Here is a 143,769-nt window from a genome sequence, read left to right on the forward strand (position 1 = left end):
CTAAGCTTTAATTTTTAAATAAGTAGAAAATATATTTGTTTTTTTGTGGCAATAAAAAATGTAGAGATTAAGCTCCAGGACCTTGTTGCTCTAGTAATAAAGTTGTGAAATAAGAGAAAAAAATTTTTTTAATATAAATTTTTTGGGAGTTTAAAATCTTAACAGCTTTAAAAATAGCCCTTTTCGTAAATTATACGGGAGAAACTGCAAATCAAACGCTTCTTATGGCCAACGATTATTTTACGGCACAAGGAACGCACGGTACTTTTCAGCATAATTATAATTTTTTAATATTTACAGCTTATTATTTGACTAAATAAACTGTAGCGAACAACTATGCTTTTAATAAGAAGATTTCAGTTCTGAGAAGTTTTAGGAATAAATATAAAATTTCTAACTGAAAATGTTTCACATTACATGTCAACATACTACGGTGTTCCATTCAGTAAGTCTCGGGCGAAGCCAAGACGGGGGGCTACTAGTTGATAATAAGGCTTAATGCAGTTTAATAGTGTTTTTTTGTTCCACGCCCATCAAAGAGTGACATAGGACTTAAAAAAATATGATATTGATTTTCTTTTAAATTGTTAATTAAAAATGACATATTTTTTAATGATTTGCTAGTATATATCGGTGCCCTCCGGTGAATTTGGAAATTCAAAGTGATCAGTGATCCGTTGGGGGCGAAATGTAAGAAAATAAATAAATACAAGTAAAGTGTATTTAAATTTTCTGCGTTGATTTATTGATGCGCAACGTTTCGCTGACAATATGCGTCAGCCTCATCAGGCTACAAAATTAAAATTAAAAACACACAATGAGTGATCTGGAAGGCTCAAACACAAAAATACAATAAATTTATTGTAAATTGTAACCGCAGATACGCGAGAATTCGTAAGTTTGGTTGACTTACTCGTCACCTGTCGTGCTGTCGACTGACAATCAATTACAACCACAAGCCAGCGCTTATATAGGCGGAGCCGCAAAGGTAGACGGTAAAGGGCGATGAACTCGATCGGGACATTTAAACTTTCGTAGTAAAGGAAGGTATGCTCTATTAAAGGAAAGCACATCCTCCTTTCTATTGATGTTGTGTTTATCGAGTTTTATATAAAGCATTTCGGAAATAATTCTTTTTTTATAATTGGATTCTTTGTCAAGGATTTTAAAGTTATCTCAATCGAATTCATGGTCAAAATTGATTTGGTGTGCACAAACAACGGAATCGGAGTTTTTACTTTTCATATGTTCACTGATGCGGACCTCCGCCGCTCGCTTTGTTTCACCCACATATGACGCGGGACAATTTTTACAATAAAACTTATATACTACATTTGTCTGTTTATGTTTATTCGTTGTATCTTTTCCCAAGCGGACGATATGCTGCAGTTTATTGTTAATAAGAGGGTAAGTGTGAATATTGTAGGGTTTTAACATGGTTGAAATTTTTTCAAAATTATTGTCAATATATGGTATGCCAATTTTGCAGAGAGGGTAGGTGTTTGTAGTGCTTCTGTTATGATTACTATATTTGTGTCTTTTTAATCTGACCTTTATGTTTTTATTAATAAAGTTAAAAGGGTAATTGTTTTTTGCAAACTAAAAAATATAAAACCCACTACTAATTATAGACTAATGTCTTTAGATGTCAGCTCCCTATTTACTAATATTCCTCTAGAGTTGGTACTACGGAGCATCGATTGACGTATTGTGACCATAATGAATAAATGTCGAATCCCGGTTGATGAAATTCGACAATGTACAGAATTTTTGTTCAATAATACTTTTTTTACTTTTGATAACATTTTTTATCAACAAATTTTCGGCACGCCAATGGGTTCTCCTATTTCACCTTTGTTTGCTGACCTTGTAATGGACGACCTGGAAAATGATTGTCTCTCCATTTTAAAAAATACCTATAATATTATTCCATCTTTTTATTTTCGTTACGTGGACGATGTATTGCTTTTTATTAATGTCGACCATATTGACCAAATCTTAAATATTTTTAATTCATATCATCCCAAACTACAATTTACATATGAAATGGAGATTGACAAGAAACTCAACTTTTTAGACTTGACGATAATAAGAAATTCTAATAATTCTAATTTTGACTGGTTTGAAAAACCTACTTCTTCCGGACGAATCTTAAATTATTTTTCTGGTCATCCAGTTAGCTATAAGAGAAATATTGTTTTTAATTTGGTTGATAGGGCGATCTTACTTGCCAGTACACGTTTTCACGGTGTGAATATTGCTAGGGTGAAAAACCTGTTGATAAAAAACAATTACCGATTTGCTAGTATATATCGGTGCCCTCCGGTGAATTTGGAAATTTAAAGTGATCAGTGATCCGTTGGGGGCGAAATGTAAGAAAATAAATAAATACAAGTAAAGTGTATTTAAATTTTCTGCGTTGATTTATTGATGCGCAACGTTTCGCTGACAATATGCGTCAGCCTCATCAGGCTACAAAATTAAAATTAAAAACACACAATGAGTGATCTGGAAGGCTCAAACACAAAAATACAATAAATTTATTGTAAATTGTTACCGCAGATACGCGAGAATTCGTAAGTTTGGTTGACTTACTCGTCACCTGTCGTGCTGTCGACTGACAATCAATTACAACCACAAGCCAGCGCTTATATAGGCGGAGCCGCAAAGGTAGACGGTAAAGGGCGATGAACTCGATCGGGACATTTAAACTTTCGTAGTAAAGGAAGGTATGATCTATTAAAGGAAAGCACATCCTCCTTTCTATTGATGTTGTGTTTATCGAGTTTTATATAAAGCATTTCAGAAATAATTCTTTTTTTATAATTGGATTCTTTGTCAAGGATTTTAAAGTTATCCCAATCGAATTCATGGTCAAAATTGATTTGGTGTGCACAAACAACGGAATCGGAGTTTTTACTTTTCATATGTTCACTGATGCGGACCTCCGCCGCTCGCTTTGTTTCACCCACATATGACGCGGGACAATTTTTACAATAAAACTTATATACTACATTTGTCTGTTTATGTTTATTCGTTGTATCTTTTCCCAAGCGGACGATATGCTGCAGTTTATTGTTAATAAGAGGGTAAGTGTGAATATTGTAGGGTTTTAACATGGTTGAAATTTTTTCAAAATTATTGTCAATATATGGTATGCCAATTTTGCAGAGAGGGTAGGTGTTTGTAGTGCTTCTGTTATGATTACTATATTTGTGTCTTTTTAATCTGACCTTTATGTTTTTATTAATAAAGTTAAAAGGGTAATTGTTTTTTATCAACAGGTTTTTCACCCTAGCAATATTCACACCGTGAAAAGTTGTCAGCGAAACGTTGCGCATCAATAAATCAACGCAGAAAATTTAAATACACTTTACTTGTATTTATTTATTTTCTTACATTTCGCCCCCAACGGATCACTGATCACTTTAAATTTCCAAAAACAATTACCCTTTTAACTTTATTAATAAAAACATAAAGGTCAGATTAAAAAGACACAAATATAGTAATCATAACAGAAGCACTACAAACACCTACTCTCTCTGCAAAATTGGCATACCATATATTGACAATAATTTTGAAAAAATTTCAACCATGTTAAAACCCTACAATATTCACACTTACCCTCTTATTAACAATAAACTGCAGCATATCGTCCGCTTGGGAAAAGATACAACGAATAAACATAAACAGACAAATGTAGTATATAAGTTTTATTGTAAAAATTGTCCCGCGTCATATGTGGGTGAAACAAAGCGAGCGGCGGAGGTCCGCATCAGTGAACATATGAAAAGTAAAAACTCCGATTCCGTTGTTTGTGCACACCAAATCAATTTTGACCATGAATTCGATTGGGATAACTTTAAAATCCTTGACAAAGAATCCAATTATAAAAAAAGAATTATTTCCGAAATGCTTGATATAAAACTCGATAAACACAACATCAATAGAAAGGAGGATGTGCTTTCCTTTAATAGAGCATACCTTCCTTTACTACGAAAGTTTAAATGTCCCGATCGAGTTCATCGCCCTTTACCGTCTACCTTTGCGGCTCCGCCTATATAAGCGCTGGCTTGTGGTTGTAATTGATTGTCAGTCGACAGCACGACAGGTGACGAGTAAGTCAACCAAACTTACGAATTCTCGCGTATCTGCGGTGACAATTTACAATAAATTTATTGTTTTTTTGTGTTTGAGCCTTCCAGATCACTCATTGTGTGTTTTTAATTTTAATTTTGTAGCCTGATGAGGCTGACGCATATTGTCAGCGAAACGTTGCGCATCAATAAATCAACGCAGAAAATTTAAATACACTTTACTTGTATTTATTTATTTTCTTACATTTCGCCCCCAACGGATCACTGATCACTTTGAATTTCCGACATATTTCTTAGTTGCGATAAGTTGTTAAGTGCCAAATTTGTGAAGTGTTAACCACACGCTTTGCTACAGCAGAAAATCTTAGCTTTGCTTGATTCATTATAATACTTAAGACCTATACAATGTTATTAACATTATTTATTAGTACAGAAAGAAAACTGGCATTTATGGTGTTATTGTTGTTGAATTAAGGTTGATACTTTAAAAAGCAATTGTTAAACGTTAAAAAAAAACGTGTGATAGAGCCTGGCAAGTTATGTAATAAGCATGTATATTAAAGTTACTGTATACCCAATGACTTACATGTTCGGCAGTCGTTATAGTATGAATCGTTCAACATTACTTTGATCGTTAACTGCCTAGTTACAATAGGTTTCATTGTAGTACGAACGTACAACTACTCTAAATGTAGAATTCATGCTTAGGAATAATTAAAAAAATGATTTTAATACTAACAAGATCGTGACAATAACATACATCTTAAAGTTATAAGACTTTTTATTTTTTCTGATAAAACAGTTTGCATTATGTGAATGTGTGAGGATAAGATTGTTTATTTAACTCTATAATACATCAGAAAAAATGTTAGTTTTGATAATAATTACTGTTTTTTTGCAGATTTAAATGTTTTGCTTTAGAAGTATTTTTATGCATTAATCAAGTATTAGAAAAAATATAAGATCTTATTATTATAGGATACTATGTATTTTTACACAGGAAATAACCATAAACTTAACATTTTTAATCGATTTCATGACTTTGTAAGCTAGAAGTTTCATCTTTCATCAATTTTTTTGTATATTGTGCAACCCAAAGAGTTAATATAGAAAGATATGGCATTTAATTATAAAAAGAAAAGAAATGCATAGCATTACACATTTCTGAAAAGTAGCAATACACAATTCATTACAAGTGTATTTTAAATTTTAATTAATTATTCGTGTTCAAGTACAGACATAATGACTGTACTTGATCATATCAAACTTGCCAAGTTTTTAACTTTGTTAATAAGTATTTTTTATGAGGATATCAAAACTTTTTAAGAGCAGAGTAACTTTATGAATGAAAAATGAATTGTTTAGTGATAATTATTTATCATAACATAATATTATCTTAGAAACAATTTATTTATTTGTTATGTCTAAATTTGTTCTAAAAAAGTTATGTATACGTCTTTTGTGCCTTTCAGCCATTGTTTTTTTGTAATTATTGAATCATGTACATGCAACCAGTTATTATTCTGCCTTAACAAATTTGTATAATGACCTCCTGAAATGCTTTTGTGGTGAAATATGCCACTTGAAACTTTGTATCTTTTGTCATTTATCATTGCTTTTGCTGTTGGTATGGCATTGATTTTTAAATTATGTATTTTTGTACTTTCTGTTCTAGAACTAGCACACAATAAAAATTGAGCAACAAGTACAGTATTACGCACATAAATATTTATGTTCTTAATTTTTTTCAATAGGCAACCATTGATACAGTAGTCATCGATTGCATCTCAATTATCAATATTATAATCTGTAATTTCTTGCAATGTACATGATCCTAAATGGTCAGGTACTAGAAGATCTAAAATACTATTTGATGTATTTTCTTGATTCGGTAATCACAATAAGTGTTAGAACACCTTGTTATTTCGATTATGTCATGCTTTAAGCAGTTCTGTAATATAAGCGATCTGTTACACAATTCTCTCAGGAAATCTGCAACATTTTGTTTGTTCCGTGACCCAAAATGTTTGCCAGCAAATATCCTTAATGATAAAACGTCAACACTATTTTTTAAAGAATATTGTTTAAAAACAGTTTTCACAACGTCGTTGTGACTGTGTTCGCATAGAATTCTCCGCACTGTGGAAGAATTGAATAAGCTCTGTAAAGGAGAATTAGCGTAACGTATCGTATATTTGGTAGCAGAGCGTGGTTCGAAATTGTGAGAGTGACATTTGACTGGTAAAAAACTAACACAATATACGCTAAGTGCAGTGACCATCGTGTTTGTGTGCCAGTCAGTGCTATAAACTTTTAATTTTGTGTAACGTTCTAGCATGGCGGGCAGCATGGCAAGTTCGGCTGATGAATTACTTGCACGCCAGGAAACCTTCAAAACGCTATAAAAAATGCTTTGGCAAACCCTACGAAGTTGGGCACAGCAAATTATTCTAACGTTGTTATCACAGTTTGTATGAATAGCCTGGATACGAATTGAAAGGAATTCAAAAACAATCATCTTACTCTTCTTAGCCTACAAGAAAATCTAAGCGAGCAGGAGTATATCAAAAACGATGTCTACGCAAAAACCGAGAAATTTTATCTGACTGCCCTTGCCGCTATGCTGTCGCTTCTCAAGACTTTTCCTGCGCCGATACTTCCGACTGCCACATCGTCTTTTCAAGCTGCGTCAGCACCTACGTCATCTTCGCGCAAACTGCCCAATATCAAGTTGCTGACCTTTACGGGTGACTACAAGTTGTAACAATTTTCAACGGACTTGGGACGCGCTGAAGGATGCATTTGAGGTGCCACGCGTGCAAGTTGATGCACTATTAAAAGGCTTCTTCTTGATGAAGTGTGTTAGTGGTGAGGATGCGGCAAACCTCCGTCAGATCCTTTCAACCGCCAAAAATCTTGTCGAAGGCCTTAAAAATCTTTAACGGCCAACAATTTTAGACGACGTCTTAGTTTATATCCTTGCAAATAGACTGGATGCCGTAACATCTCGCAATTGGGAAAAATCGCTCGGAACTTCAAAAAAGCCGGCTGCATTCAGTCAGCTGACTGAGTTTCTTGAGGGACGCTTCCTGACGCTGTCAAGCGTAGCCTCGAGCAACGGGAAAGGGCAGCGGTCAATAGGCATGCATGCGCACCAGGCATCATACAGATCGAAGGTGCCGGTATGTTCTCTCTGCGCCTTGCGTCATCAGCTGTGGACTTGCGAAGCCTTCAAAGTCAGGAATCCAATGCAAATGAGGGAATTCGTGCTTGAGAAGCAGTTATGTGAGAACTGCTTGGGCTCTCACGAAATTTCAACCTGTCGCTCCGGGAGGACTTGTTTTGTTTGTGGGGCTAAGCACCACACGTCTATACACGTTGACACCTCAACAAACACCCATGTAGCTTTAGTCTCTGCGAATTCTTCCGTGCTGATTCTACTCTGACTCATATAACGACTACAGTGTGTATTTGTATAGTTAACTTTAGTTATTCTCTCCGCTATTATTGTAATAAATCAGATACGTCTCAACAAGCAAAGAGCCAACATCAATTGCACTCTGAGCTCCGCTAACCACTATTGTAAATACATACGCTAATAAATAAACGCTATTTAAACTACTACTACTCAACAGTTTATTGATCCTCAGTAATTTCCGAACAATCGATATTAAGATCCCCGCGTTCGTCAAGCATTTTTTGCTTGAACGTGAAATTTTGGTAGCGTAACGTATCGTATTAGACAGTTTTATAACTTATATGTCAGACAGTACTTGGACTATTACTGGTTTACCTAACATTGATTTAGTTTCCTGAATAATAAAACTGTCTATATAGGCTATCACAGTTTTTTTGTCGATAGCCCATTTATTATCGTGAATTTTTAAGTTATAAATTTGTTCACGATCTGGAGGAACGATGAAATTATTTAGATCAGGACGATATTTTGTTCGTAATCTATTATATTTAAGAATAGCTGATATATTTGCAACACAACATGAGAGATCAAAATTAATAAGATGTAACCCACTTAGTGTAGTTCCTTTTAATGCAGCAACGTATGTTTGTCCATCACCAAATGTACTGTTACCTGCTTCAACTACAGCATGTTTAAAGCTTAAGCCTTGACTTTTATGTATATTTATACCGTAACTATTACAAATCGGGAGCTGTTGTCGTGTTATGGATATTTTGTCCATAACAATAAATTTATATTCCATCTGAGGGATATCATACTCCTTACCAGATTGCATTAAAATACGTAGGTTGATAAAGTTCATGCGATCTGTCTTTTGAAATAGAAACAACTGAACCAATAGTGCCATTAACTAAGCCTATGGAAACATCAATGTTTAATCATTATTTTGCCACCAATTTTAATTGTAATGGTACGATCTACGCCACATAAGTAATCAACATCTTCATTCAAAAGTTTCGTTTTTTTTTTCTGCAAATGTTTTGGACATTAAAATGTGTCATCAGCAATAAGGTTTATTTCCTCAGAATCAATTGTAAGCATCATGGCATTATTTAAAATATCACACATTTTCCTTGTCTGTAACAAACATACTGTATTAATAGGTAATTTGTGAAAATAATTACACAATTCCTTGGACATTATTTGAATAATTATTGTCTGACAAATTTAATACTCTTTTTTGTAGAGTTTCTATATCAGAGTTTGTCATGAAACCTTATCAGATGCAGGATAAGATTTTAACATATTGTTGATTATTTTTTTGTCTCATATTTATAGTTAATCCATCGTATTTAAACAATTTCCATGAATTAAAAGTACACATAGATTTAATATACTTATTGGTTTACTTTTTATTCATCTCAAAAAATACAAAATCTTCACGAACCGGAGGTAGCTGAAGTCAATCTCCAAAAACAAGTACACGTATTTTTCCAAACCACCCATCCTCAATGTCAGAAGTGTCAAATATTTTTATAGTCAAACGCAAATGAATGTACATACAAGTGACATTAGAAACCATTGATATTTTGTCAATGATTATCAGATCAACATTTTCCAAAGTTTGTCTAATTTGTTTTATTGCAGCCTTAGATTGCTCTTTAAATGCCGCTGTACCACATGTGTTCTACTGGAAGTCTGTGGATCTTAAGTCCTTTAATGTTATATGCTGTGATTTTAGCAGGAGCTGTAACGTCTGTATCTTTGCCACGGTGTATTTTATTCCAAGTCACTAAGTTTTCGATGACAAAACTTTTTCCTGTACCTCCAGGACCACTCACAAACATTCGCCAAATTTTATCATTAAATACGATAGTCGAAGTAATCTTATCAAAGACTCGTCGCTGGTCTGCATTAAATTTTGCAATTGAATTTTGTAATTCTTCATTATTAGTAACTGCAACTTTACCAACTGCTACAAAATCATTCATAGCGTTTTCCACTTCAATATGTACGCACCCTTCTGCGATGTCTGCAGAATCTATTGGAGTATCTACGTCATTTTTTGCTATTTCATTTTGAACTTACTTATTTATGTTATCCATTGCTTCTTGTATAGTTGCACATTTATCGTGATCTTTTATTGCATTTGATAAGGAATCTTGTTTACTTTTAAACGCTTGCATAAAAGTTTCTTCAGAACATTTTAGTTCATATGTATCCCTCCAAGAATAAAACAGTAACAAAAGTGAGAAGTAGTATTTCTCGGGCTCATATACAGGATTAAATTAATAGTGATTTATCAAATACGGTTTTTTGCGTTTTTTACAATATAAATTTTCTGAAATTTTGTAATATTCAATCTTACGTTTTGGATTTTCTTTTGAAATATCGAAGTGTCTGGCAAAGTCGTACAAACATAAAGATTCTAATTCTTTTGGTCTATTAGGATAATGATTGTCAATAAAAGATTCATAAAATATATCGCTTGAATCTTCTGGAAGATTTTTAAGTTCATTAAACGGTTTCAATTTGCGGTTACGTATCATGTTAACGTTTAACCATTTGAACACTGTGTCACGATCAGTGGCATGTAAAGGATGCCCTAATAGTGTATCAGCCGCTTTGATTGCTCCACATACTCTGTGATGCAAAGCACGCAAGGAAGACGACTAAAGCAAACTGTACATTGATTTGTTTGTTTTAATATCTGAAAAATCCAAGTTATTCTTTTCACCTTATGTTTCATATTTTGCAAATATATTTGGTTAATAAATAGGATGATTCCCAATAAACTGAGCATCGTTATTTCCTTCCCAAATCAACAGAAGAGCGGGCATATAGTCATTTATGAATTGTTTATCTTTAGAACGTGGAAAATTATAAAATCTGCTTTTATTTTTTAATTTATTTCTGTTAGCAATAGCAATAGATACGTCTCTTAAAATCAGTTTATCAGTTATCAGTCGCGGAAATCCAAACCGACAAACTTTTTTAAATGCAGTTTTTGTTTTTATTTTGCGCATGCAGTAATTGTTATGTTTATGTTGTTGATATGCCAAAACCCGTCGATCAAGTTCTAGTGAAATCATTTTATCAGGCTTATGACATGTAATGTATTTCAAAACATATTCTTGTACCTCTTTCTTAGAATTTTTACAATAAATTAGAGCATCTTTAATCCAAAACAAACAATGATAGTGAGGTAAACCTCTACCTTGGTATTCACGAACATAAAAATAGTGAATCACTTCACCTATAGGATTTGAGGATGATGTTATATGAGCTTACACAGCCTTAAATTTATTTTCAAAATATCTGGCAGTTGACACTGGATCTGGGGCTATAAGTTGACTGATTGAACGATCATCGTTCCAATCATTTACTTCTTTTATATATTCGGCCAATGCTGACCACATCCGTTCTCCAGGACTTGAGGTTACAAAATAAGTAGCAGGTCCATACTCGCACATCATACAGTGTAAATCATTACGGACTTTTTCCAGTAAGCTTCAGTACCAGGCAAACGATAAAATATTGTGTCTAGATTAGCATCCATTTTTTTGTCATTCAACATTTGTAAAAAATCTTTTACAGTGTGATTGTGACGTGGATCAACAATATTTAGAGTGTGAAATATCCCAGTATTTCTCTGTCTCATTGTATTATTAAACAGTGAATAAAAAAGGTATTGATGGCTTAATCTTAACTGTGAATGTTTAGACGCTAGCCGACATTTAATATAATCAAAATCCCTCAATTTTAGATTTCTTTCTGCATATCGACCCCATTGACCGTATGGATACAAATCTGGAAAGCATTTTAAGTTTTAATCTTCAGCCCCATTGTCCATTGCAGTTGCATGAACCTGCAACATTTGATACAAAGAAGCATCAGATTTATTTTTCTTTTTATCATGCAAAGGATATATCATATAGTGCTTATAATATGGTTTGGATTGAGATTTTTGAGTTAGCATAGCTTGCACTTTTTCATCAGAATTCTGACTATTTTTTTCCAATTTATTGGAGTTGCCTCCGCTCTTGACTCCCAAATTAATATCATCTAATAGTGTATCTAAAGTACATGGAAGTTTTATATGTTTATAAATAGGATTGTTTGTCTTAAGCCAACGTAAAGCTTTAAATATTTTATTAACATCAACATAATCTTGCCAAATTTTTTTCACCTTTGAAGGGTAAGTTCTCACTAAAATAAATAATTCAAGATTAACATTAATGGGCTCAGTATCAGGACATATTTTTTTTAAAGTCTCTTCTATGGGTAAGGGTAAGTGAAATGTCGTACCAACAACGTTATCAAGTTTTACGTAATGAGGTAAATGTTTGTTCATGACAGTATCCATTTTTTGTATGGTCTGGAAGGCTTTTGCTCTTTGTATCAAAATTTTCTCAAACATATTGAGACTTTGAAGTTCTTCAGGAACTTCTTTGACAAAGAGATTATTTAAAAAGCAATTTGATCGCATAATATCATTTTGGACTTTTGTGGAGCAAGTCCTACAAATAAAACTCTCAGCAAAAGTTGTAGTTTCGTGAGATTCTTTTAGTTTTTGTATAATAGTATTTTTAATACTAAGTAATTCAAACACAACATTGGGAAAAATATCATCAAATGATTGAACATCTCTCTTACAAAACAATCTTTCACATGATACACAAGACTCAGATGGGGGATCTGAAACAATTGTGGTTTACTTTTTAATGCCAATGTGAAATTGTTGTCTCAGTTCTGACTCATTCATGCTTACTTCTGTAACATTCTGACGACTTATACAATAGGATACCCAAATGTTTAGATTCTTGAGCAATATTACTCAGTGATTCACATCTGCATTATGAAGCGCTATGTGTATTTTTATGTCAATATTACATAATCGTCTCAATTCGTAGATTAATCGCTTAACACTTCGTAAATGCGGATAGTGTGGGGATAAAACTTGTATCTTTAAGAATTGTGAAGTGCATAAGAGTGGATTAACATAACAAGCATGAGGATGGCCAATTTTATGAGGATCATAAACTAAAACTGAGCAAAAATCGATTCCTGAAAAAAATTTATGCACACTCTGATTATCAACTTTCAGAATTTCCAGGTACAAAGATTCAATTTTTTTTAAAACATCAATATCGCCTATTTTGCAAAATTATTACACAACCATGTTTTTATTTTATTGTTTTCTTTAGTGATTGGTAATATATAAGTGGATTGACCCATCTTGTTTACAACAACTGTATCAACCAAACCATTTTCAAAATAGTAAGAAATATCGCAGAAATATTGTTCTGAAGAAGAAGTGTGTTTTGGTATACCACACAAAGCTGTCAATGCACATTGTTTATTTTAATTAATCAATATATCACCTAGAGGAGTTAGGGATAATTCGACCTTGTTCTGCAAATTTTTTAACAACTTTTTAAATTCCGTCATGTAATTGTCTCTGAGGTAAATGGCAGTTGAAACGATATCTTTAGCTTCAATACGACAATCTATTTTAGAAGAACGTTTCAACTTCAAAATAATGTTTTTCACATATTTTTCATGATCTTGAAGTAAAGCTGTAGTATTTTTTTTCTTATCTATATATTTCTTAAGTATGGTTTTAGCTTGATAATTTTTACGATTATCCTGTAATTTTGTTTTATTTTTTTCGTAATATCTTTTCCTTATAGATAATATTTTATTGCGGTTACATGCTAATACATAATACTTTCGGAAATTTTCTTTAATCTTTTGTGTATTACGTGACTTATAAATTTTTTGTTTTTAAAAAATTCTTTTCCTATAAGCTTGGTAATAATTTTTATTTTCATTACTCTTTTTTATTTTACTAGTTATAAGAGATGATGTTTGAGCGTATAAAGTTGACATGTTATTAACAGCATTCATTTTGTTTTCAATATTAAAATCGCTTACGTTTTTTATTACCTAACGAGTTGTGTGATTCATTCTTCGTTGTTCTTTTTATACAGTCTGACCCTATGAAAATTCTCTCACATTAATCTGCTGTTTTTTCATTGTTTAATCTTTTGGAATCATAACAATTAGCTATACTTGACTTTTCATCAAAATTTTTGTTTTTTCCTTCCATTCTTTTTCCTTTTCTGGCTTGTAAAATTGTTTGCCTATTGTTTTTATAGTAGGCATTTTGTATGTGATTTCTGCAATTTTGTAGACTTTTCTCATTGTGGTTCTTATTTTTGCATTCACTTACATACAATTTTTTATTTACGCTTTTTTGATTAATCGATGACTTATTAAAAAATTTCTCACTTAGAATGTTTTTAAACCTGTATCAATTTGTGAACAATTATATTGATCAAAATGTGCATTACAACAAGGGAAATTTTCTATTAGCCTTTTATCAAACATCGTCAATAAGTGTTGACACATTTGGATTTTTTTATATATAACCTTTTCAGGTTTGAATCCAAATAAAACTGATGTAGCAAAAGCTATAGCAAAGATTCCGCAATTACTCCCATTTGTTTGGTTTTGAACTGTGAGAAATACAACAGGAGTAAATGGCTCTTTGAAGCAGTACGGATGCAGTTTTGTCAAAAAATCAACACAATCTTTACCAAGTTGTTTTTTATTTAATGAATCATAAACATATAAAGTCGTAGAGTTATAAGAAGTACAAATGAAATGACCAATTAGTGACCTTCGTTCAAATAAAATTTGTATATGTCAAGTGTTTTTGTCCACCGCAGTTATTTTTGACATGTTCTGCAGATATAGTGTAGAGCGAGGGTCATATTATGACACAGAATGTAATATTTTATTACAATAATCAATGTGTAAATCATTGAGACATTTGTCATTCAGTATAATATTTTTGTCATAAAATAATTTCGGGTGTTCTGTACTAGGGACTGGAATGATATCACAAGGGTAGTGTTCTATTGTTTTGTCGACAAGCATTCGTGTCAGGTGAGATCGCATGCTATGTAATTTATACGATAGTTTACGTGGCTTCCATCCACAGTATAATGAAATTGCAAATCCTATAGCAAAAATACCACAATTCATTGTGTTCAATTGTCTTTGAACGTCAGGAAAAATTATTCTTTTACTTTCATGAAAGTAATATGGGTGTATTACTCTTAAAACTCTCTCAAAGTCTTTGTGAAGTTCTTTGCTATTTAATGACTCGAATATATATACATACATATTATCGGTATCATAGTACGATGTGACCCAATGCCCAATATCATTAGGATCGCCACTGGTTGGTGATGAAAAGAATATCTGAATATGATGCTTAGTTTTAGGTACTTCTGATCAAAGATTAATCTGTACTTTCCACGTATTAAATGGCTTATAATCTGAGTGAAAGGACAAGAGTCTGTTGAAATAATCAATAATGTCATCGTCCAAACACGACTTTTCAACAATTTTTCTCCTCTGCTGAAATCTTTAATACTTACTATGTCCATGGCAAGTGTTTTTTTTTTAAAGGTAATATTATAAAATTATGTTACTTTGACACGAATTTACGAAGGAAATAATTTTTTTTTAAATACTGAAGTCCTACATCAAAGACTACTTAAGTCGCTCTCAGCAGACTAATAGAGTTGCGTATTGCAGACTAGTGGAGTCACTTTTAGCAAACTAATAAGGTCGCGCACCACAGACTAGTAGAATAGCTCTTAGCTGAATAGTAAAAAGATTTAAAAGTACAAAAAATAATACTTACCGTGTTACTGCTCATGTAACTAATCCAGCAGAATTGTAACTACACTACTAAAAAAGGAATAAAAAAACAGTAAATGGCTGAGTTCAACAGAAGTAAAATGATATAAATAATTATTAATAAATATTACCTGTGTCAATGATAAATGAACTATAAGATTACAGGCACTACTAATGCAACGGTAGCAAAGCAGATCCCTACAAATAAAGTAAAAAGATACGATTATAGCAAAAAAGATTTTATCAAATACATATCCATATTTAGTTTATATACGCCAATACAATTTTTAATGAAGGAAAATAATGTATTATGTATTTGGAAGCATGCGGAATGATGAGAAATGTTTAATAAAATGGTACGAAACATCAAAATAGTCGAGAAGCGTGTATTGAGTTTTAAATAAATAAAACAATGTTCTTAATATTTTGAAGTGCAACTAAAATTTGTCGACTCCACGTAGGATTTTTTAGCTTAACCAATTTCACGCGGAAATTTTTTGAATTTCACCAATTACACGTGGAATCCACTTGGACTTGTCTTCATGGAATTTTTTAGAATTTTGCCATTTACACGTGGATTCCTCGTGGACTGGTCCACGTAGAAAATACTAATCAAAATTGTACATATAATTTACGAGGACGAGTTCACATTGAATTTTTTAATAATTCCACGTGAAATCTACGTGGATTCCATGTACGTTTCACGTAGAATCCACGTGGAATTTTGTAGATTAGACAATTCTACGTAAATTTTGCTTGGACAGGTCCACGTGTATACAACGTTTTGTAAGTGATGCAACTAATTTGTAAAAATTGTAATGATCGATGGGAGTATTCACTCCATGCAGTAATGTGAAACAGCGCCATCTGTATTGGAAAAAAACGGTGATACTAACTCACAAGAATGCATAGCCTTTTATGGACTGTGAGCTGTAACTAATTTTTGTTTTTCAATTTGCACGCATCTGTGACAATAAAAATCGAATTGTTTTATAATCAAGGATTTCTTATAAACGTAAAACAATTTTTACATTTATTTAATATTTTTATACCTATAAATTTTCAACAGTGTAATAAAAATTGATTTACAAAAACCACTGTTGTAAGTGTCAAAGATGCGTCAAACTTAAGGAGGCTCCCTCATGCGGAGATGCCAACCCACGTTGAAGGTCACAAATTTTCTTGCAAACTTAGGTATAATTGGCACCACTGTGCTAACCCGTGGAAATACAATGACGCAATCAAATTTTAATAGAATATTTCGAAATTCTTGGGTAACACTTTAATTATACCATTGGATTCAGCACCTTTTACACTATTAAATTGACTTGGTCTAGTTTAGGGAACTGTCACGAGGGAGCCTCCTTATAGGTAAAATAATAAACGTTTGCAGTCCATTAGAGGGCATGTATTCTTGTATCAGCGTTTTCTCTCATACAGGTGGCGTTGTTTAAGATTACTACATAGAGCGAATACTAGAACTATGTAAAATTTAACAGTGACCACATTTTACTTTAAAGTCTGCATTCGCTGAGAGTAGCAATCTAAAACAACGCCATCTGATGCGGAAATACTAGCGATGCTGGCTAACAGAAGTATCACAGCCTCTTATGGCCAGCAAACTTTGCATTTTTAGAACGAAGTTCTTTATCGCGAGTTACGATGGGATATATACTTCCTGTGCATTTCCTGTGTACAAGGACGGTTGGGAACGGCAACCCATTAGCCAGAAAGTAAGAAAAAAGCGTGCACTTTTATGGAGTGAGGAGCACAGAGTAGCAGTGGCGACACAGAGAGAGAGAGAGAGAAAGAGAGAGAACCAGCTTGCACAGGGACCCATCAGCCAGAAAGTGTAAGAAAAAAGCGTGCACTTTTAGAGAGGGAGAAGAGCACTGAGTATAGCAGTGGCGACACAGAGATAGAGAGAGAGAAAGAGAGAGAGAGAGAGACAGCGAGTGAGCACAGGGACCCATCAGCCAGAAAGTGTAAGTGCATCTGAAGAGAGGGGGGGGGGAGCACAGAGAGTAACATTGGCAGCAGAGAGAGAGAGAGCCAGCCAGTATAAGAAAAAAGCGTGCATTCTCATTTTCACTGGCTAAAAAAAAGGCCAAATTAAAGAGAATTTGATTAAGAATTTCATGCAGCAAAAATAGGAGCACTTTTTCGTTTACCACTAATGATGTACACCACTTCTACCGTTTGAAGCTCAGATGCCACAATTACCTAACTAACAGGAAAGTGGTCGCAAATTTGCTAATAAAAAGAACAAAAACAAAGGTGTGGGACTCGGAGTCCTTGCATGTGTATAGAAATCACATGTATACTATAAAATACGAAATTCATAAATACATTAGCCAGCATCGACAGTACTTCCCCAACAGATGGTGATGTTTCAGATTGCTGCATACAGCAAAAAGGTGAATTGTTTCCTCAAATAGTAAGTACACTATAGTGATTTAAATGATAGTACCGTAAACTGTTATCGTACAATACCATTAGCTAACTTACTAAGTAGCTGCATCACTTACAACCACTTTGTATATTGAAAACAGTGTATACATATTTGGCAGGCTAAAAAACGGAAATGAGTACATCCCACCTTCAGTCAACTAATTTAAATTCATTGGATTGATCAATATGTAATACATAGATTAGCATACTATTTGATATATTTCTGCTAAGATAAATTAAGTTTATTCTACAGATCAGAGTATTAGGAGAGAAGTATGGTCTTCATTATGAATCTGATAATAGACAGTGAAAGGTCTGTACACAATATTATAGTTTTAAACAATGAAAAAATCATGCACAACAAGATGGATCATTTAAAACAAAGTGTAAAATAATTGGTGCCAATCTATTGATCTTGAAAAATAGCTTTAACCTATTAGGAACTATCCTTGTAGTGTAGAATTCTGTTCTTAACACTTTGATCCATCAGATGAACTTGATTTTAATGAGCTTATTAGTTAGGGGAGACTTCTACACAACTTAAAGTATACCTGACTTTAAACTTTAATGATAATAATAATTATTGTGATACTTTTCTCACTAAGATTTTGACATTTCTTAAAACTACAATCTTCCATGTATTAAGCTTACAGCACCAAGTAAAAAATTATGAACACATTTTTTTGGCCAGAAGAAAATTTAACAAGTCAAAAACTGATTGACTACATCAACCATAATTAGCAGAAAAAAATTACGAAAAAAGTAATATTGGTCAAAAAACTAGTACTATATTGTTAACTATGTAGTAATTTTACTGATGATTTTTGGTGAATTTAACAAAAAATTGTAATAGTAATAAAAATAAAGTAGACCATAGCTGCGATCTTCACATTTCATTTATAAGATCTCAAGTAGCTTATTATCATTATTAATGTAGAAAAAAAGGAGAAGGTTGATGTATCGGTCGACAACTCGTATTATGAAAGTGATCAACGTAATTATCATAATTTACCTTCAGTGTGTATTATAGGTGATCCTCAATATTTTGTTTGAAACAATATTTTTTTTTATAAAACCTATGCCAACTAGCAACAAAATCTTCAATTTTGGATGAAAATATCAGTCCAACCCAACGACGGGCTGATTGCTGATTAAAATTGTACACCTGTGTCATCGATAATTCATGTCATCTTCAATCGAGTTATATCGAACAATCGATTAATTATGGACAGAAACGACATAAAGTGTGTTCATACCGTAATCAAATTTTGTCCTTTTCGTCAAAGTGGAAATAAAAACGAATTCCTCCACTACCGTGTTAACGTGTTCTATATGATTTTATAATATTATTAGATGTCTTATATTTGTTGCAATAAAACCATAGCTATGACAGCCACAAGCATACTGACGTATTTAAATACTACGATAAGTAAAGAAATAAATTTTATTACTATATTTTTTACTTCCATCGTTACGCTATAATGTATTCTTCTCCATACGCACGACACACACTTTTTCCAGCGGACACGGAACGTCATTACACGAGAAGACGGTGGTAAAAGAACTCCTTTTTGGTCTCCGCTATGACGCTCCGCTGGCTAATTCCACTCCATGCAACCACGCCCTTATAAAACTCTCTAATAATATACATTTTTTTGTATGAGTAGATGATTGGCTCGATCGACTGGGGCTATATTCCGTAACTTGGAGAGCTTGTACTCCACACCACTGAGCAACCAACCAACAAAAAAACCCATAGTAGCGCAGTATGGCCCGTAAAAACCGATCTGAGCGCCATCTATTCCAAACGATGTTAAGGTATTTTAAACGGTAGCCAACATAAGACGTCTTAAGATATAAATTGGTTACAGAAAAGTTATATGACCTGGTGTCGAGCTGTAGTGCGTTGTGGTGTAGAAGCTCATCAAGTAACATAATACCATTCCTGGTATTAGTTATGAGGTTAACTTAACATTGTACACGAATGTGACAGACCTACAAAATTAACGTGCGTCTAAAATGCCTAAGCTCAGCTTTCTGGACACGGCCAGATCAAGTTCGGGCCAGACCAACGCAAGTTACTCGCATTCGCCCAAAACTGGCTAGCAAACATACCTTATCTCCTGTGCCACGAACATTTCATTAGGAACGTTCTGAATAAAGAATTGATTGCGTTGCACACTCGGGTACACTCGTCAAAGCACCATTCAGAACGAGTTCTAAATTGGAATAGACCCCTGCGCACCTTCCAATCCACTTTAACTTCTGCATCGTACCGTGACGTCAACTCTCAGTGTTACCACTAGCGCACTAGTGCTTCACCAATGGATATAGTTATGGAACGGAATAAAATACTACACCAATCGTCGCATATTGAAAAGCTAGTGGAAGCTTGTGTAACTACGTCGAAATTTGGGATACACTCGTGTTTCTCTTTTCTAAAGTACAAAATCTTTTACCATGAAATCGAACGACGAAGTAAGTAAGATATTTTTTTTCAAAACTGTATGTTATTTGTCAGAAATTTTTACGTGTAACTGTTATATTATTTAACATTTTGATAAACGTTAACTTTCAAAAATTTTGATATGTCTATTAGCACATGTTCAACCCACGTTTTTTTAAATATATTAATAAAAATTTTCTTAACCTTTATTTTTTTTGTGTTGTTATCAAAGTGTACTTAACGAATTTCAAACCAATTTTCTGTTTTATTTTATTTTAATGAAAAACAATACATAGTAATTCACTAAAAACATTCGTTTCAGTTTGATAATCTATTACAAAATCTAGATACCGAAATGGAAAACATTAGTTTTGGTAACATATTTTTTAACTAATAATACACTTTTCACTTTCACTTAACTGGTTGTTGCCCTATTCCTCTTAGTTTTTTGAATACTTAATCAAACTATCTATATCTTTTTTTTTTTATATTATAGTGCTTTACGTCCGGCTCCTATAAAGGGCACTACACAGGGGACTTAGCACTTGGGAAAGGGACAAGGAAAGGGATGGGAGGCCTCACATTACTGGGAGGGGGGTAGGGGGAATTAGGCAATTATGCTACGAGGAGGTCGCTTAAACCCTCCTCGAGGAGCATTGCGTGGTGAAAAAGCACATGTGAAAAATCACAGAGGTACTTGCCCGAAAAAGTCGCACTTAGCACTTGGGAAAGGGACAAGGAAAGGGATGGGAGGCCTCACATTACTACCAGGGGGGTAGGGGGAATTAGGCAATTATGCTGTGAGAAGGTCGCTTAAACCCTCCTCGAGGAGCATTGCGTGGTGAAAAAGCACGTGTGAAAAATCACAGAGGTACTTGCCCGAAAAAGTCGCACTGGCCGGAAATCGAACCACGGTCTTCCGCGTCCCAATCCACGACCTAGCCGACTGAGCCACCGCACGCTCACTAAACTATCTATATCTATGTGTTTCAGTAAGCTTTTCTATCAAACTTTATTCTGTTAAATTACTGTTACATTTAAAAATTAACCTAGAGAAAGCTGTTGTATTTTATTTTCGCTTGTTAATTTTTTTTTTTAACATACATCTTTAAATACATGGATTTATTTTTAAGTAAGGAAAAATAACAAAAAGTTACGTTGATTTTAGATAACTTGCGTAGTCAGCAAATAAATTCAGCCAATGGATCAGCTGCTGGAAGTGATGGTGTTGCTCTGGGTGGACGTGATGGTGGTAGCATTAATGCTTGTAATGTTAATGGTGGTGGTATTGCTGCTGGAGGAGGTGCAGTTGGATACGGAAATGCTGTTAATCGTGGAGAAGCTATTGGTCAAGGAGGTGCTGTTAGTCAGGGAGAAGCCCTAGGTCATGAAAGTCGTGGAGATGCCGTTGGTCGCGGAGGTACTGCAGGTCAGCAAGGAAGAAGACCAAGAGGCGTGGCTGCTAGACGAGCACAAGGACGATATCGTCAAAATATTTTCGTTAACAATTTGCGATCAAATGCCCAGTTCTTTGGTGAGCTTGTGTCCACTGCTCGTCATGATGCTAATAGGCAAGCAAATCAGCAGCGTCAGCGTGAAGAGCGTCATCAAAACCAAGATGATAGACGTTAAAAAAAGTTCACGAACAACTTATTTTTAAGACTTGTCTTTTAATTTTTAACTTAACACCCACGTTTATTGCATGAAAAAACTTGAAAGTTTGTACTGTGATTATTACATTTGTTTATATTTTGTACTCTGATTATTACAGCTTTTTACAGTGTTAAATACATAAATTTTTTTTAATTTTTTTAAATTTTTTATCGGTTGTTCACAAGTTACATAAAAGTTAATGTAAACTAACTTTTTTTTTCAATGAAAAACAAATTTTTCAAGCATAACAAAGATTCCGCAACGTTTATTTACTCTCAGTTCTGCGGCAAATGCTTCGACAGGCCTTCCTTGATGAAAAGGTACCTGAGAATCAATGAAAAAAAGTAATTAATAAATAAAAAAATTTTTTGAACACTCAAACGCATTTCCAGGCTGCTTGGTATGCGGAAAAATGTTCAGCACCACGAGTTTGCTTAACACCCATGTGAAAACACGAAATGCGAGCTATGTTTTTCGAGTCCGGGCGATTTAAGGGCACAGTTATAAATACACAGGAGATAAATTTGTATTGTACATATTTGTACGGAATGCAATGCAGGATTTCGAAGGGAAAATTAAGTCCAGTAAGGATTAAATTAGAATCTTTATTGGTGCAGCAGGGTAATATTGTTCTTACAATAAAATAAATATTCGTACACACCCAAGATTATTTATCAAAATATTTATACTTTTTTATTAATATTTGTTCATAGTTAACGATTAGAACACTTTGTATTTAATTACTGTCTTTAATTAATTAATATTAACATAACACAACTTCGCAATATAATTCAACACGACACAACTTTTTAATTTATGAAAATAATCTTGATCCCACAACAAATTTTATAATAAGCTTATACGCAGACTAATTTTAATTATAAATTTAAATAAAAAAAAAAAAATATGTTTGAACTGAAACATTTGCATCGATGCCAAAATCATTGGTTGGATCAGTCTCGTCTTTATGAGGATCAGCTAAAACAGAGTAACAGACACGCCCGCTGGCTTTTCTTCAACAGCGGAACTTCCAATCGAGTTGCGTTCAACCGAAGCAAATTTGCTACTCGCTGACTCTTCTTGAATACTAGAATTTTCTATTATACTACTAGAAGCCTCCTTATTGGACTTTGAAGCACTACGCACTTCTTCTTCTATAGAGTCGTCCATCAACGTGCTTGTACACAGAAGATTGTTGTTACCAGAGAAACAGGTTCTATTTGTTAGTACAAGTATTTCTGATACTCTGTACAAGAAAAATGTGTACTGGTACAGGTATATTTGGTACGGTAGTATACTTTAAAATACCTCATTGAGTATACATAAACCTTATACTTAGTTCATCAAAATCCGATACGTGGTACGGGTTTTTCCTGTACCAGTACAGAAAGTTAGTCGGCCAGTGGGAGCATTCAGAATGTCAGTATATATATATATATATATATATATATATATATATATATATATATATATATACATACGTAGCTGTAAAAGTTCAAGAGGTTAGGATTTAAGTATATCCACCACAACAGAATATAAAGTTCAATACATTGATACGAATCTAACAAGATGTAATGATAAGTGCAGTAGGCACTTGTAGTCACTTTCCTGTTGCGTATAATAATTGGTTTTCACTCGCAAAGAACAATTTACATATTGAGCCAAAATAACAATGACAATCCGATACGTGTATGCAAGTATGCATATATATATATACATACACATCTCCACTGTATATTATAAGTGCACGTACTATGCGCGGTAGACGGTACAGTAGAAAGCCATGCACAGTACACAAATTTAATAGACTATCCATGGTACAGGAAAATCCTTCTTTCTGCTTTTTATGAGCCTCGTGAAACGTTGCCTTGACGATAGAGACATTTGAATAGTCAATGCTTTGAATTGACCTTCTGAAATATATGAAGTTTAAAAATTGAAATTAGTACTGTTTTGAAAGTTGAACAAAAAAAAATTGTTTACAATCCATTTTACACACCTGGATCGTCTTTAGGTGGATTTATCTCCTTCAGCTCATCTATGTCCAACAGAATCAAGTCATTAGACAGATGATGTACATGATTTTCCAATTCAAGTACTTTGGCAGTTTGAGAACTTTTCTGTATGATCCACTAAGCATGTATCTCTTGAAATGGAAATAAAATTGAAACACACACTCCAGACTATTATTACTATCATACCGATAACTAAAATGCTCACTTATTTTTTTTATTTGTTTTAGCTCAGGAATGAGATTATCTTTTCTAAGTTCATCATCGAACCAAGATTAGGCGTATGAGGGAGAATTAAATTTACTGCTCCTGCCCAGTCACCTGAGCATCGATTATTGAAGTTTTAGTTTTATTACTTTGCACTTTTTCATACATAGCTACTATGTTTCCAAACCCTTAAAAACCATAGGAGTTGATAAATTATCACTTTGCACTGTTTCAGACATAGCTGCTATGCTTCCAAATCTTTGCAAACCATCATAGTTGATAAATCCCTTCACTCGTAACGAAATCGTTTCTTTTTCATCAATAATTTCTTTGGATGCAGTGGTATTCTTAAGAGCAATTAAGAGTCTCTTGTGATAAAGTTTATACCTAACTTTAGAGGTACTTTATAAAATTTAAAGTTTCCCAAAGTGTCTCCTTCGTCACCATAAGTGGACCAAAGATCTTTTTTTTTTCACTGATCCACTGACTAGTTTTGACTCTTTTGTCTTAAGTTCCAGTACAATTACATAGGTTGGACCTTAACCACAAATTACTAGCTAACATTCAATGCATACATTGTATCCATATTACTTTTGTCTAAAATGAAGTAACAATGATCCCCACATTTTGTCGACCAATCTTTCCTATTGCCACGTTTGCTATCTGAAATAAGATTGGTAAAGTAATCAAACATTTATTTAAAAAATATTTTCATTCTACAAGGATCTTACACTTACTCGAGTAATCGTTTAAATTTTAAAATGCAAATGGAGAGATTGTTTTGTGCGATGTAAGTTAACACGTTAGCAGACGAGTAGACTCACATGTATGGGTACACATGTATATAGACTATATAGAGTGAACTCATGTACAAATATATAGCTGCAGCCAACATTTAAACATTACACGCTGTTGGCAGCAATGTTTTAATTTTTAGAACACACTTATTAAGTACGTATACGCAATATTTGACTGGCAACTAACTTAACGATAAGACCATTTTGCAAACACTCAGCCTGAAGAAATCTTGTTTTGAGCATTTTGAGATACACATCTCTTATTTTCGTTATTCCAACGACTTTATTGCGAATATTTCTCGGTGAAGCTATAGAATAGGACTAAATAGGTCAAAAGAAGCCCGAATACTTGAGTGTTGCCGACAAAAATACCTATTTATCAATATTTGAAAATTCGAATACCTGAATTAGAAGTAAATAGTAGCACGGTCGCCAAGGCTTCGTCTGTTTTTCTCAAACTTGCCTCGTCACGCTCCCGTGCGACTTGATAGTTGTATAGCTCAGTAACCGACTATAAAATTTACTACTAATAATAAGGCTAAATCCAATTCAAGAGGTTTTTTTTTGTTTTACGCCCGTCAAGAAAGTCATATAAAACCTTTCAATATCTTTGATTTATTTTCTTTTAATTTGATAATTAAACATTTAATAATTTTTAGTTTCGATAAGTTGATAAGTGCAAATTATGTGAAAGTGTTAGGTGCATGCTTTGCTACAATAAAAATGCTCAGCTTAGTTGGACTTATTATGAAACCTAAAGCTTATGTAGTTTAATTAACATTTTTTATTAGTGTAGAAAGTGTACTGGCGATTGTAGAGGTATTGTTGTTTAAATATGGCCAATACTTAATAAAGCAATTGTTTATCGTTAAGACAAATACCTAAGGTTGCGAAAGTGCGGTTTGTATTAGAAAGTGTTTGACTTAAGAATATGTAATAATTCGTTTTTTACATGATTTTGCTATTAACAGATTTAAATTATCAAAAATGTTCTAGAAGGACTAGGCTTACCTTTATATTATAACTAATATTATAAGTCGCGGAAGTGTGGTGTTATCAAATAGGTATATAGCTTAGTAAACGACTATAATATTTTATATTAATACTAAGGTAAAATGCAATTTAAGAGTTCTTTTTTGCCTAACGCCCGTCAAGGAAGTGACACAAGATACAACAAAATCTGTTATAGATTTTCTTCTTATTCAATAATTAAAAACAACATATTTTCCTTATGCGATGGATTGTTAGATCCAAATTATGTGGAAGTGTTAGGCGCACGCTTTACTACGACAGAAAATCTTAGCTTGGCTTGACTTATTATGAATTCTCAGACCGTTACGGTTGAATTTACAGTTTTTATTTGGGCAGAAAAGTAAACTGGCATTTATGATGTTATTGTTGTTGAATTGAGGCCAATATTTTAAAAACCAATCAATTAACGTTAAAATACACGTAAGGTCGTGGAAGTGCAGTTTGTTATTAAAAGTGTTTTACTTTAAAATATTAGATAAACCGCTTTGTAACATGATTTTTTCTATTAACATATTTGGATTGTAAGAAATAAATTTGGAGGACTAGGCTAATCTCTGTGATATAACTATTATCATATGTCACGAAAGTGCGGTATTATCAAATAGGTGTATAGCTCGTGAAACAACTATAATTTTTTATATTGATAATAAGGTGACATGCAATACAAAATTGTTTTTTTTTTTTTCATGCCCGTCAATAACAAGACATGAGACTGAACAAAATCTGTTATTAATTTTCTTTTAATTTAACAATTAAAAATGACATATTTTTGAATTGCGATAACTTGTAAATTGCAAATGATGTGAAAGTATTAGGCACACGCTCTCCTACAATAGAAAATCTCAGCTTGTCTCAACTTTAAATAAAACCTAAGACCTATACAATGTAATTAACATTTTTCATTAGTGCAGGAAGTGAACTGACATTTATGGTGTTGTTGTTGTTGAATTAAGGCCGATACTTTTAAAAGCAATTGTTAAACGTTAAAAAAACGTAAGGTTACGAAAGTGCGGTTTGTTTTCAAAATTGTTTAAATCAAAAATATCTAATCAACCACTTCGTATTAAGATTTCCTCCATAAACAAATTTGATGTATAAAAATGTTCTAGTAGGACTAGGCTAATCTTTGTAAAATAACTATTATCATAGGTCACAAAAGTGCGGTGTTATCCAAAATATAGTAAGACTGAACAAAATATGTCATTGATTTTCTTTTGAATTAATAATTAAAATTGACATTTTTTTTTAGTTGCGACAAGCTGCTTAGAGCAAATTATGTGAAAGTTTTAGGTGCACGCTTTGCTACTAAAGAAAATCTCAGCTTGGCTCGACTTACTATAAAACCTAAGACTTGTACAGTTTAATTCACATTTTTCATTAGTGTAGAAAAGTGTATGGGCTTTTATGGTGTTACTGTTGTCGCAATGTGGCTTATACTTTGAAAAGCAATGGTTAAACGTTACAAAAAAAGTAAGGTCACAAAAGAGTGGTTTGTTTATGAATGTGTCTGACCTAAAAAGATTTAATCAACCGTTTTCTAACACAATTTTCTCTTTTAACGGATTCGAAAGAAAAAAAATGTTCTGGGAGTAGTAAGCTAATCTTTGTTATATAACTTATATCATAGGTCGCAAAAGTGCGGTGTTATTAAATAGGTGTATAGCTCAGTAGATGACTATAATATTCTATATTGATTGTAAGGCTAAATGCAATTTAAGAGATTTTTTTTTGTTTTACGCTTGTTAAGAGAGACACATAAGACTTAACAATGTCTCTTGTTGATTTTTTTAAATTCAATAGTTAATAATAACTTAATTTCTAGTTTCGATAAGTAGATAAGTGCAAATTATGTGAAAGTGTTAGGTGCATGCTTTGCTACAACGAAAATGCTCAGCTTAGTTGAACTTATTATAAAACCTAAAGCTTATGTAGTTTAATTAACATTTTTTATTAGTGTAGAAAGTGTACTGGCGATTGTAGAGGTATTGTTGTTTAAATATGGCCAATACTTAAAAAAGCAATTGTTTATCGTTAAGACAAATACCTAAGGTTGCGAAAGTGCGGTTTGTATTAGAAAGTGTTTGACTTTAGAATATGTAATAATTCGTTTTTTACATGATTTTGCAATTAACAGATTTAAATTATCAAAAATGTTCTAGAAGGACTAGGCTTACCTCTATATTATAACTAATATTATAAGTCGCGGAAGTGTGGTGTTATCAAATAGGTGTATAGCTTAGTAAACGACTATAATATTTTATATTAATACTAAGGTAAAATGCAATTTAAGAGTTTTTTTTTGTCTAACGCCCGTCAAGAAAGTGACACAAGATACAACAAAATCTGTTATAGATTTTTTTCTCATTTAATAATTAAAAACAACATATTTTCCTTATGCGATAGATTGTTAGATCCAAATTATGTGGAAGTGTTAGGCGCACGCTTTTCTACAAAAGAAAATCTTAGCTTGGCTCGACTTATTATGAAATCCAAGGCTTTTACAGTTTATTTCACATTTTTCATGAGTGTGGAAAAGTTTACGGGCGTTTCTGGTGTTGTTGGTGTTGACTTGTGGCTAATACTTTGGAAAGGAATTGTTTAACGTCACGAGAAAAGTGAGATCGTGAAAGTGTGGTTTGTTTTAAAATGTGTTTAACCTTGAAATATTTATGAAACCGTATTGTAAAATAATTTTCTCCATTAACAGATTCGAAATAAAAAAAAATGTTCTAGGAAAACTAAGCTATTCTTTGTTATACAACTAATATCATAGGTCGCGAAATGGCAGTGTTATTAAATAGTTGTATAGCTCAGTAAACGACCATTATATTTTATATTACAACCAAGGTGAAATGCAGTTTAAAAGTGTTTTAGAAATTTTTGAATGTTCCAATGGAAAATTTCTAAAGATATTGTTTTCTGTGCTGACATCGAGAAAAAATATTTTAATATAGAGATACAGTCTATAACAATAAAATACAAGATCAAGTTAATAGAATATAATATATTTAATGGCTAAATATATAGGAAAATAGTTAAACAGATACAGGACAATTAAATTAAGATTAAGTAGACAATATCATGGATTTACTTGTGCAAAAAAAATTGGTGTTTATAAAATTAAAGTCAATTTGGGCTCACTCCTTGCATTATCCAGGACTTAAAAATAAGAAACAAGAGATTCTAGATCACCATTTTTAAATTCTTGTGCAAACATTTAATTACACAGGGAAATGACAGTATATTTTTATAGGGATCAGTAGTGCTAATTGAATAATACTGTTGGGCTCAGTACACAACTGCCTAAATAACTAACTTTTATAGGCTTCGCGTCCCTTTTCTTAGCATACAAAAAACTAAGAGTTTATAGCTTACCACCAAACTTTGCTGGCATAATAATAATAACAATATTGTATTCTAACTTCTAACATATTTTTACCCTTTTTAGTCCTTAGACAAATACAAACTAAGCTTTTTTTATTATGAATACTTCTTAAGGTTGCCAGAATTTAAAGTATGATCAGAATTATTTAATTTATTTGTCAATAGTGTACTAACATACAATTTCTTATGTAAACAGTGTCAAACTTTGTAGGAAGTTACATGCGCAATAAACACCTTTTTGTGTCAAATTTTTTCAACACAGCGCAAATGTGTCGCCTACTAAGCTAGAGGTATTGAGAACTAAAATACCAATATTTCTTTCGTCAAGGGAAAGTCAAAATAAACTTTTTCTTATTATTATGAGTTGGTAGTTAGCTATAAAGTGGTTTGTGATAAGAGCATCGAGAAATGATAGAACATTTTTTTATTTTTAACTCAATAATTACATTTAAATAAAAAAAACAGTTAAAAACATGAAACTTTTTTTTCGAATAATAGGTAACAAACCACTGATCACCTCTATTGAACCAAGTACAAGAATTACGCTCTTTGTGCAACTCAGATTCTCTTGACTAACGAGAAAATACATACAATTTAAGACTAGTGTTAAATTCAAAATTACCACTTATTTCTTTCAAAACTTTATAAAAAGTTATATAACACCTTACAGCACCTGTTTTTTATTTTGAATAAAAATTTTACTTAAAAAAAATTAAAATCTTCTTATTGCGATTAGTTTATAAGGGCAAATTATATGGGAGTGCTTAGTACACGCTTGCTTATAACACAAACTTTCATGCGCTTGGCTAACTTTTATGTGTGCGAAAAAGTACACTAGAATTTTAATTATTATCGTTGTTGAATTAAGGCGAATTCTATAGAAAGCAATTGTTTAACTCTAAACAAAATACGTAAGGTCGCAAAAGTGCTGTACGTTACTTAACACGTTTGAAAAGAAGTCATTTTATAGAATGCTTCGCCAAATGGTTTTCTTCATGAGCCTAGCTCAACTTTGTAATTTGTTCCAGGAAGACTAGACTAATTTTTTAAATCTAACATATTTCATTGGTCCGGAAAGTGCGGTGCTATTAGGTAGTTGTGAAGCTTCGTAAACACCTATAATATTTTATGTTGATGATAAGGTAAAATGCAATCGATAAGTGTATTGAATAATGTTTAAGGTTCTGATGCAAAACGCTTAAAAACTTTTGTTTCTATGCTGACATCCTGCTAATATCGATTAATATAGAGATAGAGTCTATACCAATAGAATACTACATTGAGTCAGTCAAATATAAATTACTAAAACGCTTAAATAAAAAAAAAAAACTTGTTGAAGGGATGACGTGATAAGCTTATAAATTAACTTGTGCAAAAAAACAAATATTAAACTATTAAATTAAAGTCGTCTTAGGACTTTCTACTAGAATTATCCAGAACCCCAGAAAAATGGAGAAGGGATTCTAGATCATCATTTTTAAATTCTGGAAAAAAATTTTAATACATAAAAAAACGACGGAAAATTTTTTATGCATTTAGTAGTGCGGGTTTGAATATATGGTTGGGCCAAGTTCGCAATCAGCTGAATAGTTAACTTATGTAGGCTTACTATCACTTATTAAAGACTATAGAACTCAATGAGCTCAATTCTAACCACTAAAGTTTCTAAGCATATTATTATTATAATACTCTAACCATTGACGTCTCACAACCTTCTTTAATTTATGGACGACTACAAACTTAGCTATTCTTTTTAGAACCAGAATAATTTACAAGGTTGCTGGAACGTAGAGTATAATTAAAGCCTTTTTTTTCAAAATTTATATGTCAACTGTGTGCTAATAAACTATTACTGATATCAACAGCGTCAAACTTTGTTGTGAGTTTCTAATGTTCTCAACTACTACTATTCGTAGTACAACTCTAACAAAACATTTTTCTATTTCACACTAGATAAGCATGTTGAATAAAAGAAAAACAGTGTTATGCATAAAAACTTTATTTTATGTAAAACGTTAAAAAACAATCGATAACCTGTTTATATCTTCGTACAGAAATATAGCTTTCTGTGAAACTCAAATTATCTAGACATTAAGGTAGATCGGTATGATCTAAGAATAGTATCAGATTTCAATTGAACACTTGTTTGTTTTACGCCGTTTAAGAAAGTTACATAAGAATTAACAAAACTTATTATTGATTTTGTTTTAAAGTAAAACTAAAAAAAAGCAATATTTTCTTATTGCGATAAATTAATAAAGGCCAATTATGTAACTTAACTTATTCTCAAACCTAAGACCCGTACAATTTAATTTTAACCTTCTATAAGTGCAGGAATAAATTCTGGCATTAATATTGTTACTGTTGTTAAAATGTGGCCGTTACTTTAAAAAGAAATTATTTAACGTTAACTAAAATACGTAAGGTCGTGAAAGGTCGGTTTGTTTGTGAAAGTGTTTTACTCAAGTAAATTTAATAAACTGCTTTATAACATGATTTCCTTAATTAACAAAGTCAAATTATAAAAAGTGTTCTAGGAGTACTAGGCTAATTATTATCATATAACTTATATCAAAGTTCACAAAAGATCGGTGTTATCGAATAGGTATAGAGCTCAGTAAAAGACTGTGATATTTTAAATTAAAATTAAGGTCGAATGCCACTTAAGAATGTATTAAAAATTGTTGGACGTTATGATGTAAGATGATAGGAAATATTTCTTCTTATGCTGACACTAAGCACATATGTATCTTTAGCGATTGTTATCACCTACTTGAGAGAGAAAAAGGTGTTTCGTCCCGAGGGCATGCCAGGACTCATCAGTAAGGCTAATGACGTGCTCCCTGCCTTTGACACTGAAGAGGTGTGGGCTCAGATTGACTCGATTAAGCTTATATACTAATCGTGCGGGAATTTCGCTGCTTGACGGAAGATAATTATTAGGGGCTTGGCCATCTAGCGAGTAGAGCCTGAAGCGCGAGAGATGTGAGACGCAACAAATCTATATAAACATACAGTCTATAACAATAAAATACTAGATTAAGTTAATACAATACAAAATATTAAGGAGTTAAATAAAAAAAAACTAGTGTAACAGACAAAGTGATGTCTAATCAAGATTTTATAGACAACATGATGATATTACATGCACAAAAAATATATTGCAGCGTTATGAAACTAAAGTCGGATTAGACTCACAACTAGCATTAACCAGGACTGTAAAAGAATGTTCAAGAAATTTAACATCAACATTTTAAAATTCTTATAAAAACATTTAATTACATAAAAAAACAACTGAAAGTTTTTGAACGCCATTAGAAGTGCAAAATGAATAATATGGGTGTGTCAAGTACGCAACTGCCTAGATAACGAAGTTTTGTAGGCTTTGCGTCTCTTTTTTCAGAATATAGAATACAAAAAGTTTAACTTTAACTACCAAAGTCCGTTAAAATGATAATAATTATATTTATTACTATTATTTGTGATAAGTATTACGTATAGTAATAAGAACTCTAACAACCTACTATTCTCTAATTTTTTTCATTTATAGACAACTACAAACTAAGTCATTTTTATTAGTTCCAGAATAACTATCAAAGTGGCCAGACCAACAAGTATGATGATCAATAACACGTCTTTCAGAATGTATCTGTCCAACGTGTGCTAACATTCTATTTCTTATATCAACAGTGTCAAACTTTGTCGTTAGCTTCTAACGCCATACACTACCATTTGTAGTACAACTGTATTACTGGGGTTTAGATGTGCAGTCTGATGAACTGGAAGTTTGGTTAACCAAGATGTAAATTATCTTCTACCAACGATTTGTCAGAATAATTACTAAGTGTATTTTAAAAATCTCAAAATCTTGATACGGAAGATATACATCTTATTGTTTCATGCTAACAGCCAGAAGTAAGAAATACGAAAGAGAAATAATTTATATGATCATAACTTAGTAGGGCAAGGTAGGGGCAGAATAGGCACATTTTTTTCCTGATCCATAAGAACTAAAAATATAGTTGTATAATTATTTTTAAAATATAAAATTTTATCCATCATCGTCAAAATAATACTGTATGCTGTTTTAAATTCGATTATTCGGAAAATAGGGCGCGAATAGGCACATACATCATGCTCCAATCTTGTAGAAAAGCTACAAAGATGATACGCTAGTGTCCTGATAAAAAAAACAACTTACTATTTGCTATGAGGCTGTCTTTTGTCGATTCAATAAACTTTCTTCTGGGAATACCAAATTTAATTGCACTATATTTCACTATTTTTCCATTCTTGAAATCAAGTTTCAAATTATGTAAGAAACTGTGTTATTCCCATCCATCCATGATTGCTTTTTAGCCCGATAGTGACGAACCGTAGTTTAAATAACTATGTATCTTAGTTATTAAGATACTACACGAGCTATAGAAAAAACAAAAAGACTTAACCTATAACAGATTACAGTTGATGGCGAACAGCTAATGTATACGTATATGTATACAACCTAGCACTTGCTACGCTCGATATCAATTTATCGAGCTCGTGTTCTAGCGTACGATGGATTCTATTATGTCTTCTCGTGCCCATCTGTAGCCTACCTCGATGATTATTCATGCCCCCAAAAGATATATTTTTAATTTAACTATAACTATCTTGATATATAATGTAGGATAAATTTAAAAAACGTAAATTAAGGCTAAAGACCTAAGCTTTCAAACAGCATCATGTAATACGATCTGACTTATACCTAACTTAATTTTATAAACAGTTAAAAATCTAGCCTTGTGACTTTTTCATTACTAAAAATTGTACTGTCTCATTAAAAACTGTGGAAATAGATCTTACTAAAATTTGTTATGTCGGAGAAACTAGTGATGCTATGGATAAATATTCAAATGAAAGAAAATTGTAACATGTTATAGTTTTTGAGATAACCCCTACCCCATTATTTCTGCTGAGCACATTCCACCCAACCTTCCCCTAGTGGGCTGAAATACAATTCTTGATTAAAGCATATAATAATGATAAAACGGTTTTTTTTATTTTATACTACATGGGCATGTTTCAAAAGAAAAACCTGTTATAAACATTGATACTTCCTTTAAAATACTACGTTAAAAACCAATCGATATCCTACATTCAACTTCGTTTAAAAATATCGCATTTTGTGACACTTATATTTTCTAGTCAATCAGGTAGAACGGTATGATCTCAGAATAGAATCAGATTTTAATTTAATACTTGTTTGTTCCATGCCCTTAAGAAAGTGATATAATCATTAATAAAATCTATTAATTATTTTGTTTTATTAAATAATTTTAAAAAATATCATATCTTCTAATTGCGATAAGTTAATAAGGGCAAATTATGTAAAAGTGTTAAGTATACGCTTTCCTACAACAGAAAATCTTAGCTAGGCTTAACTTATTATAAAACATAAGACCCATACAGTGTGATTCTAATCTTTAATACGCTTAGAAAAGTGTACTGGCATTTTTATTTGGTATTGTTGTTGAATTGTGGCCGATACTTTAAAAAGCAATGGTTTAACGTTGAATACAATACATAAGGTCGCAAATATGCGGTTTCTTAGTTGAAGTTTTTTACTTAAAGTTATTTCATTAATCCCTTTGTTATATGATTTTCTTTACTAACAGAGTCTAATTATAAAGAATGTTCCAGAAGGACTAGGCTAATCTTTGTAATCCAACTAATATCCTAAATCGTGAAAGTGTGGTGTTATTAAGTAAGTGTATAGTTAAAACAGATAAAGTGAAATCACATCCGGATTTTCTGAGCAACATCATGGATTTACTTGCGCAAAAAATAAATTAGTACATTATAAAATCACATTTGTTTTTAGACTTAGTACTTGTACTATCCAGAAATTAAAGAAAAATGGGAAAAAGATTTTAGATTAACATTCTTAAATTTTTATAAAAACATTTTATTTCATAGAGAAACGACAGAAAATATTTGTCACAATCATAGAAGTGCATGTTGTAGTAGTGCATGTTAAATTATATGGTTGGGCCCAGTACGCAACTGCCTAGAAAACATACTTCTGTAGGCTTCGCGTCACTTATTTCAGAATATAGAACGAAACAAGTTTAATTTTAACCACAAAAGTTTCATGGCATGATAATCATATTGTACTCTAACTACTGACTTATTCCAACCTTCTGTAATTTTTGGACAACTACAAACTAAGATATTTGTATTATTTTAAAAATAATTCTAAGGTCGCTAGAACGAGGAGTATGATGAGGATCTTGTTATTTATTTGCTAATTTTGTGCTAACACACCACTTCTTATATCATCATTGTCAAACTTTGTAGTTAGTTACATACGCTTCATAATCTTTTTTGTAGAAAATTTCATTAAACTGGGTGCAAATGTGCTGCCTACTAAGCTAGAGGTAGTGAGAACTATGATACACATATTTTTTTAGTCAACGCTAAGTCAAAATAAACTTTTTCATATCATCACTACTGAGTAGTTGGCTATAAAATGTTTTATGATAAAAGCATAGATTAGTCTTATGATATAATAGTTGCATGAATTAAAAAACAGTTAAAATTAAAAAAATTGTTTTTTGAATGATAGGTTTTAAACCGTCGGTCACCTGCATTTAACGACGTCAAAAAAAATACGATTTTTGTGCATTTTATATTTCTCTGACAAACTATAAGAAGATATAATTTCGATTTTAAGTATTATTTTACGTCATAATTAATAACGACTTCTGTTAGGTATTGTGTCTCTTTTAAAAAAGTTTTAATTAATACAAGCGGTAGTTTTAAATTTGACACTTCTGTTAGATTATATGTATCTACTTGTTTGTCAAAAAAATCTATGTCATCAGTTGACAAGGGCAAATTATGTGGCAGTATTAAGCATACGCTTGCTCACAACACAAACTTTTATGCTCTTAACAAAACTAATTTTCAGACTTAAGAACCGTTCCGTTTAGTTGTAACATTTGCTGTGTGCAAAATGTTCACTGGCATTTCTATTATTATTGTTTTTAAATTTTGGTCTTTTCTAAAAGAAGCAATTGGTTAACTTTAAATAAAATACATAAGGTTGCTAAGGTACCTTTGGAGTAACCATACGTGCGGTTTGTTTTTAAAAGCGTTTGACTTAAAGTTGTTTTGTAAAATGCTTCGTAACATGATTTTCTATACAAAATGGAGTCCAATTTTGTCATAAGTTCTAGGAGGACTAGAATGATCTTTGTACTCTTACTTATATCGCATGTTACAAAAGTACGGTGTTATTAACTAGTCGTATGGCTAAGTAAACGACTATAATATTTTTTATTAATAAAAAGGTGGAATTCGGTTAAAAAGAATATCAAGAAATAAGTGAAGTCATGATACAGAATGCTTAAAAAATTTATTTTCTGCGTTGACTGTCAGCAAAAACATGTTTATACGTAAATAGTATTTTTTTTCATAAGATAGAAGATCAGGAAAGTACAATATTTAATACGATTACCAGCGAACCTAAGGGCAATAGACTTTAGAGAAACCATGTCGTATATATCCAATTATTTAAAAAATATCAATTAACTACATAATGTTTTGATTTAAGTTTAATGCTACATATAAAAACGTTTCTGCTATCAGTATAAAGATAGTAGTAAAGAAACTGTAGTTTTTAAAGTTTTATAACACTCTCTTAAATTTTTCTTGGATGATAATTTACTGTTATTTATAACATTATTCAACATTCACAGATTTAAAGAAGGTTAACTTTGAACCACGTTATACTCATAAGCAAAAGAGAAATGTAATTCAGTTTTTTTAAGCCAAAATTAGACAAAAAAGGATCCCATCTAGTGCAGCTGTGCGTGAAGCACAAGAAATTCATGCGCTTCTTGCGACAAAAAGCCTGAATAACATCTGAATTTACGTTAATAACATTATTAAGGAACCTCATAAATTTCACTCATAAATTATTTTATTTATTTATTATTTTGTATAACCAATTACTTTTTCAGTTTAAATTTACAATATAAAATGTTTTTGTATCGAAAAAAAGAGATAAGGAAAAAATTTTTAATGATGTTTTGTGAAACTGCTGTAATAAACACTTTTAAATAATAGAAAAATTTAACTTGAGTTCTTACTAATTAATACAGGTTAAGACATAATTAGTATGGATACAGTAATCTCTAAGAATGCTTTTGCAATACTGTTTTTTATTCAATATGTTTGTTAGTTGCTCAGTTTTTGAATTAAGATCTTATGAGTTATAGTATGTTACATAATCTGGAGCTTTCAAAAAATGGATGTTGTGGTTAGATCTTCTCATTGTTAGTTTTTATTACATCATAATAAGTCTGACTTATCCAATTGCAGACTGTCAATTAAATCTAGCTAGTGGAAGAAGTAAGACTTGAAATAAAACATCATTATCAACAATTAATGCTTAATCTAACAATGACTGCTTTAGATACAAAAAATTAAGGTTCTAGGGCGATAATCAAATTAACGACGCTTTTGCTAAAATTCAGTACGATTGTAATTAGCAAGTTCCTAAAAAATTTATAAATGACATGTGATCCGATACAATATTACCATACTAAAGGTACTGACGTCTGTAGTATGTAACTAAGCTTCTTCTAAGATCAGAGGATAATTTGCCTTACAGTGAGAATCATGGTACATAAAACTTTCAAGATAAAAATCAACGTGAACACTTTGATGTTATCTCTCGCTTGTATTTAAATGAGGACCATACCAAGAACTTGTCAGAAATACTTGATGTGATTTATGTAGTGCTAATTGCGTTCTGAGAAATCGATAGGTTGTAAATAAAGACTTTAGTAATGCGAATTGAATGTTTACCCTAAATACTGTCTGCAGTTAAGAATGTTTCCTAAAAATAAGTAAACTTGGATAATGACTTGTATACTGAAAAAGGAAGGGTTAAAACTGCAACATATATCCACAATTTTTATTTTCACGCATCTGCTTAGAAAATTCCTTACAGAAGCCATTAAACGTAAAAAAATGATTTTAAACTTTCTGAGGCACTATACGAAACTATGTACATTGATGCTATCCAAACAACCTCACTTTTTAGGAATCTATAAAATATTTCATATAATAGAATGACCAGATGCTAATTTAAATTTTCTTTTATTAATATTAAAAGGTATTTATGCTATTAGTCTTCAAATTTAAAAAAAAATAACGAGTTTAAATACATTCCGTAATTCTTTTTACCTAATGTTAATGTACTATGTAGTTCTGGTTTAATATAAATACTTTCTCATAATTAGGAAATTAGATGGTTTTTTGTAGGTAAGTACATTTTTATTAATAGACTTTTCTACTTGCTTATGCTGTGAATCAGCGTCAAATTATTTTTAAATAGGATCGGTTGTTTTTGTGTGGGGTAGTGAGCAGGTATGCGAGGGCTCTCATATGACAACGCGTTAAAGTAATTTGCACAAACCGTCCATGAAAACAACCATCTACTGCATCATGTTTAATTAACTTGCTTATAAAAAAATTAAGGTACGTTCTTAAAAGCAGCTAGTTTCTAATAGTATGTGTGTAGTAAAAAACTCAAAAATATGGTTGGTTTTCTGCCACACACATAGCACATGACCTGCTTGTGGCTCCTGGCCAAAGTGGATAACTTTTTTCACTGCCTTGTTATTTTAAATTGTCAAAGTTTTTTTGCACTCCAGCAAGTTTTACTCTTCAAATAATCGCGACGTTTACATAGCGCAATTGAGATGGAAAGAGGTCAATGTATAATGATTCGACAGGGTCGGCGACATTGTGCCCCAAACTAGATTGGTGTTTTTTTGCCGTCAGGTTGGCTCAAGCAGACTTTGAGAATGAGTATACAATAAACACATAGATGGATAGAGTACATATAAAAATGGTACGATTTTCTTAAACAGCCAAGAGATTGCGCTCCTGATTCCACTGATCCCAATTCCTTACGCAAGTCCGTAAGTCACGCGCGAGAAGTATTTGACTTGTATATAGGTGTCTTGTACCGCGTATGCAGATTGCGGATGCAGCAACAGTGGGAGAATCCGCGCACGCGGAGCACCCACTTTAGAGCAGCATTGAACTGCGTAAACGTGGAGTGCAGATGCAGAAAAAGCTGGACAGTCTGCGCACGCGGAACAGCTAGCTCACATTTTCTTTGTACAAAACAAATTTTTTACATATATGTTGGACTTAAATCTAAATGGTATAAGAATCGTTTATTTGCTTATTATTGTACAAGTGCTAGTAGAAATGTTCCCATTGTAGTACAAAAAATATTAAACTATTTTGTAGGGGAACATGTGAACATTATACATTAAAATAAAAATACTTAAAATACTAGCAGCCCCCCGTCTCGGCTTCGCCCGAGACTCGCTGAATAAAACACATGTGTGTTGACAAATAATATAGGATGTTTTCAGTTAAAAAACTTCACATCTATTTTTAACACTTTTTGGAACAAATAACTTCTTATTGAAAATATCGAAAAAAGGAAAAAAATGATGGTAAAAAGTATCGTGCATTCTTTACGTCATAAAATAGGTATTGGCTCTGAAAAGGGCCGTTGATTTTTACATGTTAACGTTATGATATAACAAAGGGTTATTTGTTAAAGCTGTAAAGATACAAATATATAATTTAAAATTATTTTTTCATTCACAAAATTTCAGTATACGTGACATTTTTAGTTTTATTTCCAGAAGGAATTAAAACAATCTGATGATGTGGATCACCAGTTCTTGAAAGCCCGACATACAATTGTCCATGTGAAAAGCAGTTTGAACGTAAATCTACCCCCACAAAATTATAAGTTTGTCCTTGCGACTTGTTAATTGTCATCGCAAAAGAAACTTTGACAGGAAACTGTAATCGCTTGAACTGAAAAGGTAAATCAGTTGGTATCATCCGAATTCTTGGAATAAAAGCTATTTGTCCTGATGCTGGACCTGTCAAAATAGTAGCTTCTATAACATTATTTCGCAGAGTTTTAATTTGCAGTCTGGTTCCATTACACAGGTTCGGGGGTTGAAGATTACGTAGTAGCATAACCGGAGCTCCAACTTTCAAACTCAACTTATGGGGTGGAAATCCTGATGGAGTTAGGGAGTTTAAAAACTCCTGAGGATAATTTACAACATCTTCAGATGCGATAACTGAATCAATAGAGAGGTACTCTCGAGAATCAGCTACAAACTTTTGAAGAATAATGTTGTTAATTTCCTCTGCTGTAGAATTTCTCGGTGAAATTATCGCTCTCTCACATAACCATTGGTATGATTTGTTTGATAAATTTTTAATGTCTGGGTAAACTTTAGAAATAAGATCATCGACAGTTGTAACCAGTTTTCCAATGGATTGATCTAGGGTGATAAAACCGTTTTCATTTTCCATCGTGCCATCGCCAATTTTTAATAGCTGTGTTGGAAATTCCGTGTTTCTTCCGCAGAGATGTGCTCTCATATTAGTATGTAAATGAAGAGACTCTACATAATGCCAGAGAAATGATGATTTTAAATAGGCATGAATAATATCAGCTCTAGTTCCTCTCGGAATTACTGGTCACGTCTGCCTAAAATCACCAGCAAAAACAAATGTAATGCCACCCATTAAATTCTGGTTTGATCTTAAATCTTGCAATGTTCTAATAATTGCTTCAATGTGAGCTCTGTGACTCATTGTCCACTCATCCCATACAATAAATGTTGTATCTTGAAGAATTTTTGCAAGTGGGCCATTTTTGCGAATCGGGCACGTGTAATCTTCTCCGGAAAAAACACATAATGGAAGTTTAAAAGTGCAGTGAGCTGTTCTACCTCCACTAAAGAGAGTGGCAGCAATGCCAGAAGATGCAACAGCAAGGGACAGTTTTCCAGCCGATCTTGCTTAAGCCAACATAAGATTAATTAGGAATGTTTTTCCAGTGCCTCCAGGAGCATCCAGGAAAAAGACTTTTCCACTACTATTTAAGACACTATCAATTATACGATCAAAAGCTTCTCGTTGGTCTGGAACCAACTAAGGAAGATTTTGCTCAACGTAGTTATATAAATAGTTATGATCATAACCATGTCTGATGGAATGTTCAAAAGGATCATTAGTACAGAGTTTATCTCGAACCGGTGAGTTTAGCCCAAATGCAGTCAAATTTTTTTCTGAAAGAGAAATGATCTTGTCTTCTACTTCAATTGAACCTCTGTTGAACACTTCTTCAGAAAATTCAACTTCAAAATCGTTGAGTTGAATTCGTCGAGAGTGAAGAATATCTTCGCATAATTGTTGTTTAAACATATCCCACAAAATTTGAGGTTGCGATGGCTCACAAAAAACTAAAATAATAGCAAATAAGTCACGTAGTTTAGATGGATTATCAGACAAAGCAGCATCTGCGAGTGTGTTTTTCCATTGATCATCATTTTCCAATAAACCAAGTGCGTAACAGGCAGCTTTGAAAGTTGCGTAAGTAACACCATCAACGGTTTTTAAGTACTCAAATGAAGTTGGGCCTCGAACATATTGAAGTAACATTCGAAGATGGAAGCATTCCGACTGGGTGGGATGAATCGTATGAACTCTACCTATAGCTGAATCTTTTTTCACTCCTGGCCAGCCTGGAACATCTTTACCCCGTTTTCTTTTCACAAACTTATTACTGTCCCATCGATAATAGGCGGCAACTTCGGAATACAAAAGAGTTTTAGCAAAATCATCTATTACGCAAAGTTCAAAAAACGCCATCAACGTTGTTTTTCTCGAATTTTCGAGAATCTGTTGAATGTTTTGCTGATTTACGTAAACTCTTTGATAATTTTCAAGGTAAACATCTAAATGTAAGACTGGAGGATACCGTGCGTGAATCTCAAAGTCAAAAAAACGCCAAAATCCCTCAGAGGAACAAATATAGCGTCCATTGGCATAGTTTGCAATTTCGTCAATGTTTCCAACTGAAAAAGTGGCACGGTCCGATCCTTTGTTGATATATTTGCAAATATATTTAATTGCTTGCACTGAATGACAAAATTCAACGTTAATGTGTGCATTGAAACATCGTAATAAGACGGATGAGTACGGTACAACCCAACGGTTATCAATCTGTACTTCTTTGCCACGAATTGTAAGTACAGAACTATGACCTCCATCTGCAGGGGCTCTTGTAAGATAGGTTGGGTAGCCATCATCTACAGTTAGGGTTTCTTTAACAAAATTTCGAGGAAACTTTTTTGTACACTTTCCATTATCCATACATGGTGAAGCCATGTTGAATTCACCGCAAGGTCCATGAATCATACTTTTCGAAATTATACTGAATAGCAAGGGATCTTGTTGAGGATCTGGTAATTCAGCTGAAATGATCTTATCTATTTCATCCGGCTGAATTTTTGTTTTAAGCCATAAAAGTATGTGCACATGAGGTAGCCCTCGTTTTTGCCATTCGACACTATAGATCCAAGCATCAACTTCGCCGTATATTGCTTTCTTAGTGAGGACATCTATAAGTTTCCTTAATTTCAAGTGAAAAACCCTTGAAACAATGTCATGCCTGTCTGAAGGTTTTTGATTTTTGTGTAATTCATTTTTTATTTCCGACCACTCAGGGTTACACGTGAAAGTGATAAATAAACATGGACGCCCAAACCCACGTACGTAAGCCATTGCATCTTGAGTTTTTTCATGCATATATCGCGGTGAGCCAGTGAATAAGGATGGTAATATTACAGGCTGTCCAATACTGGAGGGTTCAATGTTACGATCACTATTTATTGCATCTCGTAGATGAATGTAACTTTCAGCACGCAGTTGTTTTTGATGTGTTCGCAAGTAAAGTAAACGTTCTGTGATCATTTTTGCCATCATATCAACAACAAATTGATTGAGTAAGTTCTTATAATAAAGTAGGTAATTTATATGATCATTTTTTAACATAAACCTATAAGAATAGAACTGCATGCAAGAAACAGTTTTGTTTGGAACACCGTAAAGTAATACATCAATAGAATATCCATTTTCTCCAAAAACAAACATAAGAGGATATTGCAAGGAGTCATAGAATCGGTGGAGCTCAGAAACTCGCTCCAACCGCCCATGTCGACCATGTAAAATGATGTCTCTAGGGCCTTTTTCCTCGTTAACTAATAATGCAGCAACTTCATTCACTCTAGGCGCATTGTATCGTCCTCGATGCTCCCCAATAGGAGTTCGATCAGCATGAATAATCAATTTGAAGTTTTCAAGTTCATCTACTGTTCGAGAGTCATAATTGGATTTAAAAGTTCTTATAAAAGGATTGCAATCATGCATCACCTTTTGTAATGATTCAATCAAAGTTTTTTTTAGGGCATTGTCTGACCGAATAGAAATTTATTCAGCTTTAGACATGAAATAGATTTGTAAGCACTGCGGACTCTTGTTCTGTTCAGGAAGTAAGCTACCTATTAAGTGGTATAATTGACCTTGGATTTTGAAAGTTGGCATAAAGTTTCCTTCTCTAATTTCTTTCCCTCCAAATGACGTCATTTGGAATTGCGTATTGTAACGTCTGACGTTATCAAGGAAATGTTTTGATAGGGGGTGTTCGTCCATTATAAGACATCTTACCAATTCAGGAGGATTTTCTAGTGGATCAAGGGAAACTTTACCACCAGAACAACAGAGCCCTGGAGCTTCATCTCTTTATTTTTTAGCGCCACAATGAGTGCAAAAAGAAACCATTCCAATCAATAACTTTGTACTAATGATCCTTTTGAACATTCCATCAGACATGGTTATGATCATAACTATTTATATAACTACGTTGAGCAAAATCTTCCTTAGTTGGTTCCAGACCAACGAGAAGCTTTTGATCGTATAATTGATAGTGTCTTAAATAGTAGTGGAAAAGTCTTTTTCCTGGATGCTCCTGGATGCTCCTTTTGCATATTCTTATCATTGATTTCCTTGCTATTTCTGAGTCTTTGCTGACTACTGTACGACTCAGCACTGTGTATCGTATCCTCGGATAGGTTGCTACGTAACAAACAATATTGAAGGTCTACGACCGAAAAACAAGATTATGTGCCGGGGGTGTCGTGGCGTGCTATGTAAGAGATAAAATTCAATGCAAGATTATTGAGTCGTTAAGTATTTACAGTTGGATGACAGTGATGAATATATGTCTTTGACTTACTAGATGCTCCACCAGGTACCCTAACCTGATTCTGGCTGGCGATATTAACATTGGTATCTTGTTTAATGATTATATCTCTAAACATTTTCCTACGGGGACTGCTTCTTAACTTCTCTCTGGATTTAATCAGTTTCGCCACCATGTATCGTCGTTGGATGACTAACACGTGGATTGACCACATCGTATTCGATTCTGTAAAAACAGTGGACTTTAAGAGAAAACGGATGGGCCTCATAATTGCAATCTTGGCAATATCTATGTAGACTACTGGTTTTCTCATGCAACTCCTATACATCGGCCACTTACGACGCGTGATTTTAGAGGCCTCTCATTGGAAGCTTCCTCTAGTGATCTTATTGTATAATTTTAATTGGCTGTTTAAAACCGATGTAAATGCTGTGTTGGTGCTTTTAGAAAGTTGACTATTGGCCTTTTGGATGCTTATGCATCTTTCCGTGAGCATAGACGGCATCGGGCTTTGATTTCATGGCTCACCTACGAGATGAAAAAGAGATGTCGGTCCCGGAGTCGATAGTACAAAAAAGTGTCGCGTACACAGGATTCTAAGCTATTGCAAAGGTACAAGAAATCACTTTACTATGAGTTGTGCTCATGCAGCTTGGTTTCCGAGTAAATTTGAGGGCATTATTCATATACCTCTAACTGGCTTCTCTATCAGTCCGGTTTCTGTACGTAAGGTTGTGCGAGGGATAACACGATGCATGGTTAATACTAAAAGTGCGAGTAATGATGGTCTATCATTCCATTACTCTGGTGATAATAATACAGTCGTTGTCCACTTACTCTGTTTGAGATAGTAGTTAATGAAATGAAAAAATGACAAAATTTGAATTCACAAAGATTTATCATCATGTCTAGTGTGGAATCAGGGAATAACATCGAGTGTTTATTTTTCCCACAAGATTTCTTTGCTTTTATAATTAAATCTCACGCTTTTACAGATTTAAAGGCTACCAAGAATGCTACACGCACCGGAGGTACATTCGGTACCACTGAAAATACAGCATCCATAGACTTGTTACGTAGTGGTATTACCTTAAAAGCGTCTCCATGCAAATATTAGAAGCTCAGGGATACCAAATGCGCATAAGTTATCTTAGAGAAGATGTAAGCTGTCCCATCAGATACCCCAGATACTCCTAAGTCGGATAAAGGTTGAGCCTTCTTTGCAACCTTCACTGAGTTTAACTCCACCCTAACGAAGGTGTATGCGTATGTTAGTCAAAGCGATGAGGATACAGACAGGCCATAGATTATCAGCCCGTTCTAGTTGAGGAGATTTGAACATAGTGGGAGTGCGCTCGTATCACACAAGTTGTAAAATTAAGCCACTGCAGCGCTGTTTAAGCATCGTGTCGTGTATACGTTGAGTGTACAGAGCTACTGTGTGTTAAGTATTGAGTGATTTAATAAATATACAACTGAATATATCTGCCAGTGTTGAGTTGTTAGTTTTCTACTAGCGCCTACAGTGGATATTTTATTGTCAGAAGAAGTGTAACGAAACAACTTTATTTTGATGGTAAAATTGCTGCTGGATTATTACAGATTATTAGTTTTTGTGGTTAAGTTTGCTCCACAGTTATTGAAGGTCTTTAATAAGTATCAAATTGGCTCATGGATAACTTTAATGTATATGAATTGGATTTCGACCGTCAAAAGAAATTCCGCCAATTTGAATTGATGAAAGATTTAAGTAATCAATATCAGGATTGTAACAGAAAGCGGATCTGTCACTTAAGTGGTTGTTCAATCGTCCATTTTGCCGTTGCTGTTCTACTCTCCATGAATGTTCTGCATCAGTTTCTCGACTCCTAAAGTTGTAAAAATTTAAAGCATTAGAAGTTCTTCTCCAGATTTGCCCTCTTGCAATTTAAGGCATTGTTAACAATTTTTGCGCGCCCTAAAAAGGCTGTTTTTGTTATTCTTTGTCAATTACAATATATACTTTGGCAGGTGTTCAACGTTTAATGGCCCTGAAAAGGGCCAATGAGATTAACCAAGTTAGCTGAACGCTAATCTTGGAGTAAAAGTAATTTCTAGCCTATGTAATTCGAGTGCAGAAAGTCGTCGGTGACCGGGGTTCCCAGACTCACGACAAACAGCTCTACTCTCGATGTCTGCCAGTAAATGACTGACTTAGTTTTGGAATAAGCTGTCCTTAAATAGATTCCTGTTGGACGAATCGTTGCAATTCGTTTAAAGACATTTGTCCAAAAGTACAAATAAGATTATTTTTGGCAAAGTGGTTCAACGTTTAATGGCCCTGAAAAGGGCCAATGTGATTGACCAAGTTAGCTTAATGCTAATCTTGGAGAGAAAGTAATTTCTGGCCTATGTAATTTGAGTGCAGAAAGTCGTCGGTGGCCGGGGTTCCCAGACTCACGACAAATAGCTCTGCTCTCGTTGTCTCCCCGCAAAGGGCAGATCTATTTTTGGAAAAGTAGTTCAACGTTTAATGGCTCTTAAAAAGACCGATAAGATTGAAAGTTACTTTACGGTAAAATTTATTGATGGACCTGAAAAGGGCCGATTTTTATCTTCATTTTTTTTTTTTACTAACGATGGAGAGCTGGTGAGGGTCAATTAATTGACACGCTTTATCGGGCGTTCGATAAACGGCAAATATTTGCCACTTAACTTTGCTCAGTCGACGGGGATCGTGGAGCTCGGGTATCTGGACCCGAGGTTGCTTCGTCCTTGCCCTTGGAGTCTCTGCAAAAGGTGAACGCGCTAGAGGAAGGTATGTAGATGGCCGAACAATATCTCGTTTCCGGGTCGTTTCTCGGATTACGATCTGCTGACTCTTAGTCAGGGTAGTGGGCCTGAAGAATATCTTCTTCGTAGAGTTCCTCTCGCGATCAACTTTTGAGGAGGAGGCTGGTAAACCTTCCAGCCGAAATGTCTGCTCACGCTCCTCCTGGTTGTTCTGCTTGGCTTGCTCTTCTAGGACCAGGTTGGATGGAAGAAGGGCTTCCAAACCTGGTAGTGTTGGTGAAGCAGGTTGATCTCTGGCCAGACGTCTCCTGGTATTTTGCCTGAGACGTTGATGCTTCGAACGCCTATTTTTCCGTGGCACTCGGTTATTTTGGCGATTTGGGGTAACAGCTGATGTATTTCGCTTGTCCATGAACGAAAAGTGTTAGCGGTAGCCGGGATGCCCAGCTTTACGACAATCACCTTCGTTCTTACAGGACTGCCGAAAAACGACTACGAAAATCGGTGACTCGGTGGGGCAACTTATAACCACTCTTCACTATCATTGATTGCGGGTGGCTTAAATTTTACCTCGACGCCACCTAGTGGATCCTACTGAGCTACAGTGAAAAGCAGGCGTATTTTTGCAAAACTTTGAGCTTGTTTATTGCTATTGTTATTAAATTTTTGAAGATAAAAACCATACTAAAACCATCTAGGAAGTGTCAAGAATCGGTATGCAAAATTTTAGCAAAATCAGTTCAGTAGTTTTCGCGGTTAGCGATTACAACGGTTTTAGCGCTTCTGCTTTATATATTAGTAAGATAGTAAAAAATTGTATGTTGTATAAATCTTATCTTTTAAAAATGTAACTTTTCTCTATCTTTTTATTTTATTTTATTCTATTTTTTTTCAAGTGTTTATTTTCAAACATAATCACAAAACCAGATATCAACTTCAATGTCTTATGTCACTTGTGCACAGTCGAAATGGTACCATCGTCTACACGAATCGCATCCAATCACATTTGAACTTGCTTCATGTGCACAAATGGGACAAGCAAAGCTTTTTGGTAGCTTTTGTTTCAGCTTGCCCAGTTTTGTGAAAGCTTCTGGTGTAGAGTAGGGTTCTAAAACAGCAATTTTGACACTTCTATCTAAAAAATTGTGTGTAAGTGTTTTGCCTATCAGTTGTTCTTTGGTTGCAATGGCTTTTTTCTTCATTGAATCTTCAATTGCTGTAGGTGTAAAGTCGAGCATCAACAACAAAACACTTGCTTGTTGCTTTTGAGTTTTATTGGTGTACACTTCGACTTTTTTTGCTCTATGTGGCGTAGGTTAATCATTTTTCTGCATAGCTGAAACAAAATTTTAAATAGAAAATTACTTAGTTATCTACTATTATAAATAATAATACGTACGTATACAAATACTTGTATAAATAATTATATATGTGAGCGAATTTTATGACGTACCAAATAATATTTTGATACACGTGAGAATTTCAAGAAAATATATATATATATATATATATATATATATCAGTAATTATTCAATTCGTTTCGTAAAGAATAGTGTACGGATATTTATAAATTTAGGATTAGATAAAATTACCGAGTAATATTGAGAGTAATACGTTACCAGTTCCAGTAATATATTTACCTCCAATTATCTCTTCTTCTTTAGCTTCTTGATCAAAACCATGCTGCTCTTTTTCATTGTTTTGGTCTTCATTTTTAGCTCCATTATTACCATCATCATCATCTTTGTCACTTTTTCCATTCTTGCCTTGCTTTGTCTTATCAATCATTCTGTCATCATCGATTTCTTTCATGTTAGCCTCCATAACTTCATTTTTTCTAATGACATTCGCATCCATCTGCCGCATTTCCACTGACGTTGCTACACCTCGCGCAATTTTACATGCAATATTATGCTCCAAGCTTGATTTGGTGGAAACAGTTAACTTATTTTTTGCACTGCCAATAATTATTCTAAAGGGGCACTTGACTTTTCTACTTTTCCTGCTTTCTATACTGATATATTTTCCTGAGTGACAGCACCCGTAATTCATTGTCCGATACACTAAATTTTCTGTATTATCTTTTTTGCACTGCGATTTCACTAATTTTATGTCATTTTCATTTTCAAACAGCTTAATGGCTTCTTCCAATGCAGCAAGGGTTAAAAATTCGAGACCCAGCATCTTGACGACAAAAGCAAGTCGATTGTGATTAAATGTGGTGTGGAAACAAACAAAGCATGTACGACAATTACTGCCAACTATTTGGCACGTGGTTAAAAATGTGTTTTTGTACAAACTGAGTTAAGAAAGCTCGTGCATGCACGATGCGCTTCTTGCACATGTTTTTCTCTTCGGTAGTGCGGCCGGCGTCGAGCAGAGGTAGGGGAAAGGGAAGAAGAGCGATAGAGAATGAATAAAAACGGAGAACTCGCAGACAATTCTGCGCAGGAGGTCTCTCATTGGCTGAGCACTTGCGCGTCGTTCAAACAACAACTCAAACCTAAAAACCCCCAGCGTGCAAAGCCCGAACACATCAACCCAAGTACTTAATCTCCCATAACCCAGTGTCTTTTCTGCCAGCTCGTTTATATATTTAAAAAAAATGATAACATCCCGAATAGCCAATACCCAATAAAGCGCTTACTATCAGTGCGTTTAGATTTTTTATAAAATAAAAATATCCCGAACAGCTAATCCCCAGTGACCCGACGCGCTTACTAGCAGTGTGTGGCAGGAAGCACACTGGGTTATTGGGGATTAAGTACTTGGGTTGATGTTTTCGGGCTTTGCACGCTGGATCTTAAAGTTTGAGATGTTTGAACGACGCGCAAGTGCTCGGCCAATGAGAGACCTCCTGCGCAGAAGTGTACGCAAATTCTCAGTTTGATATCGGAGTACTGCGTATAGCTTCCCAGTTTCTCTCTCCTCTAAAATTGTCAACTTCTCTCTAACATTGCGTGTACTTATACTAATTTGTTATTTATACTTTAGTGATTACTTAAGTTTATTTATTAGGCAAGTGCAAGTTGGAAGTATTCTTACAAAATATGTTCGATGATTATCAAGAAACGCAAGGTATGTAGAGTAAAAGATATTTCTTGCTTCGATAATAAATTAATGAGTAATAAATATGTAAATGCGCCATGACAATGCCCAATGACTATCAGATGAATTTTTTAAAACTATCAATAACAATAATTATTTGTTTTTAATTCTTTGTTGTTAAATCACAGTGCTGACATAAAAATAAAATTAATAATATTTTACAAAAAAATTTTAGATCAATGATCTTGCAAACATATATTCTAACCTAAAAATATTTGCAGTAGATTAATTTTATTTTTCTTGCTTTAAGTTGACTCTTATTTTGCGAAGACTTTAAAGAAAAGTAATGAAATTTATTGTAATAACCTTTAGTCTCTTGTTTTCATTTGTGGACCTCGTACAATAGCGTTACAGAAATTATGTTGCTTATTATTCAAAGAATTAATTGTTAATGTTAGTTTGTTGCCAAAGTCCAGAATCTAGTCAATAAAATAATTATTTAGTTGATGAATTTTTTGGTCATAATTTGTTCATTGTTTATTACTATACTATAGTTTATTACATCGCAGTACGCTGAACGGAATACATTTGAACTTTATTAAAAACAATTTTATATTTTATTTGATAAGTATTTTTTTTTTTTTTTTTTGTAGAATACAATGAACAGTATTTCTTATATACTTACGAGGAAAGCCTAGCAAAAATACATAGTACTTTTAACAAGGAATTGAAACGTTCACAAGATCTAGAACAGAAGATGACTGAAAAGTTACATGGATCTTGCTGTGATGAATGTGCAAAACTTGCAAAAACATACTTTTTGACCAGATCTGACAAGTCTCTGGTCGATAGTTTCAATAAAACAATGAAGAAAATACGCTCTTACATCAATACAGAATTAAAACGTAGTGAAGAAATGGAAGATAAACTTACGAATAAATTGATAGGGTCTTGCTACAAAATATGCACAGAAATGGCAATGGAATATTTCACGGCCAAACAATACTACTGTGCGTAATGCAAAAATAGTATATTATTTAAAAAAATTAAATAATACTATACCACCTTTTACTGTAAAAATAAAATGTTTCATTATGCAAATATTACAGACGACTATTGCGTTTTTGTACATACATATTACAGTGTAATAATGTTGTATTTTGACTGTATCTCTGGACGAAGCCGTAAATGATGGACAATAACTAAAAATAACATATAATCCAGATGTAATATATTTTGCATCAGTTACAAAAATTGATTCATATCATGTTAAAGACCAGTGCTGTTCTTTTGTAATTATATAGAAGCTCAGACTTTCCATACATGTTTGTTACTAAAAATGTTAATTTTAAAATTTGTTTAAGAAGCTTCCTAACTGGCATTTTTGTGATTAAAACATTCATTTTAATTTCCAAATATAGTCGCGTACGCAGTTTCAAACACCTCTATGCCCACACGTAGTCGCGTACGCGGTGAGTCGCGTGGACGGTTTCAAACAATGAAATACAAAAGATAGTCGCGTGCGCGGTGAGTCGCGTACGCGGTTTTAAACACCTCTATGCCCACACATAGTCGCGTGCGCGGTGAGTTTCGTACGTGGTTTCAAACACCTAAATGCCGACACACAGTCGCGTACGCGGTGAGTCGCGTGCGCGGCTTCAAAGACCGAAATGCAAAAGACAATCACGCACGTAGTGAGTCGTGATTTATTATTTACCTGCTTACAGTTGTAGTTTAGCTAAATAATTTACATTCTGGAAAATTTTTACTTTAAATACATAAAGAGAGAATCTAATCAATAATTTCAAAAGTGTACAATCAGAAAAAGTGCGGGGGGGGGTCGCGTTCGTGGATTTATCTGAAAGTAAACGAACAGTATATACATCGGTTCAAAGAGAAGTGAAGTTCTTAATAGTGCTAGACCTCTCGTGTTTCTGTAATTTATTGAGAAATTCGATATACACTATTGAAGACTGAAGTATCTATGTTTTAAGTTTCTATCGACGCGATTATCGTCACTGAGATTCAAGAACATCTGTTTATTTTTTTATTGTTTACTGGTTTTAAAACAATTTGTTATGCAAAAAAATGGCAGGACAAAAAAGTAATGGTGTGTGGATATTTGATGGGTACTTATATCATGAGAAGTACCCATATAAAACAACAACGTAAGTAAAGTTTGATTCTTTTATTGAGTGATTACATATTACTATTATTATTATTTGTACAATCCTCTAAAATTACAAGCATATAACTAAACCGATTGTACAGGTTCCAACGTACGCGGACACTTTATTCCCGCATAGTAATAGGTCTCCCACGCGAGTTCTAGGGAATTTTTTTTTTAATAAGTTTTATTTTATATCAGTAACACAGTGCACAATGCATTTAATTTATTATTTTATAACTAACATAATTTCTTAGCGTGCTTTTTACTTATGTGCCAAGTTTGGAAAATAGCTAATGACTAGTCTTTTTCGCTGAGTAATGTTTTGGCTATAAAAAGACAATTGAGGAATAATATCTTAAACTAAGGGTGGAATACGTAATAAATATATACATAGTAGTTGTTGACACTTGTGCGCATCTCCTCCAGAGGAATTACCCGGCCGGACGCGCATCTGTAGCGAGGACTACTCACTTCCAGTCCTCTTAAAGTCCTCTCGAAAAATCCTCTTAAGTTTCTTCCCTACTCTCTAAAAGTCATTTCTGTTCTCTCGAGTCCTCACTGATGCAATTTACAACTCTAATGTGTAGCAGTTTTTGACGTTACATATTATTTATATTAACATACCATTTGATCACTGAAAACTGCTAAATTCGAAGTTTCCTATTTTTTAGTAATAATAACTTCAGTTATACATTTGTACAATACGCCATATACATGCGCGCGCGCGTTAAGTTTATTCATTACTTTTAATGATTTATCAATTGATCTGTTAATTTCACCCTTATAAGTAAAAATTATCGGTCGACTTCTCGAGTCATTTTAGTGTTTCTAGTTTTCTGGTGTCCTTATTCTCGTAATATCACTTCTCTTAGACCTACCTCAAGTATACTTGTTTCTCTCATCAGTCCTCTCAATACTCAGGGTTCTCTTAACACTTTTGTTAAGAGTACTGGAGTGATTATATAGCGTAGCGAATGCTTCATTAACAAAATAAATTACATGTAGTTTTTTTTTTCGAGCGAAGTAAGATTTTTTAGATTTTATTTCAAATTAAAATTTCGAATCGCTTCATTGATTGAAACAAACACAAGATGGCAATAATTTTCCTGCTAATACGGTTCCACGATGTATATACTTGCACAATATCGCTTCAATAGCAATTTGTACCAAATGACATCATATTCGTCGCCTACCTAGCTATATATGCAATAAGTTGTAATACATTACATTCCTGTCATTTTTAGATATCCGCAATGCATTAAGAAAGGTTGCAAAGCACGTGGCAAGTTCAAACAAGGAAGATTTACTCGAAATGAAACGGAACATAATCATTCTGCTGATCCATTGTTGTTGCAAAAAAAATGATTTAAAGATATTCTCTTTAACAATAGCGTTGTTCACAAAGTCACTCCGAAGCAAGCTTGGCAAACATCAATGCTAGAGTAAGTTTAATTTTATTTTGTGACATCTGCCATAACATTAAAAAAAAACTGAAAAGCTCAGGATACTTTGAATTTACATATTATTTAGTTCGAAGGGAATTTAAACTTACTTTATGTAAAATTTGAGTGCATATTCTGCATACCTCATACTATAATATTTCAAATTCATAACACTAAGGAATGATTTCTTCTTTGTTTTGTATACATTTGAGTTAAAGGATGTTTTTTACAGCATGAGTTTATTTGAAATAAAAAACAATTAAAATAATAGCAATAAAAAAAAGTTATTTTTTATAAATTAAGACGAAGAATAAAAAAGGTCACGTAATATCTTTTTCTTCTTGCAGGCTTCATTTTTCAGTTACACACGAAAATACGCCCGAAAACAGTGATTTTTTATTGAATTGTTTATTTTCAACTACCTACTATAAAAATCGTGGTTGTCCATTGTTACAAGCATAATGTTAGTGCGTAGGGTCTTTACCACTTAGGCTATATCTTAATAATTAATTCAGAAAAAAACTGATTTTAGGAACCCAACTATTGCTTCCGAAGTCTCATATCCGACTATAAGAAGGAAAATACAGCGTTTTATTAAGAAACGGAAACCTAACGCTACAAAAGTTGGTGATACGGCGCGAACTTTGTCCGGATGTGGCCATGTTATGATGACTAAACCTGAACAGTTTACGTATGGTCCCAATAAAGAGTTTCAGTTAAAAGTCCACGGAAAAGACTTTACTTTTGAGAAAAAAGGAGTTTAATAGTACTAACTTATATATTTTTGATGATGACTTCTTCGACAGTTGTCTCCCATACACGAGTATGATTTTTGTAGATGCCACCTTCAAAGTTGTCCCCCGGCTCTCTGCGGCATATCAGTTGTTTACGATTATGCTGAAGACAGAACACGCTGGAAAAAAGATGGTAAATATATGATTGTTCTTATTACGAATATAAAATCGTCTAAGCCTAACGGGTGCCCAGAGCGATCGCGATGCAGTGAACTTTAATTCTAGAATTTATTAAACACATCGGTGCCGTTTGTCATGCCCTAAGTAGGTTTTTTTTATTTAATTCAACGTTTAAAATTTTTCAATCATTCTTTCCAAGTTATGTATGGTTTAAACTAGTTTATGTATGGGACTTGAAATGGCTGTAAAAAAAAAAAGAATGTCGTTTTCGCGATCAGCGGGTGTTCCTGTTGACTAAGACGACCCTTTACCTAATGTTTTTGTGAGTATTTTACACAGTTTTTTGCAGGCGGTTCCATCTTTTTTTTGCATAATGTCTAATAAAGCTGAAGAGTGCTACGTAAAGTTGTTTGAGTATGTAAAATCAAAATTTCCAAACTTTTTACCACGTGAATGCTCATGTGACTTTGAAGTGGCTATCAGGAACGCCATAGAAAAAGTATACCCATCATCGTGGTAAGATGTTGCTACTTTCACTATGCACAAGTAAGTAGTGTAACGTAGTAAGTTGCCATGTATTAATTAAAAATGTATACAACAGAATGAAATAGACTAGCATTATTTTTGGTATTTTTAACTAAACATACACACATAAAAATCTGTGGAAGTATTAACTATAAAATTTAAAGTGATTGTTATTTATTTTTAGGCACTTATTTATAAAGCACAAGTTTTGAAGTTGATAAGTAGAACCAAAAATGCCATGAATAATCCGGAAATATTTGTTGCAATAAAGTGTTTGATGGGATTAGCTTTACTGCCTGCTGAAACAATCATTACAACTTTAATGCAGATTAAAGAACTGTGTCAAGAATATGGAAAATACTTTGATAAATATTTGAAATATTATGAAAATTTTTGGTTGAAGAAGTGTGGTACAAAATATTTTTGTGTACATGGTATGTGTGAAGACAAAACGAATAATTACGCTGAGGCATACCTCAAAGATCAATGGAATGCATCGGTACCTAAGCATCCAGACATAAACGTATTTGTTGGTAGGTATCTAATTCATATACTAACTTGAAACGTTAAGCACTGTTACTATAAAAGTGTTATTAACAAGTATGTAACATAAGAGTTCTGTTGTTTTATATATTTTCCATGAAGTATATGCTGTATCATAAAACCAAATAAGGGTATTTATTTAAAATCGGATTTACATTTTCGTTTATATGTATAAAACATACAAATATTTCCTAATAGAAATTTTAAATTGTAATTTTGGTATGGGACACGACAAGTTTTCCAGATTTTTTTGATAAATTTATATTAACGTAGATTAAAATAGTATCGAGTTTTTTGAGTTTTGGTCTAGTCACTGTAGAGTTAGGCTTAAACATTTCTAGTAAACTTCGACCTTTCATAATGTTAAAAAAAAAAATTTAATAGGGTCCATTACATGACTGCTAGCTATATAAAAAAAATGTTTCATAGACAATTTGAAGGTTGTTGTGCAGCAGAGCTGAGTTACCAAAATGTCCATGGACACAGGAAGTTTTATAGCTCAAGAGAAAAAAAAAAGACAACTCAAGATGAAGATGAATGTACTGTGTTTTTTGATATTCTACATGAGACTTTTACCAAAGATCTTCATTATTCAGCCGAAAAAGGGCTGCTGCACTTGTTGACAAATCTTCGATCCATTCAGAAGCTTAAAGATCAAGAGAAAAAAGTGCAGCTAACTGGATGAATAATATGAAGGTTGATGAAGTTAGCAACCACAACGTAAAATATATAAAACATGTTATCCGTTTAAAATTTGATGGAAGCAACGAAGAAGAGTTTACAAATATTTTAATGCTTGTAAGAAAAAAGTTTTTACTTGAAAATGCGTCAATTATTGTGATGAATGATAAAATATGATGATTTTTATAAATACATTAAATTTTTTATAAGTTGATTAAGATATTTTAATATAAAAGTTAAAAAGCAGAATTCAACTACACATTAGACAATAACGACGGCTCTAACGAAAAACAATGGAACTCAGAAATTCCAATGTTATTCTAAATGAAAAAATCTGAGTCCCGTTGTTTTTCGTAAGAGCCGTCGATAAGCGCTGTAAGTATTACTGCTTTGCGTGCGCGGACTCACTGTTGCTGCATCCGCGTATACGCGGTTCGATGCTGCTCTAAAGTGGGTGCTCCGCGTGCGCGGACTGTCTAGCTGTTGCTGCATCCACAATCCGCGCACACGGTATAAGGTATCTACATAGGTATTGAGTTTCACGTGCGTGGACTTCCACCAGCTGTTGCTGCATCTGCAGTTTGCGTATACGCGGTACGATGCTGCTCTAAAGTGGGTGCTCCGCGTGCACCGACTGTCCAGCTGTTGCCGCAATCTGCGTACGCGGTATAAGGTATCTACATAGATATTGAGTTCCGCGTGCGCGGACTCTCCCACTGTTGCTGCATCCGCAATCTGCGTACGCGGTTCGATGCTACTCTAAAGTAGGTGCTCCGCGTGCGCGGACTGTCCAGCTGTTGCTGCATCTGTAATCCGCGTACGCGGTATAAAGTATCTACATAGGTATTGAGTTTCACGTCCGCGGACTTCTACGAGATGTTGCTGCATCCGCAATCTGCGTACGCGCGCATATTTACCTTCGCCACATAAAGCAAAAAAAGTCGAAGTGTACACCAATACAACTCAAGAGCAACAAGCAAGTCTTTTGTTGTTGATGCTCGACTTTACACCTACAGCAATTAAAGATTCAATGAAGAAAAAAGCCATTGTAACCGAAAAACAACTGATAGGCAAAACACTTACACACAATTTTTTAGATAGAAGTGTCAAAATTGCTGTTTTAGAACCCTACTCTACACCAGAAGCTTTCACAAAACTGGGCAAGCTGAAACAAAAGCTACCAAAAAGCTTTGCTTGTCCCATTTGTGCACATGAAGCAAGTTCAAATGTGATTGGATGCGATTCGTGTAGACGATGGTACCATTTCGACTGTGCACAAGTGACATAAGACATTGAAGTTGATATCTGGTTTTGTGATTATGTTTGAAAATAAACACTTGAAAAAAAATAGAATAAAATAAAATAAAAAGATAGAGAAAAGTTACATTTTTAAAAGATAAGATTTATATAACATACAATTTTTTACTATCTTACTAATATATAAAGCAGAAGCGCTAAAACCGTTGTAATCGCTAACCGCGAAAACTACTGAACTGATTTTGCTAAAATTTTGCATACCGATTCTTGACACTTCCTAGATGGTTTTAGTATGGTTTTTATCTTCAAAAATTTAATAACAATAGCAATAAACAAGCTCAAAGTTTTGCAAAAATACGCCTGCTTTTCACTGTAGCTCAGTAGGATCCACTAGGTGGCGTCGAGGTAAAATTTAAGCTACCCGCAATCAATGATAGTGAAGAGTGGTTATAAGTTGCCCCGCCGAGTCACCGATTTTCGTAGTCGTTTTTCGGCAGTCCTGTAAGAACGAAGGTGATTGTCGTAAAGCTGGGCATCCCGGCTACCGCTAACACTTTTCGTTCATGGACAAGCGAAATACATCAGCTGTTACCCCGAATCGCCAAAATAACCGAGTGCCACGGAAAAATAGGCGTTCGAAGCATCAACGTCTCAGGCAAAATACCAGGAGACGTCTGGCCAGAGATCAACCTGCTTCACCAACACTACCAGGTTTGGAAGCCCTTCTTCCATCCAACCTGGTCCTAGAAGAGCAAGCCAAGCAGAACAACCAGGAGGAGCGTGAGCAGACATTTCGGCTGGAAGGTTTACCAGCCTCCTCCTCAAAAGTTGATCGCGAGAGGAACTCTACGAAGAAGATATTCTTCAGGCCCACTACCCTGACTAAGAGTCAGCAGATCGTAATCCGAGAAACGACCCGGAAACGAGATATTGTTCGGCCATCTACATACCTTCCTCTAGCGCGTTCACCTTTTGCAGAGACTCCAAGGGCAAGGACGAAGCAACCTCGGGTCCAGATACCCGAGCTCCACGATCCCCGTCGACTGAGCAAAGTTAAGTGGCAAATATTTGCCGTTTATCGAACGCCCGATAAAGCGTGTCAATTAATTGACCCTCACCAGCTCTCCATCGTTAGTAAAAAAAAAAAATGAAGATAAAAATCGGCCCTTTTCAGGTCCATCAATAAATTTTACCGTAAAGTAACTTTCAATCTTATCGGTCTTTTTAAGAGCCATTAAACGTTGAACTACTTTTCCAAAAATAGATCTGCCCTTTGCGGGGAGACAACGAGAGCAGAGCTATTTGTCGTGAGTCTGGGAACCCCGGCCACCGACGACTTTCTGCACTCAAATTACATAGGCCAGAAATTACTTTCTCTCCAAGATTAGCATTAAGCTAACTTGGTCAATCACATTGGCCCTTTTCAGGGCCATTAAACGTTGAACCACTTTGCCAAAAATAATCTTATTTGTACTTTTGGACAAATGTCTTTAAACGAATTGCAACGATTCGTCCAACAGGAATCTATTTAAGGACAGCTTATTCCAAAACTAAGTCAGTCATTTACTGGCAGACATCGAGAGTAGAGCTGTTTGTCGTGAGTCTGGGAACCCCGGTCACCGACGACTTTCTGCACTCGAATTACATAGGCTAGAAATTACTTTTACTCCAAGATTAGCGTTCAGCTAACTTGGTTAATCTCATTGGCCCTTTTCAGGGCCATTAAACGTTGAACACCTGCCAAAGTATATATTGTAATTGACAAAGAATAACAAAAACAGCCTTTTTAGGGCGCGCAAAAATTGTTAACAATGCCTTAAATTGCAAGAGGGCAAATCTGGAGAAGAACTTCTAATGCTTTAAATTTTTACAACTTTAGGAGTCGAGAAACTGATGCAGAACATTCATGGAGAGTAGAACAGCAACGGCAAAATGGACGATTGAACAACCACTTAAGTGACAGATCCGCTTTCTGTTACAATCCTGATATTGATTACTTAAATCTTTCATCAATTCAAATTGGCGGAATTTCTTTTGACGGTCGAAATCCAATTCATATACATTAAAGTTATCCATGAGCCAATTTGATACTTATTAAAGACCTTCAATAACTGTGGAGCAAACTTAACCACAAAAACTAATAATCTGTAATAATCCAGCAGCAATTTTACCATCAAAATAAAGTTGTTTCGTTACACTTCTTCTGACAATAAAATATCCACTGTAGGCGCTAGTAGAAAACTAACAACTCAACACTGGCAGATATATTCAGTTGTATATTTATTAAATCACTCAATACTTAACACACAGTAGCTCTGTACACTCAACGTATACACGACACGATGCTTAAACAGCGCTGCAGTGGCTTAATTTTACAACTTGTGTGATACGAGCGCACTCCCACTATGTTCAAATCTCCTCAACTAGAACGGGCTGATAATCTATGGCCTGTCTGTATCCTCATCGCTTTGACTAACATACGCATACACCTTCGTTAGGGTGGAGTTAAACTCAGTGAAGGTTGCAAAGAAGGCTCAACCTTTATCCGACTTAGGAGTATCTGGGGTATCTGATGGGACAGCTTACATCTTCTCTAAGATAACTTATGCGCATTTGGTATCCCTGAGCTTCTAATATTTGCATGGAGACGCTTTTAAGGTAATACCACTACGTAACAAGTCTATGGATGCTGTATTTTCAGTGGTACCGAATGTACCTCCGGTGCGTGTAGCATTCTTGGTAGCCTTTAAATCTGTAAAAGCGTGAGATTTAATTATAAAAGCAAAGAAATCTTGTGGGAAAAATAAACACTCGATGTTATTCCCTGATTCCACACTAGACATGATGATAAATCTTTGTGAATTCAAATTTTGTCATTTTTTCATTTCATTAACTACTATCTCAAACAGAGTAAGTGGACAACGACTGTATTATTATCACCAGAGTAATGGAATGATAGACCATCATTACTCGCACTTTTAGTATTAACCATGCATCGTGTTATCCCTCGCACAACCTTACGTACAGAAACCGGACTGATAGAGAAGCCAGTTAGAGGTATATGAATAATGCCCTCAAATTTACTCGGAAACCAAGCTGCATGAGCACAACTCATAGTAAAGTGATTTCTTGTACCTTTGCAATAGCTTAGAATCCTGTGTACGCGACACTTTTTTGTACTATCGACTCCGGGACCGACATCTCTTTTTCATCTCGTAGGTGAGCCATGAAATCAAAGCCCGATGCCGTCTATGCTCACGGAAAGATGCATAAGCATCCAAAAGGCCAATAGTCAACTTTCTAAAAGCACCAACACAGCATTTACATCGGTTTTAAACAGCCAATTAAAATTATACAATAAGATCACTAGAGGAAGCTTCCAATGAGAGGCCTCTAAAATCACGCGTCGTAAGTGGCCGATGTATAGGAGTTGCATGAGAAAACCAGTAGTCTACATAGATATTGCCAAGATTGCAATTATGAGGCCCATCCGTTTTCTCTTAAAGTCCACTGTTTTTACAGAATCGAATACGATGTGGTCAATCCACGTGTTAGTCATCCAACGACGATACATGGTGGCGAAACTGATTAAATCCAGAGAGAAGTTAAGAAGCAGTCCCCGTAGGAAAATGTTTAGAGATATAATCATTAAACAAGATACCAATGTTAATATCGCCAGCCAGAATCAGGTTAGGGTACCTGGTGGAGCATCTAGTAAGTCAAAGACATATATTCATCACTGTCATCCAACTGTAAATACTTAACGACTCAATAATCTTGCATTGAATTTTATCTCTTACATAGCACGCCACGACACCCCCGGCACATAATCTTGTTTTTCGGTCGTAGACCTTCAATATTGTTTGTTACGTAGCAACCTATCCGAGGATACGATACACAGTGCTGAGTCGTACAGTAGTCAGCAAAGACTCAGAAATAGCAAGGAAATCAATGATAAGAATATGCAAAAGGAGCATCCAGGAGCATCCAGGAAAAAGACTTTTCCACTACTATTTAAGACACTATCAATTATACGATCAAAAGCTTCTCGTTGGTCTGGAACCAACTAAGGAAGATTTTGCTCAACGTAGTTATATAAATAGTTATGATCATAACCATGTCTGATGGAATGTTCAAAAGGATCATTAGTACAAAGTTATTGATTGGAATGGTTTCTTTTTGCACTCATTGTGGCGCTAAAAAATAAAGAGATGAAGCTCCAGGGCTCTGTTGTTCTGGTGGTAAAGTTTCCCTTGATCCACTAGAAAATCCTCCTGAATTGGTAAGATGTCTTATAATGGACGAACACCCCCTATCAAAACATTTCCTTGATAACGTCAGACGTTACAATACGCAATTCCAAATGACGTCATTTGGAGGGAAAGAAATTAGAGAAGGAAACTTTATGCCAACTTTCAAAATCCAAGGTCAATTATACCACTTAATAGGTAGCTTACTTCCTGAACAGAACAAGAGTCCGCAGTGCTTACAAATCTATTTCATGTCTAAAGCTGAATAAATTTCTATTCGGTCAGACAATGCCCTAAAAAAAACTTTGATTGAATCATTACAAAAGGTGATGCATGATTGCAATCCTTTTATAAGAACTTTTAAATCCAATTATGACTCTCGAACAGTAGATGAACTTGAAAACTTCAAATTGATTATTCATGCTGATCGAACTCCTATTGGGGAGCATCGAGGACGATACAATGCGCCTAGAGTGAATGAAGTTGCTGCATTATTAGTTAACGAGGAAAAAGGCCCTAGAGACATCATTTTACATGGTCGACATGGGCGGTTGGAGCGAGTTTCTGAGCTCCACCGATTCTATGACTCCTTGCAATATCCTCTTATGTTTGTTTTTGGAGAAAATGGATATTCTATTGATGTATTACTTTACGGTGTTCCAAACAAAACTGTTTCTTGCATGCAGTTCTATTCTTATAGGTTTATGTTAAAAAATGATCATATAAATTACCTACTTTATTATAAGAACTTACTCAATCAATTTGTTGTTGATATGATGGCAAAAATGATCACAGAACGTTTACTTTACTTGCGAACACATCAAAAACAACTGCGTGCTGAAAGTTACATTCATCTACGAGATGCAATAAATAGTGATCGTAACATTGAACCCTCCAGTATTGGACAGCCTGTAATATTACCATCCTTATTCACTGGCTCACCGCGATATATGCATGAAAAAACTCAAGATGCAATGGCTTACGTACGTGGGTTTGGGCGTCCATGTTTATTTATCACTTTCACGTGTAACCCTGAGTGGTCGGAAATAAAAAATGAATTACACAAAAATCAAAAACCTTCAGACAGGCATGACATTGTTTCAAGGGTTTTTCACTTGAAATTAAGGAAACTTATAGATGTCCTCACTAAGAAAGCAATATACGGCGAAGTTGATGCTTGGATCTATAGTGTCGAATGGCAAAAACGAGGGCTACCTCATGTGCACATACTTTTATGGCTTAAAACAAAAATTCAGCCGGATGAAATAGATAAGATCATTTCAGCTGAATTACCAGATCCTCAACAAGATCCCTTGCTATTCAGTATAATTTCGAAAAGTATGATTCATGGACCTTGCGGTGAATTCAACATGGCTTCACCATGTATGGATAATGGAAAGTGTACAAAAAAGTTTCCTCGAAATTTTGTTAAAGAAACCCTAACTGTAGATGATGGCTACCCAACCTATCTTACAAGAGCCCCTGCAGATGGAGGTCATAGTTCTGTACTTACAATTCGTGGCAAAGAAGTACAGATTGATAACCGTTGGGTTGTACCGTACTCATCCGTCTTATTACGATGTTTCAATGCACACATTAACGTTGAATTTTGTCATTCAGTGCAAGCAATTAAATATATTTGCAAATATATCAACAAAGGATCGGACCGTGCCACTTTTTCAGTTGGAAACATTGACGAAATTGCAAACTATGCCAATGGACGCTATATTTGTTCCTCTGAGGGATTTTGGCGTTTTTTTGACTTTGAGATTCACGCACGGTATCCTCCAGTCTTACATTTAGATGTTTACCTTGAAAATTATCAAAGAGTTTACGTAAATCAGCAAAACATTCAACAGATTCTCGAAAATTCGAGAAAAACAACGTTGATGGCGTTTTTTGAACTTTGCGTAATAGATGATTTTGCTAAAACTCTTTTGTATTCCGAAGTTGCCGCCTATTATCGATGGGACAGTAATAAGTTTGTGAAAAGAAAACGGGGTAAAGATGTTCCAGGCTGGCCAGGAGTGAAAAAAGATTCAGCTATAGGTAGAGTTCATACGATTCATCCCACCCAGTCGGAATGCTTCCATCTTCGAATGTTACTTCAATATGTTCGAGGCCCAACTTCATTTGAGTACTTAAAAACCGTTGATGGTGTTACTTACGCAACTTTCAAAGCTGCCTGTTACGCACTTGGTTTATTGGAAAATGATGATCAATGGAAAAACACACTCGCAGATGCTGCTTTGTCTGATAATCCATCTAAACTACGTGACTTATTTGCTATTATTTTAGTTTTTTGTGAGCCATCGCAACCTCAAATTTTGTGGGATATGTTTAAACAACAATTATGCGAAGATATTCTTCACTCTCGACGAATTCAACTCAACGATTTTGAAGTTGAATTTTCTGAAGAAGTGTTCAACAGAGGTTCAATTGAAGTAGAAGACAAGATCATTTCTCTTTCAGAAAAAAATTTGACTGCATTTGGGCTAAACTCACCGGTTCGAGATAAACTCTGTACTAATGATCCTTTTGAACATTCCATCAGACATGGTTATGATCATAACTATTTATATAACTACGTTGAGCAAAATCTTCCTTAGTTGGTTCCAGACCAACGAGAAGCTTTTGATCGTATAATTGATAGTGTCTTAAATAGTAGTGGAAAAGTCTTTTTCCTGGATGCTCCTGGAGGCACTGGAAAAACATTCCTAATTAATCTTATGTTGGCTTAAGCAAGATCGGCTGGAAAACTGTCCCTTGCTGTTGCATCTTCTGGCATTGCTGCCACTCTCTTTAGTGGAGGTAGAACAGCTCACTGCACTTTTAAACTTCCATTATGTGTTTTTTCCGGAGAAGATTACACGTGCCCGATTCGCAAAAATGGCCCACTTGCAAAAATTCTTCAAGATACAACATTTATTGTATGGGATGAGTGGACAATGAGTCACAGAGCTCACATTGAAGCAATTATTAGAACATTGCAAGATTTAAGATCAAACCAGAATTTAATGGGTGGCATTACATTTGTTTTTGCTGGTGATTTTAGGCAGACGTGACCAGTAATTCCGAGAGGAACTAGAGCTGATATTATTCATGCCTATTTAAAATCATCATTTCTCTGGCATTATGTAGAGTCTCTTCATTTACATACTAATATGAGAGCACATCTCTGCGGAAGAAACACGGAATTTCCAACACAGCTATTAAAAATTGGCGATGGCACGATGGAAAATGAAAACGGTTTTATCACCCTAGATCAATCCATTGGAAAACTGGTTACAACTGTCGATGATCTTATTTCTAAAGTTTACCCAGACATTAAAAATTTATCAAACAAATCATACCAATGGTTATGTGAGAGAGCGATAATTTCACCGAGAAATTCTACAGCAGAGGAAATTAACAACATTATTCTTCAAAAGTTTGTAGCTGATTCTCGAGAGTACCTCTCTATTGATTCAGTTATCGCATCTGAAGATGTTGTAAATTATCCTCAGGAGTTTTTAAACTCCCTAACTCCATCAGGATTTCCACCCCATAAGTTGAGTTTGAAAGTTGGAGCTCCGGTTATGCTACTACGTAATCTTCAACCCCCGAACCTGTGTAATGGAACCAGACTGCAAATTAAAACTCTGCGAAATAATGTTATAGAAGCTACTATTTTGACAGGTCCAGCATCAGGACAAATAGCTTTTATTCCAAGAATTCGGATGATACCAACTGATTTACCTTTTCAGTTCAAGCGATTACAGTTTCCTGTCAAAGTTTCTTTTGCGATGACAATTAACAAGTCGCAAGGACAAACTTATAATTTTGTGGGGGTAGATTTACGTTCAAACTGCTTTTCACATGGACAATTGTATGTCGGGCTTTCAAGAACTGGTGATCCACATCATCAGATTGTTTTAATTCCTTCTGGAAATAAAACTAAAAATGTCACGTATACTGAAATTTTGTGAATGAAAAAATAATTTTAAATTATATATTTGTATCTTTACAGCTTTAACAAATAACCCTTTGTTATATCATAACGTTAACATGTAAAAATCAACGGCCCTTTTCAGAGCCAATACCTATTTTATGACGTAAAGAATGCACGATACTTTTTACCATCATTTTTTTCCTTTTTTCGATATTTTCAATAAGAAGTTATTTGTTCCAAAAAGTGTTAAAAATAGATGTGAAGTTTTTTAACTGAAAACATCCTATATTATTTGTCAACACACATGTGTTTTATTCAGCGAGTCTCGGGCGAAGCCGAGACGGGGGGCTGCTAGTATTTTAAGTATTTTTATTTTAATGTATAATGTTCACATGTTCCCCTACAAAATAGTTTAATATTTTTTGTACTACAATGGGAACATTTCTACTAGCACTTGTACAATAATAAGCAAATAAACGATTCTTATACCATTTAGATTTAAGTCCAACATATATGTAAAAAATTTGTTTTGTACAAAGAAAATGTGAGCTAGCTGTTCCGCGTGCGCAGACTGTCCAGCTTTTTCTGCATCTGCACTCCACGTTTACGCAGTTCAATGCTGCTCTAAAGTGGGTGCTCTGCGTGCGCGGATTCTCCCACTGTTGCTGCATCCGCAATCTGCATACGCGGTACAAGACACCTATATACAAGTCAAATACTTCTCGCGCGTGACTTACGGACTTGCGTAAGGAATTGGGATCAGTGGAATCAGGAGCGCAATCTCTTGGCTGTTTAAGAAAATCGTACCATTTTTATATGTACTCTATCCATCTATGTGTTTATTGTATACTCATTCTCAAAGTCTGCTTGAGCCAACCTGACGGCAAAAAAACACCAATCTAGTTTGGGGCACAATGTCACCGACCTATTCGACATAATACTTACCCATCAATTAATAACATCAATATCTATAATATTGGCGTCCGACCTAAAGATACGCATAAACAGAGCAGTGTAGAAGGGTGTTCGCCGAGGCTTCGGTGGCGAAGTTGGTTTACGCACCTTCTTGGCAAGAAGGAGGCCCAGGTTCGACTTCTGGCCGAAGCGGATAACTTTTTGCACTGCCTTGTAATTTTTAATTGACAAAGTTTTTTCCCACTCCAGCGAGTTTCACTCTAAAAATAAGCGCGAAGTTTACATAGCACAATTAGGATGGAAAGAGGTCAATGTATAATAATTTGACATAATTCTCACCCATCAATTAATAACATCAATATCTATTCTAATTTCTTTTGTATATTAACACTTATATTTCTATTTTTATTGGTTTTTATAATTATTTTAGGAATTTTCGTTTTTCATGGTGTTGTGTTAAGAATCTTGAAGCATTACTTTCATTTATTTCTTCATGTAGTTGTTTAACACTGAGAAAAAAATTCTGTAGCCATTACCGAAAACCTAAGCAGCCTCTATTTTAGTAGTTAGGTAAGTTTATATAAAGTAGCGTTAACTGTAGGACCCAAGTAATTTCTACTTGGCAATAAAAAGCACACTTAGCTTAGCATCCAACAGGCATAGTTTACTTGAGACTCGAATGTTGGCTACTTGAGTTTATATTATTTAGGTTTTACAAAAGAACAGACAAAACAAACAAATAACTATTATTTATTATAATCATTTAGATAAAAATAGTATAAAAAAATGTAAACTATTTTTTACAAAATGTGGTTTGGTGATACATAAAAAGATTCATTTATTTTTGTAAGTACGCAGGGGTGAATCTGGAGTAACTCACGAACATTTATTAACACATGAGCTTCACGAGGTATTACGAGATATGCGTGTACGTGGTCATCAAAAAATATGTTAGTAAGAGGTTGAAACAATAAAAATACGTTTTCATTAGCAATAAATATTTTTGTAATTTTTACAAAATTCAGCAAGTCATCTCCCATTTCGATCACAAAAACAGCACCTACTTTAAACTCGATTTCGTCATAGCGTACATGCTTTGCTGATAAAATACGAATGGCATTGAGACCTTGAAAATAAATTTTTTAATTTTTATTGTCAATTTTATCAAAATCTTCGATATTTATGTCAGAAGTTTCCATTTTGTTCATGAGTTTTAAAAATGCTAGTTTCAGTTGACTTCTTAAACTTACAGTTTTAAGTAAATTAACTGAACTACTCGTCGTTGTAACAATTAATTTTAATTTTCTATGTTTGGATTCCATTCTCATAGCCCAAAAATGAGCTAGTGGTCCATTTTTTTTTTAAACTCGTACAATGTGTGTCATATTATGGAATTTAAATTGTAAATTTCCATATAATTTAATATGTAACGACAGAAATTCTGGTATCAAAATTTCTAATTGCATAATATGCCCGAGAACTATACTCAGAGATATTAAAATATTAATAATCTTTCTAAATTTCAAAAAAAGTTTCTAAGTTTCATTCTTTGACTCAATTTTATGACCAATTAGTAATCCAAAAAATTTTGTAAAATTTATCATTTTGCTAGAAGACATTTTAATTTTTTTTTTGTCAGTAATGTGTCGTTTTTTAATTTCCGGAATATTATTTGAAACGTAAGAAGAATTTTTATGAAATAGCACACATTATTCATGGTGTAATTGGCAGTTCCTTCCCAAACGTCATGCATCAAGTCCAACGTTATGTTATCAACGACATGAAAATCAATTAATTCGTTGAATATGCACTTTTCAATAATACCCGTTTCAGATGGACATTTTTTTTTCAATCCAATTCATAAGATTCTTTTGTTCTTATAAGTTCTAAGTCTTCTTGAGTCATTGTTTTGATTTGTTTAGTATTGGACCTGCAAATTTAGCAAGGCTTTACTAATGAAAAAGAGTTCACGAAACCTAAATCTTCATTCAACCCTTTGTTATCCTCTAAGTATAGACAAGGATAAAAATAAATTTTTACAATTTTATTTTTTATTCGAATACTTAGACCATTGCTTTGTAAGTATTCAAGTTCAGCTATAATTTTTGAAAATATCTGCTTATTTCCGAATTCTTTTCGGTCTTTTGCGTAAAATAATGTAACTAAGAATATATTATTCAGTTTTGAAGCAATGTGTGGAGGGAAAGAAGGTATTGTTACGAAAACGTCTCCTAAACTATTCTTTCCTGCGTGTGAACCCAACGCATTTTTGGGTTCAAAATCATCATAATAAATAAAAAGAGAAACAACAATGTTGTTTTTGAAACTTTGGGATTTTATTTTTCATAAATCAGCTTGGATGATATTTGAAACGATATCTTTCTCTTTATTAAAATCTTTCATGTAATTCATAGGTAATTCAAAATATCCTGGAATCTCTGGTATTATCTTAAGAGTCCAACTTTGTAGAAGATACTGAGCCGACGATTTTTTTCCAAATTTTTTGAGCTTAAACTCTTGTGGCGTAAGTAATAATCCTTTCTTAGCATATATATTAAATCTTTTGTACTCCAAATTAAAATTATTCATAATAATGATCGCATTTTTTGCATAGTTTTTTATGATCTCTAATGTTTTTTTATCAAAATCAGGGTTAAATTCACATTGCTTCAAAATATAGTTTGTAAATATAATGGTGAATTTTATTAACATAGTCATGAAAAATTGTACAATAGACCATGGTATATTTTCGTTATTATAGAAACTTAAACTCACATACAACATTTCATACTCCAAATCCACCGTGGAAGACATTATACTGCACTTTTGAGTAATTAAAAATTAAAAACGATTTCACAATGTAATTTTGTATCCTTTTTGTTTGATTTCTTATGGATAAAAGAATAAAATATCAAATATTAATCCTAAATATTAATAATGAGATCATATAATTTATAAAACTATAAAATATAAGTAACTAAAAACTTTTTTGTTAAGTTTGGATTTGTTGAGAATCTTGCTTTGATTTAAGTTCGTCTATTAAATTCGTTACAACAGAGTAAATTTTTAGATTTTCTAAATCATTTTTGTACACGTGAGCTTGCAAAACATTCCAAACAGGCCTACATTTAACTGGGAACTCAATATTCAAACTAAAGTATGACTTATAGCAGTAATCTATAGTATCTAAAATATTATTAGATCATATTGTAAAGTCAATTGAATTTACAGTCACAAAAATTTAAAATACAAGAGCTTCTTCGTTATTTTTAAGTTCTCCTTCAATGAAATTTCCTATTACGGTCAGGTACGGGCCAACTGGTCGACCAGATTCTCCACTGCTATTTATCCTTAAATCTTTAAAAAGTTGGTATTCTTCAATAGACATCTGATTAGCGATGAATAAATCTGTAATGTTTTGAGCCGTCGATCCGGTTACAGTAGTGGTTTCATCACATTTTTTTTTCGAATGACTTTTGCAAGCAGCCTTAGAAGACAAAGTAAAGCTAAGATGTGTTGCTTGCTTTCATTTATCAAAATATGATCTGAAGGGATGAACTTCTTTTTTTCCTGTGCGTAACTAATAATTAATGGACTTATTTCACGCCAAGTTGTATTAAAATTTGGAAGATCTGGGTAAAGTAAGTCAAAATCACTACACCACAGATCATGTCCAAATGATAAACGCAAGCCTTTGTATAGCAAAAATTATTTTTGTAATCTTTCTGAAAAGGTCTACTCGCAAACGTTAAAGTCCAATGCCTCTTCACTTCACTTTCTGGTGCATCATTGTTTTTGATCCAGATAAGGTCAGCTTCTTGACTATTGGACACGTTATCTGATAAGTTGAAAAATATTGAATGTTCCAAATAAAAGCTGATTTTTATGGAACCCCCCTCCCCCATTTAATTACTTGTATACATATATTTACAATGAAAAAAAAAATCGATTGAAATAAGATTGATTTGTGTAAAATATTCTTACCATACTCCAAAATTTCCTCTTTTGATATAACGCCTAGCTTTATTAGTTGTTTTCGGCAATTCAAGTACTTGTCGTACAAGGATCCACCAGTATTAATCGCTTTTCTTATTTTGGTGGCTGCTTTATAAAGATAATAAAAGAGAGCCTTTAAGTCTACGATGGTTTTTCGTGGAGTGGTAAAAATAGAGGCTAATTCATCTGTTAGTTCAAGAAATCTCTCTTTGTTTATTCTGTGGAGTTCATAAAATACTGTGTTTTACTGGTAGAATAAGTAAAATATAAGAACGATTAAATTAAAAACTTACATTAATAGTTATAATAGTAATAGTAATAATAATTCTTATTATTATTGTTAGTATTGAGTATACAAGTTTCAGAATTTTGTGTCAAATAAACAGAGAAGTAAACTTCATAACTCTGGCTCCTTATTATTAATTTTTATACTAAATCCTTGTAATACTTACATAAATGAGTAATTTTAATTAAAAATTTATATATTATATTTCAGCGTGTTCAATTTCTGGACTTTGGGAAGACTTAAAATCATGCGTTAGTTGGTTACAAAAGTTAATGAGTACTGGAAGTACTATTTTTGTTTATGTAATAAAATTTCAGAAATCTTTTGAAGTAGACACTTCAGTGATGAATAAGAATACTTTTTTTCAGAAACTTTGCTTATTAGGAGTCCAAAAAAAAAAAAATTGTAAAAGAAAAGATAAATAACTTTAACAGAAAACTCTATTATTGATGTAAAGTGAAGAAGTGAAGGCAAAAAGTACAATAAATACATAGCAACTAATATACCTGTACTTCTTTGTGAATTCAAATTCATACTTTATCAATAAACTACTTATGTTATGAGTATCTATTTTCTGATTAATCTCAAATTCTTCGAGTATTAATAGTCCTTTGTATGTAGATTTCAATAAACCATTAACAGAGAGTTTCTGAGCTAGTCATTAGAAATTAATTGATGAAAATTTTTACATATCCATATACAGGCGAATCAATCGATGATGTAAAATATATGCATACGCTCAATCCTAACAACATTCAGCATTCGTTTATCAGAGGTAATAAAAGATGGAGAAGATTCACTGGTTGATAAAACAGATACTTGGGATGGAGTAGATTTTTCAGATTGGTAAATGGAGTTTGTAAATTTTTTTTGGTACCCACATTTAATACAACTATTAAATAATTGATCTAGCATAACATCATCGATTTCATCGAAAATCTCTTTGTCTATTCCAGCACCTTATAAAAATAGCCGCAAATAACATCCAACCGTTATGAAAACGCTATGTTAAGATTTGAGGTTAGACTACTCACCTTTGAATCTCTCAATGAAATTCGTCATCTCCCACTGCGTCAGTAGATCTCTAACGAACTCATTCATCGTTAATCTGGATTTTTTAGAAATTTGAACGTTTTAATTTTGTTTGACGACACACATTATTGCATGTTTAATACGAGGCAACGCAAAACAGAATATACACTCGCGTATTAGAAAATGTATGTTTTCAAACATCTGTAGACCTACATACTCATAAATATATTGCTTTTGTAACATACACAAAAGAACACAGCTACCGTTAGTCTGTCTTAACAATATACGTAAGTATTATTGTGCTTAATCCACAATATAATATATTCTCGACAAGTCGCTATAGCGTACTATATAGTGCAGTATACTACACTCACTATAAACTGCTTATAGAACATCAGCTGGCCCTACTGTGCATACAAAGCAGACGCTACTCTTCGGAGACAAGTAACGTCTACTTAAACTTAAGTAGCTACTACGTGGGTCCTTCGCAGTCATTACCAAACTGCAATAAGCTCTTGTCACCCGACTAAGTTTCGTAGGCTCTACCGAACTTTTTTCTCAGTAAAGGAGTCAATTCTCTGTTTTGAGTAATTCATATTTTGTATCGTAGTAAATCAAAGTGGTGTCGTATACTTCTTAAGACTTATTTTCCAATTTAGATAGTAATTCTGTTTTGAAATCTTAAGTTTCTTTTATTTGGAATTGGGCAATTTCCTACTGTAATAGTAAGATCATTTTTTTGCTTACACCTGTGCCGGAAGTTCGTTGCATCCGACCCGATTTTGATCTGGAAAAAGTCTCATATCTGTCCTGTGTCCTATATGTCCTACCATATGTGTGCAGAACAAAGTGTGAAGATATTCATAGTTGTATATTTAGCGAGTATACGCAGCATCAGTAGCAGCAGTTACACTTTATACATATGAATATTTCTAACAGACGTATAATCTTTACAGTTTGTACAACGCAGAAAATAATTGGACACATTTATTTATATGGATTACTGACTATATACAACAAACAGTTTTTTTGTTATGTAGTGCACAAATGAGGTAAGGTTATCTATACATCCCCGCGTGAGCACACACACACATGGAATGACAAATATATGTAAGGAACATTAATAGGTTCTTGATATTTTATTTATGGCACAAGTAATAAAAAACCACCAAGTTTTTGCAAACACTTTTACTTTTAACTATGTCAATGTAAGCCCAACTATACTACACACTGACATTGTTCCTTTGATTTTCATGAATATGCACCAGTGTATTTATTAAATTTTCATGACTTTCACATCGCTTTTCATGCATTTAGATAAGCACGTATACGTATATGCATGTATAAGGTAACTTTTCAGGACCTTTCGTATGTATAACGTCACTATCAAGGACTTTTGCATATTTCCAGGACAGTCCTCGAAAATTTTTATGTTTAACGTCATTTTCGAGGACTGTCCTGGAATATTTTAATGATGTGCTTGAAAATACTTATGTCATTGAAATTTTAAACTGTCCTGGAAAATTTTACGACAGTCCTTGAAAGTGCAAATACTGTCCTTGGTTATTTTAATAAAGGTTACTAAAATTTTAATACATAACAATAAATATAAATGCATAAGATAAATAAGTCAAAATTATTATTTTTTAAATAAGGCTACTAGTAGAAAAGTATAAGTATTCAAGTATACTTTCATATTCATTGCATTTTAATCTAAGAATTTTATTATAAGCCGTAATCTATTATTCTTTTTTTCAACTACTTTTCTTTCATGAAGGTTTTGTCGTTTTTGATAAGATGTACTTACTCACTAAGAAAATTATTTTGTAGTACTTTAGCATGTTAAAGTGCACATAAACTTTTTTTATTTTTTTTTACCAGCCAAAATTTAAGAAAAAAATCTCTAAAATTGCAGTATTTAACATTGCTCTCACGGGCAAAAGCAATTATTCAGCCTTTGTTGCACAAATTTTGAGGCAAAAGACAGATTCATAATGGAAAGAAAGTTCAGTTGGCGAACTCAACTTTTAAGAAAGACTCTTGTATGAAAAAATATGCACTTATCAGACATTTGGAAAAAATAAATATATATATGCAAACGTTAACAGAGTCACAAGCAGGTCATGTGCTATGTGTGTGGTAAAAAACCAACCATCGTCTGCTGCCACCTAGTCTTTCCATAGGCAGCGAGACATCTTTACCAAATTGTGTCTAGAATTTATTAAACTTAAAATCATAATCTGAAACTTATTACAGCCCTCCTCAAGACCTAAAACGATAATGTTGTGCAAAATAAGTTTGTTTTTTGAAAATTTATCGAGTCTCTTTCAATTTTTTTTTATTTTTGTAATGTAAACAGCATATTTTTGAGTTTTTTACTACACACATACTATCAGAAACAAGCTGCTTTTAAGAACGTACCGTAATTTTTTTATAAGTAAGTTAATTAACCATGATGTAGTAGATGGTTGATTTCATGGACGGTTTGTACAAATTACTTTAACGCGTTGTCATATGAGAGCCCTCGCATACCTGCTCACTACCACACACAAAGACAACTGATTCTCTTTAAGAATAATTTGACGCTGATTTACAGCATAAGCAAGTAGAAAAGTCTATCAATAAAAATTAAGTAAAAAGAATTACGGAATGTATTTAAACTCGTTATTTTTTTTTTAATTTGAAGACTAATAGCATAAATACCTTTTGATATTGATAAAAAAAAAATTAAATTAACATTTGGTCATTCTTTTATTTAAAATGTATTGTAGATTTCTAAAAAGTGAAGTTGTTTAGATAGCATCAATGTACATAGTTTCGTATAGTGCCTCAGAAAGTTTAAAATCATTTTTTTACGTATAATGGCTTCTGTGAGAAATTTTCTAAGCAGATGCGTGAAAATAAAAATTGTGAATATATGTTGCAGTTTTAACCCTTCTTTTTTCAGTGTACAAGTCATTATCCAAGTTTACCTTTTTTTAGGGAACATTCTTAACTGCAGACAGTATCTAGGGTAAACATTTAATTCGCATTACTAAGTCCTTATTTACAACCTATCGATTTCTCAGAACGCAATTAGCACTACACAAAGCACATCAAGTATTTCTGACAAGTTCTTTGTATGGTCCTCATTTAAATACACGCGAGAGATAACATCAAAGTGTTCACGTTAATTTTTTTCTTAAAAGTTTTATGCACCATGATTCTCACTGTAAGGCAAATTATCCTCAGATCTTAGAAGTAGCTTAGTTACATACTACAGACGTGAGTACCTTTAGTATGTTAATATTGTATCTGATCACACGTCATTCATAAATTTTTTAAGAACTTGCTAATTACAATCGTACTGAATTTTGGCAAAAGCGTTGTTAATTTGATTATCGCCCTAAAACCTTATTTTTTTGTATCTAAAGCAGTCATTGTTAGATTAAGCATTAATTGTTGATAATGATGTTTCATTTCAAGTCTTACTTCTTCTACTAGCTGGATTTAATTTACAGTTTGCAATTGGATTACTCAGACTTATTATGACGTAATAAAAACTAACAATAAAAAGATCCAACCACAACATCCATTTTTTAAAAGCTCCAGATTATGTAACATACTCAAACTCATAAAATCTTAATTTAAAAACTGAACAACTAACAAACATATTGAATAAAAAACAGTATTGCAAAAGCATTTTTAAAGATTACTGTATCCATACTAATTATGTCTTAACCTGTATTAATTAGTAAGAACTCAAGTTAAATTTTTTTATCATTTGAAAGTGTTTATTACAGCAGTTTCACAAAACATTATAAAAAAATTTTTCCTTATCTCTTTTTTTCGATACAAAAACATTTTATACTGTAAATTTAAACTGAAAAAGTAATTGGTTATACAAAATAATAAATAAATCAAATCATTTATAAGTGAAATTTATGAGGTTCCTTAATAATGTTATTAACGTAAGTTCAGATGGTATTCAGGCTTTTTGTCGCAAGAAACGCATTAATTTTTTGTGCTTTACGCACAGCTGCACTAGATGAGACCCTTTTCTGTCCAATTTTGGCTTCAAAAAACTGAATTACATTCCTCTTTTGCTCATTAGTATAACGTGGTTTAAAGTTAACCTTCTTTGAATCTGTAAATGTTAAATAATGTTATAAATAACAGTAAAGTATTATCCAAGAAAAATTTAAGAGAGTTTTATAAAACTTCAAAGACTACAGTTTCTTTACTACTATCTTTATACTGATAGCAAAAACGTATTAAGATGTAGCGTTCAACTTAAATCAAAACATTATGTAGTTAATTGATATTTTTTAAATGATTGGATACATACGACATGGTTTCTCTAAAGTCTATTGCCCTTAGGTACGCTGGTAATCGTATTAAGTATTGTACTTTTCTGATCTACTATCTTATTAGAAAGATTATTATTTGCGTATAAACATATTTTTGCTGACAGTCAACGCAGAAAATAAAGTTTTTAAACATTCTGTATCGAGACTTCACAAATTTCTTGATATTCTCTTCAACTGAATTCCACCTTTTTATTGATAAAAAATATCATAGTCGTTTACTTAGCCATACGACTAGTTAATAACACCGCACTTTTGTAACATGTGATATAAGTAAGAGTACAAAGATCATTCTAGTCCTCCTAGAACTTATGACAAAATTTAACTTTGTTTCGTATAGAAAATCATGTTACGAAGCATGTTTCAAAACAACTTTTAGTCAAACGCTTTTAAAAACAAACCGCACGTACAGTTACTTTAAAGGTACCTTAGCAACCTTTTGTATTTTATTTAAAGTTAACCAATTGCTTTTTTCAGAAAAGACCAAAATTTGAAAACAATAATAATAGAAATGCCAGTAAACATTTTGCACACAGCAAATGTTACAACTAACCGGAACGGTACTTAAGTCTGAAAATTAGTTCTGTTAAGAGCCTGAAAGTTTGTGTTGTGAGCAAACGTATACTTAATACTGCCACATAATTTGCCCTTGTCAATTGGTGACTTAGATTTTCCTGACAAACAAATAGATACATATAATCTAGAAGTAGTGTCAAATTTAAAACTACCACTTGTATTATTCAAAACTTTTTTAAAAGAGACACCGTACCTAACAGAAGTCGTTATTAATTATGACGTAGAATAATACCTAGAATCGAAATTATATCTTCTTATTGTTTGTCAGGATAATCTAGGTTGCACAAAAAGCGTAATTTTTTTACGTCGTTAAATGCAGGTGACCTATGGCTTAAAACCTATCATTTAAAAAACAGTTTTTATAATTTTAACTGTTTTTTAATCCATGCTACTATCATATCATCACACTAATCTATTCTTTTATCATAAAACATTGTATAGCCAACTACTCAGTAGTTATGATATAAAAAAGTTTATTTTGACTTAGCGTTGACTAAAAAAATATGTACATCGTAGTTCTCACTACCTCTAGCTTGGTAGGCAGCACATTTGCACCCTGTTAAAAGAAATTTACTCCAAAAAAGATTATAAAGCGTATGAAACTAACTACAAAGTTTGACAATGATGATATAAGAAGTGGTGTGTTAGCACAAAATTAGCAAATAAATAACAAGATCCTCATCATACTCCTCGTTCTAGCGACCTTAGAATTATTTTTAAAATAATACAAATATCTTAGTTTGTAGTTGTCCAAAAATTACAAAAGGTTGGAATAAGGCAGTAGTTAAAGTACAATATGATTATCATGCCATGAAACTTTTGTGGTTAAAATTAAACTTTTTTCGTTCTATATTCTGAAATAAGTGACGCGAAGCCTACAGAAGTATGTTTTCTAGGCAGTTGCGTACTGGGCCCAACCATATAATTCAACATGCACTACTACAACATGCACTACTATGATCGCGACAGATATTTTCTGTCGTTTTGCTATGTAATAAAATGTTTTCATACAAATTTAAGAATGTTTATCTAATATCTCTTCCCCATTTTTTTTAAATTTCTAGATAATACAAGTACTAGTCTCAAAACAAATGTGAATTTATAATGCACCAATTTATTCTTCGCGCAAGGAAATCCGTGATGTTGCCCAGAAATTCCGGATGTGATTTTACTTCATCTGTTAAACTAGTCTTTTTTATTTTATTTAAGCGTTATTTCATTTGATATTTTAAAATTTTATTTACTTTATTTAGTATTTCACTGTTATAGGTTTAATATCTATATTGATATATTTTTGCTGGATGTCAGCATAGAAAAAAATATTTTTTAACATTCTGTATCGGGACCCCAATCAAATTAAATGCACTATTAAATTGTATTTAGCCTTATCCTTAATGTTAAATATTAAGTAGGTGTATAGTTTAGTAAACAACTTTAATAACACCACACTTTCACGATTTAGGATATTAGTTGGATTACAAAGATTAGCCTAGTCCTCCTGGAACATTCTTTATAACTAGACTCTGTTAGTAAGGAAAATAACATTACAAAGGGATTAATGAAATAACTTTAAGTAAAAAACTTTAACAAAGAAACCGCATATTTGTGACCTTACATATTGTATTTAACGTTAAACCATTGCTTCTTAAAGTATTGGCCACAATTCAACAACAATAACAATAAAAATGCCAGTACACTTTTCTAAGCGTATTAAAGATTAGAATCACACTGTATGGGTCTTATGTTTTATAATAAGTTAAGCCTAGCTAAGATTTTCTGTTGTAGGGAAGCGTATACGTAACACTTTTACATAATTGATTCATACTGCGATTGATTCAGGTATGGTCACATTATTTATACTTTTTGATTTTCCTAAAGCTTTCGATTGTGATAACATCGTGATAAAGTGGTTTCATAGTTACCTATCTGAACGCAGACAAGCTATTTCGCTAGATGGTGTGGCTGTTTCGGGGTGGCATACTCCTTCGACAGGGGTCCCTCAGGGGAGCGTGTTAGGTCCACTCCTTTTTCTTATATACATTAATGATTTGCCGGCTCTTTTCAACAATTGCAACTATAAGATTTACGCTGACGATCTCCAAATATATCTCTCATGCCTTCCTAAAGATTTTCCCACTGGGGTCGAAGACGCATCCCGGAACGCAGAGTCTGTAGCACATTGGTCAAATGAGAATCAACTTCGCCCTAATCACAAAAAGACTAAAGTCATGATATTGGCTAGCTCTAATTGTCTTCGCACATTTGATCTCAGAGATGTCTCGAAGGTTACGATCAATGGAATGGAGCTTGAATATGTGACTGAGGTCAAGAATTTAGGTCTTTGGCTTACTTCTTCATTAAATTGGGACCGACATGCTACATATGTCTCCGGAAGAGTTTTTGAGAACCATACGTGGTTATACCACAAGGTTTGAATAAAGAATTAATCTAATCAAATCTAATAATTTGCCCTTATTAACTTATCGCAATTAGAAAATATGATATTTTTCAAAACTATTTAATAAAACAAAATTAATTATAGATTTAATTAATCATTATATCACTTTGTTAAAGGGCATGGAACAAACAAGTGTTAAATTGAAATCTGATTTTATTCTGAGATCATACCGATCTACCTGATTGTCTAGAAAATATAAGTGTCACAAAATGCGATATTTTTAAACGAAGTTAAATGTAGGATATCGATTGGTTTTTAACCTATTATTTAAAAGGAAGTATCAATGTTTAAAACTGGTTTTTTTTTTTGAAACATGCCCATGTAGTATAAAATAAAAAAACGTTTTATCATTATTATATGCTTAAATCAAGAATTGTATTTCAGTCATTTAGGGTAACGTTGGGTGGAATGTGCTTAGCAGAAATAGTTGGGTAGGGGTTATCTCAAAAACTATAACATGTTACAATTTTCTTCCATTTGAATATCTATCCATAGCATCACTAGTTTCTCCGTCATAACAAATTTCAGTGAGATCTATTCCCACAGTTTATAATGAGACAGTTTAATTTTTAGTAATGAAAAAGTCACAAGGCTACATTTTTAACTGTTTATAAAATTAAGTTAAGTATAAGTCAGATCGTATTTCATGATGCCGTTTAAAAGCTTAGGTCTTTAGCGTTAATTCACATTTTTTAAATTTATTCTACATTATATATCAAGATAGTTATAGTTAAATTAAAAATATATCTTTTGGGGGCATGAATAATCATCGAGGTTGGCTACAGATGGGCACGAGAAGACATAATAGAATCCATCGTACGCTAGAACACGAGCTCGATAAATTGATATCGAGCGTAGCAAGTGCTAGGTTGTATACATATACGTATACATTAGCTGTTCGCCATCAACTGTAATCTGTTATAGGTTAAGTCTTATTGATTTTTTTTATAGCTCATGTAGTTTCTTAATAACTTGGATACATAGTTATTTAAACTACGGTTTATCACTATCGGGCTAAAAAGCAATTATGGATGGATGGAAATGACATAGTTTCTTACATGATTTGAAACTTGATTTTAAGAATGGAAAAATAGTTAAATATAGTGCCATTATATTTAATATTCCCAGAAAAAAGTTTATTGATTTGACAAAAGACAGCTTCATAGCAAAATAAAAGTTGTTTTTTCATCAGGACACTCGCGTATCATCTTTGTAGCTTTTCTACAAAATTGGAGCATGATGTATGTGCAAATTCGCGCCCTATTATTTAAATAATCGAATTTTAAAACATCATACAGTATTATTCGGACGATGATAAATAAAATTTTATATTTTAAAAATAATTATACAACTATATTCTTAGTTTTAATGGATTAGGAAAATAATATGCCCATTTTGCCCTATCTTCCCCTACTTAGTTATGATCATATAAATTAATTCTCTTTCGTATTTCTTACTTCTAGCTAATAGCATGAAACAATAAGATGTAAATTTTTCGTATCAAGATTTTGAGCTTTTTAAAATACACTTAGTAATCATTCTGACAAATCGTTGGTAGAAGATAATTTACATCTTGGTTAACGAAACCTCCAGCTCATTAGACTGCACATTTAAACCCCAGTAATACAGTTGTACTACAAATAGTAGTCTATGGCGTTAGAAGCTAACGACAAAGTTTGACACTGTTGATATAAGAAATAGAATGTTAGCACTTGTTGGACTGATAAATTCTGAAAGACGTGTTATTGATTATCATACTTGTTGGTCTGGCGACCTTAATTATTATTCTGGAACATGATAATTATTCATCAATTTCCATGTAGTCAATATAACCTGATTTCCAATTTAATCCATGATAGGTAAGCTCAAGCCACAAATTCTCACGTTTGTATTTATCATTTAGTCTGCTCCAAAAAAATGGTGGTTTAAAAAGAAATACTTGTTGCTCATCATCGGCATGGAGTAAAAGTATCGCCAACTCATTAAGCACGTAATCATTGCCAGGTTTCTTAAAGCCCTGCATATTTACTACGTTCTCCATCATGTTGAAGATCGCGAATATTTTTCAATTTCATAGACATGATTTAACAAGTTTTTTTACGTCACCGCTGATAAGATTCTACTTTACGATACGATCGTGTAGAATAAGACAGTTAGCAGATACATTTTTCGGGAAATTCTCTCGTGCTTTAAATTTCAAGCGTACGTCCACTGGCGCACTTTTCAAAGCTTCATTTTGCTTAGAACAGTCAATTACAATGAAAGGCATGCGTGTGATGAAATCTGTTTTATTTTACATAGGTTCTGGTTCGTTCCCGTAATAAGCTGCTTAAAAATTCTTATACATATCGTATAATATTAAAAACTGATTTTTATTATTATTGAGTTTAAGATTTTAATAAGGATAATAGTGTGAGTTCAAAAAAAGTTTTACATTGCAGATATTATAATGATTAAAGAGACTGGCATTAGAAGCAGGCTCATTTTTTTGTTTTTTTTTTAAAGCCCAAAATGATAAAACGAGGCTTTTCAACTGATTGGACGTTTTGGCAGTCTAAACATGTCTAGAAGTTTCTGGTAATAGGAGTTCTCATAGAACTCGCAATTGCGGAGACTCATAGAAATAGGCTTGTCTTTTGCAATAATATCAAGCAAATAAATTTTTCGTCTATCTGACGCAGTTATGTAAGGCACAAACTACCTAATCTGAGTTAATGTAAGCTTATACTTTTCGAAATTTTGATTGTTAACTACTTCTATAACGGCTAACATCAGCTCTTGATCTTGTAAGAAATACTTCATGTTTTGCATTAACCACAACTTTGCGATAGTCCTCAGCAAAACCAAATATCATACTCAAAGGTATTGACACTTTAAAGTAAAAATGATCATTAATAATAGATTTTTTCTCTTCATTGTCAATCCAACCAGCATTTTCAAGTTTTAAGCTCTGACTGAGTTAAACTTTTATTAAAGTTGTTAATCCAACATTTTCACACTTGTCGATTTCTATACTATTCAGTTCAAATCTTATTTCTTTAAATATATGGCAGATGGCGTTGTTAACTAGTGTTATTGTTAACAAAGCACCATCTTCTTCATTTTTTATATGTTCAGCAATACGTAGGGAACTTTGAGAAGGTAAGAAACATAAATATTGATGTTGAATCAAGATTTGAATCTCATCACTGTTAAGAAATGCTGATGCAATGTGGGGTCGATGTGCATGAATTTCGTAGTGTGCAACCGACTCATCGAATACGACACCTGACTGAATGCTGAGAATCTCTTTCATCTCGGCGTTTTTTTTCTTTGCAGACAGTAAAAAAAAAGCACAAGTTATTTGCCACCAGAAGCTCTCACTTTCAGGCCTCAGTTTTTTAAGAAATGCACGTTTTGACGTGTAAACGATTTGCATTTGTCGACAACTGATCCGTCTCATCCATTTTTGTTGAGTTTTATAGCTTTGTCTAATTTTGGTGGCTCGTTAATGACGAATTGTTCTTACCCTCGTTAATTTATTTTCATAACCTCGTCCAACTTTACACTTTTGTTTTTGTTATTGTTGTACACCATGCCCATTTTTTAGTTAATCTGTTTTAAGTGTGGTCGTATATTTATGACTTCACCACGCAAATTAATCAAGTTACCGTCCTGATTAATAATGCGCACTCAAAGATGATCTATTATTTTTACAGCCACGGGTCAATAAATAAGTTGCGATGGAACTTCGACAATTTTGTATCCTGGTGGTGTGGCTGGAAAAAGTTTGTGGATGTTATGAACTTTTTCTCCGTTTATATAGGCTCCTGTAGTGTTACTGCACTAATCTCTGAATGTATTAACCATGAGAATAGCAACAGGTAAATTCGAGTTATGAGTACTGGTATCTCTTTTAGTAAAGCCTAAAAGACGGCCTATAGAATCTTTCGGTCTGAAATTAATAGTATGACTACACGTTATTCCGCTGCGAGGAGTATTATTGTTTGTTTTGATGCTAATAGCTATATCGTTGGGTTGTAATACATCAATCAAAAATAACTTATTTCGTAGCTGCTGGTTGGAAAAACAACCACTTCATCCCCTACGTAAAATTTATTATTACCTTTATCAATATTTGGAATTGAATTAAAAGTTAAAAGTTCTATTAGACCAAGAACGTAGTTATGTGCCGATGACAACTCGATAGGTGGAGAATATTGCGCTTCGAGAATAGATGATGTTTCTGATAAACTGAATGTCAATGATTCTTACACGGCGGACTTTCAATGACTAATGTTACTTGAGTATTGAGATACGTTTACATAGGCTGACGGTAGAGTTTTTTACAAAGAAAGCTTAAGCAAAGATGTCCGCAATTGTATGTACTAAAATCTTGGTACCTCTGATAATTATATTTGATATTATTAACACCAAGATATAGCATTAGATCAATTGGTGGCTGCAGGTCATCAAAACTGTTAAAATACGTCACGTTATTGCCTCCTTTTCTATAGGCAATCCAATGAATACCAGGACCATCTTTATCATCGAGACTGACTATTGCTGATTCGGAAAAACGTGGGCCATCAGCTGGCAAAGCATTTCTCAAAAAAACCCCACGAAAATGTGGGATTTTCAAAATTTTAACATACTTGATGAGATCATACTGTGTGAGAGCTCGGTAAGGCAGTTTTACATATAAATTTTTTATTTTTTTTTATTTTTCAAGCCTTTTCAGGTTTTAAATAGAGTCCTAAGCCATTTTTATTTGGTTTTAAAAAGAGCCGCTTTCCAAGTAAGAAAGCTTGCATTTCTTTAGTATGCCTTTCACTACCATCTAGCTGTTTTTGAGCAACTTTAGCATCATTAATATCCTTGATAACTCGAGTAACACCATTCGTAGTAGCACCTAAAGCACTTAAGTAGGAAAACGCAGGAATAAGATATGGTAAAAAGCCACCAGCTTTTCATGGTATAGGCAATACTCGAGGCATTACAATATTTTACTTGCCACCAACTTTTTACACAGCCTCCCACGCTCCCTTTAACGCTGAACTTATAACTTTGTGAGCACAACTACTTGGAACCATAGACTTTGGAGCACTTTTAATCAAGCTTTTGAAAGTGATTAAGGGATTTTCTTCTTCTCCTTCATTTTATTCTTACCCACTTTACTAGAACTCGTATTACGAAACGATCCCATGCCAAATTCGGATTTCAATTTCATGGCGTTGGTGATGGTAAAAGCAGCAGCTTTTTCCCCTAAATTAGCGTCTTTGGCTTTGAATCTTTACAACGCGTGTTTAGCGAGAATCTTGTCAGCACTGTTTCTTGCCACGATGTTCTCTCCATTCTGAAAATAGGCTATATCGTGTTGTTTACAAGCTTTGTCTAATGCGTTGATACCTGGATCCCTACGAGCTAATCTCTTGGCTAATGAGTAGAGCACTATTTATAGAATTTATATACTATTTATAAAATAAGAAAATAAAACGCCATAGTGATCTGCTACCCGATACTATAAGAGCTGTTCTTTGAGGTCCATCAAACTGTGGTAAAAGAAACAGTTTACTTGCGTTCATTAGTTATTCCGATGGATTGAGATTTGAGAATGTTTATCTATACTCAAAATCGCTGAATCAGCCAAAATATAAGTTTCTAAAACAACTGTTGGAGCCGATAAATGGTGTTAAGTATTTTTTATTTAGTGATCATGAATTAGTCATACCTCCCGATAAGTCACTACCCAACTACAAAATGATATTCGATGACATTGCCTGTAAAATCATCTATGGCAAAAAGAAGGAAAAAAAACTTTTACCAAGCTTTGAATCTCCGCCTGAAAAGCCTTTTAAGCCTTTTGAGGCAAAAATTAAAAATATTGATACATCAACGTTCCAGTCAGTAAACAGTAATAGTAACGAAAAGATGATACTTCTTCGTTGGATGATACTATCAAAAACTATGATACCGTTGTTGAAAAAAGTGATGATGATTCAGCGCATGATATCGATAAAAATTTATCCATGAACTAATACTTACAAATTCTTGATAGAAATGAGCCGGAATTGGATCGTATTTATGGGATAAGAAAAGAAAGAGACGGACGATATGTACTTGGTGATTCACCCATAAATTTCAAAAAAAGTCAAATGAACATAAAAGATCTAAGACACTTAACGACTGATGGATTAATGGAGTTACTCATAAAAAAACATCGGGATAAAAAGTACATGACACCATATAATTTAGCTTAATACAAACAAATCTTGGAAACTTCGAGTGCACATAAAAGAAAATTTGACAAAAATGAGGTGATTTTCTTATACAACAGTAATAAATTTAATAATGTTATTGCCCCTTTATTGAATCTCACAAAAATGAAGAAGAAACTGTGGATTCATACCTTCGTTCAAAATTGCTTAGCTCAACACGCAAATGGACTACGTTTATTGGGACGATCCTAACGAACTGGTCAATCGACTTAGATTACTAGTGGCAGAAAAGTCAGCTGGTAATCTTAGTCATGTTAATAAAATAAATTCAATTATTAAGAAGCTTTGTAAAGCTAATATTATATATTAAGCTTGGTTATCAATTTGACTTCAGTATCAAAATAAACATCGACATATTCAGATGTAAATTAGCTAATTAAAAAAGTGGTAGTCGAGGTCCTCGAGGATTGAGGTAGAAGCTCAACACATATGGTCAATTTGATTTGAAAAATAAAAGATTGTGCAATGTTGCATCAGCTGTTCAACCTTACGATGCTGTAAATCTTACTATTTTACAGAAGGAAAAAGCTTTATTTTAGATGAACAAGAGAGAATAAGTCTACTATTTAGTAATTTGAATGATGTATTCTCAGAAACAGTACTAAATTTGCAGCGTGAAATACACACAGTTAAGAAGATTGTGGCGCAAACATCTAATACAACTCGAGAAGTCATTTAGGAGAGATAGAAGAAGTAGAGAAAGAACTTTATAAACCTGCCAGACGTAACTATCTCTGTCAAGAGTTTGATGTCCATGGTTTGGATGAAACATGGCAAGCTGATCTTGTAGAGATGATACCTTATGCTGGGGACAATAAACGTTTCAAATATATGCTCACAGTCATTGATATATTTTCAAAGTTTGCATTAGCGGTGCCTGTAGAGAATAAAATTGGTCAAGATGTGACTGCAGCTATGAAGTCTATATTAACAGAGGGGAGAGTTCCAACTTATTTTCAAACAGATCGTTTTAAAGAGTTTTACAATGCGAATTTTCAAAGTCTCATGCAAAAGTACAAAATTAATTTGTACTCTACTTATAGCAATCTCAAAGCATCCACGTGTGAGCGATTTAATCGTACACTGAACCATGCTATGTGGAGAAAATTCAGTTTACAAGGTAGCTATAAGTGGATTGATATTTTACCTAAGTTATTGGCAGACTACAATGATACGAAGCACCGAACGATAGCTATGAAACCTTAGAATGTATCAGCTGCTAATTGAAATAATGTTATTAAAATTTTTATATCCAAAGAAACATTAGAAAAAAAAAAATCTAAATTCAAATTGGGTAATAAAGTAGGAGTAAGCAATATCAAGCAAATGTTTGAAAAAGGATATACACCAAACTGGTTTTCTGAAATTTTCACAATAGCAAGAGTAGCTCCTACTAGCCCACCAACTTATCACTTAAAAGATTATCAAGAGCAATTAATTTCTGGAGGTTTCTATCAACAGGAACTCCAGAAAACCAAATACTCAGATACTTATCTTGTCGAAGAAATTGTAAGTCGTCAAAAAAATTGCGTTCTTGTTGAATGGTTGGGTTTCGAAAATATTCAAAATAGTTCGATTAATAAAAAAGATTTATCACGTGTTTTTTCAAAACTTGATGTTAATATAAAAAAATTTGCAGAGAATTAAAATTATTAGTGCTAATTGTATCAGAAGTAAGTAAATAAAATACACAAATTTACGTTAAACTTGTTTCTTATTTTATACTAAAATTCATACATCATTATATATATGAAAATATAACTTTAATTTTCTTAACACACATAAATAACTTTATTTTATTCGCATCTCCTTGCAATTTCATTAAATAATTTTCATCTTTTAGTAACTCATCTACAATCACTTTTGGAAGAAACATTTGAAATCCATTGTCCAATTTGGCAACAATCTCACTCCTATACTGCGTATTGACTTTCTTCAGTTTTGTGAGCATAAAAATGCAATCATTTTCAACTTCTCTTAGTTTCTTAGTGGAGAGATATTGACCACTGGCAATATGATTTAATTTATCAAGATCTATCTGTAACACAAAACAAAATATTTGAAAGCTTGTGTAAAGTGAAAAAAAATTAATTGATAGTGTATTAACTGTGCAGCTTGAAGCATTTACGGAATTATCAGTGCATGCTTTAATTTAACAAAAAAAGATATATTGAATTTTTCTACTAACCTTTAGTCAATTTAGGCTTTTTATTCAAGATGGTGTCACAATCTTCAAAGTTAGATGAGTGTGCAATCCTACTAGAACGCATTGTCTTGCCTGTAAAATTTTCAATGTTAATCTTCTTTGGAGTTGTTGACAGATTAATCTTAGTTGGTTGTTGCAGCTCATCATATATGGCTCTCCCCGCTTTGTTAGACGGAAATTCGACTTGTTAATTGGAAGGTTCCCCTCCAGGTTCGCTTCTCTGATAGGTGGTTTCTTCTCTATTGATAAGTCTTGGGATAATGTTATAGTCGCCCCAGGGTAGGTTATCTGTTTGACCATACTGTAGATAACGCTTATCATCATACGCCCTCAAAGTTATTTTATTTTCTTTCTCTGAGTAAAAATGATGATGACGTGATCGAATAATTTTCTGCTCTCGAGATATGCTTGTATTTTCACATAGACATTTGATATAATCATCAAAAGTGATTGAAGCCTGCACCACATTGTTTTTTACACCTTTTGCTTTTTTAATGGCTTTTGATTTTGTATTTTTATACTATAGATCTTGATCCTTAATCCCACGAATTCTAATATGATATTTCCATCACATTTATCTTTCATGAGGCCAACAATTTTATTATTGCCTCATTTAATGTTGAATGGATTGTTCTTAGCATAATCTCATGTATCGAGTTCTTCAAGATTATCACTCATGACTTTATACATATTGGTGTTAGTTATTTCATATAAAAGACTATTAGTATCAGTATAGAGTAGTTTAGATTGATCTTCTACTTAATTTTTTATAAAGTCATAGTGAAATCTATAAACACGTATTTTTGATAAGTCTAAGACACAGAATTTAACGTATACAGGTTTTTTAATGCAGATTTCAGTACGTAACAACTTTAATGCAACAAGCTGATTATCAAAGATATCACAACTATGAAAGTTCGGTCCAGCAATAAGTGCTTCTGCACCATATCGTCCGTTCCACTTATTAACGAGTCTTACATCTATATGTTTCGGCTCATTTTCCATCGTCTTTCCATAAACTGCGTTGTTTAACAGTTTGAACAATATCTTCTCGAACTCGTTTTTCGCATTTTGGCGTTATGAACTATTCAAGTCTATATACTTCTTTAACCATGTACTTTGTTTAAATTCCAATACTCGATAAATTTTTTTCAAGTACAGACCATGCTTACATGCTTGTTTAAGTACTCGATAATGTTTGACGTAGCGATTTTTGTCGTATAAAGTAGTCATCAATTTTTTCTGTTTGGATTCAACAGATGCTTTATGTTCAGCACAAAATGGTAAAGTCCTTATGTGCATTGTGTAGCGTTTCTGGATACTCAAGATCTACTTCAAGAATTTAACCAATTTCAGCATCATTTTTCACGTTCATGATACCCACTGGATTCATATTTTGTGTCCATTTAAAACTACTTTAAGGTAATGGTTGAGTCATAGCCCATCCATATAAATTATTGATGTCATAATACATAAGATATTTCTCATCTTCGTTAGGTTGATAACTTTCATTCATATACTGGTTATTAGCTTTGGCATAACGATTGCTACATTGACTAATGCCTCCTCGTGTACCACGTTTAATAAACATAAGCATATCAATATATGTTAATAATTCCAATTGAATCTGAAAAAATCTTCTAATATATAAGATTTATCGATAAAAAAGTTATGCATTTAAAATCACAATCACTAAATTTGTATATTTTAACATTGCAACCCAGGTTAACCCAGGTGAAGTATGATAATGAGCTGGGTCCAATTTATATACTTTAAGACAATTGTTTTGAAGATTTTCAAATTCTTTTGCTAGTAGCAAAACATCTGTCTTCAAATATAAATCGTAATATTGTCCGATTGTCTTAATATTAAATGTGTTCCATACATTAATGGCATATTTATACTCTTGATCAGAAATATGAGCTTCATATAAACTGCTACAAAAATAATTTTTGAGGGAAGACTGTTTTCTTAGAGCTTTTTAAATAAAGAAACATAGTCATAAGGAAGTACACCTTTCTTGTTTAATAATCTGATTTTCTCAATACTGTATTTATCTTCGTTCAGAATATTTTTTCTAACATTTAAAAACTATCTAGATATGATGATAATTTATCTAAGGAAGAACCCATGAATTTAAAGGAGTCGATAAAACGAAGATTTATGTTGGTCCCTTCAACATACTTGGTGAAAGATATGTATTGTCTACATAATACAAATAGTACCATAAAGTAATATTTTATTGTTTGATATTTACTTTCCAGTTAAGTGACAATGATCTCGAACCTTCTCTGCTTTTGATCTGAAAGACTCATTATAAATATGACACAGCAGGGCATTACCAAATTCATCGTGTTCTTGAGTTGTCAAATTTATCATTTTGCATGCATTATCGTATAAGTACTGTAATTAAAATGCTAAAGCATGTGAACTCTTTACAAACCACATAGCAGGTGCTTTATCTTCTTCATAATTATGTCTGTAACTCTTGTACTGTGATTTACGATTATCGTAACTTCATTTAATAAAAAATCTAATGCTAAATGCCTTGTGCTCTTGAAAAACATGATCACGTTTAACAGGTTGTAACAAACATTCAAAGTCTGTGTATACTACATATGGTACACAATTTTTATAAGTAAAGTTTTTTAATTAAAGTATGTTTTTATAATTACTGTTTTTAGGAAGTGTAATTTTACATTTCCTTATACTCTTACAATCAGTTTTATGTGCTAGTAATTTTTGCGCTGTCCAAAAATGATGAAGACAACGATCACATATGAATGATGCACATTTTTTAGAGAATGTTCTGTGTACCAAGCGAGAAAAATCTTTTATCCATACGTAGTGAAATTTGTTGGATACATGTACAATATTTTCTTGATGTTCTGTTTCTTTATTTTCATTAAAATAAAAGCTTTCAACCAACAAAAGATTCAAATGTTTATCTTTTTTCTGAGAAGTTACATGACAAGGGAAAACATCATATACATTTTTTTTTTTTTTTTTTTCAAAAAATATAAATTTATTAAAACATCATTCTGTCTTACAATATTTTCAATTGCCTTTGGATGTACAGGAAATTCAATATCATTAAAATTCAATTCATTTTCATACTGAGTGTAGTTGGAGATACGATATGCATGATTCTGCACTGGATGCAACGCTGATAGAATAAACCATTTAAAGCACTGATCATCATTATTCATTACGTTTATGCAAGCCTGTTTTTTTTAATATAATTTGGCAATTCAATATAAGAACTTCCTCTCATAAGATTAAGTTTATTAATGTTTACGACTAAATTTAGTATAGAACGTAATGACCAACCAGATTCTTTGTCTTGAAAATCTTCTATATCTTTTTCAATTGGTTGTTGTACATACATCATAAACAGCTTATCCAAATGAGTTGTTTGAAAAATAGCTTGTGACTTTTTATTCAAATATTTAATTCCAACAATTTCATTTTCATCTTTCACTTTTACATACTCGGCAGTGAGCGCTGTATTCACTTTTAACTCTTGATGTTCGTCCAGAGTTTGTTTTATTTGCTTAACAAATTGTTGTCAGGCGTCTTCCATAAATGTGAGGAGCTCAAAATTTTTGTGATTCACGATTAAAGCAGTATTTATTTGATTTTCGAAAGCACTATTAATAACCTCCCAATCCACTGATGAATCTTTAAAGGATGCTGTGGCTATAGTATCTGGCGTCGCTGTTGAGATTCCTACTCCTTGTGTTACTTTATGGTAATCACTTTTTACTAGCTAAGAGTGTTAAAAAAAATCAGGTTCATTCTTAAATAATTTAATAGCTTCTATTATTTCTATCTTCAATAACTGAACGTTTTATTTGTGTATATATCACCCTCACTTTTCATAACTTCTTAATATGATTGATGCATGCTTATTGCCTCATCTTTAAATTACTGAGCAGTAATCATGATTCACTTTTTTAGTGGACAAGTCTAATTCTCTTTAATAATTTTAAAGAAACTGAACAGTTCATGCAACGACGCAGGTTTTATATTCACGCATATCAGACTAGTGAGTTGGCAAACTCAGCAGAGGGCGTAAAAGAGAGAGTCCAGTCAATGGAAGTTATCATAGTACATCTACATACATACAAAATATATATATATATGCCATCTACTGCTTATGTCTACTACCCCATACTATATATGGTCAATTCTCATTGGCTAAAGGTTCTTCTCTTTTGCGCCCTCTAAGCTGAGCTTGCCAGCTTCATAAAACATGAAAAGTGTTAGTCATAACATCAACAGTATTAATAGTGGGGAGGGTATGTAGTGCTAATTTTTAAATGTACCCTTCTCCACTGTTCCCATAGCACTGTATTCTATGTCACAATTGCTTATATATACTCGCATATAAATGATTTTAGTCAGTAACGTGATGGATGCCATCAACGACATGTTACATTATGTGAACTCCTTGAATCTGCATATGTTGACAAAGAAAGTGCTTCTTAAATACTTTAGAGCTCAAATAGATACTATGTATGAATCTCTAAGTGAAAACTTGAAAAACGACTCTGATCTTAAAGAACATACGTTGTTATGATTATTATAATACAGAAAGAGATCAAATTTATGGTCCTGCACCAATGAAAAAAGATTATTTAATGTGTAAAACGACTGCAGATACTAGTGACAAAAAAAATTTATAGTCGATGTTCAAAGTTAACAAATTAACAAAAATAACTTTATTTTTAAAGAGGTAGCTATATTGAACATGAAGAGTGACGCGAAACAATTAGTATTTTTTTTTAAACCTTCTTATCCATGGATATTTTTATCTAAGACAAACATGTACCAAGTATTATGGTTGGAAACTAACTTTCATGGAATACTGTGGAGATCGGGAAAAATATCTCATGATAAAGTGCAGCAAACAATACAATTAGTCATCAACGTGAGTAATGAGGTATATGTTTAAGGATTAGAAAAAACTAAGTGGTTGGCTAGAATTTTGCGTGAAAGGTAAGTTTTCAAGTTTTAGATTGGCAAACAAATCATTAAACTAATGAAATTGGTTTTCAGCTTTATTCATAATCTCGAAGATTTCAGGTGCTCATCGCTGAACACTTTGTATGATGGATCAATATTTTGTGCATAAAGCATGCAACTATATGCTGGCCCAGTACACCTTACGTAATACTTATGCACTTAAAAAATGGATACAAAATTTAAAATTAGGTGATAAACAAGTCAAGATTGACATTTCAGATAAATATTATGAATAATGGATAGATGTTATTCATTCTAATAAATTGTTCACTATTTGCATGGTAGTGCATTTTTAGTTTAGTAAATAAAAAAGTACTTAGTTTATAGAAAAAATGATGTCTCTTTTTCATTGAACTTACCAATAAAACATATTTTGTTTTTTAATTGGGCTTACAAAATTTAAATCATATGGTCAATCTTAAAAATATAAGTAAATTATTTTGACTACAAAAAAAATAAGGATATTTATAAAGCATTTACATCCTAATAAAGTATTCATATCAACTGAGGATCCCAATGGTCTTAAATTTTATTTATTTTGAATAATGACTCATATACAATATATATTTTCATATATTTAGAATGATTTTGACAAAAAGAGTAATAATTAGAACAGTTTTAGAACACAACTAAAAGAATTTGTTGAAATATTTTAATAATTACTTTGATAACCATATATAATAAAGATGATGATGATGATAATGATGATGATGATGACGTTGATTACTATTATTGTGATCCACTTATTTCAATATTTAAATGCAGAGACTGCAGAACCATTTATTTAAACCATTATAATAACACCACCTTCGTCCTTTTTTTCTATTTTGATCATGATATTTGAGCTGACACAACGAACATTTATCCTTGCACGAGATCTTTTTTCTTTTTACAAGTCAAATGATCATTGGTTTCATTATCGTTTGTAATGAAAATAACTGTGCACTTTCTTCGTTTTTCGAAAAACTAATACCATTAAATGTTTCGTCAGAGTCAGAATCAGTGACACATTTTCGTTTTAATACTGATTCACTGTCACTACCACTTTTATCATAATCTTCGTTGTCACTAACATCAATTGTCCACTGTACCAATCTGATAAATCACCTACTGAAACTAGAGATTCGCAATCAGCACCACCATCAGTATCATCAATACTATCGTTAACCACATTCCTTTTTTTAAAAGGAAGCTTATGATTAAATGCTAAATACCTATATTTAAATGGTAGTGAGATAACTGACAAATCGCCAACTGAAATAATAGAGTCACTTTCACTCACATCGTTATTATCACTGTCATGATTATCATAATTGTTTTCATTTATTTTATTTTTTATTTTGTTTATGTCATTGTGACCATTACTACCATTAACACTACTATTGATTACAATACCTTTTTCTATAAGTAAGTTTATGATCCAATCTAAAGTATCTATATTTCAATGGTAAAGAGATTTTTAGTAAGCCACTCACTGAAATACTAGGTTCACGATCATTTTCTCTTTTTTTTTAAATTCTTATCTTTATCAACACTACCATAATCATCATCATCGCTTACATTTTTATCTTTACCAACACTATCACCATTATCATCGTTTATCTTTTTATCGTTATCAACACTATCATAATCATCATCGTGTGCACTTTCATCGTTATCAACACTATCATCATCATCATCGTTTACATTCTCTTCGGTTTTAATATTATTCGTATTACTATATTTTTTGGCACTATTGTCACTCACAATTACTTTTTTTCTTAAAAAACACTTATCACCTCTTTTATAGTCCTTACATTTAAGTGGTAATACAATTTTTGGTTTCTCATCTACTGATAACACTCATGGTTTGCCTGGCGCATAACGCACACTGGTATCTGAAACGAATACTTTTTATTTTGCCACTGGTACTAAGCAAAGTATTTTAAGCATGTTTGAATTTAAAATTTAAAAACGTGAACAAAAATCTTTTCAATGACTCACTCTTGTTATTTTCGAGGTTTGCATCATCCGAAGGTAGCAAATCATCTGCCTTCTTCAAAGGAATCATACCCCTTATACTATTTTCCTTATGCCTTAACTCTCCACATATGTTTAGATTTTGGGGACATGTGAGAGCTGCATAAGAGTTAATTTTTTTATAGGTATAGGTGACATATTCCATGAAGATGAAAAGTGTACAAGATATTCAATCATTATATTTTATATATCATAAAGATTACTTTACTCATGACTTTATTCTTGGTACATGTTTTTAGGATATATGAGAGCTACATGATATAGAGGTTTATTTATATATGTATATATATATATCGGTTACCTTTACCATGAAGAAAGTATTGTATCATTTGGGTATCTCAATATTAAAGCTCTTATTGACTCATTGTGGCTTGATATTTTCTCCAGTGGTGTCATAAGTAAATAGAGCCTTATATCTCAGCTCATCCATATAATATGCATTGTGGAGCAAGCACATCAAGCACGTTTATTCTTTCATCTCTTTTGAGTAACGTAAGTACGTGTGCTATAAACAACTTCCGTCAACGATAGTGTGTATATATTAGCAAGTGAGTGAATTACGTCCACACCGGTGAGATCAAAAGTATGATAGTCACTGTGGGATCTATATTTTGAGTCTTCTAGTAGACGTGGAGTAAGGGTCCGAATAATATCTGCGTCCATTACAGCATTTTTTAACACCTTGGCGAGTGCTCAGCAAGAACATCTGCTCTTGTTTTTCTAACAGATCTTACACCTCACTTAAACTGTGCCTTATTAACCTACTTTATGAGAGCCAGAATCTTGGCGTAACTTCTTTATTCTGCCGGTTTGACTAATATTACCTTAGGCTTAGCCCTCCAACAATATATTTTTTTCAGATTTTTGAGCCACTTAGCCTCACTAGCTCGTTTGTCTTCTTCCCTTACCTTTAATGTCTTTTTATTCATTTTCTTGCCTACAGTTCAACTGTCCTAATTTCTCTCACATTTTTGTGAGCTCTATTAGGCTCTCAACCGGCTGTTATCTAAAAACAACGGTATTTTTAGAATACTTTAGAGAGTCATTAAAAATTTAGACAGCTAAATTTGAGAACTAATAAGTGGTCTTAATCGAGCTCTTGAGTCGACAAATATTATAGATTTGGATAGGAGAATCGACTTAACTCAATTTTATTCGATCATTCAAGGCCCCATTAGTGTTCTGCTTATTCATCAGAAAAATCTGATAAATAAAAATGCGATTAGTTATTTGGCCACTGAGATCTTGTTTATAAAAAATAAATCCAAATTTTCTATAAAAAGTTATAAGATTGTTAGCCTGAAGCTAAAACCAATTTAAAATTTTTAAGCTCGACACCTTAAAATGAATTAGTAAATACTGGTCTGATGATAACTTACTTAAATCCTCAAACTAACAAGACTATAAATGTTTTTTAACAACTTAATCAGATTAGAGTCAAACGCTCACGGATACCAGTTGTTTAAATTAAGATAACACAAAATTCAACAAATTAGTCTACTTTTTCTGGTACAATTGGAGTCAAAGTGGACGGCCGGAAGTACAATGAACACTTTCGACTGTTAACTCACAGAAAAATGAGTGTCGTTCATTTTATGGATTCTTTTTCCTGAAATAAAAGTCCAATAATGTTTTGTGGATTATTGATCTAGGAGAAATATCGAATTTAACTATCAATTTTAAGATTTGAAAAAGCTTTAAACTTAAACCATCCAATATTTTAATAAATCGCACTAATAACTTGTGTCACATTAAAATGGTACGGTTTGAAAGATCTATTAAGGCTACACAGACGTTCAGTAATAAATACAGTTCTCCTTTTAAGACTTTTGAATCTAATATTTGACGCACTAAGTATCAAAAATGTGGCATGCATGGCCACAGATTCAAAGCTTTTTCGTACAAAAATATAGAAGTTTAAATGTGCAACAAGTGCAAGCAGATAACAAACCATGTCAGCAATTCATACCCTTAGCGCACTGATAAAGATAAAGGTGATAACTCTGGCAAAGGTAACCCTGTCATTACTGTGAAAAAAGTTATTGGAGACACAATAATTATAATAACAATAATAAGACCCATAATAGTTTTCATTATGACTGAAGTAACTCAAATTCAAATAGCGATAAATTCAATTACAAAAGAAATAACAATGATTTATACAGAGGTTAAGATTTATTTAACTAACAAAGACAACCTAACAATTGCTATCAAAGAAATAATAACAACAGTTACAATGAAGACAATCGACAGGATAACCCCTCAAATAAAACTTTGAACGATAAAGGTAAGTCATGTACCTTAAAAGGTTAGTCACATACTTAAAAATTAGGAAAAGAGAACACAAATGATATAGTTATTTTTCATAACAATAACTTTGTTTAAATTTATAATCTTATTTGTTCTAAGGATCTTGAAACAAATTTAGTATCACTAAGAAAGTTTGTTAACAACGGTTTTCTCATTCATCTTGATAAGAAAAGATTAGATACATATCCAATTTCGAATGATGTCATTATCTTAGTAAAATACAAACAACCGTATTGGCTAGTTAATACTGAAGTAAATGAGAAAAATTCTTAGAAAAAAAAAAATATAAATTTTACAAAGCAACTTGTGGCATACATCACATCTTATTAAAATGGAGCACCTAGATGTATACTTAGTAGTGTGACCACTTAAAATATTTTAAAAGAAAACTTGAAAAGTTCAACAGTAAAACATTTGGATTGGCCTGAATACATTACAAAAGTAAACCTTTATTAAAACAATGAAAAAAAAAGTAAAAAGTTTTGATAGTTTAATTTTGAGACTACTGTTTTTGATAAAAAAGTGAGTAATCTGCTGGCTTGTGTGTTTGGAAAAATATATCAAAGATTTAAGAAAAGTCTTAAAACTAGGATGTTGTATGTAAAGTTTGAGCATGCACTAAGAACTCCCAATGCTGATTGCTATCTCCTGTAAAAAATTAAATAAACCTATAATTGATATCACAGTGTTGAGAGCTCTGCTCAATTTCAAGAACGTACTTATCCCAAAAATATACAGGAAAAAGTCAGCTCACAGCCAACTTTATGGTTAAAACATTTTTTGGCTCAAATAAAAACTGAAGAAATATTAGTTTGAGGTGAGTCTTTCATGACTCTCGAGTGAAAGGTATCACTCTCAAGTTTACATTCCCTAATGTTGCTTAAATTTCAAACGATTATTTGTGAATATTGTTCATGGAGTCAAATGAAATATTGATTCAACACTTAAGATTATAACATTCGATATGGAAGTTTGTAGAAATGATGATGTAAAATTAACGCTTGCCATCAAAATACCAGTAGTTGATGTTTGCGTATGCTTTGCAACATAGGACACGAAAATGCCTGCCTGTTCCTTCCAATATCTTTTCAATAAGTCCATGAATTATAATACGTATATTTCGTGATAGCAGTATGTTTAGTATTGCATAAGCTTTGTTGTGTCAGCTTTTTACTTAATTATGTTAAGAAAATAAATAACTAGGCCACAACTTTCAGTAAAAAAATGCTAAGTTCTCGTAAAAGCAAATTTTTAGAATTTACTCTAAATTTATTTTTTCTAGCGCTTATATTCGTCAGCCTACTGTTGAATTTAAAGGGGTAGGGTGTTTTTACTTAGAAAATGATTTCTCAAGGTCTTATGTTATTCTGTTTATAAGTATTTTATGAAAGAACCACATTTAGCATTTAGGGATATGAATACTCTATTTACAAAATCAGACCAGATCAGACCAGACCAGGCTAGTACCAATAATGTACAAAAAAAAAAAAATTTAGAATAGGTATTAAAAATAATAGATCTTGATGCTGCAAAGAGTTTTCTTTGAATAACTAAAAAATAAGCACCATTAGCGTTTACCTATAATACCTTATCCAGTAGCTGTATGACAATTACGTTATAGATACAATTGACAAAACAACTAAAACTATCGTGAAAACAAAGCTGAGGGTCCCGTACGGAGAGGCTGTTGTAAGTTTTCTATACGTAGCCAATACTTTTTGCCTTGACACCACAAACGCTGTAAATGTTCTGGTCAGCATCATTGAGTCTGACAGCAGATGACAGGAGAATGGTTTGTGAAGTTCTTAGATATCTCAAGGGTATTATTAATTTGTTCATAACTATGTACTTCTTTCACTCACTCCTTAGTTATCATAGCTGAAATTAAGAAAAAAACTTGGTATTGTGGAGCATGACTGTTTATTAACATTTTATTAACATTTCATAAATATTTCACTGTCCTGCTGACAGCCACTTCAGAATTTAACATCATATCAGTAACATGGACACCGATGGCGCCTATAATATTATCAACATTTTGCAACAACTTAACTCAATTTTAATAGAAATCATATTTTTTTAAATTCAATTACATAATAATATTAAAAACTTTTTTTTTTTAATGATACTTGAGAGGAAAAAAGATTTAAGGGTATTAACTATAAATTTTGGCTTAAGTTATCATACTTGCACATATTACCTTGAGACTTGAGATGAAAGCTTTGCTGAATCCAAAAAGCCAATAACTACAAGTCTATGTAGTAAGATTATTTAAAGATTCAATGGCATGAAAAACATACAAATGAAATTATGTGTCCTTTATCCATTGTTTGGCAAAATATATAACGATGACTGAAGCCTATCAGAAACTCGTAGTTTTCAATAATTCGATTAACTTAACATTGAAAACAAGCATACTTTCTTTAACACTCAGATGTGATAATATGGTCACTATTGCAAGTTCAAAAACTGGTGGTGGGCAGAGATTAGGGCGTGTGACCGAGATTTGAGAACATTTTGCAAAAAAAATATGTCAAACAGAAACTAACAATAATAAGCTGGATGTAAACTACAGATAAATTAGCAAGTATTCTTACAGGACCATTACCTTTTAAATTTATAACTAGACTTTTCAATAAATTGCTTGATAAGACCTAGCTAGAACTAACCAGTTTGTTTCTACAGTTTCTTTAACATAAAAAATGAACTTAATCTTTGTATTTTAAAACTGATAGTATTCATTGAAATTGCTTAAAAATTCAATACGCTTACGCAATAGTCATACACATCCACATCCACACACACACACACACACACGCACGCACACGTGCACGTGCGCATATACGCACGCACACATACACATGTAAATACAAATAAATTAATAATATTTGTGTTTAATAATGTATTTGTTTTTGTTTTTCCAGGCAGCCAGATGAACTAGGGGATGAGAGAAAGATAAGATCTTTCATTGACTTCAATTGAAAATTGAATAAGACTGCTCTGTTTTATTACGACTATTCCAACGTTTGATTATTTGTTAGTACTTATGTGATGCTCCAATTATGAGAAAAAACTGTAAAAAATTTTACATACCAATTTGGCTATCAACTTATGGTCGTACGTCTTTAATTGCTACAGTAGTGCTGCTCGCTTATTCTTTTTCACTTCAACTCTGACTCAAGCAGAAAGAACGCAATTTCTTCTATAGTTGTGTATACGTTGCTTCCAGTAAATATTATAACAATAAACTGTGTTTTCTTGGCTCTGCCACCTAACTACCTTACATTAAAAAAAATTGTAAACTATCATGTATGTGCTCTATTATAAGCAGCAGAAAATTACCACATTGTAATATAAAAAAAAATTGTAATAAGTTTTTTATATTGATATTAGACAAACAATCTAATAGATACTATAATATGATTTTTTATGTAACTTTAGAAGTAGTATTCTCTATGATAGGGGGTTAGCGATCGGCATCCAAACAGGAACCTTTACATATTTAGGGTAGCCATCATTAAATACTTTAACAATTATTTTGTAAGTAGCCTTCATGTGAGCCAATTTTTAAAAAGGCTTCTTGTACCAAAATTTTCACATTTATCTATCTCTATACGTCTGGTAAATGACCATAAATCTTATAATGTGTAATAGACTCATCAAATGTGATAGGGGACTGAATGTTTAGAATCTTTTCCATTTTTAATACAAAAAAAGAAAAATGATATTCACCTTACATTCCACCACAGTCCTTTATATTTAGTCCTAGACTTTTTACAAATTAATTGTTTTAACTTGTAAGCTTTGAATACTTTCATAGTTCTCTCCAATGTGTTGGTTGTTTAAATGTTTGTAGGAGACTGATCATGGAAGTACATATAAAACTGCATATGAAGTTTCTATGATGATATACAATTTTCATTACACTGACAGTTGATATAAAACATTACTGTTTTTATCTTTCCACGAAAATTAACCAAATTACCGTACTGATCAATAATACATAGTGTTGTGTAGTAACCCTCCTGACAAATCTCACTTAAGATCTCATGCCCAATTCTCATCTGAGATCTCAGGTGAGATTTCTGAAAGAAAAATAAATAAATAAATTTTGTGCAACGATTATGATTTACACATTAATATAATAATTACCTAACATATCAACAGTTTTGGAAAAAAAAGAATTCGGCTAACATGGGACACGAACTCAAGCCCCCAGTTAATTAGGCAAGCATCTTACCACTTGGCCAGAGTGGATGAGAGACTTGTCTGACAATTTACGTCTATATAAAGTGTAAGTACCATGTGTTATTGTTTTACTTATTGACCACTGAATCATACAATTATTAATAGACATAATTTTTCCCAATCTTGATTTTGATAGATAACCAACTAGATAATATTCAGGAATATTATTTTGTTTATAAGCAATATTTTCTCTCTTAAAGATACTCTTGATGAGGCTTTATATAAAAGTAAGGCACAAATTTTTAGTAACTATTATAAACGTTTATTTGAATTTAATAATAAAGAAAAACTATAATATCAAACAGAGAGATTTAATGTGTTATGAATAAATTATTTAAAAAAAATCCAAATTACTTGCGTGTATATTATTTTATTTTAAAAAATACTTATAAAAGTTGGAAATTCTTAAAGCTATTCATGTTATTTCAACTTTTCAAAGCTTATTATACTCCGTAATTACTTACAGATGAAGTCAACACTGGAAATTTTTTGATAAAATTTATGTTTTGTAAGGTCAATGTAATTGTTTTTGGAAAATGCAAAAAACGAGTGAAAACCTACAGTTTCGTATAAACAATTGCACCTAACTTATTACACACGTATTATATCATCAAAAAATTTACAGTAATTACTCTATCTGAAATTCTTTAAGGAGTATAATAAGTTTGAAAAGTTTTAAAAACATGAATAGCTTAAAGGATTTCCAACTTTTATAAGTGTTATTTTAAAATAAGATGATAAACACGCAAGTAATTTGGATTTTTTTAAAATAATTTATTCACAACACATCAAGTCTCCCTATTTGATATTGTTATTCTCCTTTATAATTACATTTAAATAAACATTTATAATAATTACTAAAAACGTATGCCTTACTTGGATATAAAGCCCCCTCACGAGTAACTTTAAGAGAGAAAATATTGTTTGTAGAGAAAATAATGTTCCTGAATACTATCTGAAATTTTTTTTTTTTTCTCATAACTGTTGATATTTCAGGTAATTATTCTATTAATAAATAAATTATAATCGTTGCACAAAATTTTTTTATTTATTTTTCTTTCAGAAATCTCACCTGGGATCTTAGATGAAATTTTGGCATGAGATCTCACCTGAGATCTAAGGTGAGAAATCACATGAGATATCAGATGAGATCTCGGGTAAGATTTGTCACGAGAGAAGTAATACGACTAACTAGTTGTGAGTAAATAATTTGTGAAGGGACCTCAATAATTTCATGCCCTGGTGGTATGACTGAAAGAAATTCGTAAATAAAATGTAATTTAGGATTATTTATACAGGCTCCACTGGTGATGTTTCACGTAACTCGTAATGCGTTAAGCTTCAGAATAGCTACAGGTAAGTCTGGGGTATGGGTGAAGTTATCTTGGAGAGCTCGTTCAGTAAAATTAAGTAGTCGCCATATAGAATCTTTTGGTCTAAAATCGATGGTGTGACCATACTTTATAACGCTGTGAAGCATATTATTGTATGGTTTAATAGTGATACTTATATTTTCAGACTGTACTACTTCAACTAGAAATGACTCAATAACTTTAATTTTATATCTGCCCGTCGATAATACAACCACTTTATCACCTACACAGAATTCATTTATTATTACCTTTATAAAAATTTGGAATTAAATTAAACGTTAAAAGCTCAACTAGGCCAAGAATATAGCTATGCTTTGGGGATAACTTGACAGGTGGAACACACTGCGCTTTTTGTATGAAAGAAATATCCGACAGACTATGTGTCACTGGTTCTTCCATGACTTTTAAAGACTGAATGAACAATCACATTAAAACATTATCTTATGTACTTTAACAATTTTCATGATAGGTATTTGAAACAGAAACGACCACCGTTCTGAGAATTAAAGTTTTAATATTTTTCATGACTGTACGTCATCTTGTCTACTCCTAAGTACATTACTCAATCGATAGGTGGCTGTAGATTGCTAAAACTGTTAGGACAGTCATGATTTTTTTAAGCCAATTACTGATTGTTTGGAAAAATTGTTACTTAAACAAACAAAAAAGCATTACGGAGTTCATAAGTAGTTAAAAAAATCATATGCAAATAATAAGCTATCAGTAAAAAAAAAAAAAACCACGTATTACTATATCATTACTATGAGGACTCAATGTTTGAGTCTCCTGCTAGTCAAAGAGATAATGATGACAATGAAGCAATGAAATAAATAGTATCATTTAAAACTATATTAGTGAGAGAACATCCATAACATACGTTGATAGATTAATAAAAATCAAAAACATTTATAAGATTTAGTGTATAAGCTTTGAAAAGAAGATAAAATGTACATGCTCTGTGATTCACCTATATATTTTAAGAATAATCAAATCAGAAAAGATGAGTTGGAATTTCCAATAATCATAAGATTCATAAAACAACATGTGAAAAATTTTTTTGATACATCTCGCATTACTACAGATGATTTCAAAAAATATTTTATATGTCTCAATACTTTAAATGCACTCAGAAAGATATAGCAAAAATGGATCTAACTGCATAGTAGTAATAAATTTAATAAAATCATCTGGCTCATGTTTAGTATTATTGAAAATAAAAATGAAAAGAGGAAATAATCATTTTAACCTCACTTTAAAACTGCTTGAACAATGAGTAACACGTTTATACATATGTGTAAGCTCCCTTGACTTGCTCCTTTATCATCAAATAGTATTTAGACTCAATCTTGGTAATGTGGAGCATTACTATTTATTAATAATTAAATAACGTAACTTAATATTTGGCTGTCCCTCTGTCAGCCTCTTCAGAATTAATATTTATGCAGGTACCAAGACAACACGCATTATGGACACTTATAGCGCTTATGACTTCGTCCACATATCGCATTAGCTTTTATACTTTACTTGCCAGAACAGTCTGAGTATGACTTTTTAAAACATTTATATGTTTATAACTTCATTTTCAAGAAGTTGACTGTTATTAAAACTGAGTAAGGAGTTGCGATATGTGGACGAAGTAATAGGCACCATAGATGTCCATAATGCGTGTTGTCTTGGCACCTCCATTAATATTAATCCTGAAGAGGCTGCGAGAGGAACAGCAAAATATTTAAGTAAGTTATTTAATTATAAATAAATAGTCATGCTCCACATTACCAAATTTGAGTCTAATTACTCTTAACAACTAACATGCTCCAACAAGTGGATGATGGGCACTGGGTTGACCCGAATGAGTTAGTTAACCACCTTTGATTACTCATAGCTGAAATATCAGCAAGTAACTACAGCCATAATAATTAGATCTTATCTATCATTAAATAGTTACGTTAGGCAGGGTATTAAGACTAACGCATGTGTACATTAAAGTTAGTAACACTATGAGCACTGACGTGTTAGGACGTAAATTAAGTAAAACTGAAGGTAGTAGCCGAAGTCGTTCTGGTATTGGATAAAAAATCACCACAGATGGACAGTATAATTTGTAAAATAAAAAATTGTGCCATATCGCACCTGCCTTTCAGTCTGATGGTCCCATAAATATTATTTTTTTTGATAAAAAAAAAAAAACAGTTGTTATGGATAAACTTCTTACATTAAATCTACTGTTTAATCATTTAAGAAACTCATTGAATGAAAAAAAGTCAACTTGGGAGAAAAAATAAATACTTTTAAAGCGGTGTTCTCTTAGATTTCTCATGTTATTTTAGAAGACTAAATGAGGAAAAAGACAACATCCCCTTCTTCCTACTGCATACAATAAATAAATTTATATATTATGATCGGCTTTTAGAAATAAGAGTTAAATATTCAGACATATAACTTATAAAAGAAGTTATAAAAAAATATGGTACCAAAATTTATGCTAAGTGGTAAAGATTAGACGATTTTTGTTATAGTTAGTCGAATAAATCAGATATTAAATAAATAATAATGAAAGAGGAGAGATGAGAGCTATGACCACTGCTCTTACCAGTGTGGTTCAACCACCATGTTACTACTCCGTATGCTTCTTTAATAATTTATGAAATATTTATGGATACTCTGAAAAAGAGTTTTAGTCATAAATATGTTCATCACATTTTCAAGTACACAGATAAATACAACTATAAGAAATTATAATCATTCATGTACTTCTTTTTCTTGCTTTTTTGTCATAATAAATAATATTGAAAATTATAACTTAGTATTGAGAAGTATGACTAATTATTTATATAATTAATTACACACGAATTAATATTAAGCTGTCTAGATAACAGCCTCCTTATGATAAGAGATCTATGATTTTAATTGAATCAAAGTTTTGTTAAACTGTGACAAAAGTAAAACTGTGATACTCTGAAAAAGAGTTTTAGTCATAAATATGTTCATCACATTTTCAAGTACACAGATAAATACAACTATAAGAAATTATAATCATTCATGTACTTCTTTTTCTTGCTTTTTTGTCATAATAAATAATATTGAAAATTATAACTTAGTATTGAGAAGTATGACTAATTATTTATATAATTAATTACACACGAATTAATATTAAGCTGTCTAGATAACAGCCTCCTTATGATAAGAGATCTATGATTTTAATTGAATCAAAGTTTTGTTAAACTGTGACAAAAGTAAAACAATCAATTTGTACATACGAATAATCATAAGGATAATATTATATCGTGTAGATTCAAAGACAATACGTAACAGGGACACTTTTGGCACCTCAAATCTTGTTCACATATAACAATAACTTGACTTAGTTACAGTGACAGTCGTGTTGGTTAAAATCAGTAATATCATAAGTATAAAAACTACAAAAAGTTTTTCTTTAATAATTATACATGGAGGGAGCAGAAATGTCAAAAAAGTGAGTTCGGATCCGTGCACACATTAAATATGTATCATAGAAAACAGGAATCATTGAAGAAGACTCTATTTAAAGGATGTAGGAGGTATTTGTAAAATTGTATGTAAAGTACAAATAATAAATATAAGACTTAACTTACAAAAATTTTACTTTGGAAACCTACAATTTAAGTTTTTTTGTACTTTTCCTTAGTGTAAAAAATTTTTGTAAGATTGGTTGAGTTTTTGTGTACCTAATTGTCCACGTATATTGTTATTAAATAACGTTATAAAAATAACTCCAGAAAATTGACATTTCTATCTTCTAGGCTCTTGATTAAGGACCACTACTATCATAAATTTGAAAGACTGTAGACTGTGTGTAGAATAGAATACACAGGGTAATCTTTCGACCCTGTTTTTGATGTAGCATTTGTATTCTTGCAAACGCACGCATAAGTATTCCTTAGTTTAGCCAATGTAACACAGACCACACCTACATGCAATCTTATAGACAATGCCTCTAATGTCAAACTTATTTATTAAGTTCTTTTCCTACTTAATAGTATGAGTTTAATTCCACATTACTATTCCATTGCTGAGACACCTTTTTCTGGTTAAGTAAGGTAAAATCCACTTCCTACGATAATGATTGTATACATTAGTTACTTTACTTTTTCAAACTTTTTAGCCTCTACGTTATGTACCGTTGTTTTATTTACTTTTTCTACCTTTTCTCTCCCTCATTGACTTCTCTTACTTTCCCTTTTATTAGTATTTTAAGTATAGCTCCGTCTACGTTATCATACATAAACACATGTCTCAATGGTAGAGTATCTGAAGTTTCTGGAAGTAGATAATACTTGTCAAGTGATAGAGTAAACTCATCTGGAGGACATAGCTATTCTTTCTCCTCGTCTTTTTCTCCTTCTTCCATTTTTTTTACTTCCATTTCTTCTTATTTCTTCACTCTGCCTACGTCCATTTCTTCTCCTACCACGTTTCCCTTTTTTTTTTGAAACCTCATCACCTAGAGAGATATAAATTCATGGTAGCATATTTGTGCTGTCCTTACGTAACTGATGTTTGTCATCTTTTGGACTAAGAAATATTTTCCAATGTTGCTTTGTACGGACAATGTGTAGAATGGAGTGAATACTGTTTGGCTGGCATGTAACTGTAGATTTATTGAAGAAACAGTTCCAGTAGTTTTCAAAGCCAGTTTTGGTATTCAGAAAAGATGTTTTAAAACCCTTTGCCTTCATAATTAACTTTTTATTTAGGACACATATACAATGAATTCTGTCATGATGTTGTCACAGCATTCACTATTTATCAGTCCACTAACTTTCTCATTTACCGAGGGTAGACTAAACTGACGATTCAGTGGATGATTTTATGTATTAAGCCTCTCAATGTTCGATTTTATGATATTGTAGACATTTTGTCCACGAATCTCTTATATCAATCTGTCTGTGTCAGTATACAGAACCTAAAATTCATCAAATCGCTGACTTACATATGAATAGTGGAAGTCTGAAAATATTTTTTTAAAGATTGAGTGACTGGTGAATTTTGGTCAAGCAATAAGTGGTTTCAGACTGTAGCACCCTTTCCACTTGCTCACTAGCTTGACATATGTTCATTTACGCTCATTCTTTCAAACTTTACCAAACACAGTGTTAATCATAAGTTTGAAAAAAAAGTTGAGCTTTTCAAACCTATTTTTACTCTGCCTCCTCTTCTCCATGTTGAGATCTACGTATGGTTCAAGCCATAAACTTTCTTGAAAACGTACAACTCTATGAACTTTCTCAAGTACTAGTCCATATGTATTAAATAATGCTTTAATACCTTGTTACGTATGACGTAGCCTTCCTTATGATACAAAGCTTTTGTGGCTTGGAGTTAGGCAAAGCCATATGTTGTGGGCAGAGAGGTAAATTCCTATGATCATTATAGATAGCTATTAGATACCCTAGATCTACTTCCAGTAGATATGTATAAAAATTATCTGGTATATTAAGGAAGTACAATCCTGTAATATAATCAACCTGCTTAAAATTTCTTGCAAGTAATGCCTGTGTCATTGCCCATTAATACAAACTGTTTGCATAAGAGCACATGAGATACTTGTCCTCTTCCTTAGGATTATAATCTTTCTTCATGTATTTATTGTAAGATTTGGCACAGCAGTTAGAGTATTGACTTACACCTTCTATGGTCTCTTTCTCTACGAATAGGAAAATGTCCATATTGGTGAGCAGCCCTATTTTGACTTAGGTGAACTTCAACATGCCGTCCCACGTTAGACTTTCATACTTGATCTGCCACTAATCTGGACAGATTCCTTATCCATACATAGTAATTTTTCAGTTTTGGAACATTCTGATTGTCTTCTTCTTCATTATTTTCATCAGTGTAAAAGTTTTGAAAGAAAAGTAAGTTTATATGACTGTCATTTTTTATGGAGGTTGTGAGGCATGGGGATACAGTATGCTTTTTACCATATTTTCACAACGTTAATACATTAATAGAGAGAGAATTTTGTTTCCCAAGTTTTTCGATTTGTTTAACAAAAAATTGGAACTCTCTTTTATTTAAGATTAGTTGATTTTCATATGCTCAATGGTGATTTACTCTCTAAAAACTGTTATCCATGGAATGCAGAACTCATGATCGTTGTTTTGTACATTTACAAATGCTATTCTTATCATTATATCTTTTAGTGATTCAACGTATAAATTTACCTTTATTGGATTACATTTTTTAATATTAACTGTCAATCTGATTATCTGCTGTAGTGTCCAGCCAGAGATTCTCTTTTAAAACTCTTCCATCTAATGCATGATAGGCTGTTTCATGTTTAAATTAAACCCATCGTCATCGTCTTTGTTAGTTGACCTTCAGACTTTAACATTGTTAGTGCTAAAATACTGTCAACCAATTATAGCCAAGTAATTTAGCAGGATCGCATCTCTCCTCTAGATAATGATGTTAAGGCATCTTTTTTCAATTCTTAATGCTTTTAAGTGGCCAACTCCAAATACCTTCGTAGATCTTCATCATCTGCTTCAGTAATTTGGTTCAAGGCTTTTAGCAGCAAGTCTGCGGTGTGCTAAAAGTATTAAATACTCATGATGTCTGTAAAACGAAGTAATATATTATAAAGATTATAAGATAGACCAAAGAAAATAAAAGATAATTGAAATATACATTTTACATGAAGATAAATAAATAGGTCTGGGATTTTTTATACTATCCTAAAAGCAAATGAATCCTTTTTATCAAGTGTAATAATGTCACAGTTTAAAAATACGTACATACATATACCTTTTACGTAAATAATACCCTTCCAATATTATATTTACCTTCTTAATAGTACCTTCTGAATGCTACCTTCTAGTCAGGTCAATGATATTTGCTAGGTATACTACCTTCTTGCTTCCAGTTTCGTTGGAGTGGTTAGTATTAGAGCTGCAGCACAGTGACGGCTCTCTCACCTGTGATATTTTGACGAGTATTCTAAGCTATCTTTGCTTTTTTTATACTTATTAAATGGGAAATTATATTATCACCTTGAACTGGCATCACCACAGCCCCTACTGTCTGCTGCTCTACTGCTATGAACGCATCTGTTTGCCTTATTAAAATGCGAGAACATAAGTGCTAAATAGTTAAGGCTTGTTCCAAAGTCAACTCAAGTACGAATCATTAATTCTCTGAACTAGTGCTTATTACGAAGATGACTGTGAAGTTTATCATTGATCTTTAAGGTTTTAACTATGAAGAAAAAGATGCTTAACCTAGTGTCTACTATTTTAAACCACTATGTAATGGGATGGATTTTAGTACTGAAAAACGTTGTATAAATAATAAATCAGAATAAAAATGCCATGAAATTGCGTGGAGTACAGGTATAATATCATGTGGAAGTCGAACTCATGTACTGCAAGAGGCATTAAAAAATGCAAGTTGTATATGTATAGAAGGCTCAGAAAATAAAGAGTGGATGGAAAAACTCCTGCTAGACAAATAAAAAACTGTAAATTATATTGTACAAAAATTCATTTATTTAATGTCTAGTTTTTTTTTTAATAGCATGGTGAGGTGGTCAAATCATACTTTTTGTTGGAATAGTGCATGCGTTGTTAAGAATGTGCATGGAATAAAATATAAGATGATTCAACGTTAGTAAAAAAAAAAATGGAGTAGAAAACAGAGGGCTCTCTTCATCTGTTTATTTTATTAGAATTTTTTTAAAACTCTTTTGTCCTCGCCCCTATTAGTAATAACCTATTTTTTTTGTGGTATAGGATAATGCAATGACCTATCAGTCAAAGTCGCTCCGTTTGTGAAGCTACCGAATTTTTAGCATCACTGTCCTTATCCTTTGGATCATCATTAAGACGAATTCGATAGTTCCATGACTCCCATCAAGTTTTGTGTACACGTTCTCTAGCTGAGATTTGTTGCTTCATTGGAGTAGTTTCTAGATTAAAAAACTAAAAAAAGCACAAGTTAGTAAAATAAGATATCGTTTATCACTCTTATCTATACATCTCTATACGTACGAATTATAAACATTATTATTTTCAGTTGTGTTAGAAAAATTAAGTCAACAAAACAATTTATCATGATTTAATAGACGAAGTAGCATTCATGTGATAATTATGATAAAAATATTGTTAAAATTAAAAGTTGATTTAAATTTACCTGATACTGTGGTATGGCTGATTGGTGTTCAATAATTAGTATTGTAAAAAACGTTCGTTATCAGCTCTGAACCTAAAACTGTTGATGTTAATGGTGAAGGTGATGAAATTGTACGGAGTCAAGTAAAAGACTTATTTAAAGCAGTAAGATCTGTGGAATTTTTTGATTTAGCGTAACAAATCCAACACTTAACAATTACGTACATTACATTATTAGATAAAAAGAAAGCCTTGAATTTAGTTTAAAAAAAATTATTTTTTTTTAATTTACTCATATAATAAGCTGGTGGTACCACTCTCCTTTCTCTGTTGTTTTTGCTTCCATCTGTGAATAAAAAGTTTATCTGGAATAAAACTTTCAAAATTTTTTAAGTTGTTCTCCACACCATTATCATCGTATTTAAGAGAACTGCCTTGATTCCACTCCGAATAATAGGTCTCGAGCGAGGGTACAGTCTGGTCCTTTTGCTTTGTTAATGTCATATTCTTCGACAACTCAAAAGAATAATAATTAGCAATGGTCCAGCAGCGATATAAAGACCATATTTAAGGTAGATCCATAAATTGTTTACATGATCTTATGTCCAGTAAATCCCATTTAGTGAATCCCATTTACTATTACTCCACTACACCATACTCGTATATTGAAGTACAAGCAAATGGCACAAGAAATGCCATGTCTAAGCCTACGGGCGATGATGAATAAAAAAAAAAAAAAAAAAAAATACCTACCAGTATCATATACATACCACTATCTAAGAATCTGATCTAGTAAAATCATTAACTACTTAATACGTTCTGAAACAGTTTTTTCTTTTATATATTTAAAATTCCATACGTTAAATGACTGATGATTTAAACAATTTCTTATACATTAAAATGCTTTATTATATCTTATAGCATATTACATTTACAAATACTAAGAACATACTTCAAAGTAATAAACAGTTGTGAATCAAATGAGGAATTAATGGTTGTATCTCACTGGTCAGCAAAGAAAGAAAAAAAAAAAATGTTGTATTTCGATTTGAAAATCAGAAACACTTACCTAATAAATCTTATTCACTGTCAATAAGTGTTATTATGATGTATAAATAATATATCCTTATAATTTGGCTACAATATAACAAGTTTTTCGTTAAAGATTGTTAAGATAATGAGAACACAGCTCTTTCACATTTAAATTAAATCTTTATTTCTAATGAAAGATCTTGCATGGATTTTGTTTTACCAAAACCAATCAGAGACACTCAGAAGAAGAATTTTTTAAAGGCACACTTGAAAGTAAAACTTACAAATAAAGTTTTAATAAATTGTTTTTTAACTTAAATAATAATCAAAAACTTATTTTTCAAATAAGTCACTAAGTTTAAAAACAATTTTTTTTATTGACGGTCCTGGTGGTTCTAATAAAACTTCTTATATGAAATGTTTACAAAAATAAAACAAGCCACAGAACTGTAAGATAACTGTTGGATTAAAATTCAATTGGAAGTACTTTTTTTTACAATTGGAATCAGATAAAACTAAAACTACGAGAGGTTGACGTGATAATTTGGGATAAAGCTTCTATGATACGAAAAAAGCCTTAGAAATAGTTGACAAAAAACTTTAAAGGATTTGTGTAATACAAACACACTGTTTTAAGAAAAAATTGATTATTTTCGGAGGTAGTTTTCGTCAAATTGTACATGCAGTTAAATATGGTAATAAACTTAACCCAACAGAAAGGACTTTAAATACTCAAAAATTTATGATTTATTTAAAATCTTACATTCAGAAACAAATATAAGAACAATATACAGTAACTTTTTATCGTTCTTATTAGATTTTGGTAATAGAAAAAATGATTGCTTAAAAATATTGGAACAATAAAAAATAAACAATAAGTGTTCGAAAATTTTTAGTAATTTTAATAAATCTCTAATAAATAATAATAGTTATTAAATTTTGTTGAAAGCCCTGCCCTTACAACTATGTAATGTAGGAATATATATGTAGAAAATTCTTTACTGCAGTGAATATGTTTGAATATGTGCGCACACTCATACTTCACGTTATTGTGTACAGATACAAGTGTTTATAATCAGCTACACTTAAGGAAGCATCAGATAATGGCAAGTGACAATGAATTTCTGAAGGTATGAAAAGGTCTATTAGCTTTTATCTTTGTAGTGTTACACAAACAACAGTTGAAATAATACATCCATTTTTTTTCAAATGTATTATGAATCATGATAAAAATTATTTGAAAGCATGTTATTCGTAAAACTTCTTTTGTAAAATGAAAGTATGAGTTGCTTCACCGCAGTAGTAGCTTTAATACTGTTAGGTTCATGTGTGTGTGTGTGTCATGAGCATGCACGTGCGTAATCGTAGTCAATTTTGCACCCCAGAAAAGTTGTTTGTGTAAGCTTGCTTACTTATACTTCGAATTATTAAGTGCAGCTTCAAGTGTTTGTGTTGAGCTTTACTTAAGAAGGTATCACATGATGGCAAGTGACATTAAACTTCTGATGTTATAGAAAAGAATATTGATTTTTTTATTGAAGTTTAACACAAAGGATATTAAAAATAACAAATATACCCAACCTCTTTAACAGGTATCATGAATTTAAATTTAAATTATGATAAAAATATGAATTTCCTATAACAGTTGCTTATTATTTGAAGACGTAAAAATTAACATCTAACGATTTTTTAGATACTAGTAACCAACACTTAAACCCCTTTATTTATAAGTGCTTATCGAGTTCTTTTAAAAAGTTTTCAAGACACCATTTCTATAGTTTGTATGTTATTTAACTTTTTTTTGCCTAGACCAGAGAAGACAGGTTATTTCTAGCTATGACAGTTCATTGACTTTCGTTTAAATAGTCAAAATACGAAAAGTTTTTTTTTATTCTATATTATTTTCTGCTCTGTAAGATACAATTATTGAACACTTATTTTTGTTACTAACTATTCCTAACTCTGTTGTAATCAAGTGATATTTCTGACTGTTACATGCAATAATGTTCAATAAAATATTTAAATGTATGAAAATTGTGTATATTACAAATTATATAACTCATTAAATTAAGTGTTGCTAAAACAAATACTCAAAAAATGTTAAACATATACATATGCATCTTTCTATATTACACAGATATTTCTAGTAGATATTTCAGCCTCTAACTCCCTTCCATCCCCCTTTAGCACCCTCAATCCCCGTCCATCATCCACCCATCCCCATCAAAATACCCTATTATTCGTTTGTTTTTTGTTCTTTCCTATATTCTATAACGTTCCCTTTCATCCCCCTCCATTTCTAATGCATCTAATGCAAACTATTTTTAGTCCAGAACTTTCCACGAAGTTAATTTGATTATCTTGGAGGCAGTTTCATTCTATTGGGGTGAGTCACATCTGCGGTTAAGCCACAGATCCAAATAGGTTTTAAGGGCTTAACAGTTTAAGCCTGCATTAGTTTTGCAACACTACTCAAAAAAAAGAAAGATAGTTAAAACAACATATGCTATTTTACCTTATTGATAGTATCGATTCATTTCCTGGATATCAACAATGATAAGTGAAATAATTTTTACTGGTGCATTGCGATCAATTATACAACGAAAGCAGCTGCAAAAAACGTATTTTATATTATATTTTAAGCTGTTAAAGGTTTTTCCCAATATTTTCCAGCAATTACTACATAACAGTTTGTATAATTTTTTTTCTATGCAAGCTAAGTCTTATATATTGAAAAACTTTTTTGCAAATAAGTGTAGATGATAAGTAGGTTTACAAAAGAAAAATTAATCAAGTGAAACTGTTAAACTCATGTCAATGTCAATGTAATATTACAGTTTACTTAAGCCTTATACACCAAATAAAATATAGGTAAAGTTGAAACTCGAAACATAGTCTGTATTCGAGCTTTGACTTTCGAGTATCAGTTCAGCTTATAAACTATGGTTCAGGGGTCAGGGGCCTTATTCTGCGTTGGTTTATGCAGTGTGTAACATCCACGTGTTTTACCTGTACTTTAAGTGTATTGTGTGTAAACACACGTAAAGTACACGTAGTCCTACATACTTTCATAATAATGTCAACGCTGGCTCTGCTTTAGGATACATACGTACGATACTTTTCCTGAAAAAATGTGAGGAGTAGAGTTAGGGATTCAGTGAGCGTTTCTTAAACGTACTGTAGATAGAGCGTAATTGTTTCGATTTTGCGGAATAATTACATAAAATTTTGAATGCAACGTTGCAGACGGAGCCTTGTTTTATTGAAATTGTATGATAATGACTGTTTGAGACGCTTTAGAGACTGAAATGAAATTTTATTATTGGTTTCTAGTACCCTACAGGTTTTTTCACGAACCAGTTTACAGTGTCAAAATCTTTAGGGTGCTAGACACTGACGATATATGATTATTTTAGCCTTTAAAGCGTCTCAAGGCATCTTTACCATATGCTTTTGATAAAACAAGGCATTACGTACAACGTTGCGCTTAAAAGTTTGTGTATTTATTTTGACATATTTTCGCACTTAATAACTTTAAGATAGTAATATTGACTCAACCTCTACCTACATCCTTAACGCTGTTTTAAGCAAGAAATCGTGCGTATGTATACTAAACCTTAACTAACAACCCTGCTTAGTCTATCAAAATACAGAATCTATAAGTCTGAAAGTTTACAAGGGTGGTATTCCGTAACTTAGCTAACTTCTACGACCACACCATACCACGGTTTCACACCAGGGGCCTAATTCTTAAATTTGGTATCAGTTCAGTTCGTAACTGTAAATGTATACCCATATGTCACGTACACTCTGTAAATAAATGTACATTTAGCATGGTATTAGTTACGAACTGAACTGATACCAAATTTGAGAATTTGGCCCCTGACCACGTAACTGATTTGTATCTTGAAAACGTCTTAATCTGTCTTTCAAAGGGGAATTCCATAGATAAAAGTGGCGTGGAACTGTGGCCCTACCTCCAAATCTCAGGTGAGATCTCAGGTATAATCTCATCTCAAAATCTCACCTGAGAAGTGAAATGCCTTTTCTTGTTTTTCACACATCTTTAACCATCCTCGGTCTATTCCTGACAATTTTAAAAAATTTTAGACTTGGAAATTTTTTTTTTAAATTCACCACGAATTTTTCTAAGTCTTAATTCATAAAAAATTTCATAAGTTCCTATTTTTTCAAAATGTCAGGAATCGACTTAAAATCGTTGAAAACGTCTAAATAAGCAAAAAAAAGGAATTTTACTTCTCAGGTGAGATTTGGAGATGAGATCTCACCTGAGATTCGTATGTAAGGGGTCTTGCGTAGTCGTACAAGTTAGCTAAGTCACAGAATATCACCCCTGGGGGATGGTGAGTAACCTTTTCAGGACGATGTAGTGTCCAACAGTTGCAGTGTTGCACCTTAGTGTCTACGTAATGCGACGCTGTGCTCTCGAACTCGGTTCTATGTCAAAATACACTGAATCAATCCCTTAATTGTAATCAGTAACTTATTATGAGTAATCCTATATATGCGATTCCATTTCAAGTTTGACAGTAGTGTAAAATACTCCTAATCTAAAACGTAACGCAAAACCAACTTCTAAGATTACCAGAATGTGACACAACTGTCAAATAATTTGAAATAAAATAATTGTATTGTAAACTTTTTGAAAATTCTCATAGTTGTAGAAACTTTACATTTTGATAATCAGAATTTGACTACAACCCTTGGTAGAGGTACGCTACATTTTTTTCACTTTTTTGTATACCCCTTCAATAATCTGACAGTTAAAACTTGAACTCAATTGCGATATCAAAGTATTCGATTGAGCCATAGGGGTCTGATTGAGCACTTTCATACACGCGATCGGGCTTACATATCACTGTCACTCTACCTGTGGCAGGTGGTGGCTTGAACAGTTTGTAACGGTTTTGAAACTTGTTCGTCAGTGTTGTTGTCAGTGTTGTATATAATACTGTAATCACTTCAATTGCTATGGTCAGAACTCCTTTGAGGATTCCTTAAAAAATCTTGTGTCTTTTGGCCGATGCCAAAGCGCATAGAACTCTGTGAGCACTCCCAAGGTACATGTTAGCAATCCAATTAGAAGTATTTATGGAATCCCATGCCCTTTGGCATTGCTGGGCATTGCTGGGCATTGCTGAGGACGCTGATATTCATATCACTTAAAGTTATGTCACAGTCAAAACTTGAATTGAAGAGCTCAATCAAATCTTTGGAGGTTTTATTACGACTTTTGATATCTCCCAAAAGTGAGAGACTTTTATGATAATTTCTACTAAATAGCGGTTGTGCGCATGCGCAGAACAGGAGTTATCGAAAAAAACGCTTATTTTTGCGAGATATCAAAAGTCGTAAAAAAGCCCCAGGTGCTTAATGAATAATCAAGTGCAGCGATCGACTCGTCAGTAGAATTTAACATCAAGGTCTATTGTCTGTGCCAGTAAAATTATACTGATGAGACAATCATTGATAAGATGGTAGTACGTAATTTTTTCTGTGGCATATCACCAACTAAATTTTATCTTGAAGACGTTTTTAGTTTTATTTGAGATGATAGTTGGTTTGTTAAGACTCGCAGAAAAATTACGTACTATGCCCCTAAACTTCAAACCCTGACTCCAACGCCAGAATTTATAGTCGTTACTTATTTCTTCATTCTTATTACTTGTTTCTCAATTATCATTTTTTATTTTTCATCATTGCAATAAATGGATCTTAACCTTAACTTATAACGTTGTTTTCATCTGGTATACAAATTTGTACACACATATATATATATATATTTTTTCGTTAAGACTTTGTTTATGTTAATTATTGTAGAAATACAAGAATCAAGTAATGAGTAATGAGAATCAAGAAATGAGAAATAAGTAACGACTTCAAATTTTAGCCCAAGCTTCAAAAGTAAGGTTTACCGTAGTCCTCGGTCGTGGCGCTAGCTTTGTACTTACTCCTCTACATTAATAACATGCTAAATAACCTAGACTACGGACACAATACGGGCTTTGTTCCAGGGTTGGTGCCAGAGAAGGTATTACACTCAGTAAAAATGAAACCCACCCCAACTACACGTGTAGTTGGTGTATTACACGTATAAGAAAGCCTTGTGTCATCAATGCGTTGTATCTGTACAAGGCTTTCTTACACGTGTAATACACTTACTACACGTGTAGTTTAGAGAGATTTTACTTTTACTGAGTGTGATACCTTCTCTGGCTTGGTACAGAATCATACAGCCTGCTCCCTGAAGCTAACTTCAGTCTCTCCAGAGCCTACTATTAGTATGCTCTAGAGTGTATGAAGTTGGCTTTAGAGAGTACTCCTGTCTGATTCTGCACCAACCCTGCTTAGTTCCGCATAATTCCCATGTCTCCAAGTAAGGGTGCATTTAGACTATACGGAACTTGCATGCGGAGCGACGCGTGCGGAACTTGTTTGGCCAATCAGAGATTCTCCGCATCCGTTACTTTGCAATCCAAAAGTTTCTGCATGATTTTAGTTTTGTTCCGCATATGTCACGAGTTTGTTGATATCTTGCACCATACAGGTTAAGTATTCAATTGAGATACATCAAATTCAAGACGAACAAATCAACCGTAACTTTTGTTTTTTATCATTAAGCAAGGGAGTTTTCAAGTATATCGTAAATATTTTTTCAATGCTTTTTGACAAGATGACAATTGTACTAGGCATTTTTTTTAACTTTTTGTCAACTTTTGTGTGATTATGTACACAAGCCATGTACCGCATCCGCAGGAGTTTTGTGTCCCCCGTTTACACTATGCGTCACGTTCCGTACGAAGCGCCATTTAAGCCCATGAGAGTAAGCGAGACAAAAGGTGTATATTCTACTATCTCGCACTCACGGGCTTAAATGGCGCTCCATACGGAACGTTACGCATAGTGTAAATGGGGGACACAAAACGCTTGCGAAGCGACGGATGCGGAGACTCTCAAATTGGCCGAAAAAGTTTCGCATGCGTCACTCCGCATGCAAGTTCCGCATAGTCTAAATGCATCCTAAAGTCAACCCTAGCTGTGACTTAAGTTAAGTAGCACGTGAGTTTCAGCTGGAAAAAGGTAAAGACATTATTTTTTTTATATTGTGACATTGCAAATAAAATATTAGTAAATGTAATTAAAAGTACGTAAGTGTTTTTTAATGTATAATATTGTTCGAGGTTTTTTTTTAACTTTCACTATGTTGTATGTCTAATATTAAAAAACACCATCGAAGGTTAAGAATTTCTTATATACCTTTTTCGTAGAAATGCATGAGAACGTTTCGTATAAATACTGTAGAGTATTATTTCAACATACTTGATCTTTATGTATATTAGTGCTGTAAAATACTTATTTATTCTGTATTGTATTTTTCAGTGAGTTCAAAGTGCTTAAAAATTGTTATTGTCTACTCCCCTGACGTTGTTTTTGATGAGCTTACAGATAAAGATCAGACTGCGTAAGTTCATTAAATTTAAACTTAATCGGCTTACATGAACAACATTGACTTTATTCAATTTTTGGTAGCGAGATCATCGGCTTTGTTGATAAGATTAATGGAGCTCAGGAAATTGGTTTTATGAAGAAGTATAAGGTGATGAAATTCATTTTAAACAACGGAACTGACAAAAGAATCGTCTGCTGAATGTGGGGAGACGACTTCATAAAAAAATTCAAAAATAATACACAAATCCACATGGTAAATTTACAGTACATAACTATATGATACTGATTTCTAAAGTATTTTCATTATGGAATATTCAATTTAGATTATTCATATGGATGGTGGTCACGTCAAATCAATGAAAATGACCTATTCGAAAGAGGTGGCTAAACTTGTATCTTTGGAGCTAATAATTCAGAGTAATACAGTTCTAGAATTTATGGGATATCATTAAGTTGCACAAGAAATTATTATTGAACCTATGGAAGTAGATTTTGAAACGATAAAGGATGCTGAAGGTCTTGTGAGTAAGTAAACGTCTTTCAAAAATAAAATTTCAATTACTTGCAAACTCAATCTCCTTGCTAAAAAAATTAATTACGTTAGGCATTTCAGGATACATCAAACCTAAGTTTGCTTCCTCCCCTAGTCACTTCGATAACTCGACGTATGGTTGTGGTGCCATAACTGATGGAGTATATAAAATAACTATTAACGTGTCGAATTATTCTGAAATAAATTTGGAAAAAAGAGTGTATGTAACTGTTACTGGAGAGATAAAGCATGACGGTAAGATATTACAACTTATAATATTAAAAACTTAAAAAAATTGAGATTACCGTAATTCATTATATATATTTCAACCAGTCCTATTGTACTCATGTGCAAAGAGTCTAACTGCATCGTTGAGGATGCCTCTATAGACAAAATGCCAACAGTGAGACTGTTGGAGGGTGTGCGTACACCGAAGAGAAGATTGCGTGATAAAGATTTATATCGTTCTGTTTCTTTTGGTAGAAGTCAGTTACCATTATTGTTTTTTTCTGTTAAAGCTTTTTTGTTAACGCCATAACTAAACTCTTCTTTAAAATAAAGTTTATTTGCATGTATTAGTTGATCCTAAATATTTGTAAAGTGCAAATATATAATTATTAAGAAAAAAACCAGTGTACTCTTGCTGTAAACATGACATAAACCGTATATCTTAGTAATGCAATGACATTATTAAAACTATTACTGATGTAACATCTGCATGATATAAAAAATAAAGAGTAAAATATAAACTTTTTATTTATGGGTCCATATAAAGTTTGCATGAAAAAATGTAACATATGTGAGTAAATAAAATAGTTTGATCAGCTAAAAATTATAATACAGAATATTTTTGTGTACTTAAGCCTTGAAGAATCATAAAAAAATATAATTGTTAAATACAATGAATAAGGTCAACTCTCCTTTGAGACAACGCGAACATATGCAGCTAGTTTATAGTATTCTGGGTGATAAAAGATAGGATGGATGAGTGAGAGCGGGTTCTTTTATAAATAAAAACAACAATTATTCGCGGAATGACACTACTTACCTAGGCATAAAACTCTCGCGGGTTGAGAGAAAGCCAAGGTAAGCGTAATATTTTTATATAATCAATCAATAAAAAGGTACAGAACAATTATAATTGTAAGAAATAAGTATCCTTAATGCTACGCCTTACACGCTTCGCTCGCAACGTAACAAGATAACGCGCTACACGATTCGCGAGGATCCTTTAGTACCTAAAGAGAGCTCTCTTACCTCAGTTGCGCCGTCCGTACAATAAATACTCCAACACCGCACCGCAGAGGATGGGTGTCGAGGAAGTGCCGCAGGGGGCTCGGGAGCGCACAGGAGATTCGAGACCTGGCTGTCCAAGCGCGTCCCGACGTCTCGAGCTGCCAAACGCTTGGACGAAGGGCAACACTCTGTTTCCGCGTTGCGCTCGCCGTAGATGATCACGATTACCCGTGGACACCTTCTCTCACCGAGTAACGCCAAACACACACACGATTCACTCACACTACTATTCTATCTCAGCACCTGGGCACTCGCATACATTTGTTGGTTATCCGATTAATTCGTCGCACGCTCGTTTACAGTAAAACACGCGGGACGCCGAAAATGCCTCTCCCCCAGTTGAGACGCTAATGACCAAGGCCCGCGCGGCCTGTTGCGCCATAGAGAAAAACAGGTGGCGTGGCGAAAACTCAGCTCTCAAAAAGGTGGCGGCGCGTCAAGGGAAAGAGAAGGATAGCGCACTAATTGCTTCGGTAAAATTAAGACGCAGAGCGCGCGGGTTACAAAACGCCCGAACATACAATATAAAAGTTTTATTAATTTTTACACAATTTGAAATACAATTTTAATTACACAGAAAAATGCCAGTTTAATTATACAGAAAAATAAAATTTTAATTGTATTATACAGAAAAATTCATAAAGAATTAGCCCAGAATACAAATTTGTCGTTAAGTATGTAAAAGAATGTAAATAGGTATTTTTATTCATCACACAAAACGTTGAAGCACATTTCTAATTAATCTTTTACTATGAAATAAAAGATCAACAGGCGTATTACCAAGAGGATCCTCCATAACATTGGTCGAATGGTAGCAACAGATAACATATATACTGCCTACACATAAAATATTAGTTAAACATACTACAGAAGTAAATGTAAAACAAATAACAGATTTATTTTTTAATAACTTAACACTTACAGATTTTTAAACACTGCTGAGTTCAAAGACTTAAGCACAAAAGCAAAACAAGCAGCATAAACACATTTAAAATTTTTGGTAAAAGATTATTTTTAACTTTAACTTATTTAAAAATACCGCGCTTGCCTCAGTTTGAGCCAATGAGTTAACCAATAAAAGGCTTTAGTCACGTGACAATCAATCTTTTAAGGTAGGAATATTGAAATATTTGTGTCTATTGTTTGCTTTTGGTAAACACATGAATGTCGTAAGGATGACTTTTAAACTCGTTCCCTGAATTTCAACCTTCCATACATATATTTAGCACCTTCATTCTCTTCCAAAATCAAAAAAAGGTAATGACACACTACAAATAGAATCGCTGTTGAGTCATCGAGAAAACGATAACGAGAGTGAAGACTAATCATGGGATGAAATCACAACAACACATATCAGATAAGTACACCCATCAAAGATATTCCAAGACCCTTCCGAAATAGTTCGCGTGAAAGCACTAGAATTGCTGACACCAAGAACATTTCTACCCTATCTTGAATTCCTTCAAATCATCTCCTAGTAAATTTGAAACAATACATCAATTTATAAACACAAACCATACTCCGTGCAGGAAGAAATTTCTTATAACGCTTCACTTTAGATTTAGATAACATAATAAAATAATGTCGACCTGCATTTATCCAATCACCATAATATTTGCACATGAATTTTCCGTGTCTTATATATGCATAGATACGTATAGATCCATATTTCGGTAAGGTAACAAAGGGGCCAAGGCGGTTTAAATCCTAGGGAATCTGCGTACGCGAAGGCCATTGAATCGGTTCAATACACTCATTGGAAAATAAACACTTTGGGTACGTACAGACCTTGAACAAGCAATAGAAGCTTATAGTATTGATATCTTAAATTTGTTGTTACAATGAGTGCACAAAATTTATTTTTTTTTAACTATGTTCCTTTTGATGTTAAACGAAATTTCGTTTTAAAGTAAATAAAATTTTACAAGTATCACAAATGTATAATATTTTTGTTGTGATTTTTTATTTTCTATGAACTTTTCAGAGTTTAAAAATTTTTTCTTGCATACATTGCAGATAAATAAATCATTAAATTTGAAACATAGTTTCCTATTATAAGTTTTTTTCAAATAATAATGTTTGTTCATTGACATACTTTTACCTCAACTGCATTGTTTGACCTAAAATAAATAAGAAATTTCATTTTTTAGTTGATAATATTTGTGATTCGTAATTTTTTTTGCAGCTATTCTAATTTTATTTCCACAGAAACTGGAAAACATTTTTGACTATGTAAAAAACAGATAATTACTGTCTTTTTAATTTACTAGTTTTATAAATACAATTAACAAAACCTGCTAATTTACAAATTACGGATTATTGCAACATTTCAGACCAAACAGTATTTTGTACTTTAAATTTATTTTTAGCCTTAACTTGAATGAGAATACAACTAAGATTTCTCCATCTCGGAAGGGAAACATACAACTGTCGATAAAAAAATAAAGGTTTTTTATGTTACAACCTTACATAATCCAAACTTTGTCCTGATTTATTAACAGTCATCAAAAAAGACAGTACAAAGGGATATTGTTTTCTGTACAAAACAAGGAAAAAAGTGGCAAACTACTTGTACTTCATGGTAATTTTGGTATGAAAACCTTACATCTTGTTTTGTCACCTGTAATTATATATGTTTTGATTTTATATTTTGATAATTTTTTATTTTTAACATACTACCATTACAAAGGCCATCAGAAATACTTGAGTCTCTTATTAACATAACTACAGCAATAACCTGTTAATTTGATTCTTGTGGTCAAAGTCCTTCTCGAGTTTTATTTTAAAAGTCTATTGAAGAAATGTATAATAATTTTATCGTCTGTTTAATCAACTTTTACATAAGAAGCACCGTCTATGCTATAATGAGTTATTTTTTTTGCTATTACGTTTCCCCAAATTTTGTTGGTTAAAAATGAGTGTAATCATTGTGGGACGTTGTTAATACTAAAAAGATTGAAGTCAATAGACTTTTTCATAGCATCAGAAATTCATCGTCATTTGCTATCATCTGATGCTTTCTTAAGTGTAATGGATTATGAATACTTGTATCTGTACACAATAACGTGAAGAACGAGTGTGCGCATATATTCAACCATATTATCTGCACTATAGTATTCACTACATATATATTCTTACATTATATAGTTATAAGGGCGGGGCTTTCCACAACTCCTCCTGCACTTCACTGCAGCCACTCCTTTACACTTCTGCCCCCCTGAAATCCAACCGGAAAAAAAAAAATTTGACTGTCAATGATATTTTAACCAAACACAATAATAGCCAAAGATCTACTAAGTGCCCCCTGTCCCACCTGCAGCCCCCTACACAATTTTTAAAGCTTTCCCACGATCTGCCCGGCAGCTCCCCGTAGCCCCTCACAAAATAAGGGAAAATTCTGTCAACTTTACCGTTAATAACGTTTACTTCACTGTTATTTTGACCTATTAAAAACATTACTTAATTTTCGTAATCTTTTCGCACCCCCACTCCCCCCTGTACATTTTTTCCTACAGTATGTCACCAATCTATCACCCCTTATCATATAGAGACTAATTCTACAGATTTGTAGCAGCTCAGTATACAGTTCATCGATAGGCTAGATAGGCTAATATATACACAAACATAAAACTTACAGTAATCGTGCTGTTAGTTATATTTACACTTCTGCCCCCCTAAAATCCAACCGGAAAAAAAAAAATTTGACTGTCAATGATATTTTAACCAAAGACAATAATAGCCAAAGATCTACTAAGTGCCCCCTGTCCCACCTGCAGCCCCCTACACAATTTTTAAAGCTTTCCCACGATCTGCCCGGCAGCTCCCCGTAGCCCCTCACAAAATAAGGGAAAATTCTGTCAACTTTACCGTTAATTACGTTTACTTCACTGTTATTTTGACCTATTAAAAACATTACTTAATTTTCGTAATCTTCTCGCACCCCCACTCCCCCCTGTACATTTTTTCCTACAGTATGTCACCAATCTATCACCCCTTATCATATAGAGACTAATTCTACAGATTTGTAGCAGCTCAGTATATAGTTCATCGATAGGCTAGATAGGCTAGTATATACACAAACATAAAACTTATAGTAATCGTGCTGTTAATTATATATAGTTTTTTTTTTTTCCACATCTCCCAGGAGGCTATTAGATTAATTTTGTATTTTGCAATAGTAAGTAAAAACGACATTGAATATAGTTATTACTTAATATAAATATTAATAAGAATAAAATCTGAGGTACGTTGACCTTTTTTTTGTTTGTAGTATTTCTTTCTTTCATTGAGTTTTAAGGGGGCTTCTTCACGAAAGTCCCCAAACAGAGATATATTATTTCTTGTAAATAAAAGTCTACTGAATTTAATGGTGGTCTAAACTATATTTCGAAGGGGTCAAAGTTTTGAGAAATCCGAGCTCAAAGTTTTAACTATTTCCACGTGTTCCAATGGAGCAGCATGAAAAACAATTTGTTTTCGTTTATAATAAACCTAAATTAAATGTCTTAGCAGACTAAATATATACGTTTTGTAGATGAAGTCTTTCTCTGTAATATGCTGTATTAAAAATTATGGATAAAGGACCATTTTATTGAGATATTTGTAATGAAAACAAATAAATAATGTCCGGGAGGTCAGGAGGTCACGTGGGTAGCAGACGTTCACCTAATCGCGCGAGTTTTCAAAAAGTTGAGATTGCCTTTCCTCCATCCTCTTGAGACTCTATGTGCGTGGTATTCTTTTTTTTCGGTAGATTAGAAGGACCGTCATCCATTGTTTATCAATCAAATGATGTTAATGACATACAGATACTAAACACTATAGAGGTAGAGTAATAGCAGAAAGGCATGCAAACACGACATACATATACCATATACCTATATATTACATCGCTATACTACACCAACACAGGTGGTGTACCCTCGTATGCACTAGACTGGTCAAAACAATAATTAATTTTTCGTACAAAGTTAAACTACACACATCAATATCACTTTTCCCACTTCATACGTTATTAAAAGTATCATAATGATTTTCAGACACATTTGTTTATTGAAAAACAAAACTTTATTTTTTTTTTGTCTTTGACCTCAGCAGTAGTCGTAGGAGCCCCCTCAAAATAGAACGTGTAATCGTATAACGTAATATCATGACAAATATTTATTGAAACTCAAGTAATAAAAAAATAATAGAAACAGTGGTAGTAATCAATAGTAACCTTATAAAACCACACAGAGACCGAACTATCAAATGTTTGATTTAGAGGAAAAAAATAACCATTAATGGATATAGTAAGTACAGTATACATTATTTATACTTCTATTAATTCTCTTACAATGTGTTTTTTTCTACAAAAATCTGTCTATCTAAAACTGACTACTTTTTATGTACACGAATTTGAAAAACAGCCAAATGATACGTGAAAGTTATTATGTTACACATAACTCTTTTTTCTGTAAGATCAGATTTTAAGTACAGAGTTTTTAAATACGTATCTTAGTACACAAAGAAATCACAAAAATATGCTAGTTTTGCTAAAAAATATTCAAAAAAGGATCTTATTTAGAAAAATGTTATAAGTGTTATCCTTAATTAAAATTTAAACTTTAATGATTTCGAACAAAATTGTAAACAAAATGAAATTTAAACATATCACGTCATATGCTCCTATAAAATAATAATGATTTAAATAATGTTACATCATGCAATTCGTTGTTTTCTATTTTTTTTAAAGTATCCTTTCTCTTAATGAAAAATTTTTTTCCAAGCAACGTTTTCTAATTTTGAATTATGTTTACGTTCAATTTGCATAAATATCCCTCCTTAAGTTTTGCATCCTGAAAATAATACGTACAGTTCTCCATGAGAGAATACAGGCTTTTTTGAGTTCATTTCAACTTTATCGAAACCTTACCCTCAAGACTCGTTAATTGTCATAACGAAGGCCAAGACTAAAGGAAATGGCTTTTTGTGAAGTATGAAAGATAATGACTAGCTATTACCTAAATTTAAAGTGATTTTTAATATACATACAAATTTTTTAAGTTCATCTCCAGTGACAATGTAAGCTCCAATATTATTCTAAAATAATTCTCTAAGCTCAATTTGTATGCAGCTCCACAAACATTCTGTTATACGTAAATTTCTTATTTACATAACTATTGCTTTATCTTTTAAATTTAGTTTGAGCAGTGGCAAAACTTTACAAATATTGTTTAATATTTTAATAGAAAAGTTTATGTTAATGTTTTTATTTGATTTATCGACACCTGTGTACATGGAATGATCCATGCTGTAATAAGGTATCGTATTTTCTTTTGTGAAAAATAAAATTTTCTTATTAAAAAAAATAGAGTATTAGTTATGAGAATTCAGAATAACAAAATTTAATAAAGATTGGTAAATTTAACCCAAAATTCATTGAAACATCATTAACTTTTCATTATTAAAGAATAATCAGTGATTTTTATTCTCCCTCTCTGATTTCTCAACGTAAGAAAGCGAAAATTTTTGTCAACTAAATAAATGTTAGTATTTAACTTTTAAATGTAAAAAGAACTTTAAAGAAATAATGTTTCAATAATTCATGATATAATAATGCTTTTATAACCATTTTAATAACAGAAAGTCTTCGACAAAAATCTCCTTTCAAAATTATTAATTTACTTCCAAAATGAATGGATGTAATACATATATCATGCACAGTTTTGTCTACTATCTCTGAATTTTTTTTTGAATCATAAAAGACTCATCCCAAATTATCAAACTATTTCACATTATTTGTTTTTCAGATTTTATTTATAAAAATACATGCTCAATATTCCTTAAATTTAGAGGTAGGCGGAGAGTTCTCCGACTAGTCACATCTTTTGGTAGTAGTCCTGACGCAGTGTTAGTCCATGCCATTGACGGAATTTTTTCTCTATGTGATTTGAAGTAATAAATTTATGTTATTTATTAATAGGTTTTGTCTGATCCCCTAGGACCATTAACAAAATAAATCTTCTTATAGATTTGATGTACAATTTTAAAAATGTTTTTTTTGTTTATTGCTTAGCTAAGCATATATTGAATCCAATGTATGTTCACAAAATGCAACTTTCTGTGCGTCATCATTGTTTCGTAGATCAATTTTACAGAATTCAGGTGAGGTAAATAATCTAAAAGATTTATTTTTATGTTTAAAAATCTCGTTGATGTGCAGAAGAGCATAATTTTTTTTTTATGAAATAAAGTTCTCACAATCAACGTTTCCATACGTACTCTAAATTGTATTACCTAGCATATTCTCTGATATTAAAAACCATGCACATAATTTTCTTTTAAGTAATCAGGAAGCATGCAAAATCCTTTAACAAACTTGGTCTATTTTTTTTTTATTTAATAATAACTAAAAAAAAAATTATAAATGATCTTCAGATGATTCTGGATTTAATGAACCTGTTGCAGAATTTTTATTTATTTTTTTCTCTGAAATTTTTAGTTAACTAGTAAGAATATAGTTTTTTTGGAGATTGAAATACTCTGAAGATATTGCAAAATCAAAAATTTTATTTAACTTAAGCCAAGCTTTTAGATACGTTTGCCATTTTTTCACTATCTTCCCAATTTTATTTTCTCTGAAAATTAGTTTTTGTTAATTCTTGATGTGCATAGCAAGATTTCCAACCTTGTGACTTCTACCACAAACTAAATTCTTGTAATCTCCATGTTGCTTCCGTGAAACTGATCTATCTACCATTAACATATTTTTTTACGGTGTTTGTTGAACGTGCCGTTCTGCTCCCAATTGTTTTCATAATCTCTTGAGGTTTAGTGCATAAGCACACGATCAGTAAGAGCTAATTTAGGGGTGAGAATAAAAACTCCAAAGTCAGATGTTAGTTTAAGCAACGTTTCGTTGGTCTTAATGCCAACCTCATCAGGCTCACTTTATTAACAGAAAAAGCACAACAAATTTCATAAATTACATTGCAGGACCAACATTTACAAATATCTACATTAATGCAAAATAATTATAAGTAAGTAGTCATGAATAAAATAGTAATATAAATAATTTCAAAATTGAACAATTGCTTACGTCTATCAATCTTGATGCGCAGAATGGTGAGAACAGAGTAGTTGTATGTTTTTAAATCTGCTTAGCATGCTCTAGGAGAGTTCTTATTATTCTTCCAGTTCAATTTAACCAAATCAAAATAGGTTTATTGACCTTAAAATAAATAAGTGGCAACATAAGCACCTCTAAATTAGCAACTTACTGCTGATAATATATTATCACTCTGTCAATGGAGGGTTGGCGTGCAGTGCTTACAGAAGGGTGAAGCCCTATCAATATCTATATACATATATACATGTATATATATATACTACAGCAGTGGAGCTACTGCCAATATGCAGTAGTAGCACGCACGTAAGGTCAGTATAATGATTTAAGTGGGGTACTGCCCAGACGTTTAAATCAGGAGGCTACTAGGCAATATTGTTACTGATTTTCTGAAGCAAGAACTGTTCTTCAAAAATTAAAGTCTCAAAGATGATTTTCTATCAGCCTATTACTTAATTTTACATAATCTTGTTATCTACTACAGTGCAATGAGTGGGAACATCAAAACTTTGGAGAAAGTGTTAGGTAAATAATCATTTACATAGTCATGGGGCCAATCACTATAAAAAAAACTACAGTCGGACGTCAAGCTTATTAATTACCTAGCAATCCTAGAGTAAGGATCGATATGTCACATTAACCAACTAGTAGTATTTTTAGTGGCAATGTAAAATATTTAAACGTTTACCTATAGATAATAAAAAAATGTTGTTTAAAAAATTAAAGGATACAAAGTGTAACAGATAATCCTTCATGAAGAAGAAAAAGTATAAAAATTGAAATAAATGGATTATGTAGTTTATCTGCACGGCTCCAAACAGTCTATCAATAACTTTGTCTTGAAGAGTTAGTCATAGTTTTAATAATTAGAGATGATAAGCCTTTTACGTTCACATTCAAGCAACCAGTTTAAAAAAAAAAAAGTCTTAGTGCAACGTAATGATCATAGGATAGTTATTTAATCTTTATGTTCTACCTGTAGACCTTATGGGTTGAGGGTAAACCTTGGACTAAAAGGTTAAGCAATCGCTTTATCTTACAGGTGAGATCGTCATTAGGGCTCTTATTATTACAGAGAGGGGGATTCCTACTTTAATATCGGTAGCAGTGCTTCATATTGGAATAGTATAGAGAAAATACAGGGCCTCAATTGAATAGAAGGCAGTGTAGCTCCCCAAAGGTTTAGGCTCAGAGATGGAATAGGATTGTGCCAGTTCCTAGGTGGGGACTGACCCTTAACTATGTTCGGTGACTTACACAAGACTGTTTCAGATCCTGGGCAAGAACTGGCATTAAACTGTGCTAAGGACTCACCCAAGACTGCTCTAGCTCCTGAGTAGGGACGGGCGCTAGGCCAGAGCTTGCCCTGTGTACCTACTACTAGTGACTGTTATTAACATGATCTGGAGCTGAAAGTGAGGCTGTTGCCAACGTGACACTATGTTGGCAGAGTCTCACGTAGCTGACTAAAGCAACGATAATGCCAAATGTAGCCCATAGCACAGCTTCAATGTTATATGTATGTTGAGTGTCGTAAGCCTACACCATTTCCATGCCCAAACAATTCAAGGATCTCTTAAGGACTAGTATCAATGTCTTTTTATACAGTAGTTTAGGCGTTAAACATATTTGGTAGTTTTAAAAATCAACTGAAGTGGAGCTCTGTTCTTTTTTAATTTTCTTTCAGCAATCAACACTAATGCGAGTGTTTGGTGTACTAAATGTAGAGTTTGTTACCAATTTCAAATTCGTGTAACATAGATTAGTATTGCCTACGCCGTGTATGCGATAGAGTTAATGTTCATTTTAATAAATGTACATTGAATCAAAGAATATTCAATGATAAACAAATAATAATTTTTATAATCAGATCCTATTAAAGGATGTGAGCCAGTGCGTTAATGGTACAAGTTTCTTGTCTGTATTCAAGATATATGTATAGTACTGCACGAAAAATCAAATAATCCCAGAGGACCGTGTATTGCCCTGATTTAAAGTATAAAGAGTCTTAGGTGATCTACCTCATCTCTTTAACCATGCTTAGAAGCTGACTATATACACAGATTAACGTTAGACGTCGTTGATCGTTATGGCTCTTTTCTGACCCATGTGTGTACGAAGAGAAACTAAGCTTCACGACTGAAGCTGTTCTACACTTCTTGTAGCCATTCAATATTGCTGCTGATGAAGATATCTGCACTGTTCTAAAAATATAAATGCATAAGAACTGATTGTAGCATTATTAATAGTTTCTATCCGTTATACTGTTATACATTTTATATTATATTGAAAAATGAGTGAATTACAAAAAAGTAGAGATACAAGTATACCAGACAATCACATGTTTTTATATTTATTTAAATTATATGTATGCAAGATGTATTTTTTGTGCTCGTAGCTAAATTATCACGCTTGCGCAACAGCAAGAAGAAGAGATGCCGTGATGCTGCACTTCAGCGTCAAATAACTACGGTTTGCTCACTCTCGCGCTGTCAGTCTGTCTGTTCGTAATAGCACTCTCTGTCTTCGTGTAACCTTTTATCTGATTCTACCTATTCTGCTCGTTTTGCTACTGTTCTTAAGATAGTAAAGACTGAAGATGGTGCATACTAAAGATAGTGACAATAAACGTGTCTGTGTTTCATTATAAAATACGAAGGTTGTACAGTTATCTTCCCAGCCGCCTAACCATAAACCAATAGTGCTAACAGGTTATGGGCCCTCAGTTGTAATGTGGGTGCGTATTTGCTCGACTGCGTTTTGTTTTTCACTCCTCCTTCTTCTTGCCGTTTCGTGCTCGAGCTCATGGCGCGTTCCCTGTGTGTTTCCTTTTTTACTATTACGTGCTACCGTAATGGCGGAAGCAACCAGGAGCTCTTTGTCAGGTGGCGAGCACTGTAATACGGAGAAGCTTGGCAGTTTCCTTACCCCAACTCCCTTGGATAAGGGCGAGGGTCAGCCCCAGGAAGGGGCAGAGCAGAGTCGGAATGGAGGTGCAGTGGTGGAATCATCTCGAGGTGCAAACGATTGCCCAACTCTCAAGGCCTCAGGCGAAGTAGTAAGGAAAGACGGTAGAAAGAAAAAAGTTAGCAGCAGTAAGTACGAAATATATATTGCGTTGAAGACTCGGTATTTACGTGAAGCGTTGTTGTTTTTACTCATGCTTGTTTATCGTTCTCCTCAATAGATTTGTGTCTTACCTTAAGGTGGAAGGAGACAGCTTACTTAAGATTGCATAATTAAGGTTTCTTTTATTAAAAGGCTCTCTTTGTTCAGAGACTTGTGGAATTCTACAGCCGGCAGGCGTTTGTTTATGTAAAGGATGGGCCTGCATCGTGTCAAAATAGATGCGTTTTTCACTAAACCAGTCAGTCATTGCCAAGGAAGACGCCTCGAGTCAAGGAGGGGAGGTGCCCGTTTCGGTTACGGCTTGCGTTCGGCCGAACTGAGCGTGCGCGTCTTTTCACGCTACGGCTATTGGCGCGTGTCGTAAAATAAATTCTGTTCATCGGCCATTTTTTTTCTCTTTCTTTTTCTATGCTTATCATATATAACGCTGATGCCATTTTCCCTCGGATTTACTCACGCTCGATCTCCGTGTTCTTTCTACAAGGAAACCACTAGCCTTACGCGCAAGCAAACATAAAATAAAGTATGATTTCTTGAGGTTTTGTGCATAAGCACACGATCAGTAAGAGCTAATTTAGGAGTGAGAATAAAAACTCCAAAGTCAGGTGTTAGTTTGAGCAACGTTTCGTTGGTCTTAACGCCAACCTCATCAGGCTCAGTCTATATCGTTAAGACGATCGTTACAGACTCTGTAAAACAGAAAAAGAGTCTGTAACGATCGTCTTAACGATATAGACTGAGCCTGATGAGGTTGGCGTTAAGACCAACGAAACGTTGCTCAAACTAACACCTGACTTTGGAGTTTTTATTCTCACTCCTAAATTAGCTCTTACTGATCGTGTGCTTATGCACAAAACCTCAAGAAATCATGGAAACAATTGGGAGCAGAACGGCACGTTCAACAAACACCGTAATAAAATAAAGTACCTTTGCCTATTTATTTCCCGTTATTTTTAGGTCAAAATGCCATGAATGTGATAAACGATGCATACAAAAAGATTGAAGATGATCTAGGGAGACTAGACGAGGTAGTCGTAACTCGTTAAAACAACCTGGTTATGTTTTTCATAAATAATAAGACTGTTGCATACATGTGAGGAGATGCACATCACAATCATGATATTTTAGACCTGTTTGATTTGATAGAAAAATGTGCTGGTCAAATTCACCTGGTTTCTAAACAACAGTGCATCCAAAGGAAAGACCCTAAAGATAAAAAAATGAATTTGATTAATACCTCATTTAAAGATAAAAATAAAGATTTAAGAGACAGAAAAATAAGTTTAATTGATATTTTATCGAAAGATAAGAATAAAGATTTAAGAGACAAAAAAATTAATTTGATTGATACCTCATCTAAAGATGAGAATAAAGATTTAAGGGATAAAAAAATTAATTTGATTGATATCTTCTCTAAAGATAAGAATACAGATTTGAAAGAGAGAAAAATAAATTTAATTGTTACCTCATTTAAAGATAAGACTAAAAATTTGAGAGATAGAAAAATAAATTTGATTGATACCTCATCTAAAGACAAGATAAACGATTTTAAAGATAGAGAATTAAATTGACTGATACAACGTTTAAAGACAAAAATAAGGATTTGAGAGATAGAAAGATAAATTTTACCGATACCTCAATTCACGACAAGTTTGAAGATTTGAACAGCAAACATTAAGATTCGCTTGATAGCTAATTTAACTACTTGCGAAACAGAAAAGATAACCTCAAGAAAAAGCTAGATAGTTTACACATAGAAATGGGACATGTAAATCATGAACTGAAGAAAGAACTAATGAAAAGAGCCGGACAAAATATTTAATTTAAAAACCTTATAAACTCACGAAACGAGATTTCAGAAGCCTCAAAGAAAGATATCGAGGAAATCAAGTAATTGATGGAACAAGAGAGATACTAGCAGAGCTCCTGGATTTCTATAAGATTTGAAGCTGTTGCTTCTCAACACAAACAGGCCTTGAAAAAAAAAGGGAGGAAAATAAGAGGGCCCAAAAGACACTCCAAACCAAGTTTGAGCAGCTTTTAGCCACTCAACAAAGAAAAATGCAGGGTCTTTAGCGAGAACTGGCAAGGAGTAAAATACAAAAGGTAAATAAACTAACTCCATCCTCTCCGAGACTTAAATTATGTAAGCATTTAATTAATTTAAACTCTGACTCCATTGATAGTTCGCTGATGTTTAAACGCATTGTGCCTAATAATAGTCTAAAGATAAAAGTCTTCAATAAAAAAGCCTAGGTTGCTTTAATTATTCTCTCACTCCTGCAACTAAACTAGAATTAATAATTAACCACAATTATGATTACAAATAAAAAGTAAAAATTGCTTCACACAATTAAAGAGCAGGCCCTAAACGTAGTACTAGATAGCCTGTCCCTAGATGATTAAAATAAAGTATATCACATTACTGATCTATCAATAATGATACAAAAAATTGAAGATATGAAAAAAGTGACATCAAAATGAGTGCATATCCGAAACGTAAAAAATTACATTCTGTTAGATTTCACCCCAAAAAGCAAAGTGCTACTAAATTTTGTGAATTCTTTAATGGACTGGTAAGAGACTTTTAACTAGTGAGTAAAACAAACAGATTTCCTGAAGATAAAAAAAGAGATAGTTTCTATCATGCGATTATCGATGGAGTACCGGATGAAAAAATAGCCAATTTTAACAGGCTGTTTGAAAGCGAGGATGGCTTATATTTTGAGTACCTGAGACAATATACCCTGAAACAGGAGGCAAAAAGGTCACTCCCACACCAAAAAACGGGTACTGGAGAAAGCCGAGGTAGGGTAAACGCTGGACCGAGTCGAGGTGGGACTGGAGCTGGGCCAAGCCAAGGTGGGGCAAGCTCTTAACCAGCTACCAACGTAACTGCCGCAAATGCGGCTACCACCAGCACCCTATACTACGAGTGCAATGACAACGGGCACTTTTCAAGGGACTGCCCAAAAAAAGGGCAGAATGCCAGGCAGTACTACACCTGCCAACGGTTCGTGCAGAACTTGTGAGAGCACATAGGGAGGTGCAGAGGTAATTCTAATAAAAGTAACGATTGGGATTTTAAACACAGCACTGGTGGTGGTAACAATAAGAAAAACTTGTTCGTAGTAGATTCAGGTGCTACAGAACACTTCGCTTATTCGAAACTCTACTTCAAAACTTTTAATGAATGTAAAAAAAGATTGATTAAATGCGCGAACAAAGATGCCTCCGGGGACTTGAGAGTGGGGGGAGAAGGGTGCGAGTTGGGTCGAAATAACCAATACAAGATAGTCCTTGATAAAGTTGTATGCGCTTAGGCGCTTGCTGAAAACTTGCTGTCGCTTCGCCGTTTTTCTGAAAGGGGCATCAGTATAGACCTAGATAACACAAAGCTAGATATATTTGATCCGCGTTCTAATACAAATGTAATTTCTGGTGTCTAAATAGTCCTTACTGGATAGTAGAACTACTGCAAGATGGCCAGAACTCAAGTAACAGTAAGAAGTGTAAAGAAATTATAGACTGTTTAATGGTAAAAAATCTCCCAAAAGCAAAGACTGAGAAGGTTTAGCAAATCAGCACTAATGTAAGTGAGTTTAAGAAAACTGTTAAAGATAGAACAATCAATAATTGTGATGACCTTATGATTGGTGAGATTGCAGAAGCTCAAAGCCCGTTCACAGAAAAGTACAGAATATTTGAAAGAAATAACAAAGCTATACTCTGGCATGTAAGATTAAGACACGCCTTAGCAGAATATCTCAAGGCGTTGCAAAGAAAGTATCCGGACAGTAAACATTTAAATAAGGCCGTCTTTGACAGCTTCTTTACAATATGCGAGGTGTGCCAAGTTGCTAACATCAAGGGATTGCCTTTTAATACTAGAAGAGATAGGGCAACCAAACCACTCAAGATAGCTTATGCTAATACAATGGGACCGATAAGTCCAGCCACTTATCCTAAAGTATATAAATTTATAATCGTCTACACGTATGACTACTCAAGATTGACTATGGCATACCCAGCGGAAACAAAATGTGAAACAGGACGTTGTTTGGACAATTTCGTAACAAGTGCACGAAACCTGGTGAGTTTTTGTGGAAAGATATACTCTTTTTGAACCGATAAAGGCACAGAGCTTACAGGAGGCCAAGCGGTAGAAGTTCTCCAGAGGTTGGGAGCAGAACTTCAGTTGGCCTGTCCAGACACCCCTTAGCACAATGGAGTCTCAGAATGGCTTAATCGTACCTTACAAAATAAGGTGCGAGCCTACATGTACGACTCTGTGCTCAGGGAGAACATGTAGGATTTAGCCCTAGGCAGTGGAGTATGTGCCTACAATCGGACATCTCACCGGTCTAACGATATGATAGCCCCTTTAGAAAAGTTTGCGCCGAATCTGAAGATAGACACAACCCAAATCAGAAGATTTGGCTGTTTCGCTTTTATCAAGGTACAAAGGAACACTAGAACCAAAAGACCCCGCACAAACCCTTAGAATATTCTCTCTCGGTTAAATTGGCTGAAAATTTTATTTCTTGTAGATAAAGTTATCCTGAATAAGATGCAACTATTGTTTTTCTAAACAAATTGCTCGTTTTTTAGAAAAAAATTGTTATAAATGGCGATTTATTATGAGGTTAGTTTGACAGGTGGCATGAAACATTACATTACAGGTGGCATACAACCTTATAATATATATATACACACATATATACGTATATTTGTTGTTTTTGACTCTTGATCTCCATTTACACCTGCTGGAGGAAAGAGCGTGATAAATTCTTAATCAAGCAAGAGTCGATGGACGGGTTAGGCTAAGAAAGAAGTGAATAATCCCATAGCCCTAATGATGGGGTTTGAACGGTCGGATGGGCACAATTAACTGTGAAAAAGACGTTTATTATGTATGCACTTATCTTCAATTGAATATGCTTGTTAAAACCATTTATAATATTCCACAATTTTTCACTGTCTTACTCATCATGAAAACTCTATTATTTTTTTTTTTTAAATTTAACTTTAATATGTAATACAAATATTCTTACATGTAATACTTTTCCTATTTCATTTAAGGCACTAATAAAGTTCCTTTCTGTTTCTGCTCTTTAACTGATGTCTCAAGGTCTAATACAAGCCCAGAACATATTTTTTATTTAATAAGAGTCCCCGAGTACTTAATGCCCATTTTATTGCTTCTTATTAATTTAATAATCTATTGTTAATAATCCCCTTCTCTGAAAAGTTTTAAAACATTACTCTTATATAATTATTAAAGTAAGTACCCTATACTTCGTCACCACTGATCCGAACTATTTAAATACTGCTGTCACAAAATGTTAAATACATATTACTTGTTCCAATACATTGTAATATCAATAATAAGAATGTTTTCAAGATGTATTTGTAACCAGCTGAGAGAAATGTATCAAGATCTTCTTAAAAACGCTATTTGTTTTGGGTCCCAATAAATTTATGGGCTTTTTAGTAGATTTGTAGTTTGTAATTACTAAACAAATGTTGACAGATGTTCAAGTCTCTTTAATAGAATTTTAGAGTTTTATCCAGATATAAGACAAAAATTAAAGCCACACTTTTAGCAAAAGACATTTAGCCAGACTTCAAGCCATACTTTCTGCCAGACATGCAACAAGACTTAGAGCCAGACTTCCAGCCAGACATTCAGCCAGACTTACTGACAGACTTTGAGCCAGACTTCCAGCCAGACTTTCTGCCAGACTTTTATCCAGACTTCCAGCCAGACATTCAGCCAGATTTTCTACCTTTCAGCCAGACATACAGCCAGACGTACAGCCAGACATTAGGCCAAACTTCCAGACATTCATTCAGTCATTCTATCTGCCAGACTTTGAGTCAGACTTCCAGCCAGACTTTCTGCCAGACTGTTAGATAGATTTCCAGCCAGACATTTAGCCACATTTTCAGCCAGACTTACAGCCAAACATTAAGCCAGACTTCCAGACAGACTTTGAGCCAGACTTTCAGCCAGACATACAGCCAGAATTTCAGCCAGACTTTTCGCCAGTCATACAGCTAGACTTTCTGCCAGACTTTCAGCCAGACATACAGCTAGACTTTGACCCAGGCTTTCAGCCAGACATACAGCTAGACTTCCTGTCAGACATTAAACCAGACTTCAAGCCAGACTCACTAATAGACATTTAGCCAGTTTTTCTGCCAGACTTCCAGCCAGACATTGAGCCAGACTTCCAGCCAGACATACAGCTAGACATTTAGACAGACATTCAGCCAGACTTTCAACAAGTCATACAGCTAGACTTCCAGTCAGACATTTAGCAAGTTCTTCTGCCAGACATTGACCCAAACTTCCAGCCAGACTTTGAGCCAGACTTTCAGCCAAACATACAGAGAGCAAGAAGAAGTTTTAGGAAAAGCGTTATTCAAAATAATCCGTTAATTAGTTAAAAAATTGAAGGTCTAACCTCAACTGATACAAGTAAAACAACAACCTGATTACAATATACTTACGCAGCTGTGACCCTTAATTTGTGGCGCTAATGTATCAGTATTTTTAATTAATATTAAAATATACCACTAAATCATGGCTGTTACTTATTCAAACCCACGTGTTATTCAGAAATACAAAAGGGCTTTAATGTGCCTTAATAATCAAACTAATAACATACAGATATGCTGTGTGCAAGTATATTTTTGTAAAGATTTTAAGGTGATGGTGAATTATCGTGCCTGTGCAAGTATAGAAAAAAATTATCTATATTTATAATGACTAGCTATGGTTTCACAACTTCTTAAATTTTCTATTACTTTTACCATGTGTTGAAATGTCAAATAAATAATACATGAACGTAAAGCATAACATACTTTATCACTAAATAAAATTATATTTTCGTCTTCTCACGAAATTATTCCTTTAACAGAAACGTTACAAATCTATGTATAATTTAAGTACAAATAGTAACTAAAAATTAAGAATTTCGTAGTAATTTTTGAAACAGATGACTAAAAATGTAAGACTGCTAAACCATTCTAATATTATATAGGAAACGAAGATATTTACTTTTTATGCTAAAATAAATTGATGATTGGTTATGCAAAAAAAAGAAAAGAACAGTAATATGAAATCAAACAATCTCTAGATAATAGAGATTAATAGGTTTTTTAACTAAAAGTTAAGAACATGGGAAAAAATAAAAAGAAATTCGTTACAAGCTTTTAGAATTACATGCAAGACAATATAGAAATGCGCAATCCTTATTTTCTAAAATTGTTAATTGCACCGTTTAGACAAATAAAATCAAAATTTGTCTCATTTTCTATGAACCATGAGATTTGTTTTAAGAAGGTTTAGGAGTATCATTCAGAGAGGTGAGGAACAGGGAGTTCTCCCTGCCCGCGCATGTGGGTCCCCTTTACCACGCACCTTTTCTTGCACTCTACAAACTTAAAACTGTACGGCTGTAACTGCTTATATTTTTAAAATATGCCTGACAAGGCTTGGTTTTTTTTGTCGATCATCTTTCTTTTGCACCAAGGAATCTATGTAAGTGTTTTTCTTATTCCAATACATTTAGAAAATACCTTAATTTTAATTAAAAGGTAAACCTAACCTTGGTCTCTCTTAAGAGACCGTGTTAAACTGTCAATATTTCATAATTTTTTTCTCGAAAATTTCCCGTGGTAAAAAATCTGAAAAAATTCATGGGCACTTCTTCTATGCTCAAATATAACATACATTTTCTTATTACGTTTCTCTATGTTGAACTTTGCTCCCAAACCTCCTAAAATATCTAATTTTTTTTATTACTTTGATTGATAATATCTTACAAAAATGAAAAAATTAAACATTAAATAATTTTTATTAAATGGTCTTATAAACAACAGAAGTTTATTATTTTTTTAATTTACATCATCGCTAAAAGTTTTCTTACCCTGGTAAAAAAATTAAATTTAGCTATGTTAGAAGTACGGCCTGTCATGTAAATTACTTAATCTGCTAACAATTTATCATATAGTCAAAGAATAGCACTAAATATTCCGTTGTTTTGTAAGTATCAACTATAAAAACGCAAAGGATGCATTAAAACATGGATAAGCTAAACTTATTTAAATTAAAATGAATCCCTAATTCTTCTAAATGCTTTGCTTTTTGCCACTCTTTGATTTTACAATTTGTCCAAGCGTAGCAATCCCAATAATGGATTTATTTGATTAGTCACTTTTGCTGAGTACTAGAAGCAAAAATTAACAATGTCCTAGAGCACCTTAAAATGATTTTGTTGGTTATTGGCTTGCAACAACTTTGTCTGAAGTCAAAGTATTTCCCCTTGTGAGATTTTTGATATTGATAGTGCTTTTATCGTCTACTTCTAAATAAAAAAAATAGGAATTTGTAGGAGAAGTAGGAGTTGGCATGCATTTAAACACCGTAAGTTGACAGTTTGAGTAAGTCACACAAGCATTATCCATGAGTGCCAACAATCAGTCCAGTCAGCACTATAAAAGTAATGTACTTACTATCTCGTAAGCGCTTTTTGAACAGCTTTACAGTAGGGGTAATGGAATAAAGGTCCATGGGTATGGGCAGTCTGCTCAGTGTAACATCGCCTTAGTATTCTCTACACTTTTTGCTTGTCTTACACATACCAATCTACGCATCATGACAAAAAACTTACGCTTACCAGATAAACAAGCTATCATAGCTAGAGTCTTCATCAGACATAGGCAGTCTAGAGGGCAAGTGCTCGTCGCTTCATAGTCAGTAATTCTTCTTGTCTAAAAGGTGTTACAAGTCAACTTGCAACAGTGTTGATAACTGGAGAGAAGGGGATCAAGAGTAGTTGTTACCGTTCAGGTATTACCTTGTTGATTATTAATTGTTACACCAAGAACTACTTATTGACAACGATTATTTTATAGAGCAGCAGTACAAGTTGAATAAATACTGCAGTACATACAAGACTGCAATGAAGCTACGTTCTTTTTACTTGCTTTCATACCACATACTCTGGCTTAATTGTCCATGAACTTAGAGAACAAATAAGTCATGGTGGCCACTGACTTTTTTCACTTGCTCACTTGCAGCGTATCACCACTCATTCACCCACTCACTTTAATAATAGCGCAGATTCCTGTAAAGATTACTATGATACCATGCTCAGAATCTTCAGCATAGTGTCCTCATCGTTATTTGGCACTCAATGTGAGTATTTGCTTGTGTCATTGCTTAATAATTTATTATTCAACTGAGTGGTCAGACAGTACCCTGGGTCATCGGGTGATAGGCGCTTGTCTTATAAATTAACAATTTATTATCCAACTGAGCAGTCAGTAAGCGTCTTAGGTCATTGGGTGATAGGTGCTTATGTTATTGATTAATAAATAATTGCTTAAGTGAGTGGCCAGTAAGCGCCCCACGTCCTTTGGTAATAGGGGCTCGTATCATTGCCTAATGATTTATGATTTAATTAAGTTGCCAGTAAGTGCCCTGGGTCATTGGGTGATAGGAGTTTGTATTTTTCAATAATTTATTATTTAATGCAGTGGCCAGTAAGTGCCTGGGTTATCGGTTGATAGGTGCTTGGGTTATTAATTATTAATTATTTGTTTCATAAGGTTACCAGTAATTGCCCCAGGTCATTAGGTGATAGATGCTTGTATTATTAAATAATAATTTATTGTTTAATAGAGTGACCAGTAAGCACCTTGGATCATTAAATGGTAGGTCCTTATGTTTTTTACTAATAATTTATGATTTATTAAAGTATTTAGTAAATACTCTTACGTAGTCGACTCATAGTCAACCAAGTCCACTTGCACTACCTATTACAGACGTCTATCCCACAACTTAAGAAAACTCCTTATTGGTTGATAAAAGCAACTAAGTAACTCTTGATACACAGAAGACAAAGAAAAAAGATAGAACACGATGCTGGGCATGGAAGCAGCTAGCCTTGAAAAGCTGTTAGTAACATTTTTGCAAACAGCCAGAGTACAACTATCAAAGCTACCAGCAGTGCTTGCAACCTCGAGGGATGTTTTATTTTTACAGTGCGAAGCCTACTTCGAGGCTCATAATACCCTAGACATACATAAATTCTAAGCAGTTGCTAGAGTGCTTTGTTGCAATGCTGTAAGGTGTTGGCAAGCATATCAATATCTATTTAACATTTTCAAGCACAAGCATACTTTAACAGCCCAGCTGTATAGGGGACATTATATTCTGAGCTTTACTCAAAACGCTAAGATAAAAAAATCAGTTTTTCCTTTCTTTCGAAAAAAATACACTTACTGTCTTAAAACTAATTGCTATTACTACAAAGAAGATGATAATAGTAACCACCATTATTCAGCTCATCTATCTGGCTCTGTGTTAGTTTCTTTGCAGCCATACGTCAAAAACAAACAGGGATCTTCTTACTATAGTTATATAACTTGAGAAAAATGTAGAGGATCTCTTAAAGGCCCACGGCAAAAGCCTAACACCGACACTAAGCCAACTCCATTCCCTGTCTTACCAGGATTAACTCTAGTGTTGTGGCAACTCAAATGTTCCTTTTTTTCAAAACACCAGTTTAATTATGATTCTCCAATTAAGATTGCTTCATCCTCAACCCTACCAGGAAACAAGACTTAAGTGTTAGGAGGACCGTTCACTCCGTCGATCACAGCAGTAGATCGTAATCCATCCCTCACTGCTTTCTGTCCAAAAAAGTATCACGTCATACACATAGCACTGCACTTTTGCCTGTAGTCATCCAACACTAAGAACTTTTGCCAATATCTAACTTATCCTACTCACCCGGGTAAAAGCAGTTTCAAGTCAGCTTTCTCATAACACTGAAACTATGCAATCGAATTGTTTTGAGTTTAACGATTCTGTTTTTCAAAAATTTATTGTGAATAAAACGTAAGCATTATTTTTCTTTAAGAACAAACAGTGGATAACCGTACTATTCGCACCATGCCTATCACTAGTGGCTAAACAGGCATCACTAAACCTAGGTTAAACACTAAGTAAGACACAAGTCCAAGGTGGTTGTTCAGAAATATAAAAATTATATCTCCTTAGGGTTCTGCTAAAGCACTCTAAGGTCTTAAGTCCCCTGA

The 143,769-nt window shown here is 33.0% G+C and overlaps 2 protein-coding genes across 2 annotated transcripts; one reads left to right on the top strand and one right to left on the bottom strand.

Moving 5' to 3' along the window:
- Window positions 1-22,759: 22,759 nt before the first annotated feature.
- On the bottom strand, window positions 22,760-47,545 carry LOC149375791 (uncharacterized). The gene is made up of 7 exons (XM_089596551.1): window positions 46,975-47,545; window positions 42,330-42,775; window positions 42,079-42,238; window positions 41,300-41,941; window positions 40,814-41,116; window positions 40,099-40,717; window positions 22,760-22,958 (listed from the first exon to the last, which is right to left on the bottom strand). Exons 1-7 carry the CDS (start codon window positions 47,543-47,545, stop codon window positions 22,760-22,762), a joined length of 2,940 nt encoding a protein of 979 aa, XP_089452677.1.
- Window positions 47,546-58,276: 10,731 nt separating this feature from the next.
- On the top strand, window positions 58,277-121,572 carry LOC149375792 (uncharacterized). Its single transcript, XM_089596558.1, has 7 exons — window positions 58,277-58,847; window positions 63,047-63,492; window positions 63,584-63,743; window positions 63,881-64,522; window positions 64,706-65,008; window positions 65,105-65,641; window positions 121,427-121,572. Exons 1-7 carry the CDS (start codon window positions 58,277-58,279, stop codon window positions 121,570-121,572), a joined length of 2,805 nt encoding a protein of 934 aa, XP_089452684.1.
- Window positions 121,573-143,769: the final 22,197 nt, after the last annotated feature.

Source organism: Copidosoma floridanum, unplaced genomic scaffold, assembly GCF_036245765.1.
Source record: "Copidosoma floridanum isolate Cflo_tuat_1 unplaced genomic scaffold, Cflo_Japanese_pri ptg000004l, whole genome shotgun sequence".
Lineage (NCBI taxonomy): Eukaryota > Metazoa > Arthropoda > Insecta > Hymenoptera > Encyrtidae > Copidosoma > Copidosoma floridanum.

Bases quoted from the DNA above. Each gene is read 5' to 3' on its own strand.
- LOC149375791 (XM_089596551.1), bottom strand. From the start codon at position 47,545: ATGGACAAGCGAAATACATCAGCTGTTACCCCAAATCGCCAAAATAAC. The intron at 41,117-41,299 runs GTTATGATCATA...TGTTGGCTTAAG, and splicing joins TGAACATTCCATCAGACATG to CAAGATCGGCTGGAAAACTG. The intron at 40,718-40,813 runs GTGATTTTAGGC...GGCATTATGTAG, and splicing joins CATTACATTTGTTTTTGCTG to AGTCTCTTCATTTACATACT.
- LOC149375792 (XM_089596558.1), top strand. From the start codon at position 58,277: ATGGACAAGCGAAATACATCAGCTGTTACCCCGAATCGCCAAAATAAC. The intron at 63,744-63,880 runs GTATCCTCCAGT...TTTGCGTAATAG, and splicing joins GACTTTGAGATTCACGCACG to ATGATTTTGCTAAAACTCTT. The intron at 64,523-64,705 runs GTTATGATCATA...TGTTGGCTTAAG, and splicing joins TGAACATTCCATCAGACATG to CAAGATCGGCTGGAAAACTG.